The sequence below is a fragment of the Echiichthys vipera genome (assembly GCF_963691815.1).
Source record: "Echiichthys vipera genome assembly, chromosome: 22".
Taxonomy (NCBI): domain Eukaryota; kingdom Metazoa; phylum Chordata; class Actinopteri; order Perciformes; family Trachinidae; genus Echiichthys; species Echiichthys vipera.
The window spans coordinates 10183842-10302863 of NC_139847.1; the positions used below are offsets into that span (position 1 = coordinate 10183842).

The window sequence follows — 119022 nt, forward strand, 5'->3', positions numbered from 1 at the left end:
AGTTTATTTTCACATGAAGAAGATACAAAATGGTTACTGGCTCTCTCTCACTACACTTTGTTTGTTTAATTTACTTTTGATATTGCGATAACATCGGTGAATACTTTTGGCTACGTGAAAATCGTAAAAAAAAGTTTGTCAGGTGTTGATGCAGTGTACAACTTAGAGAGGATGAAGCTTAAACAAATGGAACATGTTTATTATACAGTAATTAGCTAAATTTAAAAAAAATAACATAATTGGAGATAAAAGTCTGACTTCAAACTTAACATTTTTGACAAGTTAATTAACAAATTAAATGAGCACCTTTATTTTGAAAGATTTTGAGTATAATAGTTTCCGTCTGTACACAACCAACGATGTGCTAAATTATTTAGTTAAAAAAAAAAAAAACAGCAAATCAGTGCAGCAAAAGTCAAATGCTGTATTTCAAATTCAGCTTTCTAAATGACGATTTAATTAATGTTTTTGTTTTAACTTAATATTTGATAAACTATCATGTAGAAAGTAAATATTCCAAAAACAGCACTTTTCTGATGCATTTCTCCTTTTGGATTTAATGTTGTGTGCCTTGTGGCTGTACTTTTTGGTGCTTTGGTTGTACCGATCATACACATGTACATATCTATCTAGTGATTTAACATTGTGTTCCTGGAATAAACCTTTCTATGAGCAACATTAACCTTCTTTCATGGGCTCTTCCAGTATGAAATTGACTCGTGAACAGAAGATGATACTGTATTGAACGATGAGGCAAAACATGTACAGTTTTCAACAATTATATTCAAGGACGTTGGTCTCCAGTTACAGAGTAGTGCCGACACCCTTGATCTCAAGCTTGCAAAAATGGAAAAAGAATTACTGCCCACTGTTGCAAACGACTCCTGATTGCTGTTGTGAGACCGCTTGAATCCGTCCGCATTAAGGTTACTGAGAGGCCTGTAAACGCCAGGGGCCTCATGTACTAAGAATTGCGTGGCTTTCTTACTAAAACATGGCGTACGCTAGAATCCAGAAACTGGCGTAAGCACAAAAAAATTCAGATGTATCAATGTGTGCGTACGCATGGATCCAAGCACTTTTCCTTTGTACATCCCAATCAACGTGGAATTGAGCGCACATGTAGAAGTGCTGAACTCCTCCCTGTCCACGCCCCCATTTAAATATGCAAATCAATGTAAATAGGGCCTGCACCGGGGATTCCCTCTCTGCACTATCAGATTTAAACGATGAGTAAAGGTAAGAAGCGCAACTTCAACGAGTCTAAGCTCGAAATTTTATTAAATGAAGTGGAGACCGAAGAGCGGTTTTATTTGGTAGCCTCTTTACAGGGATAAACACAAAGAAAAAGACATTTCTGGGGAGTGTGTGTGTGAGGCAGTGGGTCGGAGCAGCGCACAACCACTGAAATAAAAATAAAAAATGGTCCGACGTGAAGCGGAGGATTTCGGCCCACCGCCGAAGTATCACCGCAACGGGCGGGGTGACAGGAGGGGAGGAACTGACCCCCTTTGACCAGAGAGTGGCGGCTATTGTGGAGGGAACAGCTCTAAGCGGAGTTGTGGGGGGCCATGAAGGCGACACAGATCATCCTCAAGGTAAATGTGTTAAACTCAGAAATGTCATTATACTAGGCTGCTCACATTACACATGCTCGTGCGTTAAGTTGCCAGGATATAAACACATTGACTCATGTTTAATTACTTCATTTTTTTTTATTATTATTTCTCAATAGACGATGAGACAGGAGAGGGCTCCTCCCTCTGCACCGTGCGCCCTGGCGTCTCCACCGGCACCTCCAGCACCACGCGCCCCGGCGACCCCACGCCAGCTGACGTCCGCCCGACTGGCCGTGTCCTTTCACAAGCTGTGCTGGAATCACAGGAGGAAATATTGAGAGCCATCCGTGGCGTCAGTGATCTTCTAGATCAAATTGTCAATGCACTGGGAGATATTTATCATGCAATAAATGCAGGTACAAAGTAAATCGTGTCCTTGCCTCTTTACATCATTGAAATCAGACGCTGCTGGGCCCGTATCGCTTTGCGGGGTGGGTCGAGGTTGACGGGTCCGGCATCCGGTTCCTCCGGTGGGGGGGGTGCTCTGGCAGTGGTATGCCATGGCGGTGTGCCAAGTTGTGCAGGACACCATAGGCCAGCACGATGCGGCACACCTTCTCAGGTGTGTACAGCAGCACCCCGCCCGACCTGTCTAGAGAGCGCCAGCGCCCCTTCAATAGGTCAATTGCCCTCTCCACCACTGCCCGAGTTCGGGAATGGCGGTCGTTGTATCTCCCCTCTTGGTCGGTGCCGGGGTTAGTGAGAGGGGTCAACAGCCACGTTCTCAGGGGGTAACTATATATATATATATATATATATATATATAAATCACACTACTGTTCGCGGGAAAACAAACAGGACAAAATAACTGCATTACAAGGATTGACAAGACTGATCACACTTATATTAATGACTGCAGAGGTTCCAACTTTACGCACGCGTTTATTGAGACGAATAATGAACACAAGGAGACATTCTTTTTTCACCAGGGAAAAAAACAAATACACATATTTGAATGTGCGTGTCCAAACGGGCATTGTGCTGGTTTAAATTCGGGGCGCATTAAACGGATAAATGATTTACTCACCGAGAAGCCACCCATCGCGCACCGTGCCAGCCTCCAACCTGTTACCTACCATGCTATTGTTTAGATTGAACGAGTCATGCGTTGCCAGAAATCCCAGAGTGGTCAGCACCTGTGTGGGAATGGACAACCCCTGGCTCCTGGGCGTGTGTCGTTCTAAGTCTGGCCGCGGCTCCGCGCACAGCTCCAGTAACACTGGCCTCGGCAACCCGAAACGACTCATGAGCCAGTTGTCGTCATTTGCAAACAGATCTTCCCGCTCTCTAAACACCCTCTCACGGCTGACATAACCATTTGCGATGTCTTCTAACAAGGCCAAGGCTGCCATTGTTAATTCCATTTTTTATTAAATTGCGCATGCTTTTATATCCTTCTCCTTATTTTATATCCTTACGATTGCAAACACGTGTGTGTTAATTGTCCATTAATGTGTCGCTGATGCGCACATTACACTGAGGATGAATTGTTTTCACATAACTAACAGTTTCCCAGCATCACCTCTAAGTGTCGCCAACGAAACAATAGCTGTAGAAACGTGCGTACGCCAGCCATGAAGTTTGCGTGGCGCACCGCACATTTCCACGGTCATTTCACTTTTGATACATCCGAACGTTGGCGTGGAAAATGGCGTACGCCACGTTTTTGTGCGTACGCAACATTGATACATGAGGCCCCAGGTCTTCCCTCGTAGATTCAGAAGCACAGTCTGCTCTCTGGTGATGGTTCCTGGCCCAGAATGGGGACAGCCGTATCGATTCTGTCCCCCTCTTCAATCCATTATCAAGCCTCTTTCAAGACAGACAGGAAGCCTGCGGTTATCTGATTTCCCACTTTATAAACACGTTGGAAAAAAGCCACCAAACTTTGCAATTATAATAGGGTGGTCTCTGTATCAGTGTTTTCCCTCATGACACTCACACAGAAACATAATCAATGCAGTCCACATACATTCATATACATGTGCACAACACACATACCTGGGAGCTAGTATTGTTATTCTTGTGTTGTTGATCACGAAGCAGAGCAGTGAGTGACTTATGTAATCCCGATGCCCACTGTCTTAATTACACTGCAAAGTCTGGTAATTGCTTTATAATGACTTTGCCTTTGCTTTGCTCTCTCTGCAGTTATATTTCTTTGACAAGGCCCTTTTCATGGCTCAGGGTATTTCTCCAGAGAGTAAAATCAAAGCGTCTGAGTCCAACCGAGCCTCCTAATTGTAGCTTCTAGTCTTTCTTAGAAAAGCATTTTTTATTTAACTGATTTAATTAGAGCTGCTTTATACCCGCAAGAAAATCTATAGAAAATAGTCAGTTAAATACAGTTAAAGTAGTATTATTAGTAGTATTTTAAGTTTAGTGTAAGATAAGAATTATTTTGTGACTATTTCGTTAACAGATGATCTTTTCAGGGTTACTGAAATAAGTTACATATTATAATTATCGTAGCTTCATAGTGTCTTCTGTTCCTTGAGTTAACAAGGGAACTATCTTACATGTTTTTCCCTGCCTGTAATTCAGTAAGAGTTAAGGCTGGCTGGGGGATACGATGACGAGCACGTTTGTTTATGAGTTGTCTAACACTGAGCGGGTCATTAAAGAAAACCAAGTTACACAGTCAAAGCTTTTTCTGTGTTCTTACTCTATCCACGTCCCGAAAGCACTTTTGTGTAATAACTACGAGTTAACAGTTAATGCTAAGAGAAAACCAGCATTACATTAGTTTAACATTTTGGAAAGTGTGAAATTTGATGCCGCTCATGTATGTGTGTTCAGTATGCTAAGTTAGCTTAGCTTAGCATAAGAAGTGGAAACGGGGGAAAACAGTTCGCTTTGCACTCTCCAAAGTTTCACTATAGACAAATTTGCGATGTGATCACACCAACCAGGTCAGGGGTGTAAAGTGATGGGGCAATGGCCGACTGGCAGACTTTCTACTCCCCTACTTCCCCTGCCCTTGGACGAACGCTACCGCAGCACAGAAGTATTGGGTGGATGAACAAACTGTTGTTCATCAAGACATACTTTAATCATTTAATTAACTCAACCTTAAACAAACATGACCCCTGTTAATTAATGAGCCTTAGAAGTGCTGGTAGGAGGATTTTTGAAGCTAGGCTAGTTCTCCCCTTGCTTTCAGTCTTTATGCTAAGCTAACCTAGGTACATTCCGGCTCTAGTTCTGTATACATATACTGTAAGGTCTGCATTCTTAAAAACTGTGTAATTTGCTCGAAATAAACTTGATTCAAGCCTGAGGTCATTTTGAGAAATGACCACCTGACCCGAACCCGGCAGGGCCCCGGGTAAAAGCTCTACATGACCATGGATGTGAGAATGATAATTGGAATAAAGAAAAAAAAAAACTCATGGAACCTAATTGATGAGCTTTGCAATGCCGCCATTAAAAATGACATCAGTTGGGGAGCAACTATGACATGACATAATCGATTGTGACTCATGTCTATGGACACTCATTAAAGTTTTATTCCATAAGACACATTTGTTATACGTCTCATGGGTCAACAGCTCTGTGAGTCTGCAGTGAAAGCTAATCAATGAGGAATATGACTGTGGTTTCTGTCTTTTCTTACTACCACACCGTGTTAATATGCCTTCTGTAAGGGAGTATCCATTATCTTTTATCAGTATGCCATGTCAATATCCCCTTAGTGAAACCCTGCATCAAAATTGCATTTGTTTCAGTTATTCATGAGTGTTCATTACAAACTGTTAGAGGTGCCATCTCATCGCGTAGGTCTGTCATCCAAATCTGTTTGTTTGAGGTGGCATGCTGTGAAAACTCCCACTCATCCTCTTTTGTGTGCAAGTGAAAGGAAAATGGAGGAAAGATGAGAGATCTGAAGTGGCTTTTCAAACACTGCAGTTCAAATAAATTTTCACTTAAATAAACGTAGCCCTGAGCTCCAGATGCATCACACTACTTTTAAAACATTCACGGTGTGGCAGTAATGATAGGTTTACACTGGGTTACTGTATCTTCTACCACTCTTCCTATTATTTCAGTCACTCTTTATATTTTTGTTCTAAGCTTTGAGGGCATAAAATGAACAAGTCTTAAAAAGAAAATGTTAATCCACCTTCCACTCCATTAACTTGTCCATTATTCCCAGCTCTGATAGGTGACGGTAGAGATGGTGCACTTTCTTAATGCATCTGTGTTTGAACGCATCACAGAAATAGAACTAAAGCAAAGCACAGACAAGAATGCTTAACCTTGAGTACTCAATAGCATTCCTGCTATTTATAAAACTACATTGATACTATTGTAAAAGTATTCAATGGTAAAGAAAAGGCATTTACGTCCTCAAAGTGATGCGTGTTCAACTATCAAAGGAATTCACAGACGATTCAGCAAACATAAAATGTACCGTAGTCACACAATTATTCAATAGTTAACAAACCATTAACCACAGTTCATTCATATTGGCCACAAAAAAAACTGAAGAAATAATATGAAACTGTGCTGTTTAGCATGTTTGCTTGATTCCACAGTCCTTTTGGCTGCTTCTTCTGGAAACTTTTAAATGACCCCATAGACATTTGTGATGTATCTGTTAGATATCTTCAGACAGGGGACAGTTTGGTTCGCCTCGCATAAAGACTAGAAGCATGGAAACCGCTGGCTCAACTCTCCCCAAAGTTTTTTTACCCGAGCTTCAGCACCTCTGAAGCTCAGGTATTAACATTGTATCTTCATTTAATATTACCTTTGGAGAAAGTCCGGCTAGTTGTTGCTCTTTGTTTCAAGCCTTTATGCTAAGCTAAAATACTGCAAACTAAGCAAACCATCTCCTGGCTCTATATACAGATTTTGCTGAATCCTTAGGCAACGGGACAAGATTTTGACATGAGGTCTGGTTTCAGTTTGTAGCACAAGTTATATTCACCAATCAAGTTTGTGCATGCCTTGGTTGCATGCAGGTGAACAGACCACTTGCAGCGCAAAAGAGGCAGAACCAATGGCCAAAATGAAGGAAAAGCTCAGCACTGCAGAGGTACAAGAGAAGTGAGACCAAAAGACACACTGAGGGAATGATCCACAGTTACTTCTCAGCTTTGGGAAGTCAGGAGAGCAGTTGCCAAATGAGTGAACCTCTCTCACATATTAAACACTACAAACAGACTAAAGCTTCTCTCCTGGATTAGTGGTATCCTCATAACATTGTCAGATTTGTACAGGAGTATTACAGTATCTGCACGTGTCACAGGCACTGACTATACAGAGATGATCTTACCAACATTTTGCTGAGCTATGGTTATCTATTTTCACGGTCTGCATCGCTGAAACCTTGTTACTCATCTCCAAAATGTCAAGTCTCTTGGGGTGTGATGAAAGTTTCCATTGATTCTGCCTTGAAGAGCTAATTGAAGGCCATGTTTTCTGCTTCGCACAGATGTGCCAGGGTCCCCTTCACTATCCTGAGAAGCACCAACAGAACAGGGAAGCTGAAAATGTTAGCCTGAAGAAGTCCAAAGCCAAAGGTAACCGATTTCTTTTCTCAACTTTTAATCCGACTTTATGCTTTAGAGTAGAATAAATGAAATGAAGACTATCTTTGATACAATTAAGTATTGCTAGGGCTATGGACCCCTTGAACTGTAGAACAGGAAGACTATAATATCAGACCTGCGTAGAGATCATTTAACCATAGCATTACAAAAAAAAACAGTCGCTGGACAGAAACCTAATGTGTTTTCTGCGCCGGTCACACTCGGTCAGTATGTGTCAGATTTAATGTTACGCAGCACCGAGGTCTCTGCTCCCCTCCTGTCTGTTGATGCTCTGTCCCATCCTCTTTAACGTCATCACCTCCATAGATGATGACACAGATCAGGCATTTCAGGGTGTCAGGGTCTTGCTTTAGGGGGCGGTAAGTGCCACACGCCCCACTTTGTAGCACAAAATGTATCATGTGCATTAAGCGCATCTTGGGGCACCATGTGTCACTTCTGATGTGATAAATGGGATTATTTAATGCAACGAAAGAAAGAAATGAATTTGGAATGATGTAATAGTATCGTTAGTGTGTTCAGTGTTAGCGTTTGAGTGAAAACTGATCTGAATTTCCTGTGAAGAAGTGCATTTTGTGCACAAATTAAATGCTGAATATGGCTCTTGTCTGTCACATAACTAGAGATCAAACTTAGAGAACAAATCGTAAATACTTGATTTATTCTGAAATACTGTTATTTTTCATTGTTCATAATTTGATAGAATGTCCTCTGTGGCTATACCACTGCTGTACTAGCATGTTTTTTTTAAATAACCATGGCACTTCAACAAAAACTCTGGACTCTGACACGTCCTCCTTCCTCCTCCAAATATAAGTGACTTCTTCAGACACTTGGGTTCAGTCTTTTCCCAGTCCGACACCGAACATAATGTTTTCCATCAGACCCCCCAAAAAATTGAACTTCATGCAAATGTTTATGTGAACCTCCTTTGGTGACATGCAATACCTTTGCTGTAATTATCTCCCAATCAGCTGCAATTTTCATGATAAACAATGTCCCCTGTCACACTGCAAAACAGGTTAAACAGTTCCTTGAAGCTCAGAATATTGAAACGAATATATTGAAATGGCCAGCTCAGAATCTAGATCTAAACCCCATAGAAAATCTCTGGAAAAGAAACCCACTACAGTTACCGAACTGTGGAAGAGACTGAAGAAGAACAGACCAAGATCAAACCAGAGCAGTGTGAGAAACTAGTGATGTCCTGTGGGCGCAGATGTGCTGAAGTCATTCAAAGCTGTGGCCTCTACACTTCCTGTTCATTTTTGAATCCTATAGCCCGAAGAAAACATTATATAAATCTTCTCTTCTGACACAGTTGTTACTGATTTTGATTTCCAGTGTATAGTCATAATTATGTATTTATACTTGGGTGCTGTCAAGACAAATAACTTTATATCCGTATATCTATATATCTATATGAACACACATGCAGTCTACAAAGTCCAAGAAGTAGTTTTTTAAAATGGTAATCAAGCTTTGGACCATGCATTTCCTGTTTAATTGCTAATTCCTGTATCAAAACACCCTGACATGATTTTATTACTGTTAATTTTAAAAGTTTATTCCAATGTGGGCAAGTAACTTAAATTAAAAAAAAAACTTCCCAAGGAAAGCCAATCAGCACATACTGTAAAGCAAAGCCACAGCACTGAGAAAGCAGATGTCACTAAAAGTCTTCATCACTTTTCCAATTTGTCTGCTGGTTCCGCCTCACATCCCTTTTGAAATACTGATAACTTGCTTCCCAAAAAATCAGCGAGTCATTTAAAGGATCATTTGTATCGTGCTGAGTTGAGTCACGCTGTGTCCCACAGCCCTCGCTGTGATAACTGTTCTGACTTTTAAAGCAACTTCTCTGTCTCCTGCAAAACAAACACACAGTAAAGTTAACAGAGGATAAAATCTAGATTTAAACAGCAAGGCAAGGTTTAAAGGCTGTAAAAGTATCAAAACGTTCAATCCACAGAGAAATGCACAGCGCCTGTATTCAGAAATTGTTTTTAAAGGAGCCGTCAGGACTTCTGTGCAGTTGTGATGTCACAACTATGTTGCTACAGCCATTTCCCGGCTGCAATGACAGTGCAGAGACACCAAGAGCGCATATGCAGAAGACCCAGAAACAATTACCAATCAAGGCAGACTGGTCTTTTTCAGGACGGGGTCTCAAAGAGACAGGCGATAAAACGGAGCGTTTCACACAGAGGGTGAATACAGGTATGTTCAGACAGACAGGATGAGAAAAATAATGTGTTTTTGGAACATTAAAGCATGTAAACATGTTCTAGTAGAAACCTAAAATACAAGTACAAAGCTGAAAATTAATGTATGGGACTTTTTAGTGAGGTTAGGCGAGATACAGTATTCCTCATGTTTAGCCATCAGCTCTCCCTTTTGTCTGAACAAAGGACACATGGAAATCAATAGATGCTATAGATAAGACAGGGGTAAAAAAAACAATAAAAAAAAATACTGATGCACTGATGTCACAAAGGGGATCATTGTTGTTGCAGTTGTTCTTTGAGGCACTTCACAGTTTCTCTTGTTTGCCTCCTCTCAGTACAGTCAGCAGAAGAGCTTATCAAGCTGAAGTGTTTGTGTTTGGCTGGACATTCATTGTTGTTAACTGTTTACAGATAGAAAAAACAGATCCCATTTGGCGCATTACGTAACTCACACCCTAACAAGGCTTAATACGGCAATAACGCTCACTCGATGTGTCACACAGAGAGCGAGCGAGGTCAGAAACGCTTTTTGAGCGCTTTTACTAAAATATCCCCTAATGTTTTACACTTAGTAAAAATGCATCAGCTGTTTGTCCATTTCACATGACTCCTGCAGCGATATGATGACTTTTTCAAATACGTTAGTTAGCTGAGCTCGATCAATATTGGACACCATGATCATCTCTCCCAAAGCTACAAGCGAGTGATTCATAACTACAGATTAGGAACACAGCCTGGAGCAACTTCACAGATAATGAGAGATTGAGAAATGAGAGAGCAAATCTGTAGGCTGCGGTGATCACGTCCAAGCGTCCTTTATGTTGTGGTGTTAACATTCAGCTCCCAGAAAATCTTCCCAAATATTGTTACTGTGTCCTTTTACACTTTCTTATAATTTGCGTGTCCGTGTAAAAATGAAGAAGGGGTAGTTAGTTGACATCAGGTAAGGAAGTAACTGAAATGAACCGAGCATTTTATTTTAAGGCTGATCCATTCATATTTTGAGTAAATCAGTTTGAAAAATGGGGAAAGGTTTTTTTGGAGGCTGAAGTACTCCGCAAAAAGAAAAACACTCATCAGGGTGTATCAATGAACATTTTGAGAGCGCTAATGTACCGTCACTGATGTACGGTTTAGTGTGGGTGTGTATTTTCAGTCTCGGCAGTATTCAGCAGTACGGAGATAATGATGTTTGTGTCCTTAGCTGTCCTTAAACCAACAACTGTAACGTAATTAGCTAATTATAATAGACTATTATCAGCATATGAGCACATTTGAAAGTGAAAGAAAAACACAAATAAAGAAGACATGGAAGCATCAGCAGCTGCAGGCCAAAGAGAATAAAAGCAGTGTAGTGGGGGGAATAAACAACAAAATTAAGGCATTTCCTCTTGAGATGCCTTGTGGGCGCTGACTACAAGAGGCTCATTGTGTGTTTGTGTGAGACATTAAGGGTCATAATCGAGTTGGACCGAACAAGTCCAATGACCAAGGCCCAATGACCAGAGCAAAAAAGGTCAGCGGCTGGAGTTTATTGGGTTGCCGTTTGGAAATGCTACTAAACCCTGCAGGCTTTGACCATTTGCAACAAATCACTTCCGACAGATAAAGAGATCAGCTGCTATTTGTGGAGGCATAACATTTACTTAGAAGCCACAAGGTCGAGGTTCAAGCATCAGTGCGCGAGTTCAGAGACCCTTGTTCGACACTTAGTGAAAGCGGACTCAACAGTTGTGACGTTACGTAGTTGTGAGACGTTTCAGATCTGAGAACATTTACTTTGACTGCACTCATGACACAGCTGTGAGCGATATTAAGATTAATGGTAATATACTGCAATATATACTATCCTATCTGGACCCCCTGGCCACTTTCTGGTAAATTAGTGAGAATAAATAATAAACTTCACAGAGCATAACTGTTTTTCTGGCGATCGTAGCTAAAGGCCGCGGGCGCAGCGAAACCAGAAAATACTGCAATAGCTGCACTTAATTGCGCCAGTCAAAGAGATTGTTTCTCGTGCGTTGACACTTTCCAGAGAGAAAAAAAGGCTTCAGAGAGAGATGTGAGAAATGTCAGCATGGAGCCTGCTGCAACTGCTGCAACTGTCTTCTTTCTTTTTACTTTAAATGCAGGCCTTAAGTTAATTGTGTAGACACATTTTATTTATGGTGAAGATAGCTATTTAAATGAACTAACTAATAAGCTGAGAATAATTTCCTTTGTCCTCTAATGCTGCTCCATGCCCCCACTCCCCCCCATTTTTTTCCTTCAATACAATGATGTGTAAATATGGTTATGTTGTAGCTTTGGGTTTTGGATTGGGTTATTTGTTTTCCATAAAAGTACCAAATTCAATGTGTTTGTAAAATGACAACGTTTCATTGTACTTGAGCGATGCAGGCTATGGGACATAAAGAGCTTTGGACTGTTGCTGGAAGGAAACTTTTAGTAACCGGACCTATTTGAATTTGAATTTAATACCCCCGGCATATTGTATCTCAAGGTAAGCAGACAATTACCCTACAGATAACTCATTTCCGTGTCGTCTGAGCTCTCTGTTGCTCTAGTAAATACCACCTGAAGAACGTGCTGCAGTAATCCAATTTGTTGCTGTGCACTACACAGAATGGAAATTGATTGAAACATGAGGAAAAGAGTAGCATGAATAACTATCACGGAGTGAGGACGCCAAGGACAATTAGCAGATCGATAGACAGTGGGGAAATGAATGCTTGTGGTCACATGTGGGATTAATTAAATTAACTTCCTTTAGGCAATACAGCACACGATGCAGAGGTGGAACGTAACAGGTGTTGTAATTCTCTACATGTTGAAGGTGATATTACTTCGGTGAATTATGGTCAAGTTGTCTGACATTTTGTGTGATGTATGTACTCTTTGTTTGAGACTCATGATGCAAAAAGTTAGTATAACTTTGTGAGCAGGGGATGAGATTTTGTTTTTATATATTCAGTTGTGACGTTTACTGATGGCATAGCTTTGTGATGTATAGCATGAGGCATTGTGGACCCATGAAATATAAACTATGGGAAATGACTGATGTTAGTTCCTCTCCTCTTGTAGTTTGGTTTCCACCAGCTCCTGAAGGAAAATACATGTCTCTTTAGCTGCTAAATGCTCTACGGTGTTTAACGTCTAGACTCAAACTTTGCCTTTTGGGACTGGTGCTGGGAACCCCGACGTGTGGGCCGTAAAACCAAAACAATGAGATGAAAGACGTAAAAAGTGAAGGGTCTGGTCATAATTCCCTGTGGGGCCCACTAAACCCGCACAAATAACGAAACAAAAAGTGCATCCCTAACTGCCTTGCTAAGCAAAAAGAGTCACATATATTTGAATTAGGCAATATGTATACATTCAGCCCCTTTCTATGCAAATGAACCTCATTGAATAAACCGTCTCATTTTCAAAGATCAGCAGTTACAGTGATATTATTAGCGTCTTCAGAGAGTTGGTGTTAATGAAGCGCATAATGAGTAGTGTCAAATCATCATCAATCTTTAAATCGTGGATTCTTCTTTTACAGTCTGAAGGTGTGCGTTTGAAAACGCCAACAAAGCCGACAGACTGGGAAATGAAATGTAGCTGTCATTTTTAAATTCTTTGCCTGCAGTTTGGAGGAATGCCTCTGCACATCACCAGTGACCCATTGTTATGACATATAAAAGAAGGAATTGGAGCTCTTAAGTTCCGCAGCGCAGCACTGCATTGATTTAGAAGATCAGACAGTTCCTTTGGATCTAGCTTGTCCTTAATATATGATAGATTTTTTCTCTCTGCTTTATTTTTGAGGGAATTGTTATTGTGAATTATGCCTATTACGACTTTATTTTGTCTTGATGATGTAAATAAGAGACTAAGGATAGTGTAGAAGTGGAGTTTATGGTCATTGGGTGGAAAAGATGCAAGAATCTGAGGCTGAACAAACTTATGTATTTATTGTTCTTAAAGAATTATTAAAGCGCAGGAATTTCCCATCTGGCCTTAAAGCTCTGTTGCTTGAAAATAATCTTTTCTTGGTTCTGCATAATTTAAGAAGTGTAGTCTTATGAAAGGAGCAGTGGATCGATGATGAAGTACCAAAAAGCACGGGGTGGTTAAATTACCGTGCATGAATAATGAATCAGATTGAGTTATTTGAATTAGTTTTCTGACAAGTAAGTATACAAATGACAAAGCAAATCCGACAGTTTGATTTGCAACTACCAATGACTTATTCAGTAGACGTAATATGCTGAGGAGAAAGGGAGACGGAGATTTCAGATAATTGAACCAGTACAAAGAACAGAACGATCTTTGCACCATGCCTGCACAGCTTTTGTGTTCTTTTTGAACCCAGTGTACTCGTGAATCAGAACACATCAGTGGCTTGAACAGTTATATAATGGAACAGTAGGAGGTAGTGTTTATATGCTTCCTGTACAGTACATTCCACGTAGACTGACAATGTAGATAGCAGAACTGTTTTGAGTTATTTTAGGAGGAAAAGAGGCTAGTCTAATGTCAGTATGGACGTTGAAGTCGTAGTCCGGTCAAAGTAAGTTTCAAGTTGCCAATTAAGTCTTAATACTTGTGACAAGTTTCAAGTCAAATCTTGTGTGATATATAACAATCTAAGACTCTCAGTATTTTCAATACTGGACCAATTAAAAAAAAAAAGTTGTCAGTCACTTACACAGAAATACATGAAACAAATACACACACAAATACTTCAATTCCCCTATAGAGTCAATCGGTACAAGTCCAAGTAAACCCTTTCAAGTGAAACTAAATGAGTGCCTTGCATCTGGCCGTCCAATGCCCAATTGCTTTTTTTTTTACCATAGTCTGTATAAAAAATGGAGGTAACTTCTCCGTTGAGGTACGTTTTCTCAACTCGATCCAGTCGTACTCGCCTACAGGAGTCGCCATCTTGTCAGACTTTGACTCCGCTTCTTTTCCTCTGACCAAAAAAAGGGCATTGCTGTGACGTTGAGGGGAGGGAGATACATTCATCTGGCTGACGCACACCTCCGAGGTGGGGGCGAAGTGGGGGCCAGGGGATAGCTGTCACTCAAGAATACCACGCCCCTAGTTATTCATAAACTTTAACTTCCAATTAAAATAAAATCTAGACTGGTACAAAAAAAATTACCCTCCTCAGTGTTGTCATGGAGATATGACCTAAACATACAGACTAGAATGTTTTTTTTGTACCAGGCCTTAAATAGGTTTAATTATGCTGTGAAAAGGGGCCTATTTAACATGGGGGTCAATGAGAAACTGCTCTATACTGAAACCTGCTCCTAGAGAACTGCAATTTTTGGCACTTCCTTATTGGATCAACCAGGAAGTCGCTGTGGTGGGGCCTTGGAATTTACCAGATCAAGTCTCAAATGTTACTCAATGCTGACTCTCAAGTCGACAGTTCTGGTAGACAGATGGTTGTCTAAGATTAGAGACTAAAACTCATGGGGCAGCTGATGTGGTTAAGGATGAAAGAGCAGATCCCTGGCTCCTCCACTCTGCATGTCAAAGTGTCCTCGGGTTAGATACAGAACCCCAGATCGTGTATGAAGGTGGCACCTTTGCGTGGCAGCCTCTGTTATCAGTGTACGAATGTGTGTGTGAACAAATGAATGTGGCATGTAAGAGCGCTTTGAGTGGTCGGAAGACAAGGTGCTGTGTTAATGCAAGTCCATTTTCCATTACCATCTACCCACACACACTAAACTGCTGCTTCTTGCATCAAACTCAGGAAGGCAATTACACACAAGCTGTCTGTGAATTTGCATAGTTCATTTAACTACTGGAGCCAGTCCCTCGATGGTATTAACATAAATGTATTTATATCAATATTTGACCACAGAGGGTGCCAATTATGCTTTATTCCTCTGCTCTCTCTGGCTAAATTTTAATGAGTAAATGAGTTTCCAAAGAACGCTTCATTTCCAGGTCAGTGAAGTTGATGTCCAAAGTGAGAGTGACTGTGTGACTGTGTGACTAGTCGCGCGGATCACGTCACTCACCGAGAGTTGGCAGATGATACATCCCCATCTTGAAAATATGTGGAACAGGAACAATCCTTCTTAATAGTCCCTCTGTGTGAAAGCTTTTAATTTGGACCTTTTTACAGCCTGATCTGTAGCACACTGAAAATAATGTGCACTCTCTTCCAAAGCTTTCACGCCGCCAAGCTCGAGCTCTGAGATCCTTTCCTGCAAAGATGTTTTCACCGCACACACAGACTAAGTCTCTGCTTGCCAGCACTAGTCCTGTGACAACGTTCAAACAAGCTCTGCAGCTGAGGCACAAATACTGTAGGCCAGGGGTTCACAAAGCTTTGATGACTGAGTGCTAATTTAGGGAACCATGATATGATTGAGGGGACACAGGAAAAGTGCACATGAAAGAGAATATCTTGGAGTCCACCAAGATCCCTATCTTTAGTTAACAGCACTAGCATTTATGATGGAACATAATTCCCGTGACAATCACGGTGCACGTCGGGCAGTTTTTCAAGCCTTTATTATATAGGACAGACAGGAAATGGGGTGAGAGGGGGCATGCAGCAAAGGGCCACAGGTCGGAGTCGAACCCGCCTGTATTAAATGTTAACTATTGAAAGAGAAATGATTGGAAAAGACCACAGACACTTACGACAGAATCCATGCATTTCATGTCTCGTTAAGGGACAGCACAAAATGTTTGCTTGTTGCCGATGGCCTGCTGGTAACACTATGTACAATGCTAGAACTTGTTTGACATGCTGACTTTTTTTCAACTTACTACACCACAGCCTTTTCATATTATACATTACGGATTTAAATTTACTTAATATGCTGACTTTTCGACACACTATATGCTGTGACTGAATCTTGAATTTTTTGGACATATTTCGACAAACTATACTGACTTTTTTTCTATTCTTGGACACAATTTTCGATGACTTTACGCATTTTTTTCTACTAATTAAGCCATGACTGCATTGGACAGGCTATCATTTTTTCCGATTCAAGCATTTTTTGGAAATATTATATTTTGAGTTATTTTGACTTTTTCGACATACTCTACTATGAGCTTGTGAATGTTCTCAGTTGTCCAGGTAATCGTTATCCCCAAAGCAATTTCAGTCGAAAGCAACTGGACTTATATGTCTAGGACGACGGACGGACCAGTCCCAGCCTGGTCAGATGCGTTCATGAACTGATGAAGCCTCTTGGATGAGAGGTGAAATGTCATCCTCGACAAATACCAAGTTCAGTTGCTTTTGACTGAAATTGCTTTGGGGATACTATACTATGACTTTTTTTTTTGGCTTGTCTTTACCGTTTTCTTAAAACAGATACTTTGACGTTTCTTGAGTTTTATAATGCATAATTTAATCAGCGTCATATTAGTCTTTTCCTCCAATACATCAGTTACAAATTGATAACTACAATACAAATCAATAATTATTTCAGCGGCACACTCTACGTCAACAATTTGCATGTATTTTGAGATTGCCTTCATACTGTTGATCAGTCTTCATTAAAATGCTTAGTGCTGAATGAAAACAAACAACTGTAAGTCTACTTCCCATAATATTGTACCAAACCTGTTTACAGCTGTACACAGGGGAAATGTCCCAAAAACGATCTACTGTAGCTCTAGGAAAACACAACGCTCACATCAAAGCAGGAGTCATAAATAATTTACAAGACAAATAGTATCACAAGAAGGAAGACGGGTGCCTTAGGAAGTAGGCACTGTCCCATACGTCTTTTCTGTACATACTTTGTCTTCACATGTATATTGTATAACAATCCACATCACCTAAATAGAAAGAAAATGTATTTACAGATATCAAAATGTGATGGGAGTGTAATCCAGTGGAGTATGGGACTAAAATAGCTCTAGAAAACACATACTAAAGATCTATATTTTTTCTAAATTGCACTTTCTGTGATAATGCCAATGTGCACACACATTTAGGAATAATGATAATAATAATAATAAAAATAATTTCTACCACTTCAGTGAGTAAAAAAAACAACTTCAAACTTATTCTAAAATACATACTTTTGACAAAGGCAGCCAGTTCTGGGATACATTTGTTTTTAAAGAGTAAGAGGTTTTCCACAGTAAATCCTTTTACTAATGAACTGATATGCAGACGGGGGAAAAACAATAGCAGCATTAAGATTCTGTTCATATGATAAACAGTGATCCATTAGTTCCACCCAGGCAAAAAAGTCACCATGCATAATGTGGAAGAATTATGCATAAGTATTGATTTGACTATTTGGGCTTGTATTATTTGAAGCATTCTGAGTAGGATTAGATGCAAATTTTCTCTAAATATTAATATACAACATGACTTTTGTGCAACTACATGTGGAATTACTGATGTGGTTGTCACTGAGGAAATAACTGAGTGTGGAGTCTGCCTCGTTTGACTAAACGAGGACACAAACAGCATATTGCATGTTATTAGGGATGGCCCGGGTGAGCTGTGAAATGTCTCCGCTCTCGGGGTTTATCGAGGCCAGTGAGTCGGCTCAGGACTGGCATGTCTTTCTCCGAGTTAGCCCGAGGCTCCGACACTGACATAATGCTTTTTAATGAGATGCCCAAGTCCACAAAGGAGACCGGGATTGAAATGTTGCTCCTGACCCTGTGCGAAACCTTTCTGAAGTTGCTTTGTAATCACACAAGCAAGTCTGAATCAAAAGAAATTGACATTGGGCGGACAACATTAAGTGTAGACCGGATGGAGTTCAGGGACAGAGCAGAGAAAGGATTCCACAGTAAAACTCTCAACTGAAAACCCCCTCAGAGAGATATTTCATGCAAACTTTAGAGTTCAGTGTGGTCTTGGGAAAAAAAAACATCCTGCTGAGATCAACAGTTCAGTGATGGGGGAAAAAAAAATCAGTGTGGCGTCCCCTTTCTTCTCAGCTCCAGAGTATGCAGGCCCTCCTGCCGACCCAGAGCATGCTGCGTGCCGACTTTGTGTGCCGTCTCTGTAGCGGTGATGTCAATCTGGGCGTACTTGGTGGTGCTCTTTCCTGTCAAGACACAAAAACATAGAAAGTCTATTTTTTAATATTCATCGCTGTGGAGTTAGTCTTTTGGCTTGCTACGGTACAGCTAGCTGCTTTTGTTTGCAAATGGCGCTCTATCTTAGCAATACTAGAAAAGTTTTACCTATTAATCAATGCCTCTCTACCTTTGTTGGGTAAACTTTGTTAGGCTTGGAACTGTAGTAAAGATTGGCAAGGTGTGGCTGCATCAAGTAAAACTGCCTGATATGGATTTGCTTTCAATTCTAATTTAATGTTGCTCAGTCAACTAATATGGTCACCAAAGGTTGTGTAACATGATGCCGATGCATAAGTAAAAGGCTTATGACAACAGAGAGTTCAGCGTGGAGTGGATCTCTGCTCTTGCTGCCAATGTAATGTTGTACGAAATGCGACTGAGCGTCGTCACACAATGCAGAAGAATATGCAAATGATTCACATGAAGCCTTTGAAATTCCCCCCCGAGTACCGTCTTCCATATGCACGTCACTAACATAGCCATCACTTGGTGCCCTTCGTAGGGTGAAAATCAAATAAGCGCAATGTCAGGCTTTAACGGCATGAGCGGGAATCGCCCCAAGTATTGCTGTCATCCGCTGTCTCCTGCTTGAGTTATGCGTGTTGCAGTCTCATAAAATTGAGGAAATCACAACCAGCTACTAACAACACATCAATAGTCCCTGGAGGAGGATCCCATTTGAGCCAGTAAATTCACAGCTGCGTTCTGAATGCCCTGTGACCCCCTTTTAGTGGCGAGATAGGACGCCCCTCCCTGGTGACAGATTAATGAGGCCACATGCCAGGATGTAAACTGTATTGCTGACATCAGATATTAACCTCTCTCATATCAGAATCAAAGAGGTCCTCATATTCCTGAGGGCAGTGACGCCGATTGCCGACCTGTCTGTCAATTACAGCTCACCACAGCGTCTCTGATGACAAGGACTCAGCTGTCTTTTAGTGAGACGAGAGGAAATCTGCTCAATCGTTTGGGAGCGATTCCTGTAACTCTGACGAAGTGAAATAGAATTACAGAACAATCGTGTATCAAGAGCCACTTTTCTCTCTTGCTTGACATTGATATTCTGGTTTGTTTTGGTCATTTCATGTCTGCCTGCAGGATTTGAACTTTTTTGTTTTGTTAAATATTACTTTTCCTCAGAGCTGCACAGATCAGAAATACGACTGTGCAGCAGATGAGAAAGCCGTGTAACGTAAGGGCACGACTGGGGTCCTTTCACTTTAAATTTAATCAATTCAGGATTGTAATTTTCTTTTCAATTCAAACCTTTGCATTAAAATCTGCTTACATCTAATCTATTAAAGATCCTCATCAGAATTCCTCATGAATCTTTCATGATTTCCTGATGGGGTTTGAAAATGCATTAACAGGTTTTCATGCATGTGATGTTGTAGTTTACAATGCTGATTGCCATTTACAGCATGTCCATTTGGGCAATGCTCTGGTACATGTGAGTGATTTATAAGGTGGCGCGGTTCATTAATGGGGTTTTCATAATGATGTCAATGATTAAGTTTTGTGTGTCTGCCTTCATTAAGGCTAGCCACCAATATACCGTAAGTATATAAAATATGGCAGGATTAACAGTTAAAAGAGGATTAAATGCAATAATGCAACGTCACTGCTATTACTGTCATATTATTACCCTCTAGGGTGGAAAATGTTCGAGAGCTGTACCTGCAAAACCTGAGTGTTTCATACACATACTAAAGTGATTCTTCATATGTGGTACTGGGGAAATCCATATCGATGTATTTCTAAAAAGAAACTTCTTGTGTCAGACATGTCAAGTAGACTTACAAGAACTTTTCCTAAATAAACTGGCATCATTTAGGTTTAAATCAGGAACTTTCCAAAAAGTAAGTTTATGAATCCGACCAGATTTTATTTACTATTATTATTATTATTTTGCTGCAGACCGACACATTTTGTCCACTCTCCTACCATCCACACGCATGATACTTAAAGTATCCCTGTGGAGTGTTTGAGCACTACTAGTGGTTTTTATGAATGGAAAATGGACTTGCATTAACAAAGCGCCTTTCCAGTCTTCCGACCACTCAAAGCACTTTACACTACATGTCTTGTTCACCCACGCGTTTGTGCATTAATGACAGAGGCTCGTCACCATCTTATCTAACCACAGCCTTTGGGTTCACTGTCTGGCCCAAGGACACTCTGTTTGTTATGCATGAGGACGCACATGCGAGGAATGTTTCAAGCCTCGCCTTATCTTCCAATTGTCTCAGTTAATTCAGTCAAGTAGTAGTAGTACGTTTATTAGCTTTGCAATGATGTATTTGAGTTATCTGTAGTGAATGATTAACTGATGCTTCCGTATGCCCAACAGTAACAGTGGATTTTTCTCCACAGGTGGAGTTTGCCCCCCCCCCCCCCAACTGTTCAACGTGGCAGCTGTCTGAATAAGGTACTAACCAATCATTACTGCTTTAAACAGAAGCTATTTGTGTAGCAGCACTTTAATTTATATATAGTCCCTGTGAAATGTAAGTTAGAGCGTCTTTAGCTTCTGTACTGACGCATTTCCCAGTAAAAGAGGATATCTGAGAAGTGTACAGTTGCAAAAAGGATTCAGATCCAATCCTTTGCATTCGATTGGACTGCCAAAGTGCAGGCAGGCTAAGAGCTTAGCGCAAAACTGTGCCACAGAGGACCGTTGGCTCCATGCGCACTTCCCTCACTTGTTCGATTGGAGGACGAGGGAAAGATGAAAGGACATCTTTGCCAACTTTTAACCAGTTCGCCCACCAACCACAGGCAGTTGGACATTAACCAGTCTCTCCACGCCGCCAGCGTCACCCAAGGTCTCATTTAATTGGACAAACTTTTATAAAAGCCTCTAATGAGTCAGGATAAGTCAACAAACATTTGAAACTGTTTAACAGGAAGAGAAAATAATTGTTATAGTACTTATTTAAAGCATAAACACTAATTTGATATATATTTGCCTTCCGGGGATAAAGGAACAATTTACACAGGGACACAGGATTAATCTTAACTCTGAGGGGGGAGATGTGCGACAGTGCCTCGAGGGCCAGGACCCGGCTCCTGCAGCCCCAGCTCCATGTAGTTGAGCTGCTTCTTGGACGTGGGACTAACGGGAATATTCACATACGTCACACCTTCACTGCGAGGCCTTTCAGGAAGCGGTGCCTCTGGGGGGAAAACAAACACCGCCCCTGTCAACACAAGAGGAACAACGTGTTAATTGAGCTCGGGAGGAGTTTTGTTCATTTAAAAAAAAAAGAAAAAAAAAAAAGGTGTGAACTTATTTTTATCAACAAAAAAAATCCCAGAAGAGACCAGAACCAACAAGTTATTTATCCCGGTAACAAGATTTGTCTTTGTAGCCACAGCCTGATACCTCACATTGCCAAATAACTCCTTTGTCCATCCAAAAACTATTTTAAACAGAAAAAAGAGACAAGCAGTGTCATTTGGATGACTATTTCATCATTACCCAAACACAGACAGTCATTTCACGGCATTTTGATTGACCACGTGTTTTGCTTGGGGATTCGTTTTCAGCTTTCTACACTGGTTGTGTTTGTTGTAATTAACAATAGGTCACTTCAATGCAATAGCATGGCTCTTTCATGTGCTTCTAATAGTTTTTGGGAAACAATTGCGTTCTACGACACAGAGGAATAAGCTCCGTCAGGCTGTGGCTATAAAAACAATCCAAAGTATAATAAATTTGGTCTATTCATGGGATTTGTTGATACCATCAAAATGATAAAGTAACACCAGTCTTTCTTGAAAGGAGGGGATTTGTTTTTGTCATTATGACCTTAATTAAAAGATAATAATGAAATGAAGGATATGGCTGGTGGTATTTCAACACTTTGTCATTATAACCTTCATCAAAAGCTAGAAGATTTTCCACTCCTGGGTTAGGAAGTGTTGAGGCAACAGTCCTTATCAACAACCTGATTTTAATTAGAGTCATTGAAATGCCGACATCTACATTAACGTCACTTTATTCTTTTCAGCAGAACAAAATAGCTACACTGGTACACTGTGTACTCCACTGAATTACCCCTTTCCCCCCAGAGGCTAATTATACATAATTAGCTATTGGTCCCAGGGATAAATTAGGAGGTGCATTATGGTCATTTTGTGTTATAGTATGAGGCAGTAAAACTGTAACTTATTGCCCTTTTAATTCCACCATCAGTGCTCAAATGAGTGAAAGTAAGTGAGGAGGGCGCTTAAAGAGACAGGCGCTGAAGCAGAGTGTTTCAGACAGAAGGTGAATACCAGTATATTCAAAAAGTATGAGAAAAATGTGTTTTTGAACATAAAAGCATGTAAACATGTTCTAGTAAAAACACAAAAAACAAACGCACCTGAAAATGAGCACAATATGGGAACTTTAAAAGAAGTAAACCCCTGTTAAAGAAAAGCATATACCTTTCCATAATCTGTTTTGGGTTTTATAAAAAATAAATGCATGATGAACCTATGCAACTGATCAATGCAGTCAGCAGGAAAAGGTGCCAAGTAAAGCTAACAGGAAACGTCGCCTCCACCCATTTCAACTGAACAGCTTTTCCTGTCAAACAAATCAATTGTAGCCAGTGTCGCCTGAAGTGTGTCGTCCGTGTAGTTTATTGTGTTTGATAGATGGTTTCCTGTGAAAACAGGAAGCTTTACACGTCATAAACCCTAAAAGCCAGTATAAAGAGGTGCAGTGTAAATGTCTTATTGATGCACTTTCAGAATAACGGCATCAAATATGTGCATATTTTAACTCTGTGCGACGTGTCAAACCATGCTTTTGGGTTTTTTTTCAAAGCCTGTGTCTACAACACCAGCAAAGATAGCTGCAACCTTCAAAAACAGGGATAGTACACTCAAGGATATCTTAAATAATTTGCATAACCTGAATGCTTCTGCTCTCCCCCAAGAATAGACCAGTGAAAAGCAAGATATACTGAATTTGTCCTGAACAGTGGTGTAAACTGTTACGTGTGCGCACATAGAACAAATAAGTGAAAGGAAAGCCTGATGAAATTGAAATTAGGTCACTTCATCAGCACTGTTTGTCAAACAGCAGCATTGAGCTTGTCCTGCCGTTGAATGTCCATTATTTTTAGCCACTTTGGTAGGGATTCACTTACATCTTTAAATCCTACAACCACAATATAAGCAGGGAATCCTCCAATTTGTTGCGTTAGTTTTGCTTGATTTATTAATTCAATATTGCAATTATGAAAACAGTTGCTTTATAATAAGTTGCCAATTAATTTCCTGATTAACTGACTAATCATTTCAGTTCTACTTGCCACAACAGGTAAAAATCAACAAGCTATTTCTAGTCTCATTTAAGGAAGTACAAAGAAGAGCCGGACACATAAAGCCGTCAGTATTCTCATCTTAAATTTTATATGACAATAACGGAAAAGAATACCAGGTGATTCATCACAATCAGATTTTCTAAAGGTCCCTTATAATGCTCATTTTCAGGTTCATACTTTTATTTCTGTTTGCTACTAGTTTAATGTTCAAAAACATATTATTCTCTCCTGTCTGAATATACCTGGATAAACTCTCTGTCGCTCCATTTTAACACCTGTCTCTTTAAGACCCCCTCCCAAAAAAGCCTGTTCTCTCTGCACCGTCATTGCAGCAAGGGGATGACTCACAGCACTGTAGCAGCATTCCCTTCCTATAGCTGGTCTTTAAGTCTGAAGTAACTTTTTTTTCAAAATACTATTTTATTTCCTGGTCCAAATACACCGTAGAACAAAACAAACAACAACGACTGAACCTTTCACAATCACGTCTTTCTTCAGTGAGACACCTTTACATCAGTAGGAAAGCAGTTAAATGACAATGCCGTCGTTTTTTTTTTTTTTAAACTCAGACCTGTTCAAACAGGGAAAACAGCACTGCGGCATTGTAGAAATACGAGGCTTGGACCCCGAAATAGTACTTTGAAAGGGCGTTAGGTCAGGACTTAAAGACCTATAGGTATACAGTAGTTGTGACATCACAACTGTACAGAAGTCCTAAAGACTCGTTTAAGCCACAATTTCTGAATACGGGCTGTGTGCAGTGAGAATTTTCATACTTTCATGGCATTTATTTAGCACCTCAACCTGCTTTATAACCCCAAAAGACATGGTATTCTACCTTTTTACAATATGGGACCTTTAAACATTAATACTAACCACAAAATACCAACACAAACCCTTTTTAGCTTATTATCAATTTCACACTGGCTACACTGCCCATACGTTAAACCGATAAACTGCGATACTCCTTTTGGGCACTGTCTTTTCATAACAAAAAAAAACATTTTATAGTGTAGCAAAATAAACACAGCTGAAAAATGTATTTACTTTCTCTGTTATTGCGAGACTGCTGATGTTTGAAGATTAAAGAGAATATCTAGATCACAGAAAACGGATGTTTAACTACAGTTGCTTTGTGTGTAAAAGGATCCCAACAGCAGTAGGAGTAAAATGGATCATCTGAGGGCATTCACTGCTTTAAAACACTGGGGCTGTCTGAGCAGACTATAGTTATTGTACAACTCTAACAGTAAATACACATGTGCTGAAATACATAATTTTAGTGTCATGGACTACATATGTATCTGTATTTGACAGCTGAGTTAATCACACTATCATGTAGGTACAGCATGGTATGTTTTATTCAGAGGCTGGGTAAAGCGTAGCATTTGGGGACAAAAAAGATTCCACCTGCTATTGACTCTCCCTAAATGGCAGCGGCCATTACCAGCCGCTCAGAAGCATCAACCCCAGGGGGCACTCGTACAATCTGTGAGAAGCCATTAGACGCCAGCAGAGTCCCGGCGGATGCAGCCGTTGTCAACGTCTCAGAGGTCAGATCCCTAATTGATCAGCCACCGAGCAGCCCTCGCAGAAGTGTCGCGTTTTAGAACGCCCGCCATTACAATGATGGGTTTTGCCCTGAGTTCTAAGGCTGAGGGGCTTTTCCGTGATACACTTGGCAAAATCTCCAGGGGAGGTGTCAGGGACAATACCTGGCTGAGCTTAGTGACCCAAACTCACAAAGTCAACTGCTTTTGAGGGGGGGGAACACAGGTCTAATGACGTCTGTGTCTTTTGGTGTGAGAGGCCTTTTTGTTTTCCCACCTTTCAGCGTTATTCTAACATCAATGTGGAGATGAAAACATGCCTGAACCCATAGGAGTAATGACAAAAGGCCAAGGCTTTCACACAAACTCTTTCTCCGCAGCTCCACCTGCCAACAAGGACTTGACCGGGACAACGCTACTCAGCAGCTTCTAATCAAAAACATTGCTCATTGAATCGCATAACCAAGCCAACCGGACGACTGCCAGATGATATATACAAGAGCAACTCTCAGTATGGCGCAACAAGGGTGGGAATTACCAGACTGAACTGTGCAGCTTAGACTAAAGGCCCATTTACGCTCGTGGTAGAAACATCCTTGGTCTTCACTCAAACTAATGCATTTTAATACAACAGCCCTGCAATATATCCTGCTTTCATGAAGGCTATAATGCTCAGCTTTTGTTGAAACTGCTTTAGAGGATGTAGTTTGTGCTGCTCTTGAACTGTATTGCATTATAGATTGGTAAAGTGACATACAATGAAACTGCTGTTATTGCATCAGTGTATAGGGGCCTCAACACTATTAGTGCCACAGGGAAAAATGCCTGAACGGATGTCTCAATATTGAACCAAAGTACGTCGATATAAAGTCATCATTGGTAGCTGCTAACTGCACTATTTTATGAAAGTGTAACTGCTTTAACATCACATGAAATCTTTTACTCATTTCAGTCGCCATCGAGCCTGCATCCTCATGGGTTGCTGGACTGGGCCACCTCCTGCAGCGTCCCCATCCATTAACTGCTTGCTGAGGCAGGATGATGGGAAATATGACATGGGAAATCGAGCCGTGTGTGTGTGTGTGTGTGTGTGTGTGTGTGTGTGTGTGTGTGTGTGTGTGTGTGTGTGTGTGTGTGTGTGTGTGTGTGTGTGTGTGTGTGTGTGTGTGTGTGTGTGTGTGTGTGTGTGTGTGTGTGTGTGTGTGTGTGTGTGTGTGTGTGTGTGTGTGTGTGTGTGTGTGTGTGTGTGTGTGTGTGTGTGTGTGTGTGTGTGTGTGTGTGTGTGTGTGTGTGTGTGTGTGTGTGTGTGTGTGCGCGCGCGCGCGCGCAGGTACAGGACATGACTGATGGTTTCCGTGCCACATTGTGACAGCTGCTGGGACTTTCTAGAGCAGGTGTGCATTAGACTGAGGGCATGTTTCTGGGTGTGGGATGCTTAAGTGTCCAAACATTCGCTGACAACTGTTCTCTCACCTCACCATCAGGGCAGGTATCCCATCGTGCACCACTGCACTCTGTTTGGTCAGACATCTGTGTGTGTTTTCTCTTTGACACGACTGGCTCTTATGTAACTCGAGTTTTATGGCGTTACATAAATGCAGATGGATAAATAAATGTTAACGCTGCAGTGAGCGCTCCATTACACAATGAAAGACAAGAGGCTGAACAGAGTCCTTTGTTCTAAAGCACATGAGAGGCATCACAAATCACATGAATTAACCCAATTTAAACTGATTTTCCCCTTTAGCCCCAGTTTGTCTCTCTGATGTATCGTTACACGCGAGCTCCGCACCTAAGAACAACAACAATGGCGGCGAAAGGTTCACGTTGGTGTGATGCGGAGGTGGAGTGTTTACTGTAGATTTGGTGGGATGAAAATATTCAAAAACAATCGGAGAAGACGCACAAAAACTCAGAGGTCTATGGGAAGATTTGTAAACAAAGCGACGCATTGCAATGACGTCATCAATGCGTGTGACTTGTTACGGCGTGATGACGTATGGACAGGCAAGAAGCATTCGCACCGAGGCCCAGGCAGTCTGAGAACAAACGGCCTGGCCAGCGGGGGGAGAGTGAGGGGGGGGACAAGTACCCTAAAGCCCGGGGCGCGGTGCGGAAGGACAGTGTGAGTGCGCCCTTATTCAATTTGTGCAGATTAGAAACTGAACGTTCTATAGTTTTTGTCTTGTATATGTCAACCATAATCCATATAACCTCTCTTACTCTTCAATCTAAACAGTAAACAGGTTTAACATTAGCAAGTTAGCTGCGCAACAGTAGCACCTGGCAGTTACTGGGTGCAAATACTTAGAAATAACTAGTTCAAATCTATTTAAGAACTAGTTGGTATGGGGCAATGTGCTTTAATTTAGTAAGTCTGAACCTAAGAAGAGCTGGTGCAACTGGCTCCAGATATTGTCAGTGTCTATGCAGCTCTGTACACTATATGCTATGCACTTTATGAAAACAACTTCCTGTCAATGTCACAGTCTATTACCCTGAATAAAGTCAAGTAAACAGTATGTGTGTGGAGTACGTGTCTGTTCCTAACATCACCCCACTGCTTCGTGCCGGTCTGCAATTTCAGACAATGAATAAGTCTCGTCTCATTTATTTATTCAAGCACACCGAGCAACAGGTGACGTGTTTACAGCCTTGGTTATTCAGGTACATGAATCATGAATTTAATTCACTTTGTATAAGTGGGTCCTGGTTATTGTAAGAAGCCTGGGTAATACACTGATGAAAATGTCCAAATCATCTTTTTGTGCAGGTACAGAACCAATAATCTGCGTATGTTTCACTGACTTGGTTGAGGAAAAGCAGCACAGTTATGGTCATCACCTGATGTTGTGCTCACTCACCTTCAGTCTCTTGGAGGAACCTCTGCTGACCACAGCTGCCCATTAGCTCGTACTTGCTTTTTTCTTCTGCCTGTGAGACACACAGACAGTAAGCACTGTGGATTAGAATTTGCAGTAACTATACGAATACCTTTTTTACATAAGAAGTGTGACAAGGACTTTCTCAACAGTTCAGTGGACAGGAGTTTTATATTATATATAATACTTTATACGTATATATTTTATTTTTCCAGAGATTCTCTATGGGGTGTTTATCTGGACTCTGGGCCGGCCATTTTATCATTTCAATATTCTTAGAAACTGTTTAACCGGTTTTGCAGTGTGACAGGGGACATTGTCTTGAATGACAATTCCAGCTGATTGGAGACAATTGAAGTGAAAGTTAGCGCATTGCCGGAGGAGGTTCACATAAACATTTGCATTCACCCTGCCATGTAGATGTGCAAGAGGCCCAACTCTGCTGCAGAAAACAGCCCCCAAACCATGACAAGTTAAATTTATTCCGGTCTGATAGAAACATCATGTTTGGCATTGGTTTGGGGAGAGACTGAGCCTAAAGTGTCTAAAGAAGTCAGTTATATTTGGAGGAGGAAGTGTCAGAGTCCAGATCTAAACCCCATAGAGAACCTCTGGAAAATCCACGGCAACAAAGTAAAGTCTAAGAAACCCACTACAGTTGCTGAACTGTGGAAGAGACTGAAGAAGAATGGACCAAGATCAAACCAGAGCAGTGAGAGAAACCCGAAGACAAACATTGTTTAAATATTCTCTTCTGATACAGTGGTTACTGTTCTTTAAGTTTGCTCACTGCTTTTTTTTTTTTTTTTTTTTTTTTTTTACAAAATAAAGGATAAATCAAGAATAGAATAAATAAAAAGAGAAAATCAAGTATTATTAATTTGTCCTGTAATGTTGATCTCCAGTGTATATTATATAGGAGTATATATATGCCAGGAGTATTTCTTGACAGAGGCAGATATTTAGAATGTACTGAGAGCTCAGGGCTACGTCTTACATGCTGAAACACGGCTCATGGTTATGGATGGGCAAACCTTTTAAACTTCAGTGCACACAAAGAGGGATTCCTTTGTAGGGCCATCACAATGCTGAGAATGAATGACACTAGTACATAAAAGAGAATAACTAATGGGCACTAGCTGAGTACAGAATATTGGTGCCCTTTAAAGCATTTGAACACTTTAATTAACAACTACTAGCATTGTTTTTTATTATCCATGTCCCATATCAGGACTCTCCAGGGTTTAAATCAACTTGCTCACGTTCAACAGCATCCAGCCCTGTGATGTAGGCTGGAAAATAAACTGATAACATTACCTGTATTCCACTTATTCATTCATTTTCTTCCCATAAGTGAGTTGGGGAAATTATAGCTTAGCATAAAGACTGGAAGAAGGGGGAGGATGATAGCACGGCTAATGTGTTTCAAAAATCTTCACCTCTAAAGTTGATTATTAACACATTTATATGTGTTTGTTTAACCCGTACACATCAATTTTCTCATCCAACTCTTAGCAAGAAAATGAATGACCTAATTTCCCCAAATATTCAATTATCCCTTTAAACTAAACTAAAACAACCAAGGACAGATTCAAACAGTTAAACTATGTTCATGTCCAAAACTTGCCAAAGCAAGAAAGGAAATACAATGTTTTCTAAAACAGTTCATTTCAGAGATAAACCTGGATAAAACTACTGCAGTCTGGGCAATAAATGCTACTTTAATGAGAGTTATAACACCAGGGAAATTCAACAGCCCATCAAGTTGAATCAACACCTCTGTAGAACAACATGGAAACTGCAGGCCCTTTCACACATGCACCGAAAAGCTGAAATTATCTAGACACTACCCGGAGGAGTAGTATGTGGGAACGCAACTGTCAGTTGGATCTGACATCAAATGGACTTTACCCTGCAAAGTCTGTGTAATGTCCCATTTGGGAATAGAGCCCTGTAGAAGTTTCTATCATGCGCCTGACGCGAAACCGGAAGAAAACAAACATAGGAGCATGAATAAGAAGGGTGATTTACACGAAGACGGTGACAAAATGGCGCCAAAATCAACCAGAAAAATTCAATGAACGGAGACTCTGTTGTTTTTGACCAAATTACCAACCGGCCATGTGTCTGTGGTGCAATCCACGTCATGTGCTGCCTCCTGCACGCTCTAACCTGACGCCACCCCTCGCCTAAACCGAACTGGACATTGTCCGGACAGAGAAAATGGCTGGAGTCTGCTTCTGAGGTCATAGTGTCCAACCCTACTCTATTACTGCTTCACTTTTCTTACTTTGAAGACAACGTGTCTCATCATCAAACACTCGCACTGAAGTCCAACGCAAATGATTATGCTTAAGGGACTGCACATACATCAAGTTAAGTACTTTAATGTTATGATGTCGGCTCGTCACGCTTGCTCAACTGTTTATTCTAATCCACATATGGGGAAACTAAATGAACAAGAAGTTCAGAACTATGAAATACACAGTTAAAATGCGGGTGGTATCACAAAGCGGATTAGAGAGTTTTGGATTGGCCTACCTCTGCGTTCCTGTCCGGCGCCCGACTTTCCATGATCTCATAAGCGGGATCAGCTCTGCGTCTTTCTTCTTTACTCTTAAGCCTTTTGTCTGGTGGGTAAAAATATAATGTGTTTTAATTAAAATAAATTAAACTGCTATTTCGTGTGCAAAGAGCCAGGGCATAAAAATAATCCCACATTGTGTTTTTTTTAATCCGTTCTGTAAATCAAAATCAGATATGGTCCTCTTTCTCTCTGAAGAGTATAACTACATGAATTAGTCCAGATCCAGTGGAGTAAACAAATTGATTGGAGTGGATTGATTCATCATCTCATAACACCATTAACTATGAAGCATGGGGTAATGACATCCCTGACGCTGGAAATAAGAGCTGCACTGATAACAAGACAACATGCAAGAGCCAGACAACAAAAAGAGATCCAACATGCAGCAGAAAGTTTAGTATAATTTCCTGTTCAGATATGAAACCCAATCTAAGTTAACACTGTTATCACTGATACTTTCCGTTTTATGATGTAGAAAGCCTTTAGAGCCTGCCATTTAAACTGCCCTAAAAAGCCTAAGTGCAGTAACTACCAAAATAATTAAGCAAAAATAAATGGCTATTAAGTGTGTTTACTGTCCCAACAAATTCATATTTGGCACATTGATTTGCTAGTTTGCCTTTCCATAATTGTTATCAAAATCAATCCTAACCTTCCTACTTTCAGGCCCAAAATTGTGCAGAAATCCTGTTATTAGTGATTTCCTTACTGCACTTAGCCTCACTCAGTTGCCCGTTTATTAGGTACAGCTTGCTAAAACCAATGTTGTGTGTTGTATAAGCTGGCATTAGTTTAGTTAAACTGGCAACTGAGTGTATAAGCTGCTGTATGTTTACTTTACAGCTTCACCATTACTTAATGTGGCCACCAGAAGGAGCTGACAAGTTTAGTTTCTCACACTCCTTTAATAAAATTCTGCTTTTGGTACCACTCTCAATAAGTCACCCAAACTTTTAACAGATACCTTATTAGTGGCTAATAAATCATTTACTAATGCTTTATAGTTTTATATTGGCCATTAATAAGAGGATATATCAGCTTGCCAGGTAGGTTCTCTTAAGTACTGATGCTGCTAATTGATAAATAGAAGCTTAATCAATTTTGAATACATTTTTATTTTCAGATTATTTCAGAAAGAAAGCAACCACGAGGCCAAGAGGCGGCGCCCACAAAGTTTACTTAAAAACCCATTTAAAATGCAACGGTAAAGGATTTCTTAACCATGAATAAAGACATTGATTACAACTTTTAAAAGCTTTATAACAGAACAAGAAAGTGGTACTGATTTGTTTCTTTAGCCTTAAGAGCCCGGTAAAGCCTATAAATCATTTCTGGTGCATCTCTTGCAATGACAACTTGTTCACAGCCCTAGTAAAACTCAGGCAGAAACAGCAAAACAAAAGAAAACATCACAGAGTGCAGAGGAAAAAAACATGCAATCGATCAAACAAAAGAAGCCAAAAGGAAAGTGGGTTTTTTTTATTTATTGATGATAAAACAAGAAAAATAGGACGGAAACAAAGAAAAGAGCCATTTCAAAAGGAGTGAAGAAGAAGAAAAAGGACACCGAAGGAATCGTAGATGCGTTGTTGTGAGTTGAAGAGGAAACCGGAGAAGAGGCCTCTTACCTTCACTTATCACTGAGCGACCATTCATCTCTTCATACTGACACTGCCCGGCCTCCGCGCTCTGCGATCCATCACCGGTAGCTTGATAGAGCGGTTCCTCATTAGCAGCTGCTGTGTGCTCTTGGCTGTTCTTCGGGCACGGCACGGTCGGTAAAGTGAAAACGTTCCTGTTGCGGTACATCTCCGCAGGTACGGCCCGTGGAGGAGGGTGGCAGTTCTCTCCTTGACACTTTAAACAGGTCTCATAAATGACAGCTCTTTTGTCTTGCTGCGAGTCTTGTATTAGTACACAGGTGGCAGTTGGTGCAGATTTCCGCTCATTTGCAAATCTAGAGCTCATTGACTCATACAGGTTCAGTCTGTTAGTCTTTGCCTCAGGCAGCCTATCCGCGCTTGGAAAGCCTAACAGATCAGCCAAGAGCGTGGCTAATTTCTCCGTTCCTTTCTTTGGCAGCGGTGAATCCTCACTCGTCCTCAGTGTTGGCTTCTCGGAGCTGCGGATGCTTCCAGACATAAGAGAGGCGCAGGGCTCCTCCAGAATTTTCTCCATTGCAATATTGTTTTCGCTGGCTGTGAACGGTCTGCGTGGTGATTTGTCAACACTTTGATCTGCTGGATTGAAAATATGATGTTCTGGAGGCAAAAAAAACACTCTTGGATTTCTGTCCAAAACTAGCAAACTGTGGATGCTGCAGCAAATTATGAATGTTTTTATTTTCCTTCAAACATGCATCAACTCTGTTCATGCATGCACAGATCAATGCATGCAGTGCACATAGAATATTTCAACTGATTACACTTACCTGGTACTGCAGGTATTGCTGAACCACTGGCAGGGATGTACGGTGTCCCCTGTGAGATGAAGCAGAAAATGCAACTGATTACATTCTGAACGCAAACAGACTTAATTAAACGAATAAGCAATAGGTTCTAGGCTTGAAGTTTAAATATGAGGTATTTTAAAGCTAAATGCTGGCAATGATCCTTATTTTAACTGCATCTGTGCCCTATGTATTTTGGCTGTGTTTGAATTTCCCACTGAAGATGTAAATCTGGAAAACGGGTCATAAATGTATGAGGCCTAGGTGATATGGACAAAATGCAAGTCTCCATCATACACGTTCGAAGCACTGGCTCACACTGCGGGTTCCCTCCGTCAACACCAAATTTGGAAAACCGTGCTTTTCTTACTGTGCATCTGCAACACACTGCAAAACCACCTGAAACATACACCACTTTTTATCATAAGGACAATTTAAATCCATGAATGTATCTTATTTTACTCCCAACTGTTTTTAACTCTATTTCTCTGTTATTTCGGATATGCTCCTCAATATATTCCAGAGTTTAAATAAAGGTTATAAATAAAAACCTTTTATCCTGATATAGGTCATTTCATATCTGGATAACAATAAACATCACAATATAGTGGTATAATATAATATATGGTATAATGATAATTCAATAAATACATAAATCCATTAGTCTTTTTTTGTATAATCCTGCTAATTAAATACTTGCGATTAAAAAGTTCTGAGTATTTTCTTATTGTTTTAAGAAGTACAGTGCAAAAATGAACATTAATATTTTGAAGCTATACACAGACTTTGTTAACATGCATTCACACAAATAGTGTGATGTAAAAACAAAACCCCAATCAGCAATTGAAGCAATCTTTAAATGATATCCCCTCACAATAGTTCACATATCAAAATCTGAGTTAGTATGTGCTTGTTATTAAGTATTGTGATGTTATTGTGGATCATGATATCTCATTGTGATTCCATCTCTATACAAATCCATTAAAAGAAAGCCTTAAAATATACAATTAAAAAAAAGGTTAGATCATTTGCTCAAACAGCCCGGCACTGTGGTTGTGCGTGAACGTTACTCAGAGCGGAGGAAATGCTGCTTTAACTGCAGATCTGTCACCTGAGTGAGTACAGCAGCAGGACGGTACAGTGAGTGGAACGGACTTTTGCTTACAGGCAATACTTTTTTTATCTTTTCATTGGATTTGTTGACAATAACAAAAATATATAACATTGCACGCCTTACCCTTTAAAAGCTGGACGGTTTAGTTTGTTTAACTTCAACTTATTTGTATTTCAAAGTTGAGAGAAATTATGGCTGTGAATGTCTGAATTTTATGAAGATGTATCACTGATCCCAAAGCCAGACCAACCTTTTTAAGTCTTTTGGCACCAGTGTGACTGCAATTATAATACAATGTATTATGATACAATTATATAATTGCATAGATGAATATACTCCTAAATGTGAAGTGATATGTATTTAGTTATGGTTTGGTATTCTCTTTTGAAGTGGTCCTTTTACTGTGAGCCAAACACTACACGTTGTGTTTCTCAGGCTGAGAGTGAGAAATGCCCTCCCACACTGCTTATGTCGGATCCTTCAGCTTCTGGCCGATAACTCATCTTTAATTTAGTTCACTGCTGAGGTAAACAACTAGAAAGAGAACCTTCTGTTCAGGTAATCAAATGCAATGTGCTTTCTTAACTAAATGCACCACCAGCAGGTGGAGCTACATGTTTAGAGTGTTCAATAAATGTGACACACTACTGACATGGACAGAATAGGACAAAAAAAATACAGAAGCTTTTACAGAGTTTGCACCTGGATGTCCTTAAAGAATGCAATAGTGTTCTGCAGGTTTCTACTGAAAACCATCACAGATGTGAGGGAGAAATCACGAGTATAGAACTGGTATAAATGAAGTAGGACTGTGTATCACACAAACAGAATCCATCTCCCAAGGCCAAAAATGATTCATCCTAAAATTCAACAGGTCTTTTCTTCACTAACACCAATTTAACGATTAAACATCAGAGGAAAATAAACATCAGTCAATTAGTGGAATAGCTTATGGTCAGAAAATCCATTGTCAACTATTTTGATATTAGTTTAAAGTTGTTTTTTAAGCAAAATGCCAAATATTCTGTGCTTCCAGCAACAGAGATGTAAATATGTGCTTATTTCCTCTATCTATAATATTAGCCTGGATATATTTGACCAATCAAAATCAAGTGATATATATATATATGAAAACGTTTGTGATGGGCTTTGTTTTTAAAGGCGACATTTAATGAACGAAAATGAAAATAATCCCCAGGTTGAGTGTTAATGAAACTAATCAATAGTTGCAGCCCTTAAAAAAAGATGAGCCAAACTCTGAAGAAATCACCAACTCCATGATTGCCAAGCCAAGGAAAAAAGCACTGTCACCTCACATCATTGAAAAGTTTTGGGTAGAAGATAATTTGTTTTATCGAATAAGAGACGCTATGCTCAACAGCATTAAATTAAGCAATAAGTACGAGGTAGAGGAGTATAAACAGTAAAACTGCATGTCACTCAAGTTCCAGATCTGCTGGACACCATGACTGTGTCAACCTCACTTGACTGCTGAAACACTAACTCGTTAGACAGATGGGCCATGGGTTGTCTAGACACCAAACGCCGACGGCATCACCATCAGCAAGCACGATACAGGAAAGGTCATATTGACAGCGCGCTACAGAGCAGATGATACAGTCATGACAAGGCCTGCTCACACAAGCTGCTAATGTATGATGGGGAGTTATACAACAGAGCGTGTTCAGGAGACCATCTGAACACGGAGTTTTGAGGCAAACAGATGGCAGACGAGAATCCAACTACACTCATATCTGAGCTTATATCTTGACCTTTAAAGGGGATTTTGGTATTTTTCAAACTGGACTCTATTCCACCTTGCATTTCTGTGTGAGTGCAACTCCTAGCTCCTAGGAGCGGTACTCTTGCGGTCCACGGCCCGTTTGGGAGAGGTAAGCTTTTGTAAAGCACATTGGCACATGTACGAGCACGAGCATGAGGCCTACAGCGGTTCTGATGTCATTTTATGTGTGCCTGTTTGGACATAGAAAAAAAGAAAGACGGACCATGCGAGGACATTTAAAACAATGGCGGTGAAAGGTTCACGTTGGTGTGATGCGGAGGTGGAGTGTTTACTGCAGATTTGGTCGGATTAAAATATACAAAAACAGTCGGACAAGACGCACAAAAACTCTGAGGTCTATGGAAAGATTTGTAAACAAAGCGAGGCATCGCGACGTCAATCAATGCGTGTGACGTGTTACGGCGTGATGACGTATAGGCAGGCAAGAAGCATCCGCCTAGGCCCAGGTAGTGTGGGTACAAACGGGCCTTTTTTTTAAAAATTGGTCCAGTATCAAGGTCGACTGCTGCAGCCTGACCCCTGCGAACCGAGCTGCAATGTAATTGAATTGAAATTGAATGGAGCATTTCTGCACCGTCGGTATACATCAACAAGACAGAGTGCTTGTTTTTGCCACAGACAGGCTCATATTGTTATCATAAGTGTCTGACTACATTCTGGAAAGATAGTAAAGTTGTTCTGATATCACGTGATGAAGAAGACATTGTAGTTGAACTTCAGAGAGAGAATTGCTGGCAGGTAGAGTTGATTGTGAAGTATAGCTTTGTGTTATCTAAAAGACTTTACCAAAACAGTGGTTCCTCTTTGCGCATTTCAGAATAATGTTCCTGGTGGGTAGATCAGGCTGAAGCTTTGGCTAGTTGTGCTACAAATGGATCCTAACACTCCTTATACACTGCACCTCGTGCGACCAGGACACTCACACACATACGGTTTCAAGAGTGGAGAGCTGCAGATAGAGCGGAGGTATGTCAATGCTATCAGCTAAAGTTACTGTGTTGACCTGCATCAGTAGCTACACACGAGACAGGATAACAGCAACTTCTCCATCTTTTGACAATGTAGTCAGAAACTTATAATAACAATCTAAGCCTGTCAGTGGCAAAAACAAAAACTTTAAGTGGACGTATATTGACGGTGCAGAAATGCCCCATCCGATTACGTTGCAGTTCGGTTTACAGCAGTCAAGCTGCAGTGCTCCTGCTCAATACAATTTTGAAATTTGCAAAATACAGAAATTCCCCTTTAAGTCTTATTGTGGCAAAAGCATAATAAGGGACACTTGATATTTATATTTAAAAGAAACAAAGCTGACTTTTCTACTTACCTTAAATCCACCACAAACTGAGCAGATTGTCACGATGGTTTTGGAGACAGATGTGAGAGAGCTGCCGATGTGACAGGAGTCAGGGTGTTCACTAGAAGGCGCCACCTTACTTTTCTTACTCTTCTCTGAGGGGCTGTCTAAGTTTTCACTCATTATCTGTCTTTCCGTAGTTTCTGAGTGACCCTCAGATGTCATCGCGCTGCTTTTGTCCCCGTTTGCTGAGTCTGTTGTGAGGCCTGAAGAGGCAGGAGTGTCCTTAGCTGGAGTAGAGGGTTCACTGTCTTTGGCGCCCCCGCTTCCCTCCTGTAACAGACTCCTGGGGCTTTCATAGAGATACCTGAGTGATGATGGTACTTGGTATTCATGTCCAAGGACAGTGGTGCAAGTACAAGGACTCAGGTCTTGAGCCAAGTGGGGAGGCAAGCTGAAAACAGACCCAAAGTCCTCCCCAGGGGTGATGTCCAGGCTGCCAGTGTACGAAGAGAAACTTCCAGAGTAAGAAGAATGGCTGCCGGTGGCGATGCCGCTGTCAGATGAGCTCTGACGGCCGATCTCCTGAAGTTGCCGAGGGGGCTTGGCCGCGGGCCGGCATCCACCTCCCTGGTTGACAGAAAGCTTCTCGATGCTCTGTAGCGGCACTTTATCTCCCACATGGCTGATGTTTTCAGACGGACTGGACGCCGGCTCAGTCCAAATGGCCGTCCGGCTGCCAATACTGCAGTCTGATTGGCTGGTGTCGGACGTGTCAGAGGAACCGGATATGCTGCGGTCATCTCCCCCAGCGGACGGGCAGTACGAGGAGGACGAGACTGCCAAGACAGACGACATTAATGAGGAAATACGGGAAGGAAAACATATCTTTATCAATAAAGCATTTGAAAGCATCATAATATCATTATGCCTGTTTTTCCTTCCTATTATTCACCACATGATAGGAGCAATACATCACCTGTGAGAGTAATATCAAACTCCTGCAAACTTCATTTAAATCGAAGTTCAGCATTATTAAAAGTCAATGTATCATTTCTACTCTTTGGTTGGGAATTGGGATCACTGCAATAAAATAATGGTTATGGTTGCTTTGGGATAATGGGAGATCTGTAAAAAGGGGCACATTTTTAATTGCAGTTTTTTTTTACTACTTTGAATCTGAGCACATTATTACAGTAACACGCTCTACCTGTGCTGCTCCTGTGAGAGAGCATGCTCAGTCGTTTCTCCAGCTCCTGGGCCTCGTGGTTCAACCTCTCCTCCGAGTTCGTCTGACTGGCAATGGTGTCTGTCAGAGAGAGAAAGGCTCAACTTTTATGCATACACACACACACACACACATATATATATATATACAGTATATATATATATATATAGGACTCATACTACAGTCATCAAGCTAACTAGTGACGACACGCTAAGTTTCACGAGCCTCGCTGCTGTCACTGAGACGTGGGATTAAATGTGACGCAGCTGAGGATTCTGCGCTGCGGTGACACGGGGCACAGCTGTGAAAACACATCTGACAACAACTCCAGAGAAACAAGAAGGGACACTTTAAACCACAAGGGTCTCACTCATGAAATCTGTGACACTGGTTAAAATAAAAAAGGCAACCGCATGATGTTAGTGAAAAGAATAACCAACGAGCACTTTGGCAGCAGTTTCGTGCACTGTTATTTGGCCCTTGGGAAAAACACAGGAAAGGGTCACGCAGCGGAACACCTTGCAGTATTTGTACACTACAGGGTTTATTAATAGTGCTGCCACGTGGCTCTGTTGGTACGCGCTCTGCTGAAGATTGCCGGTGCTGTTCAAGGATCTCATGTACCTTGGACTGCCAAGGTCAACTCTAATACTGGATCGATTTTTTTTTTCTCTCAAGCCTGCAGCAGTAAGGTGGTAAATGGACTAGAAACCTGTAAATGGTTAAGATCACATCCTCCTATATATGGAGTATCGATTTGGAGGATACAAGAGTGTCCTCGAAAGATGACGTCTGTCCTTCCTTTTGGATTGACTTTGGTAATCAACTGGAATGGACTTTACAACGAGAGGAGCTGGTACCAGGGCCACTAGTTAAGTCTTTCAAAACACTACTACTACGTTGTTGATGATTCGTTTTATGTGTAGAGACTCTTCTCATGCTACTGCAGAGGTTTGGTGTTATTTTGAGCAGTATTAGTGATTAAAAAAGAGGTTTTAATGCCTTCACAGTTCTGCCCCCAGCTAATCAGTGTTAGCCACGTCCGGCTGTTAGCGACTCTACCGGATTTCTTCTGTCTCGATGGCTTATTTCATGTGTGTAAGTGCCAAAAAAGACCATGGGATGGGACACTTTAAGGCCCAAACTGAAAAAATGTAGAGGCGAGATTTGAAATGTTAAAACAAACATTTAACATTTACATTCAGTCGTACAGTTATATTTGAATTATGATTTCCCTCTCCTCCTTTTGAAGTGACATCTTGAACTAGAACCTTCTCTGCCCTGCTGTCATGACACACACACACATTAGGAGGCACAGATTCCCTGCTGAAAAAAACATTTGTGCAACAAGCATCAAACTGGTAAGATCCAAACAGAGACTTTAATGTTTTAAACTATGACGGTAAAAGCCTTTAAAAATACAGTTACACTAAGATCAGAAATAAGTGGGGTAATAACTTCTTGACTGAGAGACGTCGCAGCCCTGTCGCACGCTGTTTTGCGGCCTGCTAATCACAGCTAAGCTCCATGAACGCCTCCTCCGCTTTGACCAAATTAGGATTTTCTGGCTGCTGTAACTGGCAAAGAACAGTCCTCGCTACATTTAGCTCATATCTATGGTTACAATTAGAGAAAATTATTGTAACAACCAATCATTAAATCTTTATTAGAAAATAAAAAAACATTTAAAAAGCAATACTTTGACATTTTGGGAAATGCGATTTATCTTATCTTTGCATAAAGATCGGAAACAGTCGTAACCCTTATGCATTTTCCTCTTTATCTTGAAACAGCCATTATAATCTTAATTCGATGTATTGTCATCCGCCGGAAGGCTTGGTTACTTGTTATGTAATTTTCCTAGATAAACATTTTCGTAATCTAAGTTTAAAAATGCTCCACAAGTTTGTATCCTGGAGGCTAAACAAAGCAGCAGAGTTAAGGCGGAGAGAGAGAGGCGGAAACAGTGAGGCACGCGAGGGTGACAAACAGATAAAGTGAGCTCGGGAACATGACCGCAATTAATCAAAACGGAGGCGGCGAGATTTAACCAGAAGGAGTGTAGGACAGAGACACGGGATTGAAAGACAAAAAAGAGATAAATGAGAGTATAAAATGAGATAGACGGGAGGGGAGAGCGGAGCGGTGGGTGAGAGTATGAAATGAAGAGGGGAGGCAGCAGTGGAATCCTGTGGATGAGGTTACACACATGCCCGGAGTGATTAGGAGGCTTTGGCTGCTCCACTTGTGTGAACTGTGACTTTGACCCCTCGCTCTCCCTCCGACATCCTCCCTGCTATTTATTCTACTACGCACCACAATAATAGGAGTATGAGCTCAACCTGTGATTGGGCGGCGAGATGTGTGAAAACCAGAATATCCATGAGACTCCAGTTGCACGGTGGGGGAGACTTTTTCGTTTCTTTTTTTTTAAACTGCTAGTGTGGAAAATGGAAGGTGTTAAAGTGGACAGCAGGAGGGCAGATCTTTTTTTTTTTTTTTTCTTTAAAGATTATTTGTTTGGCCATTTTCAAGCCTTTTATTAGATAGGCTGACAGGAAATGGGGTGAGAGGGGGCAGATAAGGTTTAACAGCTTTAAGAGTGTTTCTGATTTAGTAAGATTAGACCTAGCACCCAAATGTGATATTCAAATAACAGAAATGGGAGAAATCACAAAGATAACATGCTGAGTGAGAGTTTTCTTTGTACGATTCAGGGTTCGTACAGCTTTTCTGAGGTTAAAGTTCAAGCACTTTCAAGGTCCATTTTCAAGCTTTTCCAGCACTTTACAGATGTTACATATTTCTACCAATACATAGATATTGAATATTATTATCTCACTTTTTTCCCATTAAAATCACGTTAAAATAGATGGTATTATGTTATAATCAACTAAAATAATTTTGGAATACCAGAAGGATAATAAATTAAGTTATATTTATATTTAAAAGCTTTTTTTTGTGAAAGAAATGAACGTACAATTTCACGCACTTCCAAGCACTTACGAACTCTGATGATGCTTTGTATCAGAGAACATTTCTACTTATTCTATTTTTTCGTCTTATAAAATTGAGATGCTTGTTTACTCATCCAGCAGATAGGGAGCAAACATAATCATCATTTTGCCACCAAGTCCAGTATTTACTCACTCAATGCCTGAGGGAACTATCCGGCTCTTTAGCGCCTAAATGCTCCATTGTGATCACCAGCTAGTCGCTAACATTATCCGTCAGGCTGTTGGTGCTGAGCAAGTAGTGTACAGTGAGTTTATTGAAGTCTTTTCACTCAAAACAGCTGCAAAAAATATGAAGCTGAAGAGAGTGGTGAGCGTGAATCTAAACAGTGAAGTTGCAGCCCAGAAAAACAAAACCAACGAGCCAAAGACACCGAATCGCTCATTTGGAGACGGGGTGATAATTGCCCCATTGGTAATTTTAAAAGAAAATACAGATTATAGCAGCTTTAAACGTAAGAGTTGGGATAATTTCAAAGGAACATAAACTCGAATACATATTTTTTCATTATCAATTTGTTTTACCCATTTGATTCATTAGCTAGTTTATAAATTGTCAGAAAACTGTGAAAGATGCCAAACACAATTTCCCACAGCGCACACTGATGTTTTCAAATGGTTTGATTTGTCCGATCAACAGTCCAAAGGCAGCTTGAGATGATTATTAAGGATTCATTTCCTTTCCACTTCCAGCATTGACATTAAATAAACAATGCTGATGTTATCTTTCAAAAACATTTTGAATCAAAAGAAACTAAGAACATACTGTCGTTTTCACAATGGGAGGGAAAGGAACAGACGCACAGGGGAGCTGAAGGAGGACATGCTCATTATACAGACAAACTCTTCACTAATAACACAGTAAATATTTAAATATTACACCCTTTTAACTCTTCGGAAAATATAAATATTTCCAAATGGGGATCATGACGGTCTATCATTTAACCAGTGTCCTTGGGATCTTTGACAAACTGAAATCTTGCCAATCAACCCTGCTGTAATAAAGTAAAAAACAAAAACAAATGCCAATTTGGAACGCGGCCCATCCTCCAGCTCATCCACCAGTAGCGCTACACCCTCAACTATACATAGACTACAATTGAATTTGCTGCTGTAATCTCAGTTGGTACAGTAGTTATCCTCTTACTGATGTTTAAGGTGACCCTACGCTTTACATTCAACCATAGTACACTTAAGTCAGGGGTTAGGGAGTTTGACTAAAATTATAAATTGCTTCAGAGGATTACCCAATTACATTAAAAAAAACAAAAAAAAACAGCTGTCAGTCATGGTATAGTCACATCAAAGCACACCCATCCACGGAGGAATCCTCTGACTCATTCGGCCAAAAATGGACGGGTTCCAGGAAGGCAGCACACCTAACAGTGATGATAATCCCTGGAGGCACAGGAGGGGAGCCACGCACAGTTTGCTAGTGCTGACTTAAGTGTTTGCCCGTACTCCTTAGCAACTGTTAGGCTGTTAATTAACCAAATAAGCGTCACATAGAGATTCCCCCCTTCTTTCTTTAAATAATAAACCTTACAACCTAACTTTCCCTCCTAGTCTCTGTAGCGCACAGTTGGTTTCCAGTCCTCGACTGCTCAGCAGCTTTAAACACTCCTGGGACTGACCTGGCAAAACTGGCCGCAGTCCAAAAGGGCCTCTGGTGGGGGAGATGCCTCGGACGATGCAGTCGAATAGAAAGCTGATCTGCTCGCTCTCAGCAGATGCAAGCAAAAAAACTCCGGCCCCTGTAGAAAGCAGACTTTATTAATGTCACGGTATTCTTTTTTTTGCAGCACTGAAATATCCACCACCAGGCCAAACATACTGTAATTAATACAATTTTACTACACAGGAGGTAATTATTAAGAAAAATAAAACAAGATTTATTATAGGTATCAAACATCTGCTTAACATCTGCTAGGGCTGAAATTAACAATTATTCTTATTATTGATTAATCGTTTGGTCTATAAATGCCTAAAACCCAAGTCATTACATTGTTTGCTTTGTGTGAGTTTAAGATTTGCTGTTCACAATCAAGTCAAAGAAAAGTAGCAAATCCTCACACTTGAGTGCCTTGAACAAGAGTTCACAGCTGCGTTGCTGTACTTAAAAGACACAGCTGCACAGCTAATTTCAGCACGCTAACACAACAACGGTCACAAACCAAACGCTGATGATTCGGGTTGATTAAAAAGTCAACAATTCATCCTGAGGGGAACACAAATGTCTGAACCAAATTTAATGATGAATAATTTTTATTTCACTCAAAGCCACAAATATTAACGTCATGGTGGCACTAGAGGAAAAGGTCATACAATCCCCAAATCTATAGTTTAGTAGTTAAAATAGTAATTAATTAACTGGGCACCATAAATATCTGTACAAAGGTTTGATCCAGTCTGGACCAAAATGGTGGGCCGACCATTCAGCATTGCTATCCCTGGAGCCATGCTGCTACCATGGCTGAAAATGTCAAATTATGAATTAAAAAATGCCAACTCTCTGTTAATCAACATATAAATGGAATAGCCCGATTCTTTTTCCCACACAAATACCATGAGATCTTTTTATGGTACCCATCTTCCTTCTAAAATCATTTTTTCTTTAAAAGAAAAAGCCACTTGGGGCCAGTCGTACAACCACTTTGCCTAATATACACTGGAGATTAGACACTAGACAGAAGAGACATTAGAGAACAAGCGATTAATACTTGATTTACACAGTGTCTCGTCATTTAAGACAATTTAGACTGAAAGCCTAATCTGCAGTGACCAAACCTCTCATCAGCAGAAATAATAAAAAAGCTAGACTTGCTTTGCTGAGGAGCATGTTGTGTTATTTTTTGCCTTGAAAACATGTTAGTACAGCAGTGGTATAACCACAGCTGATATTCTATCAAATGATGAGCAACAAAAAATAACAGTAATTTTGATCTCCAGTGTACTCTAAAACCTAGAGCGAGATTGTTGAATTGAATTAATTTCATATTAAGTCGTACTGTGAATTGAATTAATTCCAAGTCATAAAAAAATCTCATTTCCTCTTAACCGCACCTAATGAGGCTTTCGCATTAATTCAGAATATCCTCAAAGGTGATATACAGTACAGAATGCAAAGGTTAGAAGGTCATGCTCCCCAGAGGTCTCTTGACCTCCCTCTGACAATACAACTGGCCGTCAATTACAAGGTGTCACCGTTAAAGGGTCGTTGTGCCGCCCTGTCCCTGAGACCACCCATGTCAAGGAGATCTCGATTACATTCCCGACACACCCCTTGCTGTGAGCAGGGTCAAGGGTCAGCTGTAAAGTCTGCACAAATGTCTGCAGCAGTGGATATTGAAGATGTATTGCCCACTGATGTGGATGATATATATCTAATCTTTATTTCATCTTATACTGCGGTCTCCTCTGGCACAGAAAATACTGTGGTTCGACTCTGAGGTTGAATTTAATCCCTTCAGAAATCTTCTACTCATGCCGTGCTTTGGGTAGCAGGTGACTGAACATCAGGTGCACCGACAAAAGCTAGACTACAAAAAAAAAACACCAAGCAAAACAAAGGACAGGTGGCAGGACTCATTTAGTTTACAACAAAGATTCTGTGTTGATTCTGTGAAAATACCTCAAGTAGACCCTTCTGGTCTCAAAACAAAGCACCATTGCAAAGTAACAGAAATTCTTAAATAGTGTTTGGTAAGTGTGACCTGTAAATTAGCTTTAGTCTTCACAAGAGCAAAGGCCTTTTCACAGCAGCAAAGTCATCCAGGCAGTCTAACGTTAAAGAAATAGAGGGGTTTCTGAGCAAACGCAATGTCTTTCTTTTCTTAATCTTTTCTATCCTCGAGTGAGACAAAGTTAGAAATCTGGGAAACAAGTACCAGCTGTCCCATGTCTGTTTTTTTGTCATTGATATGATACTTGAGTGCTGTAACGCTTAAATTATCAGTTGAGATTAATAAAGTATCAATTCAGTTGATTTTCCAAATCATTGCGGATTCATTTTCCATCCATCATTGTCCACTTGACTAATCTTTTTTTTTTTTCATTTCAATTTGCCCTTATGTCAAGTGTGATAAGTGTTTTATATAAACTGAACACAGTAAATGCTCAAAAGATCTCTCTAAGTCAGACTTTGGCTACTTTGCTTGTATTTCTTACTGACAAACTAGAATCACTGAGAATAAACTGTTAAGCAGGACGTAGACAGAAGGCAGACGGTCCGATAAATGCAGCTCCAAACCAGAAGTGAGAGGTTAGACACCACTTCTCCCTCTGCTGTGGATAAACTGTGCTGAAAGATTACACGTCCCAGGAACGCCCTTCAACACCCAAACATTTAGAGCACCTTCACTGTTGTTCACACAAACATTTCCCTTTTTTTTTTTTTGTTTCTCTTCTTCTGTACATGAAAGTGTTTATGAAGTCTGACCGTCTTCATATTATGCAAGATCCACTGCTGAAGATTTAATGGAGCTAAATAAATCACACGTCGCATACTGAAGTGTCATGTTTCCAGCGGGGTCATCGCGTGTCCGTAACGCTCTGATGTCTCCGGCGTGCCCTTCGTGTCTGTCTCTGTCCCCTCCAGGTGTTGACATACATACACTCAGCTCCGCTTTAATGGTTTCGTGTCTGTTCCAAGATATGAACTGTGGTTTACAGTATCACAGGGACGCGCACGACTTCGACTGCTATAGCTGAGTTTGGGGGTTCTCAAAAAAACAACTGCTCTGGAGTGACGCAGCGTGTAGAATTTTGGTCGGAGCAGGAACGATCATTCACAGACTGAAAAATTTCCTTCAGCAGGTTTCTTGTTGTCGCTAAGCAGCTGATTTTCTAAACACACAATCCTCCCGAGTCAGAGCAGACAAAACACCAATGAGCACAAGTGAAAAATATTTCAGATTTCATATGCCTGCCATAGCTCATCTATTTCACATTAAACATCAACATTACACCCATATGTCCCTGTTTAACCCCCACCCACACACACACACAGACACACACTGCTGCTACAGGCTTTGCATATGATTTGGAAAGCAAGGATTTGTTCCCATTTGGCCACATGAGCATTCATGAGGCCAGACACTAACTGTTGGGCAATAAGGCCGGGCTTAGTTGGTGGAGGTTGGGTTTGAAGTCAGATCAGTCAAGTGCTTCCACACCAAACCTGTTGTCACAAAGTTTAGATCACCTCTTGTTTAAAAGAGCGATTCCTTACCAGGGTAACTGGAAAGATTTTGCTAATTTGAAAACAAAAATAAACAAATTATGAGTTGAACAAAATAGGTGAGACAGTATATTTATTGTCACAGTAACCAACACTACCAGCTATGGCCATTTTCTCATGTGAACTCCAAACAACGTCCGACGGATCAAGTCCGTACTTACACTGGAAATACTCAGTTTGGTTTAGGGGAGGGACGGTGCCTGGGTAGAGCCTGCAGGAGGCAGGACGCGGATTACACCGCGGTTGCATAGCCGGTTCATATTTATTATATTTAACAGAGTCTCTTGCCGTTCCCAGGCGATTTCTATCCCGTTAGAAATCTTCGTTGCTGTCTTTATCTAAATCACCCTCCTATTTCTATTTAATTACCCTTCTTCACAAATCAGTTGTTCGTTCTCTTTCACTTCCGAGCAAGAGCCATGATAGAAATGCCATCAACATGCCCACTGGCTCACTATGAATTCTATATGGACCACGCCTCAGTTTCTCAATGACTCAAGTCATACTGCGTGCTGGGATTAAGAGTATATGAAAACTACTTGCATGCTACTAGCATATGTAAGCAGTGATGGATAAATAGTTAAAATGTCCAACTTCATCTTCTTCTATGAATTCCAACATGACCAAACCAAGTGAAAAAAGAGACTAAGCCTAAACATCAGCACTGGGGGTTCTTGAACCCATCTCATAAGACTGTGGAGGTGAAAAACACAAATATGACTCTAAGCTGTAGCATTAACATTTCCCTTAACTGGAACGAAGTGAAACCATGAAAAGCAGCCTCTCTTTCACATAAATGTTGAATGAAAGCTACAAATGAATCACCTTGTATCACTGCCAGTGATTATTTAGTCTCTTTGAGAAAGACAGGGCGCAGATAATTATATAATGAGCTATTAGACTCTAATAATGTGACCCAATTACACTCAAGAGACATTATTATTGAGATGACATATTTTGCTCTTGTTTTTTTAACCTTGCTTAAACTTATTTTTTGATGTCCTGTTTTCTAATCCTACCATTCTATCAATCACTGTTATTTATGGCATTGAAGTTCAATCAGTTCCCTCATGCTTCCCAGACCAGCCCGTTGTTTCAGCCCAATAACCCATTATGTTGATGTATTGGAGAACCATCTGCCAAACACAAAAACCAGTTGATGGAGCCAAATAATAGCTTAAATAGCCAACTAAACACATCCAAATGCAGGATAAAAGCAATGACGGAAAGAGCGGTAAACTCACAGTAACCACATCTCGTTCCCCCCTCAAACACAAATCCGTTGGGTACAGGCCCATATCTGCGCAGGTCTGGAAGATTCCAGTGGCCGATAATAACAGGAGGGACGTCCCTGGCGAGAGCCAGCAGGTTGTTGCACAGATGAAGAGTTGCAGGTCCACTCTCCAACTTGGTCCCTGGTAAGACTCCAACACTGAATCTGTGAACTAAACAAACAGAGGAAATAGTAGAACAATGAAAACTCAAGTCTTTACGTGTGATCTAAGAATCTCAATTCATGTTCACTACCATTTTTGTCTAAGTCGAGAGACCTGCATCTTTCTGGTTGTGGCTCTCAAATACTGTTAAAAAGAACTCAAAGCTTAAATCATGATAAAGCAATGTAGCGTACAACTTATAAGAAAGAGAATGATAGATATTTGTCTTCACGGCCTGCACGTGTGTGCATGTTGTGTGTTATGTGAAACATGATATGTTTCACATAACAACATGTAGTCACACATAATAAACACATCATGAACCTTACATGTACTAACATGTATACAATTGTATACACATTCATTACATACAGTGATCAGTAAGCTAGTTTTTTTAAGCAGTAATGGCAGATAGGACAAAACTGGCACATGAAAAAAAAAAGATAGATTAGCGAGGTTCAGCGGTGCTGGTAGGCACTTGTTACCTTGGGACAAACGCAAGCTAGCTACTTCCCCTTTTTTCCAGTCATTATGCTAAGCTTGGCTAACCACCTGTTAGTGGTAACCTTATATTTATTGCACAGACATGGGAATGGTTAAAATCTGTTTATCTAAGTGTTTCTCAAAATGTCAACATGTCATTGGAGATAAAAACATGCATGAGGAGTCTGAGCGAGTTCACTGTATGACTGCACTATACGGAGCAGCTGCACACCTTCACAATCAAGATTTAAGCAGCTTGACACTGACATGAAGGCGAAGACAGTCCGAGTTAAGATTGCTGCAGACGACAGATAGCAAACGCCGTGTCCTAACAAAATGATTGCTTCAGCATGGATTTGATCTCATTCAACAATAAAAAGGAAAAACAGCTGCACGCTAAAAATGAGATCAGCGAGCTGAGCTCTGAACACAGCAGGTTCAGATCTAAAGCCCTTTGTAATCAATCACAGCCTGTCATCAATGCTGTGTAATTGTGTCTGTATACTGTAGCTCATAGGAAACCAATGAAAAGGAAAAATGAATGTAAAATTAGAACAAGTTTAAGCTGCATTTGTGTTTCTGCCTGTTGGTTTGTAGAACTTTACTCAGCACATGTGTAAAGTCTTCCTAGCAGCACAAAGCCAGAGAATATTACTGCGCTGAACGGACTTAGGCGAGGTGAGATTGATGAAGGCAATGATGAGGAAATCTCAGCAAACCGCGCAACGTCAAGGTTTGAGAGATTCATGCGGTGTCACATGCAGAAAACAAAAGCTCACAGCCTGGCAGGTGACATTTCTGCTGGCTTGGACACACTCCACAAACACACACACACACACACACACAGTTTTTATCTAGCTCTCTTAGAAAACACAGACACAGGTGCATCCATACAAGCAAGCGGACACGTATTATTCACATGCACACACGCCAGATTGGAAGGAACAACTGCAATGCAATTTGTCTTTAGCACCATGTCCTCTGCCACAGTCAGGTCCTTTAACACTGTCATTAGTGACTGCTTTAACATTCATCTGGACTCCAGCCACCAGCTGAACAGTCCAATGCTATTATTAGTTCTTATTTGTTTATCACTTATATAACTTATACAATAGATGCACTGAGATTCGTTTTGGGTAGGGAAGATGAGGCAGAAGCATGAGACAGGATGATGTCATTGTCATAGTTTAGTTTTTTGTAAGGGGATGGTCTGTGACTTTTCATGTCTGATGCCTCAGTATCGTAAATTTAGGTTGATGGCACAACTCTAGAAAAGTAGGAAGAAGTAGAAAAGCCCCACAGTTCCTGTTGATGTGACTGTGTCCACCCTGTATATTCCTTAAAACTGTTGTACATTTCATATCAGAGAAATATAAAAGGCAATCGCTATTAAGCAATTTAGAAAATCATCCGTATCCCCTACCAAACATCCCAAATATGCCAGTAACCAATTGCATCTTGCCAAGTCAGAAGAAGCATAAACATCAATTCGGCTCAATGATCGCTTGCAGATGTATCTTTCTGTAAATATGGAAGACTGGAGTTACTTTATGAATCTGTGGCTTTTCCAAAATCCAATGTCCTGCCTTCATTTCACTCGCTGCAGGTGATTCTGCTGATCACCTATAAGACTTTCATAAACTCAGGCCCCAGACCTCCTCCTCCTCAGACAAGACCAGACCTTACTGATTGTTCCTTGTTTCAAACTGCATTTGAAAGCCTTATTGTATTTTTGGTATCACTGCTGTTGAGTTTGTCTGTCATGCTCTTGCTTTTGTTTTTCCATTTGAACTAGAAAGTTACAATCATTCACACATGCGCTGCAAACTTGAAATTATATAGACATTACCGGGCGGAGCTGTATGTCAGTGAAAATGTCCAAATCAGTTGAATTGGATATCAAACAGACTTAAGACTGCCAACTCCCTAGTACAAAGTCCATGAAATGTCTGATTGAGCTCATGTGTGAATAAAGCAGGTTATAATGCAGTGAGTGGGTGTGTTGATGACATTTCTATCATGCAGCTCGCGCAAAAACCCAAGAAAAAAAGAAGAAGAGTGATTTATGCAAAGACGAAAATGTCAAACTGGAGGGACAACGATTTTCGTGAACGTCCGTTGTTGAGGACCAACACTGAAACCTTCAGGCACATTTAAGGAACAGCAACAGACTCCGAATATGTGTCATGTCCTATATCCTGCACGCTCTACCAGGCACCACCCCTCGCCTAAACCAAAGTATTTCCAGTAAGCGAGAATGCAGAGTTCATATGAGAAAACGATTACTTGTGAATAAAATCGCCTCTTTGCATGGGTTTGGTGAATTGCATGGTACTTTTCCTTGACTTCAGTGAATTTCAAACACTGAAACCTGTCAACATGACGGATGAACTACTCTTTCTTGTTGGGAATTGCTTTGATTACAGTACAGCGAGGTCAAATGTGCCATTGGTAAAATAAAGAGTGATTCACATTTCTTTAAAAGTCTTGAGCAGCGGGACAGAACATTGTAACCAAAGCACAGAGGGATCTCCTCACCTTCTCCGAGGCTGTACCGTAGGCGGGCGTCCCACGCCTGTAGGGCCTCCTTGCTGTCGAAGCCCAGTAAAGCAGCCTGGTTCAGGCAGAGGATGGCCAGAGTTAAAGCCACACCTTCATACCACTGTCCCGTTTCCACACCACAGATCTCTTCCAAGGTGACACTGGCCCTCTCCTTGCTGCCCTGCGCTTTGTCGGACTTGTCTTTAAAAACCAGCAGCACAAGGCAGTCTGTAGGAGTCAGGACACAACAACAGTAGAACAATGATATCATATGAAAGGCTTTACTTAAACTGCAGTTGTGTATTATTTTAAACGTAGCAGTTCCCTTAAAAACCTGGAAATAATCCTCAATTAATGACATTGTTTAATACTAACGAGGTGTATTCTGACACACAGTAGCTGTTGTAGTGTCCTGTAGTCTTTTGGCACCTTCAAACCATCAGTGTCAGCTGACAAAACAACACTGCATGTGTGCGCATCTCACTCCTTCCCACACACACACACACACTTTTTAACCCACATAACTGAGGCATGAGCACAGACAGCTGTGATAACACTGACATCAAAGATCTGAAGAGGAGCAGCACTCAACCTCAGTCCAACCTGCAGAGCATGTTAAGCTGTCCAGCGCCAAATCCAAAGAAGATGATTTCTGTGTAATGCAATACAGCCTAAATGTGAGTAAATAATAAGCACAAATTTGTCTAGAGCACCTTCGTGGTGCATCTAAAATCAGTCACATTACCTTTGAGGATGGGTGCAAATAAGCACCAATAAGATTTTGAGCATTTGGAGTCATGTTAGGAAGTATTTTCAAAACTGTGGTTGTATATCAGCCTTGGTAAACCTACGAAAAAGCCCCGCATGAGAAATCGTAGCTTGTGAATGTGCAGAAAACTGGGCAAAGCAAAATCAAATGTGAGCACAAATCATAAACAGTGGGGTTACACAATTCATTGGAAGTACAGACTCGAAGCCCCAGGCTCAAAGCAACTGTGCAACTGTGACATTCAAATGAGCAAATGCTACAGATGAATGCATACTTAAAATGACATGAACTCATTTTAACCTCGCCTTTACAGCCGAATTCAGGGCAAACATTTGCACTTTAAATGTACTTGTTCAAAAATGTATTTGCACCCGCCGTTTTGAATCTGCACTCGGGTCTTCACAAAAACAGTTGTTTTTTGTGTGTAACCTGGCTGTTTGCTGTTTGCTGCGTCGTCTACAAACACTTGTCAACTACACGACTTTCATTTACCATTAACTCTTTTACTACTTTATTTCACAAGCTAAATACCCCCCCCCCCGTATCTGAGCCCTTCAGACAAGGCCCAAATTCGGTATATACGAACACAAATGCGACTGGCCAGCAAGCGCACGATAGTTTCCTGCGCCAAAGCTTCACAAACTAGTCCTAGTAACGTTAAGAAGAAACAAATGCGAAGTGTGTTGTTTTTACCTGCTACAGGCGACGGCTTGCGAAGAACGAGCCACCTAGTTTTCCACTGTGGAAGGAAACAAAAAGTAGAGAGAAACTTTTAAAGTGCGTTGAATTACTTCTGCAATTTCCGTCAGCAAGTTTAGTCACCCCTAAACACCTTTTTTCCATCTCGGAGTCTGGCATATCCCTCCACGACAACAGAATCCGTCATCTTCAGTCATGGTTCCTGACAGCTGCACAGTCGCTGCCTGAATGAGGGGTCACTTTCAAAATAGCTGCTCCCTCTCTCTGCTTCAGAGGCGCAAACTCGCCCCCAGCAAAGCACATGGAAAATGGCATGACCAGTGTGTGTGTGTGTGTGTGTGTGTGTGTGTGTGTGTGTGTGTGTGTGTGTGTGTGTGTGTGTGTGTGTGCGTGTGTGTGTGTGTGTGTGTGTGTGTGTGTCTCGCTGCCACCTGGGCTGGTTGACACCACCTGCTCCTGGAGGAAAACAATCATTCTCATACCACAAATACCACATTTCGTAAGTAGTTGTGAAAGTTACAAACTGTGGTTTAAGAAACAGATATGTGTTATTTCAGAAAAAAGTGTATATGTCATTGTAAGAAGTGAAGTGGTCCTTTAAATGCTGTCTGTATTTTAAAATGCATGGATATTGCATCAGTTTAGGTCCATTTTTTAATATTATCTTTATATCTTGGATTTGAAGTAGCTGAAATACTAAGATGTTGAAATGGCAGATCAAATGGAAGTGAATAAAGTGCTGAAAGAAGCTGAAGTTGAAGCTCAATCACTGAAATAATACGTTATGGCAATTCTAAAGATGTCTGTTGATTCTTTTTAATGTTAAAATGATCTAATATATTCAAAAATGTTTAATGTTTACAGTTAAGCCATTAGTGTCTTAACTGAAGAATTGCACCGGTCTTGAATTGGTTGAGAGCTTTGGACAAAAGGTAGTAAGTGCACCTTGAGCTGGGATTGTTTTGTGAAACGACTTCAGCTGTCCAAAATATGTATTAGTCTCAACAACACCCAACGCTTTATTAAGTCAGTAAAGGTTTAATTAGTAACAAATGTTTCACAGCTAAAAAACATACCTTATAAAATTCCACAAGCATTACAAATACAAATAGTTAGAATACAATATAGTACAAGATTTCATATATTAAAGCTAATCTCCAGGTTATGTCCATTCATGAAGCCTTGGGCTTGCGTCTGATCACTGAATTGATCCAGTCGATATAGTTCACCACTTTGGTGTAAACACCGGGTTTCCCAAAGCGGCCGCAGCCCTCTCCCCAGCTGATGATCCCATACAGGAAGCTGACATCATTCCTCCCACAAGCCAGAGGGCCCCCGGAGTCGCCCTGCAGAAACGCGTATAAACATACATGCAGAGATCAAAGCGGAGTCACACAAACAGCTGAGTCACACATTAATAAAAACTAGACCTGATATATTACTCTACTTATGAGATAAACAGATATCGGTGACATTTAATTGAAGAGGAAGGAGTTTAAATAGTTTACACCGCAGGTTGAGTAGGCAGCTTGGTGCTGCAGACATCCCTGCAGTTGTCAGACGCTCGCAACCCTGAGCGGGGAATCCTTGCTGCCGTTCCATTACTATGATACCTTGAGTCAACTTCCTGATATCGACCCTTTCAGAGCAGAGGGAGGTCAACAACTATGTTGGCTCCTGGGGTCTATTTTGCCCAGAACAGTCGTAATTTCCAATACTCCAGAGCAAAAGATGAAGAAAAAAATATGAAGCCAGTTGCACCAGCGCTTCGTCAAATTTAACCTAGCTTTTGTTTGGTGTTTATTAAGTGGAGGTTCTTACATAAAGACATTTTACTACATATTTACACCTATAACCTGCCAGGTGCAACTGTTACGTAACTAACAGAAGCAAATGACAACGCTTATGTGAGCTTGCTCACGATGAGAGTAAAGAGTAAAAGGAGTAATGGGTTACGGTCGACACGTCGGACCTTACGCTTAACTGAAATTCTGTTAAATAAAAATGTAAACTGGGAAATGTTTAAATTACAATGCACAAAAACAACACAATCGACCTCAAATTTGAAATCATTATGCCAATAATGTAAATGAGCTGGCTAAAATGCTTTTATGTGTTTTTTTCTACAAGGACGTAGCCGTTCACTTGGCAGCCTTGGATTTAATAATCACTGTCTCTCTGAAAATGTTTTCCCACCTGGCAGGCGTCCACGCAGCCGTCCAGGCCCGCACAAATCATGTCAGCGGTGACATGGTTGCCATAAACATCTGGCTTCCTACAAGTGTCATGAGGAATCAGTCTCAATCCACCCTCCTGCAGACTGGAGTAACCCTCTGCCTCTGTCAAAATAAAGCACAAAAAAACTCATTACATTACAAGAATGTGGAACCTTAACATATGTTATTATAATTTCCACCTGACTTAAGGTTGTGCAGGGTCTTGAAGTACACAGACAATGAAGACAAAACTTTTGTCAAAGTGAAGCTACGGTGCAAACAAACTCTGGCTCTGCTCTGACAGTTCAATGTGTAAACAATAAATCATTTATTGGCGTTACACTACCCATACCGAACAATCTGTGCTTGTGTATGAATGTAGACAGGTGTTAACATGACGACACAGCACTGATGAAATTACCCTTATCACTCACTCTCATGCATGTATCCCCAGCCGCTGATAGTGCAGCAGTAGTTATCAGGGAACGTCATGCTTTTGTCTGGGAGACAGATGGGTCTGATGAACGGGGTTCTCCTCACACACCGCCCGTCCCGCTTCGCCAGTTTGATCAGAACTGCCAAACAGAAACGCAATGTTATGAAACGGACAGAGAGAAAATAAAAAGTTAAACAGATGAAACAAGTGGTAGACTTGGAGACTCCGCTGCCCAATGAAAACGCCCCACCCAAAAGCCTGTGTGTGTGTGTGTGTGTGTGTGTGTGTGTGTGTGTGTGTGTGTGTGTGTGTGTGTGTGTGTGTGTGTGTGTGTGTGTGTGTGTGTGTGTGTGTGTGTGTGTGTGTGTGTGTGTGTGTGTGTGTGTGTGTGTGTGTGTGTGTGTGTGTGTGTGTGTGTGTGTGTGTGCGTGCGTGCCTGCGTGTGTGTGTGGAGGGCGGGGGGGGGGGGCAGAGACACAGCTGCTGAGTGATGCACAGCTGTGAACACAGACTAGAGTCCTAAGTGAGTTTGTGTGCTTGTGAATGGGGACAGGAGGTCTCCTAGTTTATGTGAGTCACTGGTAAACGTGTTTGTGTGTGTGTGTGTGTGTGTGTGTGTGTGTGTGTGTGTGTGTGTGTGTGTGTGTGTGTGTGTGTGTGTGTGTGTGTGTGTGTGTGTGTGTGTGTGTGTGTGTGTGTGTGTGTGTGTGTGTGTGTGTGTGTGTGTGTGTGTGTGTGTGTGTGTACATTTAATGCTTACCGATGTCATGTACTCTTGGATCGAACACTGAGAACTGTTTTGGAAAGATGTACTTCTCCACTCCGAATGTCCTGGTGTTGGGACCGGTGACGTTGAAATGTTGCTGGCCGAGCACCACTCGGATCTGAGACCTCAGGGGACTAATGGAAGAGACGCTACTATCAGTAGATGGTGCTGCAAAGAGTGTACTCATAATACTCGTGTCCATCGTCCGACATTTTAGCCCAGAGTCAAGTCACCTCAACAACAGCAAGCTGAATTTCCTTGAACATCGTTTCCCAGAGGATTATTTCTGGGACGCCACAACCTTTCTTTTAGGAACACCATTAATCCAACATGTCCATGCGTGCAACAAGTGGAAACCTCCAAAAAATTAAGACAACGCGGAAGTGCCAACATCTGCAGTTCCTCATGTGGCCATTTGGGACTGGCTCCAAAAGTGAGTCAGTCTACATACTGTATAACCCCATGTTAAAATACCCAACTTAACAGCAGGAATAAACATGTTTAAAGGTGTCCTATTATGCTTTTCCTTAGTTTCTGCCACACATATCTTGTTATAAAGTCGGATATTCATGCATTTTCAAATAATGCTCCAGGCAAGGCATGCCAGGCACACCCCCTTAGTACAGCTCAATCAGCTCTGATAGAACGTGCTGCTATTCACAGCATTAGCTGAATGCTAACGGCAGTGAAAGCTGTGATATTTATTGTTTGCGTTGCTCATTACTCCCTAATTTCGACACAACATGCCCCGTTGTGTTGTGTTTGGTATTAGTTGTGATTTATAACGACATTAGCTACATGCTGGCGAAAGTAATATGGTACAGCGGTGGAAGAGACGGGGAAGTTCCTCACCAATCAGGGAAGACTGGGATAATGGTGCAGCAGACATGAGCAGTATGAGAAAAATAAATAGTTTTTTGAACATTAAAGCATGTAATTATGTTCTAGTAGAAACACTAAATACATGTATGAAGCTGAAAAAAAACACAATAGGTCCCCTTTAAACTGGTTGTTAAACTACTGTGAACCTCATTCGATTCAATGATGTAATGCTTTAGCTCAAGATCTTTGAACTTGGACAATGACAACAATTGTAATGCATGCAACAGGCATCTGTCTGCATGTAAACAGCATCAGTGCATGAGACACGTTTAGGTTTTCCTCGAACTGAATGTCTAAATATAGTGTGTTCATAAAGCTGTGATGCTGAGGGGTCAAAGTCTTTGAATCGTGTGGCTTTTGAGTTTTGACCTTTTGTTCAGTCAGCAGTCAGAAAAACAGTTTTTAAAAAATGCTCCCCTCTGATCTGTGAATATTTTTCTGAAGGACTATGCTTCTTACACTGCTGACTCAAACTCCTCAGACAGAACTCTGACTGAAAAGGGCTCCCAAGGACACAAAAAGTCTTTTCTACTCCCAAAGTTTCACACACTTTTTCACGCTTTGTTGACTCAATAGTGCTATAAAACCTTTGCCTTTTCGGAAGTGACATAAATGTAAACATCAGCGTCCGTGACATACTTGCGGAAGAAGCAGTGAGCCGCGGAGACGACCCAGCAAGAGGAGACCAGGCTGCCGGCGCAGAAGTCTGACTGTCCGATGTAAATGGCTGCCATCCAGGGGTGAGTACCTGGCAGAGCGGAGGTACCGCCCAGTATTCGCCCCCTGGCTATCGATAACCTCTTCTTGTGCTTCTTCCCACACACCTGCTTTTTGGCGGGCTTGGAGGGCTCAGGTTTTTTATTGCCGGGCAGGACATTAAACGGGATAATCCTTCTTGAAGAAGCTGCATAAGGAAACAAGTTCATGATTATTTCAAATGCAGATGCATAATTGCTACTATATGCTACAATTTTTAAACAAGAACTACATCTACTAAACCGCTACAAACCCATCTATTTTTACATTCTAAATACCTCTTCTGAACATTTTTGTTTTTGTTGCTGGCTGATTCTCCCCTGAAAGAAGCAAAACAGAAAGAAATCTGTTCTATAGTATGACGATGATGTCAGGGTAACAGAGCAACATCATGCTAAAAAAAAACACATGCTGAGGAGGGCACAGCAGATGGGAAAAAGCTTGAGGATTCTGTGGATACCCCTGGCATCATGACAGTCGGCCAACTGAGCCAAATCCCACTCAGTGCATAAACATTTGGCTGCACCTGACATGACATGTTGATTCAGCGTGAGTCATGCCTTATTTCCCCTTATCTCATCTAGCCCACGTTTTTAAATTAAAAAAACAACCTGCCAAAACCAGTCAACTTGGCTGAATTCGACTTTTCAGAGCAGCGTGACTCAACGGAGATTAGCTGCATTCTCCAGGCTCTCTGTTTTCATCACAAACACTGGATTTCTGAGAAAACGTGGAGGCATTTAATGAGCTGTTTTGAATGTGTCGCTGGCTGGTTTGTGTCAAAATCACTGTTCAATAAGGGTCTATAATAAGGACGTTAACGGCTTACAGATATATGCGGGATAAACAAAACGAATTCCTCTTCTTCTTCTTAAACCGTATGGCAGAGCATCAAGGTATATCAACAATCCTGTTCAGTGATGAAACCAGCTACATTACAAACTAACTACAGATGCAATAAGTTCTCTAACGCTTAACGATTCCTAATCTGGCCTGACCAAATTTTAAAATAAGTCAGCACAAAATACAAGGCCCCGCTGACATGAAAAAAAGACAACAAAACTCTACCCTGTGCCCCGTTTACTCACACACAGGCATCACACAGGAGGGAAGGTCACAGTACTCCCAGGAGATGGCGCCGTCATTTAGTGTGTAGCACCAAGGCATCTTGTCCTTATCTGGGTTTCTGCACAAACACAGAAACACAGCGGGACAGAGTGTGTGTAGGTGTGACACCTTTGTTTATAACACCACACATTACTCAGCACAATACAGGAGCTAAATGGCTTACAGGGCATCCTTCCCTTTTGAATGTGGAGGCTGAAACAATTTCAGTTTTTCGCTTTCATAAACATATTGTTTTAATAATAAGGAATGTTCCACTGAGTTGCAATATGAAAGTTATAAACTAACGATAAAGGAGCATGATCCATCTTAGTCGGAGCCTTTTCAGACACTCATAATCCCAATATTTGCTTGAAATTGACTTTTCTTTGATGTTTGACACATTTTAGGGTGCATGCCATTTGCAGTGAGTGTGCCATATGGCTTCTGGGTAGTCATAGCAACAACGGCCGAAGAAAGCAGTAAAAATAAAAATGGAAGAGGAGCGAGTATGGGGGAGATAAGTTATTTTTATTATACATGCGCTGGATTCACCATGTGCTTCTTTAATGCTCATAGTGGTTGCCTCAGAGAAGACTTTGTCTAAAGAAGTCCTTGCACATGAGCTTTACAGATAAGGGTTCGAACTAACAGGCAGCTTTGCTAGCTCAGGGTAAAAAGTTGGATATTGCAGCTTCAAAGTATAATTCCTGGGAAAAGTATAAGGAAATCTGGCCGTGCAGATAAGCAAACCAAAAATCCACTCATAATTTCACTAGAAGTAGCTTTCATTTATCATGTTTCTCCCAGAATTAACAGGATGTGGCAACACACACCTGCAGTAGGCATGTTCCCCGAGGCCCCTGAGGGGCGAGGCAACCACCGTGCCAACATGAAGCTCGTCATACAGCAGGTCTGAGTTCCACGCGACACACGGGGTGCCGGACACCGTGGCGTTCACCACCCCTCTGTAATCCGTGCCTCTGCCGTTATAGCACCGCGTCTCTGGCTCTGCACACAAATGCATACGAATAAGCCACAGACAGAAATGCACAAATCAAATCATGTCTCTCCATTCTGCAGTATCACCCAGGTATGGAAACGACAAAGATGCAATCAGACGTTTTCTGCATGCGTGAAGACAGATTTCTTTCCTTCACAGTCAGAACAAGTCCTGAAAAAACCTCTCTGTATGCATTAACAACCTTTATAACAACAGCTGAGTTTACAACAAGTTTAGTGGCTTGCTCGTGTCTTCACTTGCCACCATTACTCAAAGCATTATCACATGCATAAACATGCACTGTATGAGCATGCGTACATAAATGCGTATATGGTCACATAAAGAATATTACTACCCATCACAACAGTCCTGCTTTTACTCACCGAAGCTGCAGTACGGGCCGCTGTAGTCATGTCTGCAGTTACACACTTCCTTGCCCGTGGCTGTGATCAGTCGACATGATCCATCATTCTGACAAGGGTTTGAACGGCACACTGGACACAAAAAGGCATAATATTTCCATGTATTTCCATATATGCTATGTAATTGCATATGTATGGGTTTCTTCATATATGGGAAGCAACGAGCAGTTGCTTGTTTACGCATTCAGCAGTTACATGGCCAAATCATTAATTTGTTAGTGGTCTCTACCATGTCCGGTTACAGAAGGCGGCTGTTTACAACAAAAAGGCTCTGATAATCTGACTGTCCACGACCTGCTCAGCCCCAGACACCAGACAGGCAGAAGGTTAACAACTACCTGAAAAATATGGTAAAGAATCAGTCATTTCCCTCAAGAGTTGATCTGCTGGTTGTGTAAATAAGAAATTTACATGTCCGCCATGTCGACTTTATAAGGCGATAATACTGTCAATGTTATATCTTCACTATGCTGCGCTGCCCTCAAGTGGCGACAAAATCAATTAACGCAGGCCAAAGAGAGACTTTACTCATTTTAATTTAGGTCTGTGTCGTGGCAATATGGGCATTGTGTTCAGATGAACAGTGTTTGGCCTGATTTTAAAACCTGACGATCTCTGAGATCTGCTGATTCCAAAGAGTGATGATGCGACACAGTGTGATTCAGCGGATTTTGGCAGATCTTGATGATCTGATCTGATCTGAACTTCCCCCACTGATTTAAATGGGTGAAATATTCCTTTAAACAAAATAAATCTCAGCACTGAAATTACCTCATAATTTCTTCACCAACTTTAAAAAGTACAGTGCAAACTGGTCCTGGGCTCTAATGTACAAATAGTGTATCTGGCCCTGAGTATTCCCTTAAGATCCATTGCAACATCTGTGAAATATGTTGACGAATAGTAATGCCACATCTGTATTGTGGTCATCTATGAGTTTAATTTCTCCCCTTAAGACAAATGTTATTTATATAGCTAAAATTCATCTTAGTTCAAAATGAAAATATAATTCAATTTAATCTGAGGAGCAAGTGAAAGGACATTCAGGTGCATTTAGCTTACATGACAGATTAAATTCCACTGTAAGATAAGCCCCTACCATCATGACAAAAACAGTTTCGGCTCAGGGAGCATGAAACCACCACACTGCCTCCCTCTTTTATTAAATGCCCATGAACATCCCCCCATGGAGATGAAAGCACCTTATGGACCCATGGGGTGTGTCCTAAAACACTATTCCTGACTCACAGTGAGTCATATAATCTGTCTTTTCTTCCATAGCAAGGTTAGTCTTGTAACTATGGAGCTGTGATCAAAGAGAAAAAGCATGTCTCCGGACTGGGAGGAGACCTGACACTTGTATCTTATAAGGCTTGATAAGTTGAAAAAAAAGCTTGTGAGATCAAAAATACCTAAAGACATCTTTCCTTAGAGCACATTATTCTCCATTTCAGTCAGTACATTAGGTGTCCACGATGTAAAGTACTTTACAAAAGCAGTGTCTGCTGCAAATGCAGTTGATTCTTAGGAACTACATGCAGAATAAAATTATCTTGCTTCTCCCCTTAGCGGGTTTCACTCTTATCATTGCAACTAAAACAAGACACAATTGAAGCAGAACAAGAGCTGAAAGCATCTTACTTGTGTAGCGAACTCTTTCACACTTGATTTCCCCTGCCGCACATGTGCACTGTTCCACATTACGGAGGTGAATTCGTCCCCAAGACTCTCCGATGTCATAATAGCGCAGGTGTAGGGTTTCATAGCACTTCTCTGAAAAGCCGACACAACACATAAAAGGCATCAAGTTGAAAAGTGAGAAGAGATTGAAGAGCTCAATGGAGAGTAAAGATGCATTCAGTGGATCCATTATAGTTTGTCTTTTTTTGTTTTGTTTAAGTTTTGTTTGATTGTGAGCAATTTAAATGACTTTGAATGTAGAGTGAAACGTCTTCGCAAATGACTCATAACAGACTTCCCTGAAACTAAAGGTGAAACTTCTTAAAGGGAGATAAAGGAGGGAAGAAGTAGAGCATGAAATTTCATTCTTGATCTTAGAAATTATTGTTTGACAAACAAGATTTTAAATGATAAGACGACATAATTTAGTCAGGTGCACAAAGCATGTCCCATTGACTTATCAGACTTTTGGAAAGCTTCAAACACATCTCACTGTCTTCAGCACCACTTTTCCAGAGTTCAAGAATTAACTTTGCAATAGTTTCCTTTAAACATCATCTACCCTGATGATGGTTTCTAAGTTGATGAGTTTTAAGGTGACTGACAGCAAGCAGCCTACTGGCACGATGATATAAAAACATCACATTCAGGCACAATGAAATAATGATGGCAAAGAGAATCTGACTAAACCAAATAAAACAACAATAAAACAATTTTTTACGTTTGACAGGAGGATACACGTAACAAAGCAGTGGTAATGTGCTTGTCATTTATAAATCAGAGTAATCAGCAAGTGTACATACTCTGCTCACAGAGTCTCCCACTGAAGTGCTCAGGACAGGAGCACTCAAACGAGCGCCTGTATGGGATCCGAGTGCAGACACCTCCATTCTGACATGGATTCACCTGACATGGATCTGTGATTCTGCGTGACGAGTGGACAAAAACTGAAACACATCAATGTGGGAAAACATAGTTTGAACATAAATATTACAGTCTTATTATAAAATAATGTCGTATCGGATTAAATGTAATCTGTTTAGTAAACTAACCATCTGGCTGAGTTTTCTCTGTTGCACAAAAGCCCCACTGCCGGTCCCGATCAAAATTATGTGTGAGGGAGCACCTACAACAGACGAGACAGACCGATTATACAGTCATCAGCATGTCACTTGGATTACAAATAAAAGAAACGTCTGCAGTGAGAGTTCATTGACTAGCAGATATTTTGCAATATTATATATTTAGTGAATGAATTAATATATTTAGTGGTATTTCTACCTTTAATGTTTCATAATGTATGAGGCAACTGAGACGTATATTGCAAATCAATGAGTAGGACGCTTTATGGTTATAGCCAAGCTAGTAATTTCACTTACAGATGGCTATCTCAGTCTGTCAGTTTTCCATTCCAGATTGGATATCTGCTCCGATATTGACTAATTAGCCGATCGGGCATTCTGATCCAGTCATATCTTTTTTATTAATATTATACACAGCAATACAGTCAGAGCGATCTAGTCACTTCAATTCTATGTTTGCAACACCGGTTATGGTTTTATATTACATTTTAAAACATCTGTTTGCAGTGCACTTTACATGGATGTGTTATATATTTATTTTTCCTGCTAATGTACACTTTGTTATTTGTTATTAAATAGTATTAAGTACAGTTATATCTGTGTTCATTTGTTACCTTTTTTAACAAAGCTAAATGTTTATGTCAAGCCTGAAGCCTTCACTCACACGGCAAGGTATGCGCTTCATTCACTCAACAGTAGGATCGGATTGATATCAGCCGATACGCTCAGCCCAGGATAGCATCAGGAAAAACTGGATCAATGGATCTATAATTCAGACCACACAACAGTCACACGGTTGGACATCTGAACTATTGTTTTTTTTGGGGATCCATCCAATAACAGACCTAAACTGAACTGAAGTAACACGATGAGCCTCGCTGCTTACGAGAGCTGAGACCAGCGCAGGCAGGGTCCTTTTGGAAGAACAAGCTATGCAGCTAAGCTACCACCGTAATGGCTAACTGATAAGCTAACCTGCCTTGGCCTTGTCTCTGGTGTTTGAAAGCGGTCCTTTTGTGTGTTTTTCCTCATTTTAAACCTCTTCAGCTCACTCCACGTTAGGACTAGGGATAAGACTTAGAGCTTTAAACCCTCCACACTAGTTCAGAACACTAACAAGTTGCTCTTACAGTCTCTATGATAGAGATGCTGCAATTCTTAAAGACCAGTTTGATTCTGAGAAAAAAGGAAAATCTCTTAATAACAAACCAACATTCACTAACTCTGTCAATCATCCAGGACTTTCATCAAGTAACATCAGCATACTTCCGTGACACTCACTGAATCTGCAGTACATAAGGACAAACCTGTCCTGACACCGAGCTCATGAGCACATCGCAAAAACATGCAGGGTCATATTGCAGTAACTTTATGTGTAGGTGGATAGGTAGGTAGATGTTGGGCCATATATAATTGCATTCATGTTGCTCCAACTTGCTGGCACCCACCCATCTTGCCGCAATTCCAAGGTATGATGAATGAAAAGCCCTTTAGCAAGCTTTTTTTTCCCAAAATAAAAATCAAGTAAATTGCTGTTGTCTCACAATCTGAAGCAATACAATTTTCAATTCAATTTCAATTTCAATTTTATTTATAGTGCCAAATCATAACAAAAGGTTATCTCAGGACACTTTACAGAGTAGGTATAGACCCCTCTATGAATTATTTATGATTTAGATAGACTCAACAATTCCTCCCTAAAGTACGGTGGCAACAAAAACCTTCCCTATAACAGGCAGGAACGTTGGACATCTGTCTGCACCAGTTGGGGAGGAAGAAAAGAAGAGAGAAATAGAGAAAATATGGACAGATCGACAGAGAGAGAGACAAAGACAGACAGACAGACAGACAGACATACTTCCAGAGATGCAAGCGACCACAAAGTAACAGTGACTATAGTGATATCTAAAGCAATGTGAATATGACTTAGAAGTTATGGCAGTTAATACAGCAGAACTGCAAGAAACAGGCACAGCTGGAGTGACAGAACATGGCAACGATTATAATAATTGTGGCAGACATGGAGCTGAATTAGTTACATGCACAATTTTAATATATAGATAAAAAGTGCTGCTACAGCGACGTTACAGCCATTCACTCACTGCAAAAACAAAAGGAGCAAAGATGTGGAAGACCAAGAAACGCTGTCCAATCAGAGCAGACTGGGCTAAAGAGGCAGGTGTTCAACAGAACATTTCAGACAGGGTGAATACAGGTATTCAGACGGACAGTATGAGAACAATAACGTGTTTATATAAACATTAAAGCACCTAAAATACGTAAAGTAAAGTATGAACCTGAAAATTAGCATAATATGGGACCTTTAAATACTGCTGGTTACAATAACACCATATTTTGATATCCTAGCTAGGGCAAACAAAACATCAGCAGGCACAACGACGATTCAGCCATTAGCAATTTTCATTCATTCATTCATCTTCAACCGCTTATCCCGGTGTCGGGGTCGCGGGGGTGCTGGAGCCGATCCCAGCTGACATTGGGCGTGAGGCGGGGTACACCCTGGACAGGACGCCAGTCTATCACAGGGCACATAGAGACGTACAGAGACAGACAACCATTCACACCTACGGGCAATTTTAGAGGCATCAATGAACCTAACACCTGCATGTCTTTGGACTGTGGGAGGTAACCGGAGTACCCAGAGAAAACCCACGCAGACACGGGGAGAACATGCAAACTCCACACAGAAAGGCCCAGGCCAGGATGCGAACCTGAAGCCTTCTTGCTGTGAGGCGACAGTGCTAACCACTACACCACCGTGTAGCCCCCATTAGCAATTTGAATTAGATTATTACCTCACCCATGACACAACACCTGCGGTGTGTGTGAGTTACATAGACAAGGTGTGTGGTTTGTGAGTGATTTTGTGAATAAAACCAAATATGACAAGGCAGCCCTAATACCTGTCAAGTGTTTGTCTGATGCGAGTGTGTGGTAACTTTGTGTGATTAAGTAACCACACATTACACATTAGTGATTGTCTGTTTTAAGCAAAACAGTAGATCCGAACGGGCTGGCTAAGAGGGACTCACCATGGTTTTGAGGATAGGATGGTGAGGCAGTGATGATGAATCCTTCCACCCTGACGAAATGGGAACTTACATTCTTTCCCCATTGTTGTAAGAACTTGCAACAGAACAAAACAGCTTATTAGTGATTTCCAAATGGACACAGAAAACAAAAGTGTGAAATCAGAAAGTGTCTGAAAAACTTCTGTGCAGTTACCCCCTGCACCTCACACACAAAGACCCCTTTGACTTTGGACATAGCTCTGATCAGAGGACAGTAAATCCACGATCCTCTTCACAGATGGCTAAATCATGCTGTTATAAGGATGGTAAGAGACCTAAGCATTAGCATTTCCACATGCTTTAAGATTCATGCTGCACAATCATCTTCCTCTGTTACCACAGCTGAACATATAACACATTAGCTGCCAGTTCTGTGCATCCTCCTCCCTCCCTCCCTCTTTTCTCCTCTGAATCAAACACAGGTAGGTTAAACATACCTTTCCGGCTCTCCCTGTATGGCTCTTTGGAGATGACCGTTTCATATCCAGGGACTAATATACGCTGAAATCAGGGGGAAAGAAGTTGTTGCACTTTTTTCTTGCTTTTTACGCACGCAAAATGGAAGAAAATGCGCACAAATGGTAAGAAGGATGGTTAAGACTTACCGCCCGTGTACTGAAAACACACGGTAGAAAAAGTAATATAAGGTATGCCATCATGGAAGTGTGCATGTGTGGGTCCATGGTGTCCGGAGAAGCTTCTTTCCAGAAGTCGGAAGAGGGTCTGTGCGCCTGTCACGTTATATCTCTGAGTTTCCAAGTATTCAGCCTTCTGCTTTTGGTCATAGGAAACGTGGGAAACCCTGCAAGTATTATCCTGTCCCTTACAATTTCAAGCCGTATTGAGTAAACCCTTTGCGTCATTAGGCTTGTCTATCTCTGAGGCATCCTATATCCCGGCTGGAGTTCCCTCTGCAGACGCCCACGATGTATCATTGTAACTTATCCACGGGGAGAGGATAGACCAAAACTTTCCAGGGGCAGTGGCAGAGGCGGGGGCCGCCGCCGGTTCAGGCCGGGAGATGGTGCTGCAAAATCCCTCCTTTCCAGCCTCGGGGACCGTGTAATAACCGGCATTACAACCTCTCTGGTGTGACGTTAGCATAACACAAACTTTTACATACGAAATATCTTTTAAGTATAAATGGAAACAATAAGATAATGTATAAATAATGCTTACTTTTGACAGGTCTTGATGTTTATCGCCTGCAGTAAATCGCCGGTTAACGTCCAGCTAACTGTTGCCATGGTGAAGTTAGTTTTAAGTTGGATATTTGACGAACTTTAACGCAGTTTGAGACATAAACGTTAGCCAAGCGATGTACGGTATCGTCATATATTACATTTACACAACACGTTATATTATTAACTTGTTCGGCCGTTAATAAAGAGGGACGAAGCTTCCTCCCACTGTGACAAAATGAAGTCAAAACGCCGCCATGTTGAAATTTCGCCACCAGAGTCCGCGCAGTAGAGGCACGTTATCGTAGTGACGTCAATACACCTGCCCAACCAATCCGAGTCGATCACGGCTGTCGATCATGACGTTTCACCCCGATTCTATAGCATCAAATAACTAATTAAAACCAAACTACATGGAAAAAGAAAAGATCTGAGAAACATCTGCGTGATTAAAAACTACCTATGACGACAGAAACCATCTTTGGGAAACATTTATTTGAGGTGTACTGTGAGTTATTAGCTTGGCCCATGTCCCAGTCACTAACACAAATGGGGCGGGACTTATGAGCTATACTGCAGCCAGCCACCAGGGGGCAATCCAGATGCTTTGGCTTCACTTTTAAAGAGCTGTCAAGCCATCCATCGTTATATACAGTCGATGTGCGATACAATCAGACTTTTTTTCTTTTTTTTTTTTTACTAGACTGGGAAAAAAAACATACCTCCTATTATAATCTCCACCTCATCCTGGGTCTTCCCTGAGGTCTCCATATGGCATCCTTACTAGATGCCTGAACCACCTCAACTGGCTCATTTCAACGCAAAGGAGCAGCGGCTCTACTCCGAGTTCCTCACGGATGGCTGAACTTCTCACCCTATCTCTAAGGAAGACTCCAGCCACCCTCCTGAGAAAACCCATTTCGGCTGCTTGTACCCGCAACCTTGTTCTTTCGGTCATGACCCAACTTTCATGACCATAGGTGAGGGTAGGAACGAAGATTGACCGGTAGATCGAATGCTTTGCCTTCTGGCTCAGCTCTCTTTTCGCCACAACGTTGCGGTAGAGGGACTGCAACACCGCCCCCCGCTGCTCCGATTCTCCGGTGAAGGAATTCAAGTACCTCAAAAGTATCATCACTATAAAAAAGCAGATCTACAACCAGATTTTCTGCAAAAATGACACAAGTTTGAATAAAATCAACTGTGTTTTTGCAAAAAAATGTCCTTGTAGATCTGCTTTTTAACAATATCTTTGATAGTTTTTAATGGATGTGGATATCATAAGTATTGAACTATCAAAACTTTTGACAACCTTATGACATAGTACCAAGATGCTTCTGTGGGAACTGGCAGAGAAGCAGAGGGTGGAAGCAGTCTACACATGAAGACATCCACAGGTGGGTCATTGAGGTGTATCCCAAGTTTTTAAGATAGAACAGGTCCATTTTGGGGGGGTATCAAGGATCTGGAAGGATGTACTGTTCTAATGACCACTTCAACAATGCCAGTACCTTTAACAAAAGGGGTGGGGGGGGGGGGGGGGGGGGGTATGAAAGTGAAGAGCCCAAACAACCACTTACAGGCCTTGTAGGTTGTCAGCATTCCAGTAGTGGCATGCTCTGTCGAGACAAACGCCCCGTCCTATAATCTAACCTCTAATTTTCACCAGCTGTGATAATCTCTCTCCAGATGCTGAGCTAGAAATACAAAGAGGAGGCTGGACGACTAAGAAGCACGTCCACATTGGCAAAGAATCCCCAGGTGAAGGTAGAGTGTTTCCACAGAGGAAACTGTTCAGCTAAGACAACCAAACCATTAATTATTGACAATTCTGACTAACTTAGCAAACACATTAGCTGGCCAAGTCTGACAAGTAGGAGAATTCAGGGCTGTGAATGTCTTGCGTAAGACTCTGGGTTATATAAACTACAATAGAGGAATATTTCAAGCAGTTTTTTACGGGGGGGTGGGGGGGTGGGGGGATGGGTAGAGGTTAGGATTTCCCTGCTGTCAGAAATCAATCGTGCACTATTTACACAAGAAAAGAGCGCCAGTTTTGTTGGAATTACAGCCATTAAAGCCTTTTAATCATTCAACATGTGTACAACCTTAAAACCACAGAAGCAGGAAGTACAGGCAACAAAGGTAACAGAAAGGAAGGAAGAACATATATACACAAAATACTTAAATATGCAAGAAAATGATGATTTGCCTCCCTTTTTCATCCTAGAAACAAAGTCCTGCCTATGGTCCAACAAACACGGGTACCGCTTTCTAATAGGGCAACAGTGGTTAGACAAAAAAAAACCAACAACAACTCGAGAGTCACATACTAGTTTTTTGGAGCTTTCAACTGCATCACAGCAGAAGACGTTACTTCAAGATTTTTATGTCAAACATTTTAAAGTCTTTATACATTAAGTTGTAGTCAATAGCTTCATTAATGCAAAACAAATGCAGCCATTAAATAACTTGGTAATGCTTTAGAGATAACTTATTAAAAAGGACAACATTTAAAAGTGTTTTCCAGGGCTTCCAACTGGAACTCACAGTCTTCTTCTCCTAAGTATTACATTGTGACGAATAGACAAATAATCCCTTTGTTTGTACATATTGTTCCCTAACGTAACGTTCTTTTTAGTTAGCTCTTTAATTCATTTTGATGGCTTATTAGAAAGTACGGATTTATAAATGACCCATTAATTACAACACATTAACTATTTGGAATGTATGCCTAATTGGAAACTGGTACCCGAAAGTTCATCTCAGGCTTCTTCCGTGGCTCTCCTTGGTCTAACAGTAGAATTGCTTTGCACCTCATTATTAAACTAATCCATAACAAAAAATATCACTGTCCAAAAATTACAACCAGTACTAAAAATCAACAAGACGCCAGGATTCGTAACAAATATACAATATCTATCACCATAATATTTTTTGTTTGTTTGTTTGTTTTGGAGTGTACATGCAGCCCATTATTGAACCAATTCTCTTTCAGGAGACAGTGCCTCAGGCTTTAAAAAGTGCAGCAGTGGGGGTTCCCTTTTAGACAATCGTGGCCTTGTAAAGGTCTGTCTTGCAGTCCTTGCCCTCTGGCGGGTTGCGGCCGTTCTGGGGCGTCTGGGCATTTCTCAGCTTGCTCTGGCACTGCCGCAGCTCTGCGACGTAGCCCTGGAAGCTCAGGCTGAGCTCAGAGTCCTCTCCCTGGGTAGTTTCGAGTGTTCCCTCCTCGAGATGAACCCCCTCCACATCCATCACCTCCTGAGGCGTCCGTGCAGCATCGGCTCTGTTGGCGGGTGGTTTGGTGTTGGAGCTTGAGTCTGTTCTTCCCTCTGTGCACAGGAGACAAGAAAGACATGGAGGATTTAAGATGAGTTGATGCATTACAGGAGGCCAAGATGACTATTTGCATGACTATTATTTACACATCCAGTAAATGTGAGCAACATTATATTTTTTATATGTCAGATCATTTTCTGTGGGTTTATCACTATGAGTGGTCTACAAATCACATTTCACATAAAAATTTGATCCATTGTTAATATAAAACTGTTAATCACTACAGCTTTAAATGTCCCATATTATGAATAGTAATATCTCCATGTATTTATTTTATTATACAGCAGGTTGAGGTGCTATATAAATACTGCCAAAGTATAAAAAAAAATCAATCCACAGAGAAATGCACAGATCCTGTATTTAGAAACTGTGTCTTTTAACGAGCCGCCAGGCTTTCTGTACATTTGTGATGTCACAACTATACAATTAAAGGTATAGTGGCAGCTATAGTGCCTTTACAGTCATTCCTCCGCTGCAATGACATGCAGAAACTCAGAGAGCGCAGATGTGGAAGACCCAAAAACACTGACCAATATAACAGAGCAGAGTGTGCTTAAAGAGACAGGCGTGTTTCAGAAAAAGGGTAAATACAGGTATATTCGGACTGACTCAAATAGCTGGATTGGGCTCTACAATCGATTTCAGTACGTGCGCACCAGATTCCTGTGAACGTGCCTGTGTCTTCTCTCATCAATAAACAACATGGAATACATGCTACATGGAGGTAGACCGGCTAACTTACTCAAAGATAGCAACTGCTAACATCATTTAGCGTATGCCTACAAAACATGCGTGAGGGGGAAGGGGGGATCTGTGGCGTGTGCACAAACTGTGCCTGAGAGTCAGCTCAGAGCTGAGTGGACACAATGATACGGGCGCGGTGGATTTTTGCAAAACAAACAACAGGTATTTACATGCACGCAGGGGCGCGGGTTTTTTTTTTTCTAAAACCGGATGATTTATGTTGTTCTATCAGAGCAGAGTGCCGGCTTCAGTGAATATGATCAAAGAAATGTTGCCGACTGGAACTTTAAATTTGAATTCTTCATTAATATTTTATTGTAATGATAGATAACAGTTCAGTGAATTTCTCTATGTATTTGTGAAATTTTGTCTTACAGAATGGGGTAAGCAATGTTTAAATCAAGCTTGATGTTGCCTTCCCCACAGTAAGACATACAGCTTATGAATTAAACACTGGCATCAGATTGGTACCTCGATCAAGACCCAAAGCCCAGGTAACGTATCAGGACTGAAAAAGTGGGATTGGTGCATCCCTAATTCAGACAGTATGAGGAAAACGAACGTGTTCTGTGAACATTAAAGCATGTAAACATGTTCTAGTAGAAAGCCTTAATACAAGTATGAACCTGAAAACTAGCAAAAAGCAAAATCTGGGACCTTTAAAGCTAATCACCACAGGCAAACAATCTTCATTTTACATTCAGTTATCAAAATATAGTTTTATATAACAGTGACTAATCATAGATACAAAAAACTTCACCATCTCTGTGCATCTTTGACTCATGTGGTCCTGCAGGCGACTGAGCAGTGCCTTCATATCAGATCACATGATCACCAGATGCATGACTGTATGAGACTTCAGAGGATCTAAGAAACGGAAACTTTGTCACCCGTGATGTGGGTGCACATTTCAGCTCTACGTCAATCAAATGAACACATCAGTTTAATGCAGTTTGTGTAATCTGACAACTGTAGTGTTGTGTAAGCTGGACAGCTGTTGTCAAGACATGATGACATAACTGCTTGGGCTTAAACTTGCTGAACTGGCTTGCCAAATAATGGGAAGAAGTGCATTAATTTGCCGACTTGTTGTCACTTGTGGTATATTTCAACATCACCGTTTGTGCTTCGTTTCAAACAATTTAGAGCTGCATGACCATGACATTCAAATCGAATGTGAAGAGGGTGTGTTGGGCGTGGGCACTAATGCCCCTCTTCTCATGAAAGTGCATGCGGTGGGGGTTTAAAAGCCAAAGTTTCCAGGATGCTTGCATTACAGTTATGATGATTAATAAACACTTGTCATGTGAACCCTGCGGCCCCACAGACTCTAAACACAGAGGCCCAAGTGACTCAAGCGCAGCACTTCAACACACAGACTCTCCTAACGCCGATGACTGTGATTCACTGCTGTTCAGTTCAGATGTAAACACAGCACTGTGAGCTCCAGCAGCTGACCTTACACGGACCCTCAGCAAGACAACTATGGCACAACTGGAACTACAAAAGGTCAACATGAAAACATCTTCAAGGACTTTTCAACAACTGTCAAGGTCTTCTCTGAAGATCAAGGATATGATACTGACGTGTGTTTGGCAATCAAGGCGTGACATTGATTAGATGGATATAATCGATGATGTATCAACATAAATCTCAGGGTTTTCCACAGGACGTGATGTATTGATGCTGGTATGCAGAGCTGCTAAATGACGCATTTTAATGAACCGGGCCGAGGTTGTACTTCGGAAGCTTTAAATGTATTCACCCATCCATCCTCTCTCCACTGTCGACCACTCACTACACCGGTGGTTCCCAATCTGGGTAGTAGGTCACCAAAAGGAGTCTTAAGGGTCATGAGACGATTTAAGGAAGTATGAAAGAATCATTTATCATCTAAAATGTGTTTTATAAATGCATTTTCTCTGTGAGTTTTGGATAGCCTCAAACACTGCTCTATACCTACGTAATGTTAAAGGTCAGACAGGCGGTTGCAGGAGGGGAAACTCTAATGCAGTCTTTTTAACTCAAAAATGGTCCAGTGAGATTTCTATTTTTTTTTTTGTTTACCATAAAGCAGGTGGAGGTGCTGTATAAATACTGTGGAAGTATCAAAACCCTCAATCCACAGAGAAATGCACAGAGCCCGTATTGAGAAACTGTCTTTAAACAAGTCGTCAGGACTTCTGTACAGTTGTGATGTCACAACTATACTATATAAAGGTAGAAAGGGCTGCTACAGTGCTGTTACAGTCACAGAGGGTGCAGATGTGGAAAACCCAGAAATACTGACCAGTCAGATCAGACTGGGTTTTTTGGGAGGTCTTAAAGAGACAGGCACTAAACGGAGCATTTCAGACAGAGGGTGAATACAGGTATATTCAGACAGTATGAGAAAAATAATGTGTTTTTGAACATTAAAGAATGTAAACCCAAAATATAAGTGCGCACCTGAAAATGAGCATAATAAGCCCCATTTAAATTCAATGACTGTACAATCTGTACATCTCGTCTTCTCTACAAACCAGCATCTCACTGGAATAAGTGCGTTTCCCTCATGTTTTTTTTTAATTATTTACCCAAAACAACTTGTTTTAATGTTCAAGCTTACTGACTTACAAACGTGATGTATGGAAGCAACAGTTTAACAGTCTTGTCCACGGATCTGGCAGCAGCCGGGAGCTGGGACACACCAGCCAGACTGGAACGGACCCAGCTACGGCCCTCCTCACCGAGGCAGACTGCCAAAGATCTGCGATGAGCCCCTCCTCTGACCGCCAGGTGGGCGATAAGGCTGGCCCAGGGTCATAGGCTGCCAGCTGAGAGCTGACAGAGACACGGGGAGGAAGACAGTGAAGCGGGCCTAAAGGAAAACTGAGCCATATGGTCCCCTCAGGTGTACTTCTGAATCATTACAGAGAACTTTTGTAGATAGCCTGGCCTTACAGCAGATGTCTCATTTACTCCCAGGAATCCTCTAATCTTCTCCGTATGGGCCAAATCTTTCCTCTGAATTAAAAGCCATCAAGCAAAAACTTCTGACCCTGACTGCAGATGAAACACAATTTGAACATGAGCTCGCTGAATTAATTATTTCTGCAGTTTCTGTCTCATTTCTTAGCTTTATTTCTGACTAGACTGAAGACTTCAGACACTGAGTTTAAATCAGTCACACAAATGAAGTTACACTGTGTGATGTCACCCCCTGGTGGGCGTCCTCATCCCTACCAACCAAACCTACAGTCCCGACACCCGCCAGGCAGGGAGATGTGATTACAGCCGTGATTAGGAAGGAAATGATCGTGGTAACAGGGCAGCAGTTCTCTGTTCCACTGGATACAGACCAGAGGCCTTCTGGTTTTTATTCAACAGCCTAATCAGGGGCTAATTTACACCTGATATGCCAAGTAAAGGCAACTACTTGTGAGTAATCTTGGAACTGTACACGCTGTCTTTGAGCCACTGTTTTAGATGCAAAGGCTTAACTGATGTCAGGGTATATTGGTTTTTAGTGCGAAGAAAAATTTATTAGCCTGCTCAACACTAAGATTTCAGTGTGTCCTTTAAATGCATTATTTGATTTGTATAGTTTAATGACTTTGCAGTAGAACCTGAGGACATAATAAAGTCCCAACATTTAAAAAACTTATTTCTCACATGCGCTCATGTAAAAAAGAGAAAACAGCTGTACTATCCTCCTACTATAGTACTAAAGTAGCAATTATTTATTCCCTCTGAACAGCAGAGGGCGTCAGTTTAACAGTAATACACAAACTGGAGAGAGACAGAATCAAGCAAGTTGACACAGTAACTAATAATTGTTACTAAGTCATTGTATAACTTGCTAGGATGGATGGCCTCTGACATATTTAGTGGGTGTTTGTGTCTTAAACACATTGTTGAGCCCGTGAGCGTGACTTAACACCAGAATTTAAAAGTAGCAACTTCACAAAGTCTCTAAAAAAAAGTGGAGGCGTGTTAACTTGCTACATTTCCTGAGGTGGCATACAATGTTAAAAAATACAAGTACACCGAATACTTTAGCTGGTTAGAGACAGAGATAAATATGCAGGGAGATAGATGAAAACCAGCAGTGACAGTTTCTATCCGTAGCTCTGTCAAACCGTGGATAAGGTTACCATGGCGCCCGGTGGTGGGAAGAATCGGGCTGATGCACTTAGCAACCAGAAAAGAGGAGGGAGCCTGCATAGGAGCTTTCGATTCTTCCTCATCATCTTGTGTACATATCACCTTACATTAAAAACCTTGCTATTAATATGAGGCAGTGAGGTCAGAGAGAACATGTTCGTGCACCTTTGATAAAGTGCTTTGAAGTGCGAGATACTCTGCAGCTTTGTTGTCGGGATACGTGTGGAGTGTGATTATCTTCTCTTTCTGTAGAGTTCACAGGCTTTCAAAGAACGTTTTCCTGGGGGTTTCTTTCAAAACCAGTTGCCTCTAATTGGATATCTGAACACAGAAAAGCTTTTGCCGACATATTTCCTGACAACTCTGAAAATATCCACTGAAGAAAAAAAAACAAACCATCACCATTACAAATCAATTCACCACTTTGATTGTTTACCTTAAAATTTAAGTGGAGGAGTGGGGGAAATTGACATGGATGTGGAAATAGAAAATGAAAACCCATCTGCGGGTACACAATGACCCCGACACTCACAGCACACAACGGCAAAGCTTTAAAAAGACAAGAAGACAGACCCAAAAAGATCCACAATGTCACGCTAAAGCTACACACAGCAGAGCGGTGACCCCCTATCAAACGATGAAACACCAAACGAGGCTGACCAGGCGACGTTTAACGGCACCGCACCAGCACGCCACACTGAAACAATCTGAGCAGAACACACACACACACACACACACACAGCAGAGCAGAGACTCTCTGAAACGAACGCACACAGAAAAAGTACACAAAAGGAGTGGGAGCTGACGAGAGGAGGAAGCCACAAGACAAAATGAGAAAGAGCTATGGGAGAACGGGAGGAGGCATGCGGAGGCGGAGATGTGGTGGTGGTGTAAAGGGTGGGCGGCTCACAAACGTGTAAAAAGACAGACGAGAGTGATTTCCAATTCTAACATTTATTAGATCTACTCAATCACAGGTACAGAGTTTATTGGCAGTGATTATCTACAACAGGCATCTAGAGAGGGAGTGAATGACCCAGATAAAGAATGACAGGCAATTCAACAATGTCACCGGCGTTAAGGAGCACTTTTCCTCCCAATGACTAATTATTTTCACCATCACTCAAATTGTTCCGGCGGGAGCTGACATTGTTTAATGACTCATCCGATTTTGAGAGTTTGCGCTTTGACATTGTTGAATTGCTCTTAACTCTAGGGTGGTAGGATGGAGAGGAATACAGCATTTGTTTTGTAATGACTGTTAAGTGTTGGCCTGGTCCATCACTGTAAAACAATTTCATGGGTCTGGTTCGCTACGATGTCTTATAATTGTATATAATGATGCCGGGAAACACAGCTGCTGATCTAATCGCTCTCAATTGTTCAGTTGTAATCTTCAGCACAACATTCACTGACTACAGCACTGTCAAATATTGATTATTAATCCTGTATGCACTGTGCATATATTATTAATACTCAAAAGCTCTGCAATCTGTTACATCAGCATTCTCATGCACCCCAACTACAAAATAAACTAAATATTTTTACTGGAATACACTAACCCCAGTCAAATGGCCAAACCAACAATTTGTGGCGTGGGAAGAGACATCCAAGTAAACGTTACTTACTGAACAAAATATACACATCCCTATTTACAAGATGATCTGAGTGTAATTAAGATCAATCACACACATGCTTTGCTAAGTTTAATCAGACAAATCAGTTTAAATGAATGGCAAACTGAGAAAGAGTCAGTATCAATTTGTCATTAAAGTGCATCAGAGTCAGTGTAGAGGGAGTTTTATCATAAAGGCGGCCGGGTTTAGACCACCGCGGGGAGAGATAACGCACACATGCACACACGACACACACGCAAACACACGGAGCACTGGGTTGTTACACTGTAGAAATACCTGAACTGGACTTTCCCTCTCCACCTGCGTCTTGAGACTGGGGGCAGGGTGGTGGCGGGGTAAAGTTGGCTTCAGGCAGGCTGCTGTCGAAGGACGGCAGAGGGGAAGGTGATGGAGGCAGCAGGGTGCTGTTGGGACTGTTGATGTCCCCCTCCCCCACGAGGGTCAGGTCGTTGTGGCTGTCCTCCTCCACGGTGCGGAGGCTTGGTCGGGTGTCTTGGGGCCGGGGAATGGGGGACAGGTGGGTGCCGAATGTTGGGTGGCGAGGAGGGGGCAACAGGCACCGTCTGGTCCCGGAGTGTCCATTGGCACTGGAACTGAGGGAGGAGTCCAGGCTCTCCGAACGAAGGCTGGCGGTGAGGGCCCCCCGTGTGGAGACGCCATTCTCCCGGCTCTGTTTCAAGGAGTCAGGAGTGGAGCAGGCCAGGTCAGAGGAGACGGAGCAGGAGGAGGCGGACGGGGTTAGGCGCAGGAAGTCAGGAAGCACCAGGTCTTCTTTTCTCAGGAGTCCACGCTGGTCGTTGGCTCGGGTGCTCTGTGCCCGGCTCAGGAGCTCAAAGAATTCTGAAAAAAACAGATCAAACGAGTTCCCTCACTTAAACTTTCCAAATAGGTGAGCGCCTGGAAGAAAAGGATTAGTCGAGATTTGTCATGCAGCACAGCAGCCTCACACCCGACAATAAAACCCCCCAGAGCTGCCAAAGATATCAGTTAGTCCTGAGGCGAAGCAAAGCTTAGAAATCCACCAATAAGTCAAAAAGAGAAAGAGAGAAAGAAGGAGGGGTTTACCTTCAGCTTCATCTATATTAATCTTTTTCTGTTTTCTCTTTTCCCCTGGGAGTGCTGAGTCTGGTCCACTTGCTCTCAGAGAAAAGTCCTTTGGTGTTGACCTCTCATCTCCCTGCAGATGCAACAATAACAATGCACTCTGTTAGGGGATGGAGGGATGGGGAGGGAGGGAGGGGGGTGGTAAGGGGGAGGCTAAGCATGAGCACCCTACTGAGCAGAGTGTCCAGATTTACTGAGACCCTCGTGTAAAGATGAGCCTCGTCCTTCTGCTGGCTCTGTCTCTTTACTGACCTCACTAGAATCTCGACTGATCTGCCTACGTATGTTGCAGCAATTCAGGTGTGGGAAATATGAGTGAGTGAGTCAGCCACAGGCAGTGTTAGGGCAAAGAATACAAACAAATCAGGAAATAAACACCAATTTTAGAGCTTGTCATAGGTTGTAAATGTTAATAAAGATTAACCTGGGCCACAAAAAAAATGATACTGAATGTTGCAGAAGCAGCGCAGCGGTAGAAAAAGGACAAAACACCACATTTGGACTTTAAGCAACACGTTGTATGAAAACAGACATGTTGCAAGGACTTACTGTAGCAGAGAAACTCCTGGATGGAGGGTGGTTTTTTAGGGAGGAAGACTTTGATTTGTCTATTTAAAAAGAGACAGAGGGAAAACAATTCATCAGGTTGAATAATTGGATGAGGATAGGACACTCAAGACATAAGAGATATGTTCAAAAATATGTTTACTGTATTGTAGCAGCACTTTCTACCTATATATATATATAGTATATTATAGTATTTCTGAGTGCATTTCTCTGTGGATTGAGTGTTTTGATACTTTTTACAATATGGGACCTTTAAATACTGGGGTTACAGTGTGTTTGATGGTCTTACCTTTCCCTGAAGCTGGGTCGGCTCGATCCAAAACAACTCGCAGGCCATCCAGGCTCGATATGGGGGCGCCCAGGTCCAAAGGCTCGGTTTCTCCGCTCTAAAATGAAACACAGTTTAAAAAGGTCAGGAGTATCTTCACCTGTAGTTCTGAAGTCGAAGAATATGTCACAAATCTTAGTACATCGAGCACATGGCCAATATTTGAGTTGACAAGCTTTTGTTTAATTTCTTAACCATTTTTCAACCCTGGTCTACTGTATAATGCAGTTATAATGCAGTTATAATGCCTGGAAACCCACAGGACTAAAATAAATCATCTGGCAGGGGTTTAGGAGGAGGAGTAAAGAGTTGGCATGTTTGAATAGTGTCGTCATTCTTAATTATATCCCTTGGTGCTCCGTCTTTGGAGGCTGGGCTGAGTCAGAGCACTAACCACCGTGTAGAGATGGAAAAGGATGCGGTCGATTCCCTCCCCTAACCATGAGACTCCACCCTGTGGCACAGTCACACACTGCATGAGCTGCTCGGCGGACACACAGGAGCTTCAAAAAGATCAAGACATTGTAGCCACCGGGGATGACTTACTATTTTAGCCACAAGATCACTGAGGTGGAGGCCATATTTGGCCACAACAGGACGCAGGACCTCAGTGACTGGTTTGGTTGGTTTGGCTTTGAGTCCCACAGAGCGGTTAATGGGTACCAGGTCCAACCTAGAAGCAGGAAAAGAGCACAAGTAAATGTCAGCACAGACATAAAAGCACAGGCAGAAAACGTGATATTCAAAGATAATTGGCAGATCTAAACGAACGTTGGTGAATTATTCATACCTGAACAAGGTCCGCTTTTCCACTCTCAAGTCTCGAGTGCTGAGGGTCATGCAGTCTTGGTCCAGCACCAAGGGCTATGAGGAAATGATGACACCACACATTAGCAAAACATAAAGCCCCAGTAACCAACCCAAAACAAAAACTGTAAACTCTTTAGTATAGTACTTTACTGTGTAGTAATGTTTTCTTAGTCACAAAAAGACACATGGTCCATTTTAATCCTCTGTAATCTTTTAATTCACTTTGGCTAAATTCATCTTTTACCGTTTAACTTGACTCCTCACAAAACAAAGCATGTTTAAATGCTAAGTGTAGTCATTCTGTATTAACCAAAGATTGATTTAAACAAACAGAGGGTTATGTCAATTAATTTGCGATGTGCTTCCTGATCTATTAGCAGCAGATGTTTTGTCTTTTTTTGCATTTGTTAGTAGTTTGTGGGCAGAGTGTGCCTCCCTCACCTTCTCCCCTCCCACCAGGAAGAGGTCGACAGCAGCAATGTTGACGTTTATGCTCTGACAGAGATCTTGGAGGACTTCCCTTATGGAGGCACCGGGCCGAAGACTAACAGAAGAGCAGGAACCGTCGGGCAGCACCACGCTGCAGTGTTTGGGGGAACGCTCCCATACTGAGTGGCGATTATCAGACTAAGGACACAAGATTGGAATGAAAAGGATCAAAGGACTGCGTGTTGGCTTTCAAGTGTTAATAATACATGGATTCACTTTTGGAGTCAGTTTTTGTCTACTCTCTGATTTATGCCATTCCAAGTGGGCAGAAAAAAAACCCCAAATTGGCCTATTATGATGGCTTTTAAGAGACACTGGGCTCTGGGTTGCCATGGTGATCCGTCCAGAGGAATCTTACCTCAATCTTGCCTGCAGAGCAGGAAGTGGCCATCTCCAGACTGGTACCGGACGACAGGGAGCCCTGGGACTCCCTCCGCCCATTACTGCCCCAGTAGTCTGCACAAAACAGCACAGGGACGATGAATTCACACAGATAAGAGACATTAGCACATTACTTTAAATGAAATGACATTTACACTATGTAACACCAAGACAGCGTCAGACTATAGCAAAATCTTTGCAGGCAGTAAAGCGTATATCATCAAACAATATATTTGTTTTATTATTTATAATAAACAGTAGGTGTTTCATTAAATGTTAGTGCAGCTACATTTAGTGAGATACTTGTATCTTAAAGCAGCGGCATGAAGTGCACAGCAAGAAATGAGGATCACATGATTTAAATAGAGATCGTTTAGATGATAGCTATGCCAATGTTTTGACAGAAAATTGTGTCATCTGCAGTCTTTTGTATACTGTGTGACTATTTGTGAATTAAAAATACAGAGGAACGATAAACTTAAGACAAACTTTATGCTATAATTTGACGTTATAATAATGAAAATCCCTGAGAACACAGCATCATCATATCAACCTCATTTTGATATTTTGCCACCTTCAAAACACTGGCCCTTGTGGATAACACATATCGATGCGTCAAATTGCTGCAATAAGGATGTTTTTCTACTGTGTGTAATCCTTAGATGACTGCGGGGCAGCTGTGTTTCTACATGCCGCCCCCGCGTGTAGCTCATGGCAACCCTGAAGCTGGCAACAAATTGGTGTCTTGTTCAAGGACACATCAGCACTTTGGAAGTTTGTGTGTTGCAAAAGCTTTAAACTGCGGGGATATCTGAAACCAGACAGCAACAGGCTTGTTAATCAGTTTTTTACCGAGGTTAATGTCTCCTATCTCCTTCTTCTTTGGTCCCTTCCCGAAGCTCCTGTTGCGCGACCACGAGAAGAAGATACCGCGTTTCTTGTCAGCGCTTTCATCCCGGCCCTCTTCATTCAGTGACCTCCCTGATCTCTGTTTTCTGGCTTCCTGTTGTTTTTAAACAAAACCAAAGATTTTACCTGTCATCCTGGACTTATGAACAATGTCAACAATGCTGTATTTCCACGACCAGCCTCCTGTGACACAACCAAATAGCAATAGTGGCACCTTTTTTGGAGTGGAGAGGGTAGAGCGGTCAGAGCTGGCGCTGTGCTTCGAGGGCGCAGGACTGCAGGGAATCTGGTAGGGGTCCGGCAGGGGTCGGCCATCCACCTCGGCACGCATGCACTCTTGGTAAAGGGAGGACTTAAGGAATCGCGAATAACTGTCAAACTTCATCAAGTTGAAGATCTGTTGACGCAAAGATGAAAAAGAGCGGTGTTTTTAAATTAAGAAAAAAGTGAAAGTGATGGAGATGAGGAGGTGAGATGGACAAAGAGGTATGCAGCGTCAAAAATAAAAGAGTGAGGAGGAAAAAATGAACCAAAGACAGAAACAAGAGAGAGGAAATTACTAGTGTTAACATATGGTTACAGCTGATGTTATGACAAGTTTCTTAACAGTTGACATTTGATCATGCTCGTGTGCAGGATGAAAATATACACATCTCTGCATGTCTATGTGTCTGTGTGTACAGTACGCGCTAAATTCTCTGTGGGTGTATGCCAGTTTGTGTTTATCTCTCTGGTAAAGGCTCACAGCCTTTTCGTAAACAAACCCAGATGGCCACAGAAAAAACCCAATATGCTTGTGCAAAGTGACTAAAGGCTAGATGAGTACAAAACCCCCTACTGTCGAGAAAAATGTCTTGAGTGTTGAAGCGGATCAACTGAATAATTTAAATAAGATGAAGTCTAAATTAACCAGAGACATAAAATATTCAAATGATTGTAAACCAACCAACAGATTGTGGTGTAGTGGGGGATAGTTCAGATTGTTTGAAGTGGGGTTGTACGAGGTACTTACATATCCATAGTAAGTGTATTATCTACAGTAGATTTCTATGCAGTACATTGCTATGCTTCCAGGACTTGTGTGTGCAGAGCGCCATCTACTGTAGTAATACACTGACTGTGGATAAGTACCCCCCTCAAAATCAGAACTACCCCTTTAAGAAATGAGCTCACTACTGCTACGGTCTTGTCCGTACCTGTAGCTGCTGCGTCTTAAACATGTCAGGCCGCGGGGAGGTGAGGACGTCATCAGCCAGCTGGGCTTGGCTGTCGATGTTGACCGGCATGGTGGCCTTGCTGGACAGGAAGGTGTTGTAGATTTCTCCAGCTCTTTGGGACAGCTGCCGGAGAGAGGTTTGATTATGTAGAATTTAAGAACAATTGTAGAAAAATGATTCTCTATGTCTGCTTAACTATATTAATATAGTATTTTGCGCACAATTTGGCCTTTGTTAATAGTGGTTCCAAATGCAGAGGTTGGGACCCACAAAGGGAACTCAAGATAAAAGAGGGATGAGAATTGAATAGTGGTAAAACTGAGTTCTTCTCACAAAATGATGTTCACTAATTTTCTTACCCCATTAAAGCTTCAAATAATCAAATTCAAAATTGGTTGTGAACCATTCCAGAGTATATCTTTTTAGCAGTGGGATTTGCTTCATACTGTGAACTTACCTGCTTTTTATCAGATGCAGGGACATGCCTGAAATATTCACAGGCCTGCCAGAACAAGATATTTTCCTCACTGAATTCTTTCTTGAGAAATTCCTGTGGAGACACACAGCACAAGAGTTTCTATATGATCTCAAACTCTTTCTCATCTTTCCCGTAATGTTGTTGTTGAGATCAGTAGCGAGGCAAGAAATTATTAGGTGTAATGATGTGAACAAGATAGGTGTAAATGTAGGCGAAGGATAGTGTGGGCGCACAGTGCAGCTCTAATCAGTGCTGAGGGAGAGTGAGGAGCGAGGTGGTTCAGGGATGTCAGAACTTAACATTGAGCCTTCTGAAGGTGTTGTGGGCTAAAATCAAAAACACATCTTTTATGTGGGAAGTTACATAAACGAACGCCTGTACTAGGTAGGGTTGGGTACTGAGAACTGGTTCGGAACTTGAACTTATTCCAATAAGCCTAGGATTTGTTAAAAATGCGCTTTTCCTTTTTGTCGTAAATCTAGACAGATGCTAGAGCTCCCCGACAAAAGCTCCAGATCGGAGGGAAATCAGAGTGTGATGTGTGAAGTGTGGTTCGCTGACACATTCAGGTAGTGTGAAAACAAGACAACAGGCAAGTTGTGTTGTGTGAGCAGCATCGCAAACTTTGCTTTAAGGCAAGTAAGGGCGCACTCACACTGTCCATTCGTAACATGCCCAAGCACATTTTTATGGCTAAAGTCTAGTTCGTTTGACCAGTGTAAGTTCAACTGTACCGCGCCTAGACGCAGTGCGCTTGCCGTCTATGGCCCGTTTGGGATAGGTGGGTTTTTGTAAAGCACGTCTGCACATGTACGAGCACGAGCATGAGCATGCGCACGTGTACAAGGTACAAGGCCTACGGCGGTTCTAACGTCATTTTATGTGCGCTTGTTCGGACATAGAAAAAAGAAGGACCGATCATGCGCGGACATTTAAAACAATGGCGGCGAAAGATTCGCGTTGGTGTGATGCGGAGCTGGAGTGTTTACTGCAGATTTGGTCGATGAAAATATTCAAAAACAGTCGGACAAGACGAACAAAAACTCTGAGGTCTATGGAAAATTTGTAAACAAAGCATTGATACTTGATCGCGATGACGTCAATCAATGCGTGTGACGTGTTGGCGAGTGAGCAGTAAGATTGTGTTGCTTGGATTTAAACTTGACTCACTATATGTGTCTGTGTGTAAAATAGGACAATCAATCAACTTAAGAAACTTTATTTTATATTCTTACCGAGAAGTAGCGCACACCCACTGAATCCTGGAGGAGGCGTTCGAAGCAGGCGGCCCAGCTGGCCACACGCTGCTGCCCTCGAAGGCTGCCTGCCCCTGGAAGACTGCCATTACTGTTCAGGCTGGTCTGGCTGCAGCATCCCTGCAACTGGACTCCACTATAGTCTGCAGGACAGAGAGAAAACGCAAAGGTTAGAGGGCTCTAATGTTAAAGGGTAATTCCAGCTGGAGGGGATGTTATTCTCCTGTGCGCCCTTTCAACCTTCTAAATATTCCTGTGGATTTTAGCATTTGTGTGTGCTTTCCATCCTTTTGACAATTTCATCCTTTTGAGAAGGCAGACTGAATTAATTTAATCCCTGGAGGACAACAGCGCTTATATAAAGAATACACATTCTCTATGAAACCACAAAAAAAAAAAGTATCTTCTATTGCACGCATCTTCAAAAGACCTTCGCAAGTGTAGACAGAATATGATTTTGGGGGACTGTGTAAGAAGCAAAATAAACAGCCCATTTTTAAGAATGGAACAATATCAGTTTTGGGTTCTAGTGTTAACTAAACTACTACACCTTAAACTCTCACAATAGTCTTTCAACAATCTCCTCCAAAGTACATGTTTGGCTTATTGAATTTGCAGGAAAAGAGAAATACGGTTTCAACAATTTAATAAAAGCCTCAATCCTGTTGGAGTTAAGAGAGGGAAGAACGTGCCCTAAAATGATCGAGATAGCCATAACGGGGGGGCTAAAAGGTGCCCTATATCTGCACCAAACATAATTACAAGCAGAAAATAGATCTATAATGTTAGGGGACTTGAAAGGAAGGCTAATAGCTGTTAACTACACCCTTTGCTACACTTCTCACTGGTAAATGTGACACAATAAGTGAATGTCAAAGTCAAAATATGTCATGTGGGAAGTGTGGAACACAAGGCTGACAGATCTGATTCCCTTTTAGTCAGCAGATGCTACTCAGTTGGTAAAAGAGCAGCAAAGAGGGCGCAGCGAGGAGCGGGGGCAGAAAAAAAAGAAAAGGCATGATTAAAGGGACACAAAGAAGGAAAGTCAGTGGGTGAGGACGTGGGTGTTGCTGGTCAACTAGAGTGGGGGGCTTTGACCCTCACAGTACCTGCTATAATGGCAGCAGATGGCCACTTTAGAGCTGTGGGCCGAGCAGGCAGCGTAAAAAAAAACAAAAGGATCACAGTAAGATTTGTTACAGATACGTAGCTGTTGTCATTCTGCTGAGAGTCGACTGGTTGGCAAGGGAAACTGGTATTAACAGAGTGTATCTTTGCAGCTGAGGACAGAAATTTTAGCTAGGTCAAGTACAAAGCTGCATATCTTCATTAAAAGCACTGTAAGATCGTACATGATGTTACAAGCAGGGAGGTATTTTAGATTATTACTAAGGTGGCCTCTTTGTGACCTCTTTAAACATACAGTATATCCTAGTTTCTTAGCAATTAGTCCAGCTGGATGAGTACATGTGTCATTAAAATTGCATAGACTTGTATGACAAGCTGAGAAACTGTGGGATTTTCTTTTTTATAATAAGGCCAAGTGGCTGGTTTTCCCTGTGCCACGGAAAGTCCCTGTCTAAAGTTTGCTGACAGGCTATTTGTTTGGACTTGGTTTAATGTATTAGGACTGAGGGTTTGGGAGACGTGTTTACCACATTGTGTGCCGCTCAGTAATTGAGATGGCTTTAGAAAGCAAACAGTCGTGTATGTCTGATGCACAGTGAAAGGAGCGGAGCTGCACCCCTCACCACAGCTTTGGTCAGCCTGTTAGCAAATGTTATTAAAAACTGCTATGAAAGGGAGGACCAGACAGCATGCACACTGGCCCTGACTGTAACCCAAAACACGCTCAGCAAACATCCTTTGTTAATGAGGCATGCTGCCTACAGTGAATACATCATCCTCACTAAAGTCTTTTTATGAGACCATTTTATTGAGCAACTACAAAGCAGAAAACAAATTTTAAAAATGCGGACACTGAGAAAGCTAGACAAAGCACTGCAAGCCGGACAAGATCAAAAAGTTTCTCTGCTCTGCGTTAATAGAAAGGGGAGATTAGGAGCCTCTGAATCTTGTTACTCTTATGACTTAATTTAGTTTTAATTTAATAATTAAATGTATTTAATTCCTTTTTCTTACATAATAGCGCCTAAAAAGTAGGAATAAAGTAATTGTACTCACCACCATCTGAGGAAGCAGCAGACTGAAAGAGAACAAAGAGAGACATGAGTGAGAGGCTGCCCTCATGACCTCCTGTGCTGGGACAAGAGACTGAAGATAGCAGTGTCTCCTCAGGCATCCCAGCAGTGCTCTGAGGTGTGGGTCTTTGTGGTTTGTTAAGTGAGAGTGAGTGTGTGTGTGTGTGTGTGTGTGTGTGTGTGTGTGTGTGTGTGTGTGTGTGTGTGTGTGTGTGTGTGTGTGTGTGTGTACACACTACAGGGAAAGGGTTGGATCTTGGGTCCTTACAGAAGACCATTAATTTGTAAAGTGGGTGGACCCCAGGCCTCTACCACACACAGCTGTTCACGCCTCTTAACCGGGACCCACCTTTCATTTTAACACACACACACACACACACACACACACACACACACACACACACACACACACACACACACACACACACACACACACACACACACACACACACACACACACACACACACACACACACACACACACACACACACACACACACACACACACACACACACACACACACACACACACACACACACACACACACACACACACACACACACACACACAATGTGTGCATTCCTCCTAGCTGCAGTCACAAAGATCAGAGCTACTTGAGAGGCCATCACTGGCCCTAATGGTCCTCTTTTCACTTGCTAATTCAATGAATTGAGTGGTTTATACATATGTAGATGGATCTGAATAAAAGGCGGATGGCACAAGCACCCCTGGTGGGCATGAAAATTTCACTCTGACAGCTTCTAATAATTTGGTGTAATTAAAGTTTATGGCATAATGCCAAATAAAACACCACCAGTGTCTGATCTTATGATGGATCCACAAATATTTACTTGGCAATAGTTTCATTTGAAATCACTGCCTTAGCATTGGGCTTCTCTAAAACCTTCTCTAATTATGGTTAGGCTAATAAAGAGGGATTAAAAGCCCAAACTGTGAAGCTGCTGTCGCAAATATATTTAAATGCATGGGAGGATATGAGAGGCGCATCGTAGGGGTTTGGTCCAAGAACACTCAGAAGAATCGGTGCGTTGGAGGATTCATCTGAAAAGGGGAGACTATTTCCAGAAGAGTGTTTTCTGAGCTGCCACTTCAAAGTGTGAATATTCAAGGCTGATAATACATCTAAACAAGACTCTTATTGCCAGGCTGGTGCCTTGGTGGGAGCAGTACATACAGTTTGTACTTTTGTTTTGCGTATTGCATAATATTGAACTATAAAGCTGCAATATTATAGAACAATGAACACTGACAAAAACAATGCACCCTGATGAGACGGTTTTTGAAAGTAAAAGTTTTACAGTTTTTGTTGATGCAAGTGGTCGTCTGAAGGCAGGGGGCTGTAACCGCGGTCATGTGCGCTCACGTGACGTTTCGTTCCATTTTGGGAGTGACCACATGTAAAAGCTCTATCGGACACACACCGCAAAACCACTAATTGTCTGTCACAGCCTCTTTACAACTCTGCTGCTGCTGGGTCCAACCCCATTGAGTCAACACCCAAAAGCCACCTCTTCTGTGGTGGCTAGCATGTGTACAGTAATCATGGGGGTAGAATGAGGACCAACATGAAGTCCAAACAGAAGAGAGAGAAGAGAAAGAACACCCACTCCATCTGTCTGTCCCTTTGGGTCTAAAAACAGCTAAACCTCAACCCTTAAATATATGGAGTGTGGTTCATTTTAAAGAACGAGACAGACATCACACAATGTGACGTAAACTTCGGTTTGGAACAAACAAAAAGGTCTCCAGCGTAATCCTTTGAATTGGTGTATTCACTATTATCCATTCTTTGGGAGTCAAAACAACCTTTAAAATTTATATACAGAAACTTCTTAGGTGACCAATATGACCTCTACTTCTTGTAAATGGAACTTCTTCTTATTTCAGGCATGTGATACTAGTGGGAGAGTTACAATAAATCCTAATGAATGGCCTCCTGACACACAGTTGATGTCATGTCTAATCTTTTAATGCTTGTGTCAGAGAATTATGTTGATGACAAATATGTCATGAGATGCGTCAGCAGGCTGAAGCATCTAAATTAATGGGAATGTTGCAAAATCCTTCTACTAGTCTAACCACCTATGACACGTCATTTATTAAATTGACTTTGAAATATATTTGCATTCTCAAAGGAGACAATTGATGATTATTTTCTTTGTCTATCCATTGGTGATTTTTTTCTCTAAAATTAAAGATTAATTGCTGTACTGTCAACTGTCTAATTACGTTTGGTTTTGTCCAACCCAATAGTCCAAAGACATTCAAGCCCCTTTGATACATGCACTAAAACCTGAAATTAGTGTTTGAACGCAAATGTCCAAATCAGTTGAAATGGAGTTTATCCTGTCAGGTGCCTTGTACAAAGTCTGTGTAATGCCAGATTGAGCCCATGTGGAAATAGAGCAGGTCATTGTCTGGAAAATTCAGTGAGCAAGTGGGCATGATAATAACGTTTCTACCACTGCGGATTGCTGAAAAAGGAAGAAAACAAACCTAAGAGGGTCGTTTACATAAAGATGGCAATGAAGATGTCTAACTGGAGAGACGATGAGATTCAGAAACTTCGGCTAAGACTCGGCTGCAAATTACGAACCAGCTATGTGGCCGCGTTGTAATCCAGAGTTTAAAGTAGGGTATTTCCTGTGAGTGAGATGTATCTGACGCGAACAACCTTCTGTTGTGTGCTACATGTGAGAAAGGGAAAAGGGGAATGAATTCAAGAAAACGGCTTCAGCTTGCAATGGAATAAAAAACTGAGAAAAGTAGCAAAACCTCACATTGGATGAGCTGGAAACAACGATGTTTTGCTTGATGAATTAACTAAAGCGTAAATGCATTATTAAAAATGTTGTTGGTTGATAACTTTATAGATCAAGTACTTTCAAAATGACATAATGATCACGTGTCACAATTGTAAAAGTTGACCTGGTCAAATATTCAGAGGGCGGTGTTTGTATGTGCGTATGTATGAGGCTGCAGGGGTTAGACCACACACACCAGTCCTTATTACTTCCTTGTCCACAAGTATCCTACAGGGAGGCCAGAGTGATGACCCAGGCACACCATCACCTCCTGTCCTCACACTCCCTTCCTCTGTTGACACCTCTGGTGACGAGCCGGTCCACCATGGGTGTCTCCGCAGTACTACAGACCCTCTTTGATCCTTTGCATATATGGCTGAATTGCAGAGATCTCATTTCCCAGCTGGATTCCCTATGAAAGCTGCCAACACTAGGTTGTTATCAACCAAATGGGCAAAATCCCAATTCAAGTCACAGCGAGTACCCTGGCTCCAAACAAAGCAAGATTTGGCCCTTCAGTTGGAAAACACTCTCCCAGCTTTACTGTGGTACAGCCCCCACGCCGTACAGTCTGGCATCCTGAGACACCACATGCTGAAGGAACGTAGATGATCCAACCAAAGACAGATTTATGGGTGATCTTCTGAAGTGAGCCACTGCGACAAAAACACACCTTCACCAGCGTTAATTCAGTGGAAGGATAAGCCGCATTCACACAAATGTTAATGTCACCCATTAACACCTCTCACAGAGTGCATTTCTGAACGTTTAAAAGTGATTTCTTTTATCATGTGGGCTTGTTTAGGCATGTTCTTTTCTTCAAAAAACTGGTTTGAGATGTACCCCACTTAACACTTCCCCACAGTTAGATTAAAAAAAACCTCCGCTAAACTTTAACACAAGTCAAGGCTGATTCTAGCACCCCGCAGACAAACAACCACGAGTCCCCACTGCTTCAAACAGCTGTTCTGAGTGGGAGAGAGACGAGCGACAAAGAGGGAGATTAATGAGAAAAGCAGCTGAGTGAACAAAAGAAGTGTCCATGCTTCATACAGAGGAGGAAGATTCGGCTCACGAGGCAAACCACAGTTTACTCACAGTGTTGAAGTTCCAGGTCCTCTTGAAGGAAAGTCTCTTTTTGAGACTCATTGTTCCCTTGTCTGCTACACCAGCAGCACACAGACAGATTGTGTGTGTTTGTGTGTGTGTGTGTGTGTGTGTTGGTGTGTGTGTGTGTGTGCGAACGCATACCTGAACATTCCCCACCCAAAACTCTACAAACCATGTCTGTACAAGTCGGAGAGAGGAAAAGAGAGGGAGGGAGGGAGGGAGAGAGAGAGAGGCAGAAATATGACAGAAAGGGAGAAGAAGAGGAGGAGGGGGTTGAGAAGGAGGAAAGAAAGATTTCCTCACGCCGCAGCTGTTGCCATGACAACGCACCCTACAAAACTTACAGCCTCTGCCACAGTGGCATGAAGGAATCAGATGAATTACACCCCCCCCCCTCTCCCTATACCCCTCCCAAAAACACATTGGCCATGTAACAACCCCCCCCCCCCCCCCCCCTTTGTTTCCAGTTGGGGCACTCGCTCTTCTTTGAAAGAGAGAAGAAATACCAGTCAGTTTAAATGGAAACCAGATGAATTTTGTTTTATCAAAATAAAAGTTTAGTAGCCCGCGAGTTGAACTCTGAGCTTCATTATCCGCTGTCACAAAGCACCATTCTTACTCCCCCAATTTTAATCATGTCAATTGGTGTTTTCTGCGAGTAATTTAGCTCATGTACCGGCAAAAGAAAATTGGTTTTCATTCTGGCATCACTTCTAGTCTCCGCTGCAGTGCTGTGCCTCCCTCCACATTTCTGGCAAATCTCTACCATCAGCACGCCGACTGTTTTTGGACCAACCTTTATTCTAAAAGGCATTGGTGGCTCATTCGGAGGTTTTCCCATGGCACATGAGCTAGCATTCTTTTGACTTAATTGTATCCATAAATAATGGACGGGATACAGTGTTTATTAGCAGCGCGGTTTTCAAGGTAGATTTCTCCAGTTTAATTGGATTTTCACGGTCTATCACTTTGGAAATGGGATGTTTGTCATATGTGCATGGCTGTGTTGATGGCTAGCAGTGGGCATCACAGATGACATCTTAATCCCCTCTGGGTGAAGAGAGTTAGTGACAGAGAGAAGGATCAGCATGCTTCTAATTTCTTATTTGGCCCCTGTCCTTCAAGTGAGTCTCAGTGATTGGCCTTACCCCAGATTCACTGTAGAAAAGAGGCCAAATTAGAAATGGTTCTGTATTTTGAAGGCTATCTATCGCACAGTGTTTTTAAAAGACTTAGAAATTCTTTCAGTGAGCGACTAAGGATGCCTCAGTTTTCTACTGAATGACACATTATGTCTTTTGTTCCTGCAGCATTCACATTTTTTAATGAACACTTCTAGATGTGGCCTTTAGATAAAACACCTTTCAGCTGTTAATCATATCCAAAAGGCCTCTTTACGGTGCTATTTATCAGTGTACTATTAGGGCTGGTTGATATGATGATGTCAAAGCGATATAAAAATAAATGTCTACAAATCAAAAACAGTAGCTGAACTGCGTTACAGCATTTCCGTCACATTCTGATCCTCGAACGTTGTGTTCACTTTACACAAATGTTCTTAATGAAATGAGAAAATACTGGTTACTTTTCATTGTCAAGCATTAAATAAGACTGGACCTGAATATTCGTTCAATTCAGGTACTTTTCATTTATTTTTTTCCAAACTGTTGATTAGCAGAATCCTTTAAAAAAGAATGCCTTTAATTAAACCGAGAGACAAGTGTTGCAACACCTTGTCTCCATTTCAGCTCAGTACGAGAGTCTTTACTGCATTCGGCTGTCATTTACAGTCACTTCTCTCTCCTATCCTCTTTTCTCGCCTTTCTCACGCTGGGGCTAGAAGCTGCAGGAGCGCCTCAGCAGTCCACTAACTAACTACTACTAAGTTCTTGCTCTGTTTCAACAATGTTAGGCTTAAAAACATGCATGCAGACTGAAATTTACCGCAGTCCATGAGCTGGTACTTTACTTATTCCACTGAGACACTGCAGAGCTATAGCAGAGTTATAAATGAGCAGTCTGAAGTGTGTAGAGGTCTGTGTGGTTTTATCGTAGCAGCCCAGTTCTGTATTTGGGCGATTTAATGAAGATGAACACAGTTTACAGTTGCGAGTAACGCCAATGCCCGCAGCGATGGCTTTCCCGATTCATGCTGCTCTGTGAGCTTTATATGAAGATGGAAGATTTTTCCCATATCGCCCAGTTGTCAAATGTGTCCAGTGGCACTGAATTTTTCAAATGCGGATAAATACCAACCCACATAAGAAGTGACAGAATGGTGACTATTGAAAGGAAAAAGAAGTTGAGAGTGAAGTTCAAATTCTGGATACCTTCACTGCAGTTCACACCTGGACTATTACTCAGTAAAGTGAGCGTGATTGTCAAATTGTGGATCTTATAAAAAGGACAACACCCAAATCTGCCGTTTGTTTTAATTAAATGAATGAGGGTTTGAACTGAGTCTTTCCACGCGGAGCTGCCTTAGATGATGCAATGAGCACTTGTTAATGCATATTGACGCCTAAAGAAAGAGAAGAAAGCTGCGTTCCAGTTCCATTTGACACACTGATTTAAACTGGATATTGAGCACATACAGCATTCACACAGAAAGAAAATACTAGTTAACTAATCGCACATTGTTTATACAGCTCCAGAAACATCTCAGAAATATAAAATAAAGTATTAAATCATCTTGTTTTCTCTTTCCAAATTTGAATTGGTGGTCACCCTCCAAAGCAGTTGGTGTTCATCATTACTGCACATGTTGTATCATGTCCTGTTAGTATAAAATGATACATTCATTTAAGACATTGTACTATTCAGATAATAACAGACTTTAAACTAGAATTGCAACACAGAAAGTGAAAAAAATTGGATGCTTTCATGTGGTAAAACCTGTCATGTAGTAATTAAAAGCTATTCTTGGATCAAAGCTGAGTCATCCATTACTGTGGTCACAAAATCACAGGACAGAACAGTCTACTTAAGCCCACCAGGTCTACGTTTGCACTTTGACCTCCCTGAGGCAGAGATTATATTGCAGCCAGGTGAGCACATCCATAAGCACACGTAACAAGAGTAAAGCATGTTGGAACTCTTCAAACCAAAATTCCTCCAGGAAAAGCTTTTTTTTTTTTGTTGCTAACTGAAGAGTCAGTAAATATGTTTCACCTGAGCGCTGAGCCTCCACTTGATTCAATCAGTTTGTGAAACTTTTCTAGACGGGCTTTACAGCGGCAAGCACTGCTTGTCCCAAGACCTAATTAATTGCATGTCAAGTTCTCCACCAGGCAATCTTTAGCGAAGACGGAATATAATCTAGGCCTGCTATCTGTGGTAGACGACAATAACATCAAGAAAGAGCCTTGCATGGAGGCAACTTCCTTTTGAGGGAGAAAGGGGCGAGGGTGCGGTGACTGATAAGATGGAAAAGACATTTCTTTCCCAACCAAGCGAGGAGTGTGGGGGAGAGAGATGGATTTGGATAATTATGAAACTACGGAAAATATCGAAGTGAAGATAGTGTGGACAGACATCTGGGTGTTTGATTTTAGGAGGTTAAAGGAAGATCAGTGTCTTTACTGTAGGAAATGTTGTTTGTCACAAGCCAGACACTCTATCACATTAGCAAGGATCAGATGAGGCCAGCATGCTTATGTGATGCTGGGGGGGAGGGGGCAGGAATGGTAAACAACGTGAAGACAATTAGCATCCATCCCCTTAGATTTCCTATCTGCATAATGCCATAGATCAAGGGCTGTGAAGCTGTATCGAGTCCCTTCAGAGGACAGCATATTTCCATAGCATATCTTAATATGTGACTTACGGTCCGCCGAGAAATCCTATTTTTGTCATGAGAACATCAGAAATGATGCCAGTGATGTACTACAACTTCCCTTATGATTTAATTTAGTGTCACATGTTTTGGGAAATAATACGTTTTTTTGTTTTCATTTTAATTGAAAAAGGGTGACTGTGTGTTTCATTTGTCGACAAAATGTAATGGAGTTATTGCAAAACAGATTTGTCTAATGGCAAAAGACAAATTCAGATTTATGACTCCCATTTAACAAATCAGTGTTTCCACCAAAGGATTGATTTCCTTGCCATTTTTGCCAAGTCTCTCTGTTCAATTCAATTAAAAAAACAGAGATACAGGGGTGAAAATAAACTTTTTTGTTGTTGTTTTTATCTTACCCTAATAGCATTGTAAAGTAAACTGAATATTTAGTTGTTTATAAGAAACTATTTCGAATTTAAGGTTTGGATGTACAATTAAGCCTTAGGATTTTTGTAAATGTACAAATTCAGAAAACATTATCCTGTTATCCATGCAAACTTGAGTGGCAAGCCCACACTTTGTGACTCAATCATGTTGCTCTCTGAAGACTTGAATCCAAAGGGGGATCTTCAATCAAACATTTATAATGCTGGTAGGTCCCTGGGCCATGAGACACCAGACTGGTGCTGTGGTTTCTTTTAAGTGTAATCTCCTCAGTTAAAATATTGGCTCGTTCTCAGTGCCGTGAAAGAGACGAGTCATTTGCATGCAAACAGAGGCCATCACCACAATGCGCCTCATCTCTTAAGCCCCTTGACTGTCAGTAATCTACTGCCTGTTCCCCAACTCTAACCGGTTAGCCACAGCAGATGGGTACGGCTCTGCTCCAATCTGGATTAAAGTGACATTACTATGATTTGTGCTGTTCTGCTGGTGTGTGTGTGTGTGTGTGTGTGTGTGTGTGTGTGTGTGTGTGTGTGTGTGTGTGTGTGTGTGTGTGTGTGTGTGTGTGTGTGTGTGTGTGTGTTCACCACTTGTTGCTGATAAAAAGCTGACAGGGAGTACTAGCATTCCTCTGGCTGGAGATGTTTACCTTTTTCCCTCTGCTGCCCTACTTCTCGCAATTCATGAAGGCAATGTACATTTTTGTTAACTCTGCCTGAACCTGTACAGCTCATGTACCAGACTCACTATCTGCTTCTTAACTCTGAAGCCTAGAGGCATGCAGGAAAACATAAAGGTAACTCACGTTGTTGTGTTGAAGTAACCAAAAGGAACGCTAGGTTGGAGGAAATGCTATGTACAGAATAAGTAACAAATAAAATACATTACATTAACAAGGCCAAGCTAAACAAAAATAAAATAACTTCAGAGAGGGAAGCTAGAACCAGTGACCACGACCCCTCCCATCGCAATTTATTATCAGAGAACGGGCTGTGCTCACGCGAGCCTGGAGGGCTTGAGGTGGGTAAACCACATAAGATACCACCACACCCTATTACTGCTCTCTTTCTTTTCCATAAAAAACACTAGAAATGGACTTTCCAACCTGAAACCCGACACTTGTAATTACCCCTGTGAGTTTTTTATGCCAAAGTAGCATACACGAAAGCTTAGTGTAGAGTGTTTTGAAAAGTCTGGCCGCTTGGAGTACATCTGTTGTGTGATGAGAAGGCCATGATATGAATAAATATCTGCCTCCTGGAAGTGTACAAGGTTATGTGTTGCCAATGACAAGGAACTGTCATAATTGTTTACTTCCTGTGTAAGTACTACTGACCTTACACCCCCCCCGTTAATCCTTTTGGTCATGCAGGAAACCTGAGCTGGTTGAGTGAGACTGGGAAAAAAGGGTTGGCAACTTCGTTTTAAGTTATCCCTCTAGGCTCTGGCTATAGGATAGCATTTTGTCTGGTATTTGGCATGGCGACAACTTAATAGTAATGCTCACAGTGGCAAAAAATGCCGAAAGGTGTCATTTGAGACTTGTGAAACTTTGTCTACACACAACGTGTATCTGCATCTTTCCTTACAGATTCTATTATATGTCCTAACTGTGCAGGCCACCTTTTGCTTAAGCGTATATTTACGCATGACACTCATTTAGAAGTGCATCATTTGCATTTCAGGGCTATCTTTCTACATACACATGAGGAGGGTCAAAACATGGGTAATGTGTAGCATTTCACCAGGGCCCGACCGATACGGGATTTTTGAGACGGATACCGAGTTTGGAGGGGAAATTTCACCAATTACTGATAAGGTGGCCAATATAGTGAGTTTTGGAGCTGGAATGAAAATAGACTTTTAAGTTGATTGTGCAAATATGACTCTGCATAGGTACCCAGAAGGCTGCTTACCTAAACAAATAACTTTATTAAAGAATATTTAACATTGTCATACATTATACTGTATATACACATTGTATTACATTGTCAACCAATTCTAGAAATGAACACAGAGGAAAGAAAAGGAATGAATACAAATAAAATAGATAACTAAATACATTTCCATACTATATGTTAAGTATCAATTGCTGTCCATGCTCTGCTGGATAAACTATAGAATGACACCATGAAATGAATTAAGCGCATATTGGACCACACATAGGCCAATATCAGTCTGGCTCTACATTTTACTCAACCTAAAGAATTGAGGTCGTCATGCAACAAGTAAGTAACAACTAAGCTATGTAAACAGATATCATATTTATTGATGTTGACCACAGGATGAAGATGTTATAGAAATAGTTCACAAGGGAAAGTTAGTGTTTAGACTGCCAAAGTAGAGCGCAAAGCCAAACCCTCACAACATCACAGTGAGAGTAACTCGGCCACCCCAACAATCCATGTTTATGACTTCCACAATGCAAAGGAGACAAGGCTTTGGCCTGGTTCTGTAGCATCTTGCGCCAACACAAGGTCAAAAAGATACCAGCTACATTCACTTTCCGAGCCTCCCTGTAATCCTCTGCAGTTCAAACAAGACAAGCCGTCTTGCTCAATGTCTCAAAGATGTAAATAAGATTCACCCTTGCGTCGTCTGAGCTACAGGTGTGAGGAGTGAAGCACAACGAGCAGCCCTCTGTATCCCAGACATGTCTAAACTGTGAGCAGGGAGGTGATACTAAAGCCGTTCCTTGTTGAGTAACCTCCACACCCTTGGCAGTAGATTCCCTTTCACTGAAGCAGAGAAATGTAACAATAGTATGACTGAGGAGGTAAACATTGTAAGGGGAATGAATCACCTCCAGAAGTTGTGCATTACATCCATGGACGTCCTGGTTCAGGCACTATTTCCTTTAGCCAATCAACATGAGATGAGGAAAAGCTGTGTGGTTAACTAAAAAAATAAATCATAATCCTGAATGTCGATAGATGATGTCATAGCGTTGGTGTGACAACAGCCAACAGTGGAGCTATGGTGTGTCTCCGTTCAGAGATGGCGAGGCAGCGGGTATTTTCCGTGGTCACAGTGTGGTCAAACAGCAAACTCAGCAACCACAGCCACATCTGGTCATCTGGTTATTGGCTGTTGCATATTCAAACTCCAAGCAGCTGGACATTTAAATAACTTCTACTCAAGTTTTGTTGTGTTAATATACTGTTTTTCCAGTCGGTGGGTTTGGAGAGAGAAGTCTGTGTAATTGCAATAAAACCTCTTGCGGGAGAAGAGAGGAAGAGAAGGAATTATAGTGGAGACATCTAGAAAATGTCAGGCTATATGGTGTTCTGCATCCTGTAATGCTAGCCTAAGGACACATTTCGTGAGTGCAATTGTCCACCCACGCTCCAGAGCCGGTCATGTGATGTCAGCCTGATAAAAGTGCGTTGTGTTCTCCTGTCTCAACAGCTAATCCCCAGAAACACACTATTCCTGGTCATCTTCTCAAATGATAAAACAACCGAATCAAAAATAACGGGAAGAATTGATATGATGAGGCATGGCGTCTATTTTTGGCGGGTAATACAATATTAATATTAATCATGATTCATGGTTGGTTGGTTGGATTGGATACTGTATGAGCAACAAAGATAACACATAAGTCATGCAGCACAGAAACGAAAAAAGGCATCTTTCTGAGATAAGTGAATCACAACGGGAACATGCCTGCACAAAGCCAATAGGGGCAAGGCAAAACCACAGGCAACCATGTCAAGTTAGAACTTAACTGCAGCGATTACATGATCGTCTCAAAACACAATGCTCACTTGGCATCTTATTCTATCTGACAACCACAACCTTTGATCTCCATTTCCCTCACACTGAATCTAACTTCTCACAATGCCACAAAGTGATTGTAAAAAAAAAAAATCAGTTCACGCTCAAGGCGAGCGCAACAGAGCGCACTTCATTCAAAGGCCAATAAGCGACCCTTGATGTGCAGTTTATAAGAATAATCTTTGGTCGCTTCACAAAACCCTTTTAGTGTAACGTCTAATTTAAAGTCAGCATGCATCCTGATATAGATGCTAGACCACATTTTGCTGTATAGAGCAGCGCAGTGTGTGTCATACAGCACATGAGAGTTCAGCTGGCACTGGTCAAAACATTCCTCTGACAGACCACACAAGCTAACCACTGTATGCCGCTCAAAGGCTACAACAGGAGCTACAAAGAGCCCAAAGACGGAGAAGTAACGGTGGCAGGGAAGATGAGGATGGCACCGCTGCACTGAAGAGAAGTGAAGATTTCATGGCAAGACTTACAGAGTTGAGAGTCAAAGTTTGCTCCATGTATGGCGCTGTGTGCGTGGGTTTGGCTCGTTCTCAGGGCTGCTCCACACGCCTGGTGTGTGTAAACCAGTCCATCCGCTGGAGCTCCACGGTGCGTGTGCAAGTCGGTGTTTGCAGTGCAGAGAGACAGAGCTCAACGGGAGAGGAGAGAGCGTGCAGGAGAGCCGACAATCCTGACAGCTACTGGGAGTTCAAATGCTCCCTCTCTTCCTCTGCTGCCTGCTTCTGTCTCTCTCTCGCTCTCTCTCTCTCTCCCTCCCTCTCTCTCTTTGCTGTAAATTCCTCCTCTTTCCCTCTCTGTGTCTTCATGCCTTCTCTTGGTTTCTGCTACGCCCACAAGATAGATCTATTACCCGCAGGCGTGCAAACAAGAGCTACTAATGTCTCCACACCTAAAAGGAGGAACTTCACACTCATGGAGCAAAAGATGTGCCCCCAAATTTCCCAGCAGGCACCTAGAGTATGCATGAATAAAACAACGTGCTTTAACTAACTCACATTAACAGATGTTTTTATATGCAGCGATATCCCAAAAGACAGAGTGTGAGCATGGGCACAGGAGCCTGCTAATGGTGTCACCTCTGCAAAGTTGAACACACTGTGTGTTTCAGTGTCGAAAGCATCTGTTTAGAGCTAGAAACAAGGAGTCTGTGATGAGTAAAAAATAGGCTCATAGTGGTGGGATGTGCGGACATTTGTATATAGGGCTGTGACAAGCTCTGTGTGGAAATAAGGAGGTACAAAACAGCACATTCTTAGACATGCCCAAACATAAGGGGATCTGACTACAAAAGCTCAACACGCTTTAAAAACACCCGTCATCACAAGACACAGGGAAGACGAATCGGCACAAACAGAGATTTGTACAGCAGTTCTCCCCCTCTACTGAACCAGAAAAGCATATCAAAACGCTTCAAAAAGCACAAGATTACATAGGACTTGGTGCGCGGGTTGCGAAAGCTATGTGTCAGACAGAGCCTTTGTAATGTGAAGAATAATAACAAGCATTTTCTCATTCCTGTTCTAGCCACTGTGACGCACACCGCCGACCATGGAAAAAGCAACAGGGCCACACGCGTCCAAATTGTTCTGGGCTCGTCCACAACATGCAGCGAGGCCACATACAGGGGTTATCCGCAGGGGTCTGACCTGAGCACTGATGGTGAACTCCAAAATAGTCTCACGGTGTCCTTGTGAGTCCAGATGCATGCACTGACTGAGAGCTTATCACGTATTTTTGCTAAACTTGCCATGAGAACATCCTTCACAACAATGTACAAGTTAGAGAGTGCTGCAGAAACTCTTCAAACACCTCAACCCCTTGAGTTTGCACAACAGCAATTGGACCATTTAAGGTCAACGGCTTAGTGTAGTCTGTAGGCTTGATAGGTTTATTATCTATATTCTCTCTGAAGTAGTGCACAGCCTTCAAAAGAGAAAGAAAGTTCACTTTCTAGTCTGTTTCTACTGTCTGATCTGCTGACGTTAGTTGCTTAAATAAAACCACCAACTTTTGTACAGAAGTCTTTATAAGGACACACTTGGTAATGCCAATGGATGGGCTTTGGATTGCTGTGGAAGGGGCTTTTTTTTTAGGCATCAAATCTCTGACCATGAACCAGGGTGAAGCTCAGCCCTTGAAACAAGAGCCCAGGGGCAAGAGGTGAGAATCTAATTGCCTTTGACAACCATGAAACATCCCCTATGGTACTATTACCTGGAATGTATAGGCCTACCGCACCATAGTTCAAAACTGCATGGGGTAAATTCCTGTTCTTGATTAGATGCGGTCTGAATACCTATGTGTTGGGTGCACATTGGGAACCGGTTTTCAGATTTACTGGATCTTCTCACATAGGAAGTAGAGTTATGGCTGGCCAATGTGGCCAAAATCTTCTATCTCTATACTGGTCATTACATATCTCAATAACAATATCACAGTCCCCTGATATAGCATGTTTTCTGGTAGTTCAATAAATAAATAGTCTATAAGCAATAACCAAATGGTAAAGCCTATATTTTTATACTAGGTTGATAAATGAAAAGTATTTTTTCATTTTTGAAAGAAGAATAAATGATCGGAATTCAATTATAGATTGAATATTATATATATAGAAACAGTGTTACCCTTACTGTACATAGTTACATGTGTCCACCAGTAAGCAAATAAGATCAGGACAGATTATACATCGAGATACATGAGAAGCAAATTGAAGCGATCTTGTGTCTTATGGGGAAATAACAACAACTACAGTTGATATGACTCTGTGCAAAACAAACAGCAGACACCTCTGTTTGCACAGCACTGAACTGTTTACATGGAAATGGATTCCTACTTGTGTTTGCCTTACAGAAGACAATTCAAAGTACTTTGGTTTGTCATCCAGTTAATTCACCATCAGTCACCAAAGCAATTATGATATACCTGCACCAAGAATATTTATTTAATTTAATATCCAACTTTCTGGATGCAGATTTACAAAACCACTTGACTATGAGAAGTTTAAAGATCAGCGAACTGCATTTTAATAGCCAGCTCTACACAATGTATGCCTGTCAACGAAAAACTCACTCTCATAACTCAATGGTTCCAACATCCAAACAATCCTTGTTACACAAACTGTCATTAAACAGTAGGGATGGGCGCGAGTGATCGATTCCTCAAGTAGTCCTTGTTTTCAATTAACTCGATTGGTAAGAACGGCACTCAAGTCCGCATGCATCACCTCTTGCTTCTGTGCTTGACCCGAGACACAAACACCTTGGATTTTTGAAACCAGTGCTACGACTCACCATCCGAGAGAAGTTGTGTGACCTACATGAAGGGGTTATTATGCAAGGCCTAGATGATATGGAGTGGGAAAGCAGTGAGGCTCAGGGCCGCAACATCGCAGGCACAGAGGCACTGGACACCGGCTTCGGGGAGGACTAGTTTAAAAATATGAGTATTGATGAGCTAGAAGCTTGTTTCAGAGAGCCATGCATTCTTCCTCTAAAAACCCACTGGAGTGGTGGAAGTCCAATAGGCACCAGTACAAAAAACTGAGCATTCTAGCAAAGCAGCACCTGCTGATACCAGCAACCTCTGTGCCAGCCGAGCGCATGTTCTCCACAGTGGGACTGATCATTAACAGAACATGAACACAGATTTAGCCTACGTTTTTGTAAGGAAACAATGTTTTGAAGTTGTGGTTGTGAAAAATAAATACTTAAAGGGAAACTATGACTGATTCTTTTGATTGTGAATAACCATTAGGTGTAGGGAAGGTTGTATGTGTGTGCTGTGCATCAGTATTCCTGCAGGAAGATGCGCTCCGTTCTAAAAATAGATTTAGAAAAAAAGAGTAGTAAAATTGGCCCACGAGGAATTGATGCCATCCCTTGATCTTGGAATTAACTACTCGTGCCCATCTCTTTATACAGATGACTGCACGCAATAATGAGTTTCTGTTAAAGACGAAATGAAAATTAAAGGAATAGAATGAAAATAGAATGATGGCTTAATGTAGGATTGGCCAAAACTGGTATATACACTGGTGATCAAAATAAGAGAACAAATTTGTAATACTTGATTATTCAAAAATATTGATATTTTTTAATATATATCAGCTGTGGCTATACCACTGCTGTACTAGCATGTTGAGAATTGCAGCTGATTGGGAGATGATTACACTGATGGTATTGTATGTTGCCCAAGGAGGTTCACATAAACGTTTGCATTCACCCTGCCATGTAGCTGTACAAGAGGCCCAACTCCTGCTGCAGAGAACATCCCCCAAACCACCACATTGCTAAAGTTAAATTATTTTGGGTTTGATGGAAACAGTATGTTCGGCATTGGTCTGGGGAGAGACTGAACCCAAAGTGTCTAAAGAAGTCAGTTACATTTGGAGGAGGAAGTGTCAGAGTCCAGATTTAAACCCCATAAAGAATCTCTGGAAAATCAACGGCAACAAAGTAATGTCTAAGAAACCCACTACAGTTACCGAACTGTGGAAGAGACTGAAGAAGAATGGACCAAGATCAAACCAGAGCAGTGTGAGAAACTAGTGATGTCCTGTGGGCGCAGATGTGCTGAAGTCATTCAAAGCTGTGGCCTCGACGCTTCCTGTTCATTTTTGAATCCTATAGCTCTACGAAAACATTGTTTGAATCTTCTCTTCTGACACTGTGGTTAATGTTCTCACTGCTTTTTTTTTTTTTTTTACAAAATAAAGTGAAATAAAGTGCCTTGGTTATTAAAAAAACATGCTAGTGCAGCAGTGGTATAGCCACAGCAGATATTCTATCAAATTCTGAACAAAAAAAATAACAGTATTTCTCAATAAAATCAAGTATTTATATTTTGTTCTCTAATGTAGATCTCCAGTGTAATTTTTGAAATCTTGGAGGCAACTCTTACACCTCAGTGACATTTTTAGGGTAATTCTGAGATTTCTCAAGTCATTTTTGTCCTGCATATTTGTTCTTTGTCCCCCTTATTTTCTGACACTGGAGAGGTCACAGGTTTCTTTTTACATCACTGGCACTTAGAGAAACACATTAGACCAGCCTGAGCCTGTCTCTCTCTGTTGGTGTCATAGCATCTAGAGGAGGTGTGTGAAGTACTAGATGTGCACAAAACATCTAACACCTTTAAACTTTGAACTTCTAAATATATAACAATGCTTGGAAAACAACTGTATCAGTTTCTAAGGATGATCGTGAACTCAGAAGTAAATATATGCGACATCATTTGTAACTGCTGGGAAGCCATAACCATAGCAACAAAATATAACGGTGCGGGGAACTCAGCACATTAGCCAACTTGGAGTGCAGAAACAAAACAAAAATAGACGATTTACAACTTGTTTAAAAGTTTGTAGCTTCACAAGATACAGTAAGGATAAGGGGCAGAACCATTAAGTAAATCAACAATGAAAGAAGGCATAAATGTTGTGGTGTGCACTATGCAACTCATAACCTTTTATAGCTACCTTTAATCCTGTGGCTGTACATCTGGGGCGGACCTGCTCAGAACCTGGACCTTTTCAACAACAGTACTGTTTATTATGTGTTGGGAAAATCCTGAGGATATATGTGTGCGGTTTAAGTACAACGTGTGGTCTGCGGGTGTGTCTGTGACTAACGCATGGATATGCAATACAGTATGCCACTTTCTGGGTTGTTTTTGTGTCTGTTGGTGACGTTTGCCTTCAGAGCAATCATGAGATGTAGGACCAGTGTGCGTGTATTTCTGTGAATATGAATCAGTGGGCATGAGTAATGCATGCATGGAGAAAGAAAGTTCTTCAGCAACATTAATATGAGAAAATGTGAGTGCAGGATATTCAGTCGCGCAGCAGTGCTCATTAGCGAGGCCAAACAAACAGGACCACGCCTCTGGCACACACAAAGACCACTTTGTGAGCAACAGCAGCAAATGCAGAGTTCAAGGCAACGGAAATGACAGGTTAAAAAAGCGCTGAAAGTAGAGCAGAATGAGAAAGGGGGATGGTTCAGCTGAATGTCCATATTAGTGTGGCAGACCTCTGAAAACCACTGATGATTTTCCATTTTTGAAATAACTTTTGTTAAAGACAAACAACAGCTAAATGAATCATATTAAGAAGCTTAAAATATCTGAAGGTTCTGGAAAATACCAGAAATGAGACTTCCTGCTTACCTCAAGGTCATCCAGTGATCGTGCCAGGCTAAGACGTTTGGCGGAGCGGCGTTTAGAGGCACGGGCAACACCCATACCCCAAAACCTGGATCCCTATGAAAATAAAGGAGAGACAGATGAGCCAAGCAACCCCCTTAACCTTGTAATATTTGTAGTTTATACTGGTTTTGATTGCATACCCCTATGTGAATTAAAGGACTGTCAGCCAACAGTAGTGTGTCCAAGTTACTAATTCAATTCATATCAATTTAATTACATACAGTTGTCCTTAATGGAGGTGAAACTCCATCCTTATGCATGCATCTTGCTAAAAGTTTGAAAAACTATGCATACTTTAAATGGTAAATAATAAAGTGTTTGTGTGCACTTTCTGACTGAGACTCAAAGATAATAAGAGAAAATGAAAATGTAACACTATTACCATAAATTACCTGTGAGAGGATACTTTGAGATTAGTCATTTTAAGTAGATGGTCTGGAAATCTCAAATGTTCTACTAGATTTGACAGATTTCTCTATATATTTACAGATTTAGATTTAATGTGAGACAGGACACGCAGTCCTCTCTGACTACGTGCAGAATGGTCACATAAAGTTAACCTGAAGTATTACAACCCTGTTTCAAAAATACCCAGACAAAAGCACTAATTTCCCAGTCTCGCTGTCAAAAGACAGAACCACCAAGGTAGTGTGCCGACCATCACTTTAGCGATATTTCACCAGCCATCCCTATTTATATGATTGGAGAGGCTGTGTCTAATGTTTAAGAGGAGAGTATAAGAATTGCAGATAATTACAGCTGCATGACATGGGCTCTACCCTGCAATTTGTCTGGCTTCCTGTACAAGATTGTCTCCTTTCTGATCTAGTGCAGGCCAAGGGACAAGGACATAATCTGCTTCAACACAGAAAAATACTCTTTAATTAACACTGTAAATGAAAGTTCAAAATTGATAGATTTTAAAGCTGACCTGACCATGGCTGAGAGAAATAAATCAATTCAGATACATCTCATTGATTTCCTGAGGAGCTTAATTTCCAGGACTACATGGATACACAGGGCCATCTTGTGGGCAGAGGAGACAATAACATAACTGCACACGACAATGACATCATTGAGTTATAACAGGTGCTGTCTGAGTTCAATTCACACTCAGCACCAATAAACTGTTGAAAAAGTGGTATTGTATTTCATGTTAGGCATCACCAATGTGAGGCTTACTAACGCCCCCTCAGTGTCTGGAAACTCGACTCCATGTGACCATTTAATACTTCCTGTGTCGCTGTGATAAACATGAATGAAGTACAGAAACAGATGTCTTAGCAGGACTGTGCTTACAGTGGAACTATTTACACTGTGTGTGTAAGGATTTCTCATTAACACATGGCTAAGAAATGATCTGCAAGGATACAGAAAATATGAGCAAAAACAAGACTCAGTACAGTATTCAAAATCCTGTAGAAAAATGAATCACAAATTGAGTTTTGAGGTAAGGGAAATAAATAAATGTAGAAATCTGTAGTTTTACATATATTCAAACTGCAGCAAAGATGGCAGAATATTGTATTTGATAAGCTGGTTACCCCTCTTGTTGTTGCGAAGCAGTAAAATTGTTTTTACTAACTAGTTAATGTTACTAAAGCAATTCATTTAGATCAGAATTTAGACCCCTACATGTGACCATACCAGGACAGGAACCAGATACAACACATTTTTGCTTCACAAAACAATGTTGTCAGACTTGTCTTATCTTTTTATTTATTTTGGTGAATAATTGGATATTTGTTTTCACCTTTTCAGGCTTCTAAAATTAAAATACCACTTATTTAGACCACAGATCACCTTTGATCTGACAAACCTTTTTTCAACATTTCCCAATAGACAAAGTAAATAGATCATCCACTACTACAAGAAATGTGCTGCTTTTAAAAGTCAGTTTTAAAATGTTATAAAAGGGCCTTACTTACATTTTTGGTACCAACATCTTTCCGATTTTTCTCTCTCTGTTCCAGAAACCTCTTGGTCCATTCCTCTCTGGGAGGGAGCATCACGACCTCTGCGGCGCAGTACCTGTCTGAGGGGATCTGGCTCATGGGGGGAGGCAAGTTATTTGTGCCGGTAATGCTGGAGTTGTTGGTCACCTGAGGCTCAGGATCATCGCTTTGGACTTTGGGCCATTTTGGCTTTGAGAACCACCTTTGGCTACCTCTAAGAGGGTCTCCAAAGAAGTTTGTTTTTTTACTCAAAGGCAGAGGAGGGGGTGGGGGCTTAAACTGAAACTCCAGCCTGGGTGGAGGACCTCCATAAAAGCTATGAAGAGAGTCAGGGCCAGGTAGTGACTCTGAAAGGGAATGTGTGCTGGCACTGTTATCTGGATTGAGTTTATGGCCATTCGTGGAGAGGTTTATTGGGGTGAGGTCCTCAGCCAGAGGATAATCCCATGGACAGCTGGGGAGGTGGGCCCCAGGGTGGTTTCGGATTGCAGAAGGAAAATCCCTGTCCGCTCTTTCCTCAGGGGGTGAGGCATTTCCAATTCCACTGTCCCCATTGCTGCTGGCACTGCCTTGTTTGCCTGTGCTGCCACTCTCCTTGACTTGCTGCTGAAACTCCATGTCCAGTTTGACTCGAAGCCTCTCCACAGCCTCTCCCATATCACTGTACAGGACTGTGACAAAGTGAAGAACATCTGGGGGAGTCTGAGGGAATTGCAGGCAGCCCAAGGCATCTGGATCTGGAGTGCAGTCGAAGCCAAAGCGCCCAGCAATGCCTATATGGTCCTCATGGTTTCCCAGCTCAGGGTCAATGAAGAAAACATGACAGGATGCCCGCAGAGGACCATCCTCAGGTACACGGCCATTGATTATGTGTGCTGTAGTGACCAGGCATAAAAAACGTGGGTCTTCAGCACACATAGCCCCCAAAACCAGGTTCTCAGCAGGAAAGGCTGCCAAAACAGCTCCTGCATCATCACAAAGTCGGATGCAGTCAAACATGATCTTCATCATCACCAGAGTATGGGTGTTCTGCTCTGTTCCCAACAGTCGTATTCTCTCCCTAATGGCTTTCAAACAGTCCTCCTCTGATCCTGTAGTGTTTAAAATCAGCTCTGTGGAGCTCAGGTAGCCCACAACCAAGGTCATGTTTAACATACTCCAATCTGGATTGGCTTCTTCTGTGTCTGTAAACACAGAGTCTGTTTCCTCCTTTGGTTGCTCAGCTAAAGAGTTCCATTGTTGTGACCACTGTGACATATCGGGCTCTGACACTGGCCTCTGTTTGGTGTTGATAGCATGACTTGAGTTAAAGGAGGAGTTGCTTGAATCATATGAGATAGTGCGGAGAACACCTGCTTTTTGAAAAATACAATTTTTCTGGCCAATCCCAAATTTGGCATCATTCAGAATGGGGTTCTCCATGACTCGGCTCGCAGCATGCACCACCAACTGCAAGGGTCCTTTGCAGCTGCCAATCAACTGGACCACAGTCTCATGCAAAGCAGTGGACACGTCAGTTCCATTGATGGCCATGATGGTATCCCCCTGCTTGAGTCCCACGAGGTCAGCAGGGCTTCCCTCCAGGATGCCACTCAACAGACATGGCCCCTGTCCTGAAATGGTAAAGCCATATCCTGCCCGACCACGGATGAGCTCCACACCCCTCAGCTCACCGACTGAATTTAAATCCAGGCGCCTCCTTGCGCCCTCAGGCTGTCCCTGTATCCTCATCTTTGTTGGAGGGTGTTGTGAGATCCAGTGTGTGGGAACTATAACACTTGCCAGTTGCCAACACTATTGTGTTGTTGTCATCCTACAGTTACACAACATGGGCACAGGAAGACAGGAAGAAACGACATTTTAAAGCACTTTGTTTGTCTGCCATACATGCAATTATACAAAAGATGGGAAAAGGAGAATTATCCCACAGGATTGGACAATAATGAAGTTTCTCATTAGCAGAGACATGTTATGGTGGTCATTTGAAGCATTATACGTTACTATAAAGCTGCAGCATTTACTTTTTATTATTGCTTAATCTGCCAAATTCCTTTTCAATGAATTGAGTTTGATCTTGTCAAAATAGTGAAAAACACCATCACAGTTTCCGGATATTATGTCCAAACAACAAGACCCAAAGACATTTAGTTTACAGTCATTTGAGACAAAATAAAGGAAAGAGAGGATGCAATGTTGACCAGAAGATTGTATGCTCTTTTTTTTCCATTCAAAAACTTAAACAATTAAATTTCATAATCATCAAATCTATAGCTGAAAAATTTCATAGTGATCATCTTTTGATTTTTTTCCAATGTTCCACAGTATAATAATTATGCTTAGTTAGTGTTTTATACAATAATAGATCATTTTTGTTGGGGTCGTTTCTTAAAAAGAGAATTACAAATACACTACACTAAAACAAGGGGCGGGTGTTTCTCTAGCTTTTTTTTTTTAACTCTTAAGTAAATAATAAATCAAATAAAACCATTATCAATCTTATTTTAGCAATTATCTGTCAGAGATAAGACACAAAAAGCTTGTGTTCCCAAACAACGCTCCACCCACTCCCCCAAAACAAAGTGCCAGCTGGCTCCCTACTCACCAACACTTCAATGACAACCAGACTCTTTGGTTTTGGTCAACCGCTGTTTTTAAATGTTCCAATACTCTACTAACCACACAAGTTAAACCCTTTCCATCACCTGAATAACCACCGTGGGACATTTCATTTGTATCAGTTACACCAAAGTTAGCTTAGTTACCTTCGCATTAACGCTAAACCCGAGTCTATTACCACAATGAAGCCGTGTGTGGAGTAAGTTTAACTTTTTAAATTACCTTTTCCAGCGGTGAAAAGTTCCACAAAAACTCCCGCGAATTTACATTCACGCTGCTATTCGTCCAAACGTTTACATTTTTCACATTACACGTTCTTTTTTTTTTTAACAATTCGTATCCCTGCCGTGATTCAGTAGTCCATATGGCAACGCGAGACCACCACCACAACCCACCCTCCATTCACTCACAAAGCGTCTTTCATTGTAACCATGACAGCGTAACGTCTCTGGAACACGTGACGCGCCTTTCTAACCAATCACCGCGCCCGCCCCGTTCCACATTCAAACGATTGGAGGCACGCTATTGGTTGATATTGATGACACGTTATTTTACGCCCAAGTAAATCAAATTTAAATGCGTAGAAGTTTTTTTAGTAAGCGACGCCATTAACTATATACATACTAGGGTTGAAAGCACTTTGAAAGATATGTAATCATCCCGGAAATATGCCACGGAAGAGCACGGTACATTTCAAAATGCACAACACATATTCACTCATTCAATGAGTTCGCAGCATAATAAAAACAAACGACACAATAGGCTATTAAGATAAGTCTTACCCATATGATCTTGCTATACTGTTGCTGCAGTATCCCTCAACCACTTTGCATGTGGATCGCCCCCTCCCCTGTCTCTTCCACACTGGAGCGGTTGTAAATATCTGTCTCTGGTCAAAGGGCTGCAACGGTTGCACAGTGTCACATGGGTTTACTACACATGTGCCGCCTACAACACCTTTGCCGAAAAGAGGGAGTAACTGACTGACAATCATAAGAGGAAATATGAATATATAATAGTTTATAATAATAATTATTATTTCATTATACTTTAAGTGTTTATTTTTTATGTAGTTTATCAGTATAACAGAAAGCAATATTTGCATTTCATATTGACGCAACAGTAGTGTGCATTTTTATTTCCAAGAAGCAGTGACTTCCATGGAGTTGGTGATGGAACATACTTAATCCCCAGTTTCTCCAGATCCTCTTAAAATAGGCTGGAAGGCAAAGGCCTTACCAGTTGGGCTCTTTTAGTCCTTAGCTATGTGTATTTTTGCATTTCAATGATTACTCTGCAGTAACAATGAAAGACAATAAATAATATTAGACTGTTGTTTTACACATCAGAAATGAATATAAGGACAGGATAAGTTTGCATATTAAAGTATATAAATCTCAGGGGAAACAAACTTGTTCTGTTTGCATTTATAATAGGCCTACCTAAAGCCCAATGCCACCAAAAAATTAAACTGTATGTTCTTTGTTTGTCCTTTGTCAGTCCAATAAGTGCGCATGATGTGCGGTCACAGCTGCTGGATATGAATAGAAGAATGAGTCGGTGGAATCAATATTTGTTTAATTCTTATTTATTGCATTGAAATGAGATTCACCTTGAACAGCTATATCAGACGAAATCAGGAAATGTAACTTCATTCTTTAGAGGATCGTGTTTTTACCTGTTTCTTTTCTGTACAGCCAAATCAGTATGACATTGTATAAGCAAGGTTAGAAGCAATTCTGTCTCATACACGGGAGACGGTAGGCCAGCATGTTTTTGTCAGTAGGACTCCTGGCTGTGCTGCTATTGTGCACAAACATGACATGCTTGGGGGCTGCTGTTATGTTGTCAATTTCTGACAGGTTCCTCTAATCACTTCAACAAACAGCAGGGTTTATGCCTAAACTATTGGTTCAAAATGTTATAAATTGTCCTGTTTTGGCATCAAACGTTCACAACTTCTAATTACCCTGGCACAGTGAGAAAAATTAAATGACAAGATAATTCTCTTTTTTGCCTGGCTGTTCCCACAGTGATTTTAATAGGGCACTTGATAAATTATCAAGACAAAAGATCTGATAGTAATCCCTACAGTGAAAGCTCACTTTGGGGCAAGGTAGATGCTAAAGTGCCAGCCTATATCAGTATGGTTATTTACATGGTTGTCTTCCATTAATCATAGTCAGGCTGATGACAACTTCATAAGTCGTAACAGCATATTTTGGTACCGTTTTGTACAGTCTCTGTACTGTTACACTTTGACATATGCAACGCGATAAACCTTAAAAATGTTCCATGTTGATTTGAAATCCAAAATGAATATACTTGATTCTTGTTTCAACAAGGTTATAGATGGTGCAAGACCGTGAGCCTTCCCAGAGAACCCTAACCCTCACACTTCATGGGTTCACAGGACCTTCGACCCCACTCTGACCCCATGATGCTGACGTGGCAGAGGGAGGCTGGATCATCTTCTCCAGAAGGTTCATCATACGTTCCTGCAACTGCAGACACTGGACCTGGAGCAGATTCTGTTGGTGCATGGCGCGACGGACTTCCCTGCACGTCTCCTCTATGGCCCGGCTCGACCTCTTTTGTTGCTGTAACATGGCCTGCATCAACCGCAGTTTCTTCCTCTTCACGGACAGGTTCTTGTTGCCATGTCTTTTCCTGGCTGAAGTAGGGTGAGAGCTGGAGAACAGAGAATGTAATAAAATATCATCTCTGGGTGCAAAAGCTCATTTTCAGTATTTTGATCTAAAACAGGGTCATGTTTGGATGGTAACCAAAGATCTGCGAAAGTCTCTGGATATGGTTAAGATTAAGGTTAGCATTGACCTTGAATGGTTAAGCTTAGTATATGTCATCCGTTTCACAAATCTAGTGTTTCCTAACATCTAGTACCCTATCAAAAGTATTTTAAAGTTAATGAAAAATACTGAATTGGTTGCCAAAGTCAAAAGTCATTAGGTCAAAATTTAGCCTAGTTAAGACCAGCTTTACCTGATATACAAGAAAATGTATCACATATGATTATGTTATTGTTATGTCATATATGTATACTTTTAAAGAAAACATTGTATAGGACTATATATTGTATTTAAAGCTACTGAAACACAGCTAAATAACAAACCAGTCAACTACACAGCTAAAGCTGGCTGAAGTTAGCCTTGGCTATAGCAAAATGTAGCCTGACTTTTTCCATATTCTTCAGCAGTTATGTCGATTTCAAACAAAAACAGTGTATATGAATGCAACCAAACACAGTTAAACACAAAACAAAACTTTAAAATAGCTGACACTGTTTGTTGTCCTCCAAATTTGGACACATTTGTTGTTTGAATATCTGGAGTTTTGTAGCAAAAATAATTCCCCCCTGGGATTATTAAAGTATTTCTAAATCTGATTAAACAAAAGTGCCATATCCAGTTAAAGCTAGCTAAAGATAGCCACAGCTTACCTTTGCTAATGTTATCTTTACCTATTTTCCCCCCAAAGCTGATTCCTCTAATTGAAACCAAGCATTTTGATTAACTAACATTGTGGTAATTTAGTTTGTTATCCCATTTAAATAAGGCAGCGGCTAAGTCATAGAAGATAACAACACGCTAAGCTACCCTATGCCTGTTAAAAAGGTAACTAGCCTAGCTAAGCAGAGAATGAGTAACTGCCATCTCAACGCTGTTTGTGTCTAGATAGTAACCCTAGATGTGGGAACACTTGCAAAAACTCTTTTAAGACTCACTTCCTGCCAAGCCTACTTACTTATATTAACCATTCAAGGTCGATGCCTTAACCATCTTGCAGGACTTTTGCATTTCTTTAGAGACAACCTAGACACAAGCCTCTGCTTTTGACTCTAGTGGTGTTCATTTTTTGTAGTGGTTAAGCTACTTTTAAATCACATATTTAGGAAATTGTAAATAAGCTATCCAGGTCAGGGTAATTATTAACAAATGATAGAAAGAACACATAAAGAAGAATACATTAAGTTTGTATTATATTCTAAATCATATTGCCGCTTCATGTTTCTTGAATTTTTTTTTCTAAATTTCTTTGTTTTTGTTGTTCTAAAATACAAAGTCTACGGAGAAACTTTAAGTCTTTGTTTTCCTCAATTTCAGCTTTTTGCTGTAGCTACAGCTCTCCTCTCTCAACGGTGCAGCTGCCGTTATAAGTTATAGGGTCAATAATTTGAAACTAAAATACTTTGGTGGATTGCTCCCCTGAAACAAGTTCATCAACCTGTTTTTACCTTTGACACAGACAACACATCTCATAGTTCCTGTTACCTGGAGCCCTGTGTGTGCTCACTGTCAGAGCTCAAAGAGTCCAGCTCTTGTTTGATCTCCATCTCATCTGAGGAGCCTGTGTACTCTGGCAGGTATCCTATCGCCCCCTCCTCTGACTGCAGGTTGTCTGTAGACTGGGAGGACGTGGAGGGACCTGCAGTGGAGCCCTGAAACTCCAAAGAGATCACCCTCCCATTCTCCAGCGGCTTGCAGAGGATCTTCTCGATGGCCTTATAATAGGGCCAGTCCGGCATCTCCCCACTTTCACCGGCTAAGGTTTTTAATCGCCTGTTGGATCAAAAAATAGATGATTAAAGTCATACACAAGCTGGAGTTTGAAGTCATACCTCTGGTCTGGTGCACTTGCCTGTACTGAAATGACATGTTGGTGATTTTCATCTTGATCTCCTCTTTGAAACGCTGCTCTCCAGTCAGCTGGAAAAACCTCTGGGACATCTTCTCGTAAACCTTGGCGTTCCTCTTGCTCATTTTCAGTTCGTGGTGGTGTTCCTCCCACACGTACAGGAGGGCTTTCATTTCCCCGTCGGTCCAGTTCGGGGCCCGCCTGTGTTTCTCACTGTGACCTGCTAAGAGGTAGCTGAAAGCGTCCTCTGTTGCCATTTTTGAAATGGTTTCTCTTGGCCTGTGCTGGCTGTGTTTGCAGAAACAGGATCTTTAGTGGTTGAATTTGAAAGTCTTTTACTGTGCTAAGAGCTGTGTTGAATCTGCAGTGAAGGAGTGATACATGCAAGCAGGCACACACACCGTCCTGCATGTGCCCTTCCCCCCTAGCCTAGCTGAAAGAGGACTCAAAATGGGGCCTAAGGCGGGAGAGGAATCCGGTTAAAAGCTTTTAGTGCTGTGTGATGTCACCGTGACATCAAGTTGCCTTGGCAACGAGAAGGGAGGCACTTCATTTTCCCTCCCTCTCTTTAAACCACTCCCATCTGCTCTCTCCATGCTGCTCCGCGCTGCTCCACTGGCAGCACAAAAAGCTTTTAGCTGAAAGGCAGCAGTGTGAGTGCATGAGATTGCTGGCAGTTTGAAATATGAGCCTCTAGGGAGGTGCGGGGAAAAAAAGGAGAGGTGAGGATATGCGTTTCCTTGGCAACAAGACACTGGATTTGGTCATCAGCCAACTCACTGCTCCATTTAAAAGCTTTTAATAATAGACAAGTCATTTTGAGACGAAGGAGGATTAGCTTTATCTGGCATGGTGAAGAAGGCACTGAAAACACTTTGAGTTTGCTGTTTAGATCTAAAAGACAAGCAAAAACCTTTCACTGAATAACTGTAACAGGGGAGACACAGCCTCTCAGACAAAATGGTAACGTGGTGGACAAGCATTGGTACCCCTGCAAATTGCTGACTGCCCTGTAATCTGTAATCAGCTTTCTATTCATAGCCACGGGTTGTAGACAATGGACCCCTGCAGGAGGGGTTTCTCCAGTTGGAGACCCCTCCCCCATTTAGATCTCAGCAAGGGGTGGATCTTTGTCTAAAGCACCGTAATCTACCGTAGAATGTGCATTTATTTCCTCTTGTCTCTCGCTCCCTTTCTCTCACTCGGTTCCCATCTTTCTTTCAAGAATATATTTGCATCAAAGCCACACTGTCTTTTACACAAATACATTTACAGTAAACCCCCAAACCAGTCTTTCCCCTGCAGCATTTTGCTTCCTGCTCGTCCCTCCATACTGACTTTTGCTAGAAATGGTAATGCACTATCACAAGCCCACCGTCACTTTATCTTCATTAGCGCCACTAGTTGCTGTCAGTCTGGCTTAACTCAGTTGTGGCCTGATTAGACCCCTAACCCATCTGCTCCTCAGTAACTTGACAGACAGCCAGTGCGTTTTCATACTACAATTGGGAACTTTGCCCAATCCATCACATGTCACTTGAGAAAGACGTTAAGCTCCATTACAGAAATAGAAGGGCAAATGAAAGTTGGTGTGAAAGGTTATTTTGTGTGTTTGTTTTTCAGCTATTGCCTCCAGACAGTGTGCAATTAAAAGTAAATTTGATAGGTCTTTTGGGTATGGGTTCATATTTATCGCTTTACTGACTCCCCGAAGTTAAAATAATATTTTTAAAGGGCTGTGATTGTTGCTCTGAAATAAGCAGGGGGAGTGTTTTTTCACAGATAAATGTTTTAAAATGGTCTTATACAGGACATAAATGTTTAAATAAATAGTCACTACTAACCCTTGTTTATTTCAATATCATGAGCAAATCCTCATGCTGAGGTCTACTATAATGGTATTTAATTATCTCCGTACATTTTTCATTCATTAAAGTGAAGGTAATCCAGACTACTAATCCAAAAGCCAGACTAATCTACAGATAAACTGGTTACATGTAGCTCATTTCTTGAAGTAAAGGTCAGTAGTGCAGGTGATCTACAAAATCCGGCTACATGGTAGAATTTTATCATATGGCAAGACTAACCAGGATCTTTTTTTCCAGCAGCCATTTATAGATTTTTAATGTCATGTTGGTCATAATGGAAGAAAATGTCTACAACTGAAAATTAACACGGTATGTTTTCAACAAGAAAATCAAATTTGAATCTTTCTGTGAATATATAGAAGGTTATCTCCAATATAATCATTAGAGATAGATCATAGAACCAGTGTTCAATTTAATAGTCTCACTGCATTTTACTGTATTTTACTGCATGCAAATGACTTCTGAATACCGTAGTTTCTGCAATCTTTGTCGTCCACTTCTTTCATCTTTCCATCAATATTCATACCAACATTTGAATTCAATTAAAAGCTGATTTCACAGCAAACTCAGCAGGGCACTAACTGAACAGACATTAATTGAAACAGCTAAAACCTCCTAACCCTTCGAGATAATGTGTCTGCACCAGCTTTAAAAAAAAACAACCTTTCTACAACCCTTTAAATTGCAGTGCCAGAATCATGATGCCTCTACGGCCAAAACATTCTGGCGCGTATTCAAGAATGTTATGAGTCAAACATACAGTATAAAACGGCAACTACACTTTTACTTGTATGTTGATATTTCAGATATTTGTCCTCGGCCTGGTACGAACAGTAGAGTATGGTGGCTAATATTAGCTAACGTTAGCAAACAGATTCTTCTCTACATGTGCTCTACGTGTTCAAGTATTTATCATGATCTTGTATTTGCCACATTGTTTGCTGTTTATCAAAAAGTTACATAACCTTACTTTAGGAATAAAAACAGAAACATTTATGGACTTAAAAGTGGAACTAAGCTCATTTTCAAAATGTTATTCCTATGATCTAATATCCAAAAAACGGAGTGATGTCATTGAGTATTAAGTGTGAAACAGCTCCATAGACAGTGAATTGTGAAATCTATGGGAACATTTTGGGTTTCATGATTTTGGTACAAAATGTAAACAAACAAAATCCATCCCCCAGTCATTGTCTGTGCAGCAGCTCAACAATTTATACTTGATGATATCACAAGTCTGAGTTTTACTTCTCTGGTTTCTGGCTTTGAGAGAGAGAGCAGCTCATGCTCACTAATATTTATAAATCCTCCCTAGACCATGAAATAATATAGTGGGAGGGTTCATATGGGTGGTGTTCACCTTTAAATAAGCATTCCATATCATAAATATAACATAAATCACACAATAACATAAATCAGCCGTTTATTAAAAGGAGTAAACCAGAATAAATGAACTGTTATTTATATTTATTTCTTTGAACCTTAGAAAAACGTTGAATGCAAATTTGTGCACATAAAACACATACATACAGTACAGTGCATACATAAAGTATCATAAAGTATAAATGCTTTTAATGTTGGCCTACATTAGTATGTCAACACATACTGTTGTACATCTCGTCTATCGTACCTCATAGTAAAATGGTCCACAGTGGACCAAATGCAAACTGACTGGACTGCTTTGGCCAAAGCTGAATCCACAACAAGAGATCGTCTTCTGCACTTGCTCACGGCAAAAACTAAATATGACAAAAGAACAACTGATGAGCACATTTTTGTTGTGTGATTAGAACATTTGAGGCTGGTGTGTGTGTCCTACACAGAAATACAGTAGATACAAGCTGTCCGGTGCAAGTCTGAGCTCAGGCAGGAGGTCCAATCCTAGCTTTTTGGGAATTTAATCCTCCTGGGGAGAACGGTGTAATCCATAGTAGCTTTTCCTTTATCGCTCCTTAACATTAACGCGGATACAAGACATAGAAAGCTATTAAATGCACTCATGCTCTGAGGGCAGAACAGTTAAGGAATGTCAGTTTGTGAACCTATCAAATACAAAATACTGAAAATGTGGTTTTGTTGTGTTTTTTTTTTTAAAGAAAGGGGGTTGGTATATGGCATATAAAGTTTCAGGCAAACTCTGGTACACCAGCAGCTTATCTTAACTTCACCCCACACCTAAAAACAATGCAAAGAAACACACCATATAAAACCAAAATGAAATTATAAAAACATGATCGGATGGAAACAATATCATATAACATATCAAGTATTCATAATATACAACAATATCATTGAATAAAAATCAAACCTAAAAAGGAATGTAGTTCTGGAAAAGTACCACTAGAGGTCAGCAAATATTCATGCTCAGATATCCAGTTATACACTTGAAAATGTTATCAGCGGTTTCCTCTGCCTGTGGACCAACACTTGAAAAAACTTAAGACCTCCACTTCTTTTCTCCACTTTAACCTCCTCTCAGTTCCACATTACAGCAGCAGTAGTAGTAGTAGTGGTGGTAAACACTTCATCAATTCAGAAAAAAAATCACTTAGTTACATTCTTGATTTGAAGTCTCACAGTATAAATTAATCGTTTTTTTTTTTAATCTAACACTGACTGGTATGTGCACAGTGATC

The 119022-nt window shown here is 41.3% G+C and overlaps 4 protein-coding genes across 7 annotated transcripts; all 4 read right to left on the minus strand.

Moving 5' to 3' along the window:
* Positions 1-16618: 16618 nt before the first annotated feature.
* Positions 16619-53175, minus strand: LOC310963799 (protein Dok-7-like). 2 transcript variants are annotated; one of them, XM_083936724.1, is made up of 12 exons: positions 53042-53175; positions 52903-52948; positions 51438-51668; positions 48225-48425; positions 43376-43495; positions 38710-38808; positions 37530-38338; positions 33267-33315; positions 30790-30878; positions 28231-28300; positions 21516-21695; positions 16619-18458 (listed from the first exon to the last, which is right to left on the minus strand). In XM_083936724.1, exons 1-12 carry the CDS (start codon positions 53093-53095, stop codon positions 18322-18324), a joined length of 2085 nt encoding a protein of 694 aa, XP_083792850.1. In that variant the 5' UTR covers positions 53096-53175; the 3' UTR covers positions 16619-18321. The 2 variants fall into 2 exon arrangements, with proteins under 2 accessions (XP_083792850.1, XP_083792851.1); XM_083936725.1 differs by lacking the exon at positions 21516-21695.
* A 905-nt stretch (positions 53176-54080) lies between these two features.
* On the minus strand, positions 54081-67003 carry hgfac (HGF activator; the record flags this gene model as incomplete). Its single annotated transcript, XM_083937409.1, has 14 exons — positions 54081-54254; positions 55105-55247; positions 55559-55699; positions 56321-56460; positions 57848-58112; positions 59053-59150; positions 59905-60079; positions 60455-60565; positions 62135-62266; positions 62977-63120; positions 63226-63299; positions 66309-66402; positions 66785-66848; positions 66953-67003. 14 exons carry the CDS (start codon positions 67001-67003, stop codon positions 54081-54083), a joined length of 1806 nt encoding a protein of 601 aa, XP_083793535.1.
* A 3535-nt stretch (positions 67004-70538) lies between these two features.
* On the minus strand, positions 70539-108977 carry LOC310963722 (regulator of G-protein signaling 12-like; the record flags this gene model as incomplete). 3 transcript variants are annotated; one of them, XM_083936633.1, is made up of 17 exons in its annotated part: positions 70539-70860; positions 77671-78234; positions 78460-78571; positions 79048-79106; positions 79355-79451; positions 79940-80066; positions 80184-80257; positions 80645-80830; positions 81051-81148; positions 81926-82076; positions 82197-82379; positions 83179-83322; positions 83657-83749; positions 84913-85076; positions 87118-87139; positions 105253-105345; positions 107220-108977. In XM_083936633.1, 17 exons carry the CDS (start codon positions 108975-108977, stop codon positions 70574-70576), a joined length of 4212 nt encoding a protein of 1403 aa, XP_083792759.1. In that variant the 3' UTR covers positions 70539-70573. The 3 variants fall into 3 exon arrangements, with proteins under 3 accessions (XP_083792759.1, XP_083792761.1, XP_083792760.1); XM_083936635.1 differs by lacking the exons at positions 105253-105345; positions 107220-108977 and adding an exon at positions 99561-99809; XM_083936634.1 differs by lacking the exons at positions 105253-105345; positions 107220-108977 and adding an exon at positions 91059-91173.
* Positions 108978-111864: 2887 nt separating this feature from the next.
* On the minus strand, positions 111865-114869 carry msantd1 (Myb/SANT-like DNA-binding domain containing 1). Its single transcript, XM_083937308.1, has 3 exons — positions 114522-114869; positions 114155-114442; positions 111865-112553 (listed from the first exon to the last, which is right to left on the minus strand). The coding sequence occupies exons 1-3, from the start codon at positions 114773-114775 to the stop codon at positions 112262-112264; spliced, it is 834 nt and encodes a 277-aa protein (XP_083793434.1). The 5' UTR covers positions 114776-114869; the 3' UTR covers positions 111865-112261.
* Positions 114870-119022: the final 4153 nt, after the last annotated feature.

Coding starts and splice junctions, on each gene's coding strand:
- LOC310963799 (XM_083936724.1), bottom strand. CDS start 53,095: ATGACGGATTCTGTTGTCGTGGAGGGATATGCCAGACTCCGAGATGGA. Junction 48,426..51,437: donor ACGGTACAGCCTCGGAGAAG/GTGAGGAGATCC, acceptor CTGTTTGTTTAG/TTCACAGATTCAGTGTTGGA. Junction 21,696..28,230: donor GTTCCTCCAAGAGACTGAAG/GTGAGTGAGCAC, acceptor TTGTGTTGACAG/GGGCGGTGTTTGTTTTCCCC.
- msantd1 (XM_083937308.1), bottom strand. CDS start 114,775: ATGGCAACAGAGGACGCTTTCAGCTACCTCTTAGCAGGTCACAGTGAG. Junction 114,443..114,521: donor AACATGTCATTTCAGTACAG/GCAAGTGCACCA, acceptor TTGATCCAACAG/GCGATTAAAAACCTTAGCCG. Junction 112,554..114,154: donor GAGCACACACAGGGCTCCAG/GTAACAGGAACT, acceptor TCTGTTCTCCAG/CTCTCACCCTACTTCAGCCA.